At 32.6% G+C, this 144,179-nt stretch overlaps 3 protein-coding genes across 4 annotated transcripts; 2 read left to right on the top strand and 1 right to left on the bottom strand.

Annotated features, from left to right (window-relative positions):
• Window positions 1–39,664: 39,664 nt before the first annotated feature.
• On the top strand, window positions 39,665–120,903 carry LOC141454745 (peroxidase-like). Its single transcript, XM_074129308.1, has 15 exons — window positions 39,665–39,807; window positions 84,426–84,566; window positions 110,029–110,134; window positions 112,964–113,186; window positions 113,726–113,889; window positions 114,065–114,241; window positions 114,548–114,753; window positions 114,837–115,032; window positions 115,117–115,314; window positions 115,648–115,795; window positions 116,010–116,166; window positions 116,463–116,633; window positions 116,757–116,955; window positions 118,045–118,150; window positions 119,417–120,903. Exons 3-15 carry the CDS (start codon window positions 110,029–110,031, stop codon window positions 119,541–119,543), a joined length of 2,178 nt encoding a protein of 725 aa, XP_073985409.1. The 5' UTR covers window positions 39,665–39,807; window positions 84,426–84,566; the 3' UTR covers window positions 119,544–120,903.
• Window positions 120,904–122,010: 1,107 nt separating this feature from the next.
• Window positions 122,011–124,852, bottom strand: LOC141454746 (leucine-rich melanocyte differentiation-associated protein-like). The gene is made up of 3 exons (XM_074129309.1): window positions 124,452–124,852; window positions 123,842–124,124; window positions 122,011–122,336 (listed from the first exon to the last, which is right to left on the bottom strand). The coding sequence occupies exons 1-3, from the start codon at window positions 124,574–124,576 to the stop codon at window positions 122,136–122,138; spliced, it is 609 nt and encodes a 202-aa protein (XP_073985410.1). The 5' UTR covers window positions 124,577–124,852; the 3' UTR covers window positions 122,011–122,135.
• Window positions 124,853–127,899: 3,047 nt separating this feature from the next.
• Mlc1 (Myosin light chain alkali) lies at window positions 127,900–134,109 on the top strand. Of its 2 annotated transcripts, XM_074129312.1 has the most exons (7): window positions 127,900–128,032; window positions 128,526–128,553; window positions 129,011–129,151; window positions 129,769–129,936; window positions 130,765–130,851; window positions 132,197–132,266; window positions 133,779–134,109. In XM_074129312.1, the coding sequence occupies exons 1-6, from the start codon at window positions 128,030–128,032 to the stop codon at window positions 132,223–132,225; spliced, it is 456 nt and encodes a 151-aa protein (XP_073985413.1). In that variant the 5' UTR covers window positions 127,900–128,029; the 3' UTR covers window positions 132,226–132,266; window positions 133,779–134,109. The 2 variants fall into 2 exon arrangements, with proteins under 2 accessions (XP_073985413.1, XP_073985411.1); XM_074129310.1 differs by lacking the exon at window positions 132,197–132,266.
• The last annotated feature ends 10,070 nt before the right edge of the window (window positions 134,110–144,179 follow it).

The following is a 144,179-nucleotide window of genomic DNA, read 5'->3' as shown; positions in this document are numbered from 1 at the left end:
ATGCAAAATATTATGTACCCATTCATTCGAAATGCCCACAGCACTAGCAATCTCACGCACCTTCACTCTTCTGTCATCCATCACCATATCATGGATTTTATCAATGATTTCTGGAGTAGTAACCTCAACAGGGCGTCCAGAACGTTCAGCGTCACTTGTGCCCATATGGCCACTCCGAAAATTTTGAAACCACTTATAAACTGTTCTAATCGAAGGTGCAGAGTCACCATAATGTTTATCAAGCTTCTCTTTAGTCTCCTGAGGCGTTTTGCCTTTCATAAAGTAGTGTTTAATCAACACACGAAATTCTTTTACGTCCATTTTTTGAAAATCACTCGACTTCCTCGATTCAAACGAATGCCAAACACAAAGAAATAGACCGATCTGGCTGAAACTTGGTGTGTGTTCTTCCAAGAGATGCTACTAACTAATAAACATAACCTCGATACGCGCCAGTGGTGCTATCTCTCTGACTTTGCACGGACTTTTCAAACGACCCTCGTAGTTTTCTAAATGATTTTTAATGATGAAATTATTTAGAAGTTAGTACACATTTAGGAGATTGGACAAACGAGGGTTCTAAGCTTGAGGCGCCACTAAATGTGTCTTTTATTTGCATAATTTAAAGAAAATTTATTGGAAAAAAATTTTAAAAATCTTACTGGCCTTTTTTGGATTAGTTGATCTTAAAATGAATTAGAGGGAAAATAATGGTAGGTCTCTTCTTCAACATTAATAAGAACAAGAAATATGAATGTAGTGTGCCTTTATCAGCGCAAATGATTACGAAAACGTTGCAAAGAAGAAACAAGTCTAAATTTCCTGCCTTCTTATGTCACACCCTTTCCAACTTGGTGTCAAGGTCATTAATGACTATAGCGTGCAGTTGAAACGCTTGACCTGACACTAAAAAGCAGAACTGCACTCCAGTTATGACCGTGCTAAACTTACCATAACTGAACTCTCACTAAGTGACAGTTCTTTTTGCCTTTTTTTTTTTTCTGTTTTGTTTTGTTTATTTCTCTACTGCGGATATATTTATTTCGACAGAGTGCCGATTGTATGAATCAGCAATTTCTTTCTCTTTTTTGTACACAAAATAATCCAACCTTGAAATAAGGTATAATGTCTCTAAGCATTTTTTAATCTTTTTAGCGATACGGTCAGACACGGTCCTTTCGTTTTATCTAAACAGAAATGAGAAGAAAATTGAATGACAAAAACAAAGACCGATTAAAATGAAACACGCAATGTTTTGAGACAAAAAAAAAAAAACGCAATGTGCAAATTATCATGAAAGTATTATTATTATTTTTTTATTTATTTATTTATTCATTCGTCCTTAAGGCCTGAGCCTTTTACAAACGGAGTTTCAGTAAACAAATTATATACATAATATAATAATTAAATGAAATGGTAGAACTTGATAATAAAAGTAAAATAAAAAATACAATATCATTAATGAAATTAAACTAAACAAACAAAAAGTAATAAAAATAATAAAATAATATTTACAGATTCTGTCTAAAGGAAACAAAAAATATATAAAACCTTTTTAAAACCCAAAAACAAAACTTTAACACCTGAAATTATTCGTTTAGTAAAAATGATCTCAACTTTAATACATTAAACACGTAATTATATGCAATAAGTAATTTTGATTTTTCGCAACTGTACATTAGTTCCAATAGATCTCTTTGTACCTCAGTGGGCAGATTACTTTTGAAATAATAAATCCTTATGGAGGCATATAGAGGACAAACAGCAAACAGATGCGAGAAATCTTCTTCTGATAAATGAAAAGAAGGTTAGGGGCAGATGCTCAGTGTGAACAATAAACATGGAACATGACAGAAACGATTTATTAAACAGACTTTAAATATAAAAGAAAAGAGAGTAATATAAATACAAAAGGAACGCAGCACATCAGCAACTTGAACACATGGGATGGTAACCTGCTGCTCGGTTATATTTCCTTAAAGGGTACTAATCAAGCTGAATGCCCATCCCATCTAGCGGCGGGGTGACGAGGCTCGAGTCGTACTTCGCTATGAATGCAATACTTGACATCTTCAACGTGCATATCACAAACTGTGCACAACAATTTACAATTTATGATGTGAATGGACTTCTGTAAAGATATTTTGATAAAATATTTATTAGAAGTTCGCATCTGAGCAATCAACCTAGTTACGCTGAAGGGTTGTCTAACATTAATATACTCTTGAGGTACTCCAGCCAAGAGTGGTAGGCTATTGTAATATCACTAAACCGGGAATATTCAAGAGATTGCCTGTCCAACTGGAGCAAATTAGTATGAAGTTTTGAAACTATTTCTCCAGCAGAAAGTCCATTGAGATCAGCCGCTTCAAAAGAAACACCATATTTGCCCAACAAAACTCTCAACTGAAGAAACCAGTTATATTTCACAGGAGCAGTACTCAACTCCAAAACTCTAAAAAAACAGATACGCGGTAATCTTGTGCTCTCCATAGATAATATATTTTTAATCCAACCGACAGTAATCTTAACTTATCATGAAAGTATTGTAATGTACAATGTGGAAGAATATATCACAAGGTTCACTCAATCTCTATAGCAATGGTATTTAATTGCCTGTGATGAACCAGAAAGCGTTGAGTAACTTGGCTATCCGAAAAAAATGACAACTTTGGTATAATCCAACCCACGGCTGGAACCAGCTGTACATGCAAGATAACGCCTGGCTTTCTCAACCTAGCGGAGAAAAAAAATATCACACCTTGGATCATTGACAAGGTTTGTGAAATGGTAGCTGAATATCATTAGTGATGCACCCTATTCTTGCAAAAATGTTGAAAGCTCAGTTAACTAAGTTAAATTTACTAGAAATAAACTCTTTAAAGTCAGTTAATTATTACAGATTCATTTTTAAAAATGGCTTCCTCCATATAAAAATGACTTCCTCCATATAAAAATGACTTCATGCAATCATAGTATGATGAACAATTTCACGAATAATTAACACAAAGAACAAGGAAGAATAGAAATTTACTCCTTAATAATCTTCAACATTTTTCCAAATAATTTACAAACACAAAAATAATATTCTAAATTCAGTAGAAATTGCTGTATTAGTCCTGTCTTAATAACGGCAGGCTAAGCATTAGTCAACATAGTTTATAAGAAGATAGAAATTGAGAAGGTAAACTTTCTAAATGAAGGCACCCACAGACTAGTTAGACTATCCACTAATCACAATGATTAACGTTCTCACATAGCGGTAGACATTCATTGCCACATAATATGCTCTGGTTGAAAACAAAAAAAAAATATTAAAAAGAAAAAAAAGAAATTTCGACATTATTACAAAATATATTTGCACATGGTTAAATAAATTAATTTAAATCCTAACTTTAATAACTCTAAAATAGTTTGCTTTTGTTTATTACAAGTAACTTTTACATGAAATACTTATTTTTCCTTTCGATAATCTGACATCACAATTGCGCACACAATTATTCAAATTTTATGCAAGTATTTACAAATAAGAACTACGCTTCACTTGTTTTGATTTCATTAATATATCATTAATCAATAATACATTTAAGTTTAACTCTTATTCAATCATATCAATAATCCCTAAGGATTGCACAATTTCACCAATATATATGTGTAATTATAAATAATAAAATAATAATAATAATTTATAATAACTGACAGTCATTTTCATCGTTCATAATTTATTTGATTTTGCTACCGTTTGACTCATCTAATGGCACATCTCTGTTTAATCAAAGTTCTGAATAAATTCAGATCTAAAATTACCGCATTTTATTTTAAAATATTGAGTGTTAACAATAAATTTTAATTTAGTGGTATTATTATAACTGAGATGGAAAAATTATGGAACAATTCAGTTTTATTTGTTATTTCCTAATTCATGTCCTGAAGGAGACAATAATTTTACAAAGAAGAAATATTATATGACCATAATTCTTGAAGCGAAATTAAATTATAGAGCGGAAGTCAATATAACAAGAAATTAATTAAAGTAATGAATAAATGAACTGAGTAGAAAAATAGAGCGGTTGGGGTCCAAATCATTGTAGAAAACTAGGAGTAATTTCGGTGACCCATCAAGATCTAATGATAGATAAGGTATTGATAGCTAGTTTAACTCATTCTTAAGCACACTGTATTACAGCAATCCATATGCATAAGACGTCGCTTCAGACGCAGAAACAGAGACTAGAGTGATATCTAGGGAACGGATTCGTATGTATTTACATATTTTTTTCTAGGCAATTTACAGACGTTTTTCAACTAGAAGTATTCATACTGACACTTTTTAAGCCGTTTGAGTCTACTTTTATTTCACATATTTCCACATATTTGGATGTTATCGCATATTTCTACATATTTGATTAAAATAAATAAGTATTTCTACATATTTAATCAAAATATGTACATATTTTTTCATATTTTTAATTTTGGGCATATTTTCATAATTGGGAGGTGGTTGACAGGAACTGTGAACCACAGAGTGTAGGGCTGTGAATCACAGTGGGTACAATGGTTATTGTAATTTACACAGAATGCTGCTAAACAGTGACGGGCACTTGTTAGTTCTTTGAAGTTGTCTGACGTTGTCTGTTCTTTCAGCTCGTTCGTTGAAGTGTCCAATTCATTTCGTTCGGTCACTTAGTGTATTCTTTTTTGGGTGAAATGCCACGAACATCGGCCTCAAACAAACAACTGGTTGCTAAATATCTTCGCGAGTTTCCAGCAGAACTTTTTCGAAGTGATGGAGACATTTTGTACTGCACAGCTTGTGACAAGCGGTGTTTCTTGCTCTCAACGTTCCCAAGTCACCCAACATATTGCGACCGGATCGCACATAGAGAATAAAAACAGAAAGAAAGAGAGGACGTCCTATCAAGCCTTCCTTACATCTCCATCATCAAGTAAGTCCACTCTGAGTACAGATCTGTGTCGGGCTTTGGTTAGAGCAGATATCCCTTTCCACAAACTTAAAAATCCTCATTTCAAAGGATTCTTAGAGACCTATATTGGGAAAAAAATGTCTGACGAGAGCACTCTGCGGAAAAACTACCTGGAAGATATCTATAAAGATACACTAACCAAAATTCGAGAACATATCAAAGATGGACCGATTTGGGTGTCAATTGATGAAACCACTGACGTTGAGGGCAGGTATATTGCCAATGCAGTTATTGGAAAACTTGACAGTGATGCTGATGTGGATTAAAAACCATTCATTTTGAACTGTGAGGTTCTCGAAAAATGCAATCATTCCACCATTTCACGATTCTTCGATGCCTCAATATGCATTGATAGGATATGCATCCTATGGCCCAGTGGAGTTTTGACCGAAAAAGTTCTTTTGTTTCTCTCTGATGCTGCCCCCAACATGGTCAAGGCTGGGCAATCTATTCAGGTATTTTATCCTAAGATAATTCATGTGACGTGTATTGCTCATACCTTGCATCGAGAAGCAGAAACTGTCCGATCTTTGTTCAGTGACGTAGATTCCTTAATCTCCTCGGCTAAAAAGTGTTCTTAAAAGCACCAAGTCGCATTAAAATGCCCTCCCCCCCAAAAAAAATTCCATTTTCATAAAAAAAATGTCCATTTTACTTAAATATTCCAGAAAATATTTTAAGAAAATCACATATTTTCCACATAATTGACGAAAATAAATGCATATTTTGATTAAATATTTGGCATTTTTAAATACATAAAAATCCGTTCCTTAGTGATATCTCTTCCTTGGACAAGCAAAACCAGTAATAAACATCTTCGCAAAGCCTAGTTAGACTCATGTGTTTCATTAAGCATTCAAAATTGAATAATTTAAATTTCCTTTCTGTTTATAATTATATTCTTTAATATTATGATTGTCTTATTTATTTATAATATTGTTATATTAGAAGCTTTAACTTTTCATTCAATTATTTTTTTTTCCAACTTATTGAAGGTTTCCAAGTTATCCTGCAGTCTTTTCTCTTTATTTTATTATAATTTCTTTTTTGGTTTTTATTTAAAGGGAAAAAAACCACTTCATTTTGTAGCTCATTATTTTTACTTTGTAGGCAAAAAAAAAGCAACTGTAGAAAGTATTTCACAAAGAACTCAGAGCCAGTTATTTTTACGAGCAAATTCCATAGAAAAAATTTTATAAAACAAATAAAAAATACATTTTTCCCCATTTTGGTTAGAAAAGATTGCGTTTGCATTAAACTTTTTGAAGAAAATTTAAAGTTATTTAGTTCGAAAGTTAGACTTGTGATATTAACTTTATATTTATTTCTTTGTTTGTTTGCTTTAATTTGTATTATTATTTGTGTGCCTTTGTAGATTATTTCGGGCAGATATTCAATGTTTGAAACAAACATTAGGAAATAAGTTTCCGTTCCAAAAACCTTGGTTTGTTTTCGCCATTCCTTCACGAGGACATTAAAAAAAAACTAAACAGATTCATTTTAGCCGTAATGTTAGACTTTTAAAAGCACAAAGCTGGAATGAATGTTGCAGTAAAGAGTGACGTTTACCATTTAGTACCTCCAGTTGAGGAGATCGTTATAGTTTCGTCATTTTGAAGGGAGAGAGTACAGTTTGACCTACCTCTGGGTTGCGCTGTCCATATCTCGTGACATTCATTAAACATACAACATTCCGTTTTTGTTTTTAAAAACTTTTTTCTCTCTCTCTGGGCGATGTTTAGATTAAATTCTGTTTCTTGTCAAGTTGGTTTTATTGCTAATTTTAATTACACTGTCACATAGCTCATTTCAGCTTCAACAGGACCCTTTTTAATCTACTTCTCTTCAGTGTTGAAATTCTACAAAACGCGTTATTTAAACATTTTGTTATAATACAATAAATGTACTGAAATCCCAAGTTAAGGTGAAGGACCGTTCTCCAAGCTTCCAAAAATAATTTTAATATTGGAAATTCACAGTAGGTCCTTGTCACATTTTGGAAATTTAAAGTTATTCTATGCACAGTCTATCTCAGATGGCAGGTTTTTGAGGAAAAAAAATACATTTTATCACTTGGTTTGCCATAATTATATCATTATATTGTGACTATTCTAACTGTCTTTTGTCGGATGTTTCACGAAGTTTGGATACAAACAGAATAGCTCTTTTATTCTTATAACTTATTATTACTAAAAAAAAAAGAGGTAAATATTTACAGTAAAGTGAAATTGAGTAAACATTTGTAAAGTGAAATTTATCGTTAACAAACCATTGACTACCCTTTCAGATGGACCATTGCTTGCGTCTAGGCCATTAGTCTGTTTTTTAAAAATGATGTTCTTGCATACATCAGCAAAGATGTGTATTACGTTTTGCAAGCAGCGGACCTTAAACTGTTTGATAAAATTTGCTCTGCAGACTGTTTGAAAAACAATATAATACAACTGAATCACTGCGTACTCTACTGATTTTAGCAACTTCAAAAGTCTTCTATTTTAATCAAACACTGGTACTATTAAGGCAGTAGTAGTAAAATAGTTCTAAAGAATTCTTTACTGATCCATAACTCTGGTAATAATTGCAACACTCTAAAAGGTTATTATTTATTACACTAATAATAAATATTCTTTTAGTAATATTTAGGTGACTGTAAGTTTGAATTTTCATGATTACTAACTGGTTCCTAGCTACTTAAATTATAAATGCTAAAAGTACAGCTTTCTCTTTGAAGTTAAATATGCCATTCAATATTTTTTAGAAGTAGATAATTTTTACTAAACACATACACCTACGTAAAACAAGCGGGTTTTTAGCTTCTAAGATTAAGCTGATAGTGCACATAGTGTGGAAGCGCCTATCTTGTTTCAGAACTGTGACAATTATTTAGTACTTTTTCCTCAAAGAACACTAAATCTTTATTCAGAAGTATTAGAATTACAATATATCTTGCAGTTTTGTCGGAAGAGGCCAAATACTATCAAACATTAAATTAAATCGTAACGAACTTACAAATATTTATTTTTTCTTTACCATATCCACTATCCAATGAATAAATTTGATGTTTTCTTCTATCATGACTAAAGATTTAAACTTATCCATGGTATTGCTCATCATTTATTTTGTTTGATTGCCAGCATGACAGCTAACAGTTTGAAACGAAGACGACCCTTCCATGGGTCAGGGTCTTATGTTGTAAGCCATCAATTAGGCAGGTAGTTTGCTACTTCGTGGCACTAGAACAACCAACCTTTAAATGAGTGAATACTCTATTTTGTTTGTTTAAAACAATATAAGTAACATTTTTTAAGTCAATTATTATTTTATTATATTTTTTTTCAGAAGAATCTTCTTCAAACCACGGATTGTGATTGATTGTGGATGGCAAACATACTTGACTCTGTTATTAATAAACGAAACCATTAAACACCAAAGAAATCTCCAAGATCCATGCATTCCAGGGATCCGTGCCTCCGCCGAAATGTGGTGTGTAAAAGTAAAGTAAAGTAATGCCTATTTTTTCAGGCGAGCTTTACGTCAATGCCGTGGACGAAGGCAACTAGCAAACGTACAAAGTTCTCATATTAAACGTTAAATAAAATCTAAGGCCTACTCCAGGGAATCGATCACAGTACCACACTATATATTAGCTTTGCAGATATTGCCTTCATCCGCTCGGTTACCGTGTAAATTATTTATTTTATTCTAATTTAAGAAGCGTCAACAGCTGAAGTCATTCGCGCCCGGAAATTTCTTTTCAGTACACTGCCGGCCACCGAGTGTTCTCTCGTTACAGACAACTCTGTCCATTGCCGGACAGTGAGCTGTAAGAAGCTCCTGGAAGAAAAAATTTAAGGGCAAGCAGCTGGATTTGAACACGAAATCTCCGCACTGGAATCTAGTATATTAGTTAATTAACTATATATATATTATAATTAAAATTATATAATTGTAATTATATAATTATGTAATTGTATAATTAAAATTATACATATTAACTATATACATATATAACTATGTATATAGTTAATTACAAATTATTTATTATTATTATTCTTTTTATTATTATTACTATTATTATTATTATTATTATTATAAACAAACTAATCAAGAAATGATAATCAGCATTAAGAAATGCAAATCTGTTGAAGTTAGATGAATGAATTGGTAATTTGTAAATTAATACAATTACTTCTTTTTTAGTTTTTAAAAGATTAAATAAAAGCAAACTCTTGAGATTGTTCTCTGTTATAAAATGTTCATTTCAACATGATTTATTGTCATATTAATCTTTTTTATTAGATTTTAAAGGACCAACCTAGATGGTGAGGATTTAAATTCACGATCTGCCTGAGGCCAGTATTCTGATGACAGAACTTTCTAATATCAAATACATACTCGTAAAAGCCTGTTGCAATTCCATTGCTTCCACCTTCTCTATCCAGCTCTCTCGTATTTACTACGATTCACTTGTTAGGTCCTTTTGCTTTTTGATACCATACAATTTGCAATTTATGAATTCTAAAATTGAAATATTAATTATGTAACTTATAATTTACTACAATTCGTCGCATTATTAAGAAATGTTCTCCATAGAAACCAGTAGAAGCCCATATTTTAGTATTTACACGCTCTATACTTTGATATAAATCTATTCTTATTTTAACATCATTGTATTTAAGTGAATTTGAAATCCCCAATTAGGTGATAGATTTTTAAGAAAAGGTAAAGTAATGCCAAATTTTTTAAGGTGCACTTTACGTCCAACTACCGATTTTTAAGATACTTTTTAAAGTAAAAGAGCTTAATTTATAATTATGAAATAGGTAATCTCAAGAAATTATTAACTATTCGTTTTTGTTGAACTATTTGGTAAACGATCTGTTTAGCATGATTAATTTATTTGTGCTACTGATTCTTTAATTACTCCACTTTTGATCTTGTAACCTTCATTTTCATATTCTAATTTATCTAGGTTTTAAAATTTCCTAATCACAAAACAAGGAATCAGCATCTCTTTCTGATTCCTTATCTCTTTCCCAGTCATAAACACATTTTTACATACTGAATCCAGGATGTGATTTGACCCGTGTCGCGAGCTGGTTTAATACAGGAAAGATAAGAACGTTTGCGGCATCAGTCTACCCTAGTCTTTCCTGACATATGGGGACTTAGGAGACATTTGACTTCCTAACAGAACCATCCAAGTTGTAATACAGTGTAAAGAAGATTTACACCATTTCATGACGAAATGTTTTATGTTTACTGAATAACGTCTGCAATGTCCCACCATTTTTTCCAGATACGTATATAGCTCACATTGCATTGGCTGATTAACGAGGTTGATTGAACTGCACAGGATGCTTAATCAATAAGAGTAGAATAAGAGAATCTGTACAATAACGTCACCATTAATTAGTTCAAAACGTTATAAATCTATCTCTGTAATTGTATAATTAAAATTAAATATTAGTTGTTCGTTTAGATCTCTGCCTGAATATTTTATTTACTTTTATATTTTGCACATATTTTATTTACCACGAGCATAATTTGATTTGCTGAATCACTGACGATTTAGCGAATTGGAACTCTCTGACGAACAGATGACCCAGGTTTTTTATTTTTTCATTTCATGTATTTAATGCGTTTCTGTTTTTTATAAATCTATTTCTTCGTTAGCTTCATCAGCAATCAAAACCAGATCCTATGGAATTATCTAAACCAATAAACTCTGAATTCAATTATAAGTAATCATCTCATTGAAATGAAAACATTTTAAAACTGTGTAGAGCTCTTTTATTTTGAATTTATCTTAAAAGAAAAAAGGACATTTTGCTCCCACAGCCTGAGATAATAAACGTAAATTCCAGAATTGAATGCCATATTTCTACTGTATACAAAATGCTGCTAATCTAAGCAGAAACAAATACTAAGTTCGTTAACATTGACAAATATACAGCTATTATTATTTAGCTAGATACGTTTTATCTTAGTCACCGTCGTCTGGTCTGCTGTATGCTAGACGTTAACTGTGATCCATTTGTGTGATCTATGTGGCCTTCTCTTTCTTTATTGATCAGGATGAGAATTTTTATACAAGCACAAAAATCTAGAACTGAATTGGTTATTGTTATTCAGATAATATCGTATTAGAAGTCTGCTAAACGTTTGGCTCAGTAGGATGAATCAATTCCTTGTAGGTCAACGATTCAACAATGTTTTAGATAAAGGCAAGCAGTTGTTTTGAAGAAACAAAATTAGACTTTAAAATTTATTGTACTTCTATTTCTCAACTTACAAATAACGTAGTTTGGGATTCCAGCAAAAACAAAACAAAAAATTAAGGCACAACAGCAACCCTTTGACTGAAATCTTATGTAACCGTGAATATTAAAATAATGACTGACATAATAACAAATCATTATTACACTCCTTTCTTTTTATGTCGGTGACTTATTACGGGGAAAAAGTGCTTTCTGTGAAGTTAATAACTAACTTCATTGCAATCGTCTCCTTTCCAATTAGATTCTAAACACTGGTTTGTAACTTTTTAACATATCAACGTTAGGCACGACTTACCGTAACTCATTATCGCACTTCCTGGACAGTTCCTTTCATTTCTTTGCGCGCCTGCTTAAGGTTTACAAGATATTCCTTCAATTTCTATCTACATATTTCTAAGTCAAGCGTTTCACCCAACAAACCAAACAGAGTTCAAAACATATAGTGTAATTGTTGATTTATTTTGCTTGAGTCAGAAGAGAGGCTAAAATAGTAGCACATTTAGGCATTCAGAATTTCCTGGGCATCCCATTGCACTTAAATGAGGACTAATTGTTTCTTAGCACTGCATAAGGCTTAGGCTTGTTGAGAGAAATCAACATGTACCATTTGAAAAGCAATTATTGTAAAAGGGTTGATTGCATTATTAGTTAATAATTAATAATAATACCGTTTGCGCTGCGTGGAACTAACGAGATCTCACTGAACTAATGCTAGTTCAAAGATAAGCAAGATTTGAGGAAGATCTGCAACAACGAGAAGGAGTTAAAAGATTACTGCACATCTGATTTAATAAACTTGCCGTCGACTACACCATCTACGATCGATTCACTCAACGAGACAGTAGTCTTGAACTGCCTCGCAGTGAACCTACGGAACAAAATAAGTGGCACTTAAAAGTGGCAATCAGACTCAAAGTACCCAAGCATGCCATTGATAACATCGTTTCTCATCATTTCTCAATTTAACCATAGTACTTCTATTTCAGAATTTATAAAGATATCCACAATTCAGCAATATTTGTGCAGAAAATTTGCTACGCCACTCAACGAAAAAGGGTATAACAATAGCTTATATTTTACATGAATGTTCATCATTTTTAAATTATATACATTCTTTTACATGTTAATTAATTTATCTGTTACTCAGAATCTATAAACATTATTAAAAATAAAAAGATTCTGCGCGAGACAAGCCAAACAGCAACTCAGTAAGCCATGAGATTACGTCCAAGATTTCTTTATATTTTCTTCTCAGAAGTGGGAAAGATATTTTGCTAAAACATCTTTCCATGATATAAGTAACAGCTTCAGGTATCCCGCGCATAGAAATTCACTCATCTAGTCTGCCCACTGTAAAATGACAGAGGTTCTTCAGTATATTAAGAAAAAAATAAATTCAATAACTTATCTATTTATCTGGAAGAATGATTATTACCAATTTCAGTCACAATTGTTATTATTTATTTGTTTCCAAGCTTTTGACCTTCAGGGCTTGTGTTTAATAACAATTATAATATTTTTAAGTTTGGTAACTCAGTGTCTAAACAGTCAGGGCAGAAGGCACACCAACCTTTCATATTAAAGATGTAAAAAACATTATAATTATTAATAAGAATAAGCCCTGAAAATGAACATAATCCCTAGGACGAAAGTATGACCAAAAATGATAAAAAATAATGACTGAAATTGGCAATAATCTTTCTTTATATAGGATTAATAAATGAGTCACCAAAAACGATTAACAATGTTCTACAATCTTATTCATCTGTATCAGAAGTTTACCATCACATCAAACACACATTGAGGGGGAGAGTGGGATATATTCGTGCCTTCCCTTATCTACACAAACTAAAGATATTAAAGCAAGACCAAAAGTGTTCTATTAACACATGTAACTAATTACTAAACCTAGTCTACCATAAGGAGGCTATTTCCTTAGAACTATGATAATGTGCAGTACTTTTAACAAATTTTCCTGCACATTCTAAAATAAACTTAGTCTAAAATTAACCTAGAGGGGTTGAAATACTTTTATAAAATTTTTTTCAACCCCGTACTGTGATCTATCCTAAACATTCATACAACATTCTTGCTAATAAATACTTTTACTCAAATAAATACATTCATGCCAATAAATACATTCACGCCAATAAATACATTCACGCCAATAAATTCATTCACACTAATAAATACATTCACGCCAATAAATACATTCACGCTAATAAATACATTCACGCTAATAAACACAATCGCACCACAAGGGGAAAGTACTCGATATTCCTTTCCCCTTTAAAAGAACTAATCTATAAACTAACCTAAATACTAACCTAAATTTTACAATATAAATTAATATGTTTTAAATATATACATAAATAGCCTCCTTATGTAAGGAGAACCCTCTTCAAGAATCGCGCGCTTGTCATGTGGTAGGCCTGCTCTTTCTCTTTGGCTACGCAGTGCCTGACACCCTTCCAACACGCAAACACACTGTTGGTACCAATTTAACTAAAATAGAAAAATACTAATTATAGCTACTTAGATTACTTTCTGTAGCAGCAAGGAAAAGTCTCCATTTAAATGAGAAGCTACGTGATGAAATAATTCCATCGAAAATCCAACTTTAATTAAATGTATTAATTACACCTTAAATTATAATGACAGGTTAAATCTTGTTCGAAGTATTTATAATATAAATTCTTGGAATCACATAAACTTTCATATAGATATAATCAATTAATTTAATTTAACAAGAGAACAAGTTTGGTCCTGCTAACAGAGCCTTCATAATTATATGAAGCAGAGTAAAAAGCATAATTGTGGCCAAACATTTTTTCTTTGTCATATTTTGTGTAAGAATATTTATTGTAGAGGCAATGAATCAACAGGGAATAATCATATTTAGCTAAAAAAACGTGAAACATATTATAAAGTGACAGTAACATTACCTTTAGAATTTTTACTCAGCAGGGAAAAATAGTTCGCCATTGAGATAACACACGGCTTGTGCAGAAGACACTTTTTTATCCGAACTCCTACAAGAAGAACGAATTCCCTATCCCTTTCTAAAATACAAACCCACTTTTTTTATTTTGTAAAATATCTTAAATCTTTGAAAAAAAATAATAATAATGAAGCAACACATTATCAAGAATGCTTCTGCAATCACATTTCCAAAAATAATAGGATGAAAAAATAACTGTCAGTTTCAGTAATGGTAAACTTTATTCTGCCGAGCTTTCGATCTAGGGACTAGGTCATCTTCAGGGCTAATTTACAATGTACTATTTTACATCATTTGGAGGGTTGGTGTGTCTTCTGTCTTGTCTTTTCTTGGACTGTTTTTTCATCCTACTGAAACTATGAATCAGTCACCAAAAATAATGAACAGTAATTCTAAATTAATGATAGAATAGAAGAGGCAATTCAAGTGGTCGCTTGAGAACAGGGTCTATTACTTTGTTAAATTGATCGGAACATGTGATTCTTTTCTTCGAAACATCATAGTTAGTACAAAATATGATGGATCCAATTCTGAGGATATCTAAAATCCAATGCCGGCCAGAAATTATAAAATCGCCAACATTTTTTCCAACTTCTTATACTAGTAAGGCAACTATTTCAAATACTCTACTAATATTTACGAGACTTGGATGTATTCATTTGGATGTAATTAACTGGTAACTCTTGAGCAATAAAGAATAAGTTACCCACTCTTTCTGAAAACGAAAGTTAAAATTAATAAACACTTTATTAAGTTAACCTGAAAATGCTGCAAGTGGTAACTCTGCTGCTCAAACTTCATCAACTAAGTAGCATCACGAAACAACCAAATGGGAAATATTGCATATTTACGTAACTATCTTTCATTAAACATTTTTGACTTTTAATAATAATTAAAACAGTCATAAACAAAAAAGTATTTTAAACTATAATTTTCAACCTGGTGGAGGGAGTCGTGATAAGTAAATCACCTTTCAATGTAAGCTTAAGTAATGAAAACATTACTCAAGAATGTCATTACTAGGGAACGGATTCGTATGTATTTACATATTTTTTTCTAGGTAATTTACAGACGTTTTTCAACTAGAAGTATTCATACTGACACTTTTTAAGCCGTTTGAGCCTACTTTTATTTCACATATTTCCACACATTTGGATGTTATCGCATATTTATACATATTTGATTAAAATAAATAAATATTTCTACATATTTAATTAAAATATGTACATATTTTTCATTTTGGGCATATTTTCATAATTAAGAGGTGGTTGACAGGAACTGTGAACCACAGACTGTAGGGCTGTGAATCACAGTGGTTAAAAAAGTGTTCTTAAAAGCACCAAGTCGCATTAAAATGCTAAAAGATCTCAATCCAGACTTGTGCCTTCCACCAGAACCAATATTGACAAGATGGGGTACTTGGCTGGAAGCAGCTCAGTATTACTATGAAAACTACAATAAAATCAAGAATTTCCTTTCACATCTCGAAGACGAAGCAGTAGCGATAAATACAGCCAAGTCTTTATTCGAGAAACCTAATTTAAGGAACGACCTTGCATTCATTTCTGACAATTGCGTATTTCTTGCACAAGCCATTACCCAACTTAAGTCCCAAAATGTTCGACTGACAGAAAACGTGTCCAACGTTAAAAAAGTCATCGAAAAGGTGGAAGGAATACCTGGGAGTAAGGGAGATCTGATCAGATCAAAACTGGTGGAAGTACTGAGCAAGAACAAAAGGTGGGAGACCATCTGCCAGATTTCTGATATTATCAGTGGAACAGAAGTCACCTCAGAACATCGTGTACCCTTAACAACCAACGAGATAACTTCTTTCAGCAAGGCACCTATAACATCTGTAGATGTTGAACGATCTTTTAGTCGTTACAAGTCCATCTTACGCCCAGATCGTCGTCATTTTACGTTCCAACATTTGAAATTTCATGTGGTTGCAAACAATTTCGAAGAGTGAAGTTTTCAAAATTGAAAATTTAACACATCTTTTTATAAATAGTAAAAATGTTCTTTGTTGTATAAATCATTATAACTTGTAAAAACAAATTATTTTGTTCCTAATAAATTATTATAAATTGTAAAAATGTTCTTTTCTTGTATAAATAATTATAACTTCCCCCCCAAAAAAATCCATTTTCATAAAAAAAAATGTCCATTTTACTTAAATATTCCAGAAAATATTTTAAGAAAATCACATATTTTCCACATAATTGACGAAAATAAATGCATATTTTAATTAAATATTTGGCATTTTTAAATACATAAAAATCCGTTCCTTACTCATTACAGATATTTAAACGATGATTTATTTTTTTCAATTATCCATTTCGATTAAAAACAATTAATAGATTCCGTAACAATGAGGAAACTAATCCGAGAAAAGAAGGAACCAAGAACCGAAATGCAGTTTTCAAATTACTAAGTCTAAACGCAATTTTTGAAGTCGAACAGTGTACCTTTAACTCGTTAGTTTTATTTATTATTTTATTTTTTTAATCCTTCCCTTGGCATCATTTTGCACTATTAGCCAGAACATTGTATTCTTAGTTTTTAATGATCAAACTTATATTAATTATTGAATAAATAAATATACGGTTATGCAACGCTTTACTGAAACCGATTTGACTTATAGTCTTGAAGATCGAAGGTCATCCAAGTTTTGTCGCAACTACTATCTTCATACATTATAGTACAAAATTCTTGGCTGAATCACTAATGCTCTAGAACAAAATAAAATGATGTATTATTATTATTTTAATACCAAAAACTTAATATCATCTCGCTGCAAAAAGTTTTATTCTCTCCTAATTCATTAGTCCATTAGCTCACATCTTTTACTTTCTCCAGTAACCCTTTATGATGTTTGAAGCGACCATATTCAAAGATAAAATAGTATCAAGAAAAACATAATCATCGATTGAGCTGAGTAAATGTTTCAAAATGTAGTGGAGAACTTTATTATGTGGTATTAGTAGTTAAAATGAATTTTTGGGTACTTAGTTCGAAAAATTTAAGAATAACTGCAAGGCCCCGTTCTCTGCACAGTATACACATCAGACAACCCTCTACACTACTCTGAACATATGCAGACGACACAGCCATACTAGCCACAAATGCACATCCTTCATCAGCTTCATACAAGTTACAGACACACTTACATAAAATAGAATCCTGGGCAAAGAAGTGGCGGATTAAAATGAACTCACAGAAATGCCAGCATGCCACGTTTACTCTCCGGCAGGGCTCCTGTCCACCTATCCTCTTCAACTGCAATCCGCTTCCTTGTACAGATCTAGTGCGCTACCTTGGGCTCTACATAGACCAAAGACTCACGTGGAACCCACACACTAGACTTAAAAGACAAGCAATGACGAAACGTGCGAAACTGCTTTACAGACTACTTGGACGACGCTCTAAATTGCCCATTGAACTCAAACGTTTAACATACAACATTATCCTCAAGCCTATGTGGACTTACGGACTAGAGCTGTGGAGTTCAGCCAAACCTACAAACATACGGACAATACAAACATTTCAGTCAAAACTTCTCCGACAGATAGTTGACGCTCCTTTCTACGGTGACTAACCTCACCCTTCACAACGACCTCAACATTCCCTTCATAGACCAACACGCCAAGACGAAATATCAAAAATTCCATACAGCTCTCTCTACTAACTCAAATCCTCTTGTACAGTCTCTCGCCTCCTCTGACATCTCTAATACTCCTCACCGACTGAATCGCCAGTGGCCCCGCGACTTCCTTACAGTCTGAAGAATTAAATCCCTCCTTTCTCTTCCTCACATTCTCCTCTCTCCTACAGAGAGTGCTACCGCTGGGTAGCTTCTCTCCTCCTGCTCTCCTCCCGCATCAGTTCATCTCATTCACTCCTATTTACTTATTGTATATGTTTATACAGATTGTAAATTACAAAATAAATAAATAAAAAAATAAAGAATAACTGAAAATTATATTCAATAACAAGTAAGCAGGGTTCAGTTTTCTACGAGATAATTACTAACTTCCGTAAATCTGATGATCCATTCGATGGGAAAGAAACGCGAAACTTCGGAATGAAATAAAACAATCCAGCATTGATGGATAAAAAATGATTAAATTTATTATTCTAAGCAATCTAAAGATAAGACGATAATTCTTGGGTCTCTAGAGGGAATATTCAAGGATTAATACTTAAATAAAAGAATTTGGTGATCACTTAAACGAAGCTATTTTCAAAGAAAATTGTGAAAGCCAAAAAAAGTACTCCTCATTGAATTTGCAATTTTGATCAAAATCAAAATTTATTGCTTCAGTATCATTTGCTCACGATCAAGTACAAAAATAAGTTAGAAGTCTTTTGATTTTTGAAGTAACTAACTACAAACGTACAAGCAAGTCCTTCGAACTTCAAACATGTATTTTCAAAGTAAATTAAGATAAGAAACATTGTATTCACTCCGGAATACTGCCAAGAACACCGAGGGAAAGTTAAAAATATATTTGACTAAAAAATAAAAGTTTCACAAATCCAAGTTATTACAAAATGAAAAGGTCAAATTTACCAAGTAAATAGATACAAATGAAACACTTTAAATAAAAAAAGATTTAGATAATTTTACGGTAAATGACTATTTAAGTGCAGAACTTTATACCTTTAATTACGTACTTCACTTCATTAGTAGATCAACCAGGCATCCGTTCTATGTAACATCCTACCGCAACCGTCTCTTATCGGGTGAATAGGTCGTTCTACTTAAATACTGTTGCAATTTAGAGGAGGACGGAAAATTCCATTGCTGTTTACAATGGAAGAAAATAATCATAGCCATTCTCAAAAACTACACAGACAAGTCTATCTGATGTCTAGGCTATTTCAGTGCCTTTTTTAAAAAATATTACTACAAGATCTAGACCACAAAAAAAATACTAACTTATTCTCAATAAACAAATTTAAAATTACTAGTTCTCGGCTTTAAAAAATGAAATTAGGAATAAATTAAAAATAATAAAAGAATAAGAGATGACCTCACTTATTACGTCATTATCTTATCGATGATAAATCATTCATTTATCATCAGAAGTCTACTAAGACGATGATCTACTTTCCTAAAGACTGAAAGTGAACTACTACGTGTTCATCTTAGTGTTCACATTATTGAGGCTGTAACAGAAATACTGATTACAGACTACCAACTTAAATAGACCGTCTGTACTACGAGTATGTTTTATGAACATCTGATTTTATTAATTTCTAACCAAGTATTAATTAACGAATTTACAGTTTGTAATAAATTTTGTTTTATTTAATTTGAGTAGGCAGTCTATTTTTGAAATAATAAGGCTACCTTAATTTAAATCTTTATTGCTTGCTGCACACATAAAATAGGTACACAATTTCTGAGATCTCCTTTCTATTTTTATTGCTATCATTAAAATCTTTAAGATCAATGGGGCTTTCAAGTTTTTAAAAGAAAGATGGTGCTAATAGAAGTTCCAAATAACCAATTGGTAATTGTGTTAAATGCCCAATTTTACACTAAATTCTTGTTTGTAAGTATAGTCATAATATACTTAAGTGCACGCTATACCCTTTGCACGATTTATGGAGGCCGGAAAATATGTGTTATATACGAGCACAATTCTATCAAACATTTTCCAAAATATACACTAGGAAAGTATAAGCTTCGTGAAGACTCAGGAGAGCAAGGTTTCCTGGATAAGACCAGCTGGCAGTTGGGACAGAGATTGTGACCTAGATTTTTTTCTTCCTAGGAGCCTGTGGCAGTTACACTCTGGAGATAGTTAGCAAAGTCAGTAGTGTAACGGGAGATCATCGCCCAGTGAATGGCAGGCTCTGTAAGGAATTCAGGCGCCAGTGCACTAAGAGGTTGACTTATTAAAATAGAGAGCACCACTTAGATTGCTATAAAAAAGAGTACACATTGGAACTGTTCAAAAGATTTCGGTTGATAAGAACATTCTTAACAATAAAACAGTTTGTGATTCAATAAAACTAAAGCGTAATTATATTAAAATTTGATTCATTAAACATATATAAACTTTTGTCCATCAAACAAAACAACATTATCTACCAACAATATAGAATATTAACAAAATTAACTAATAAAATATAAATGAAAATTAGCACGAATCTCCAAAGGATTCAGTCCCTTCAATCTAAATACTTCGAACTATTGTACACGCTCCATTTTATGTCTCCAACCTGACCTATACACACTGACCTTATCATTCCTTTTATCGCTCAAGTCGCCAAGATACGATTCAGTAAACTCTCCACTTCAACCAACAATCTTATATAAATCCCTCTAGCTCAAAATCTTTCTTCTAGAATACTTCCAGGCAACTCGACAAGACGTCTTAAGAGACAGTGGCCTCGTGATCTCCTCTCAAGTGTAGCGAGTGACTAACAATCTAATGTTTTGGATGGTTACCACTGGGTAACTTCTACACTCGTTTAAGTAACTAAGTAAAGAACTAAGTAACCGCAGGAGTCTTTGAAGAGAGCCCAGCTCTTTTGGCATAATTCTCGGACTATCAGCGAATTCTTTATTAATAAACAAAATAACTGTCCAATCAAATCCGAATCCATCGTGCATAAAATGTGAATTTGAACTCCTGACAAAATATAATTTTTTGAGGAAAGAAGCTACGTTTTTTCAAAAATATAATAACCTCTCATTTTTCTTAATAATTTAAGTTTCAATTTACCGTCTGATGGAACTGAATACTAAAATGTTTATCAATTCTGCAAAAGCACAGATAACAAAATATTATGAGCACATATTAAAATAATTCTTTTCATTTTCAATAATATTTCCTTTACAATCCTTCAGAATGTTGAAGATTAAAGCGAATAAATTATTGTATAAAGAATGGAATTAACAATGGATAATATCTGGGAAGGGTACAGCATATTATTTATTAAAATTGATATGTTTTCATCCACATACTTTTCTTAAATTAAAATGATGATATGCTGAAATTATTAATTAAAATAGAGTTGGCAAAATGTACTTGTCATGTAGAAACGGTGAACAGTGGTCAGTACTGATAATTAACATATTGTTTTAGTTCAATTGTCATGTTATGTTAATTATATCGAACCATAACTTCAAACGTGTCCACTAACTCAAACGGTGCTGCAAAAAGTGGTTTGATATTAAGTGCAATTTTGTACGATTGCTCCAATTAATTAAACCATCCTCATTTAATTTCTATTCTATTCCATCTTAGCCCTTGGGGTATCTTGATTTTTAAGAAGAAATAGGAAATTGGATTAGTGTAGTTTAACCCAAAAAAAATATCAATAAGTATATATTTTACAGAACTTAGATGCCACCAGGGAACTTGAGAGTAAAGTTTTGGTTAAACCCAGATGTAATTCTATCACTTTTACTTTAAATTTTTTTCTCTAGAAAGCTTCATTTTTAGAAGGATCAAGAAGAGAGATAGGTTTGACTTTTCTTCCAAAGAAACACTTCAACACAGTGCACGGTGCTAACATGAATAAAATCAAAAACAAAAATTTCACAAACCAAACAGCGACCTATCTAGTTGAATAATCCTACCATTGTAGTTTTTCATTAAAAACTTCTCTCATAAGTTCAGCTTTATTGCAGTGAAGCTGTACATTGTAAAAGCGAGCTAACATTTAGTAAAATTTCTACTTTTGAGTATTAATATTCTACTTTTGTGAACTGCATCAAGAACGAGTTTGGAGTAAAGAGTTTCACATTAGGTTTATCGATATATTTAATCACCTACAACAAATGGATATCCAAATTAAAATAATTAATATGTATGTAATAATAAGTAATAAGTATGATGTCATTATGCATTTTTGAACAAAACATCTATCGGTGAAGTTTCCTTTAATACGCAAAATTTGTCCAATTTTTGGCATGGGTCAACAATGGATTGCTCAATAGTTGGTAGGGGGCCCATGGGAAATCGAACTAGATTGCAAAAAATTATCTCTGCATAACTGAATCACCTTAGAGATTTTTATTTTTTGTAAAATAGATTTTAATTTATTCCATCCAATTTACATATCTCAACAATACAGAAAAAACATCCTCATCCCTTAAAATTGTGAACATAGTTCATTTTTAAGCTGATTTAAAACTTCTTAATTAAAAATTGCACACAAACTTTTGGATAAAACAATCGATCTTAACACTTTCCCTTGGTTGGAAACTTTAAATAATTTACGCTTCAATTACCGTACAGTCATTTTCGTTTAGCAAAACAATGAAAAGCGTCTACCTTAAATATTGTTATTTTAAAGTTCTAATGAACTAGAAAATTTCATAATGTAGTGGTTAAAATTATTGAAGGTCAGCTTTCCCTGCTTCATTGGCGGCTGTTCTTAATGTTTCGAAGATGTTTTTGAGATTAATTACAAAAATTTAATTTAGGTTACAAGACAACTTGTTATTAACTACCATTAATATGTAATAATATAAATGACCGTTGATCTTATGAAGATAGATGTGATTGTAGATTTCTGTGAGCTAATACAGGTTCATGAAGACTCAGTTTTAAACTAACCTTTATTAGGTCTCCTTATTGTAAGTTATTCATTGTTGTAATATGAATCCGTTGTAAGTTTTAAAGATTGATTGCAAACACAAGTGGAAACATGAATTAAAAAATAATAAATACCTGAGTAAGGTTAAGGTAGTGACCTAAACAAGTGAGTGAAATGTTCTTCTCATAAAACAAATAATCAGTGCAACCAAACTGTGAAAAGTGTCCAATTGTAGGGAATGTTCTGAAGTTCAAGCTGCATTATGCCAGTAACGGAATATATTACATGCTGGTAGTAATCTAAACCTTCGACATCCGATTGCACTTAATTTCACAAAGCTCTGTTAACTCTCATGTCGTTCCATCCAATTAGAGACTGTTTATATGGCGCAACTTTTAAAATAATTTCTAGCTTTGTCTAGGTTAATTACAATTTCGATCAGTTTAATTGGTTTAAAGTCAATTCATTATCCAAGCAATCGAATCTGTACAAGTTTATGCAAAAATAATCAAACTAAATGTATTCCCATAGTAAAGAAATTAAATGCTACAGATAACGATTGTAGCTTTTCTACAAAAGTGTGTTACACAATCCTATTTGAATGCGTTTTAAAAAGTTCTAATCAAAATAATGCATTCTATCTAGAATAGGGCTGGACATAATGTCCAACACAATTGAAGAGGGCAGTTATTATTACATAACTGTTTGGATCAATATACTCGATTCTATACAGAGGAAACGCTCTGGGGGTTTGGACTAAATGAAACTCATAAAGGAATTATCATATCCTATAAACTATTTTGTGGTAAATGTATAGCTATACAGGGAGTTTATTCTAATATGATCATTTTGCATTGGTGACTGTTCTATTGTTCCTTAAGTGCTCTATATAATCCATATTTTTTCCCAAAAAATTTTCTACTATCAAACTCAAAGTTCCAAAAACTAAATTATCTTGATAGGTTACACACTTTCACTATAGGTACATCGGGAATTTATTCCTGAAGACAATGAACATTTATTTATCTTTGAAAACGGTCCTTAGGGAAAGTGGAAAATCCTCTTTTCTAGGTGCCTTAGGTGGTCCTTTTGGGTCATTCAGACTTCTAAGGCAACAGAACGTGCATAGGCTCATGCGATGCATCTTTTAATAATCAGTTAAGAATCGTAGAACATCCAACGACCGCAGAGTAATTTTTGGCCAGTTTGGAATCTCCTCCAGACTAAGCAATTTTTCTCTCGCCCAGACCAGTCGTCCAGTTAAGAAGGACTCTTACTATATTGGCCACTAAGCTTTGGCGGAATCTCTAAGCAGTTCCACTCCAGCCTTCAGCGTATTTCGTAGGAATTATTGGCCTGCAAAGCTGGTGGGATGTCCGAAATAATGTCATCCCTGGAAGTAATTATTACCGGCCTGTATGATCTTGGTTGCCCAAACGATTATTGCGGCTAACTTTTCCTGGGATACTATGGCTAGTCTTCCAAGACTTAGCGAAGTGTCAAATCTCGTTTTGCTCCGTACATCCCGACTCCCGGGCCATCATCCTTCTTGGAGCACCTTCAGTATACTACACTGAATTTGACTCTGGTGTTCTATGCTTTCAAGCTCCGTTGTCCGTATACAGAACTTTAAAAGGCTTACCCGATCCTCAAAATAAGAGAAGCCTTTGGAGCCTGCAGAACTGATGATTCAGTTAAGATGAGATATTCTGTAAACTCAAGCACTCCATTAAACCACGTTTCCACCTCCATAGTCATATTATATTGACCTTTAAAGAATAGAGCTTATTTACTTCCTTAACACGAAAAGTAATAATGTTAAAAAAACATTTTCTACTTTGATAGGTTTTGGTTCAGAGTTTGAAATGATTGCGGAAAAAAAGAGAATATTTAGAGTGTTTCCATCAAATGAAATTGAAATAGAACAAATATTTTCGGCTCAACTCAAATCATTACCATGTCATTGTCGAATTTGACCTTTATATTTTTTTTATGACTATTTAGTTAGAAGTAAACTTAATAAACTTAGCCCATTTGACGAAGCAAACAGAATTCTCGACTATTGGGCTCTAGTCCCGTTAGATTACAATCATAATATTTTTCCATCAGAACTTTGAAAGTAACTTTATATTATCTGTGGACCGTATATACGTGACATAAGTGATTTTCGCATCACGTTTCACCCATTGTTTTGGCGTACGTGAACAATATTTTGATGCAGACGATATTGAGAGGTTTTGATAACCATTGACAACGTAGAAACCTACCAGGAATTTACTCAGGATTATAATAGGAAGTAGATTTAATTACGTAACTAGAAGAATAAACATTTTGTACGAAGTTGTTAAGAATAAATCGTACTTTTTTCAGAGGAAGAAACCAAATTTATACAATTAATTTAGAGATACATATTTCAAAGATATACATTTAAGGATATACATTAAGCTTTTAAAAGATGCATTATTTTCTAATTATTCTTTTTTCGATAAATGCAATCATTTTGTTGTAGGAAACATCCACGTAGTTGTAAAACTGTCCGTAATAAACCTAAAGCAATGGTGAGAGCTTAAATTTGCCTGTAGCCCACTGATAAAAAGTAAGTAAGCAAGGGGCCACTTTCGAGGGAAAAAAATCAATACAGCAACTCTTATTTTCCTAGAGGAGATAATTTAACATTTTGAAACTGAGTTTGTTAGAGCTCTTAGAAAGACCGATTGCATCTGTTTCACGCATTGAAGCAAATGCACATTTATATTGGGCTGCAATGATCAGATCCTATGTTTCCGATCACAAAATTGAATAACCATCTTTCCTCTTTGAATATTAAAACCTCCATCGTTGAATATTAGACTCCTGTCCCTCCACCAAGCGATTAACTGTAATCGCATTCTGACAATAGAATGATTCACAGATCTCTGCCAAATCCCATAAACAGTAATCAGCACAAATAGAAACTCCGATTACATTCTATATTCTTAAATACTAGAGTTGCAGCAATTGAAAGAGAACCCGGAAAGGTTACTTTAAAATTAAATACTCTTTTTTAATAACAAAACCGAAAACAGGTTCACATACATGAAACTGCAAGAAGTGTATCTAACACTTTACCAAAACCAAATATAGTAACCGCATTATTAAGAAATTGAAGCGAAAAACTTTAAATATCACTTAGTTATTTAGTTTACGATCACACTTTATTAACCTGTAAGAATTTAACTTGAAGTAAACATTACATTCTAAACAGTATTTTGAACTGGTTATTTAGACTGAAGTTTTTATGCAGTTTGTTAAACCTGTTACAACATATAGCTAGATTTTTGAAAAACAGATGCAACAGTGATAGCTCGAAAGTTGTCAACATTCACATTGTTAAGACAGCTAGAAAGATTTATTTTCATGTAGAAAGTCATAAAAATCAAGAATAATACTGACATATCGTAATGTATCACTAATGAGGTACTCTATTTCATATCCTTTAGGTGTAATCTTTGCAAAAATAAGGACAATTTTAGTACTGATTTACTACTTCAATTGTGCAGCATTACCACTTTCTAGCTGTATTTTTGAAGGAGATAATATTTGGGAGGTTTACGTTTCCTTCAAATCTCGAATTGCTGTATTTCCTACCCAATTCATGTAATCTTTCTGAAAATATGTTCAATTATAATATTCATTTACTTTACTGAGCTACAATACATTATCAACAGTTACCTCAACATACATTGAAGATATAACTTGCTAGCTTTTAGCTCATTCAAGATCAGATGTTGACCGCAAAGAGTGAGTGTTGTAGCTGCTTTAGATTATGATTCCCAAGTGTTGTATATTTGTTTTTCAACACCTTTAATGTTTATAGACAAATGTTACCTCAATTCATTCACACATAAAGAAAATTAATAATTTATTATTCATTGCGTAAAAAAAACAAACTAAAAATGTGTCTTTCTAAATTCTAAATCATCTAATGATTTAATAAATTATTATTTAATAGATATATACCTTCATTCGTCACCCTAAATATGCAGGGCGCTTTACCTGACCTCTAGGAGAAGTTGTGCGGAGACACACAATAAGCAGAGTAGAGAAGCAAGCAGAAGTTTTATAACTGGTTATTGTTTGTTAAAAATAATAAAATCAGTGTGTATAAAGATATTTACCGCTTTATTCACTGCAATTAAATTGCTACTCAAACTCAGTACTTATATTTCCGATACTTAATAATTTAAGTATTTATAATAATATTAATTTACGTTGCGAAAATTCCAACTAAACATTTTGTAAAGAGTAAGATCATGCTATTGGTTATGTATTTATTTTAGTTGGTTTAATTATTTTTTTACACTTTTAATAAGACTAAAACTAAGCCTATTAAATTGATTAAAAAAACTTACACTTCACCTAAATGATTTGCTTTTAACACTTAGAGCTTAATTTAATTTTTAAACTGTAAATAATTAGCCCACAAAGTTCCTTTATGTTCGGTAATTGCTTTTATCGGCTTTGATGAGTTGTTAACACATCTAGTACTTTTCCACATCCAGTTCAGAGTCAGTTCATTACAAAATATGGTGAATTGAGGCAGTACCTTTCATCTATATATACATCTTTTAAACTACAGAATTCATTATAAAAGGAAATATTGTTAATTGAATAATAAAAATATCAATTTAAACAAAAATCAACTTAATGTTTGCCATCAACTAAATGTTTTATACAAATTAATACTTATGTTTGAGAATAATCATTTATTCTTGCATAAAGTGTTAAATTCTTACATCACGTATGAAATTAGTCGTGACTGCTGGTAAAATCTAGTTAAATAATAATTGAAGATAGCAACGGAATCATTTAATTCTCCAACCAAATGTAATAAAACTAGAAAAAAAAAGTTTAGAGTCCCAGTTAACTTCTGAATCCATCAATCTAGTAACTTCTACAAGGATTTTGGCATCCTTGCGACTCTCTCAGCCTTTCTTTATACAACCAATGCTTGGATCCTTCCAACAATCACGCAGTTCAAACCTCTGCAAACTACAGAATAGTTGCTGTGTGTAACTAAGTGTAGATTAGCTGCACAACATTAAACATTGCTCACCTTACAGACGTCTCCATTCTACATACACTTAAGGAACCGAAAACAGATATTTTTGTCGGTGTAGATTTGGATTTTTTTCTAAGTCACTTACATAAACTGCTCCACAAAAAAAGTGGCGCACTTTGAAAAAAGCGTTTATTTTTTGTTTTATCACATTTTGGGTAAAGATTATTAGTTTTAATTATTTTCATAAACTGTCTGGGAACAATTAATCGAATCAAGGCCCAAAGTTTCTTGTAAATAGAGAAGCAATTCCTCGTTTAATCCCCTTCGGTCTTTTTGTGTAAACAACAACATGAACTTTACCTCAACAGTAAATAAATTTATTGACCTCTACAGTTGCGTTTCGACTTTTTTCAAGCTGAAAGCATTGCAAACTCTCAATTACAGCAGAGCAAGTGGCCCGTATTATTGCATTAGTTGTGGATGGACAGAGTCAGCGGTACGCAGCTCGAACGTTAGGGTTGCCTGAGACCATCGTCCGTAGAGCCATCCATTGTTACCAGGAGACAGGCCTCTGCACTCGCAGACAAAGTTCGGGTCGACCAAGAGCCACAGAAGCACTTGATGACCGATTTATCAGAATTACACTCTAAGAAATCGTACATTAACTGCTTCTGAAACAGCTCAAACACTGCTTACTGTTCGTGGAGTTTCACTCAGTGCCGAAACCGTATGAAGAAGGTTTGCTGAAATGAATTTACGCTCTAGGAAGCAAGCCACAGGACCATTGCTCACCGTAGACCATCGGAGAGCCCGTCTAGAGTTCGCTAGGGAACGCCGCAACAGGTCTGAGAACGATTGGAGAAACGTTCTCACTTCAGACGAGTCCCGTTTTGCTCTCTATGCACCTGATGGGTTTACCCAGTTTACCGAAGGCCTGGGGAGCGCTACGCTCCGTGCAATATTTCTGGTAGACTACCATTCGGAGGTGGTTCAGTGCTGGTGATGGCTGGGATTTCTATGGAGGCTAAGACTGAGCTCCACGTGTTCAACAGGGCAATCTTGAATGCAGATTTGTATGTGAGGGAAATTTTGCAGCAATATGTGATACCCTATGCATCATTTATTGGGGAGAATTTTATTTTTATGCGAGATAATGCCCGACCACACACTGCCGCCTGTGTTGTTCAATATCTACAGGACACTAGCATTCGTGTTTTGAGGTGGCCAGCACGCAGCCCGGATTTAAATCCAATCGAACATCTTTGGGATGAGCTGGGTAGGCGATTAAGATGGAGAAATAATCCTCCCAGGAGCTTAGAAGAGTTGCGAGGTGCTCTGGTGGAGATATGGGAGGAATTAACACAAGATTTCGTGAGAAATTTAATAAGGAGTATGCCGAGGAGATTGGATGCAGTAATGCGAGCAATACACGTTACTAAAATTCTTTTTCTCTTTTTTAATCGGAAGAAATACTTTTTTTTTTAAATTCATTTTTTGCTGAGAAGTACTTTTTTGTTAAATTAAAGGTTTTCATTTCTTTTAGATCATTTTTTATTTTATTTTAGCCCTCACGTAACTTTATACTTCTTATATTTGCTAACTAAAATAAAATGTAGAACAAAAAAGTTACAGAGAAAAAAAAATAACGCATTTTTAAAGTGCGCCACTTTTTTTGTGGAGCAGTGTATATCTTCAATCGAAATTCATCAATCCTAGATCATGCAAGTAGCATCTTTGGGAAAAAGTAAGTAGTCTTTAAACTACGGGACAGGAGTAATTAACCAGTCCAAATTATTTATTTATTCATTGATCTCTAACGTGTTTCTTTCTTTATATTCGCATAATCAACGACTATCATCATCAGCAGATTGTCTGGAAAAGGAAAAGATGAACCTGACCTTAGATTTTTTTATCTTCCTAAAAACCTTTTAACAGCAAAACAGCAACCGAAGTTGGTCAGTGTAGTGTGTACCGCAAGAGCATTAATCAGAGCCTGAAAATGGAAGAAAAAAGCTTCTGTTGCCAGTGCCATTAGAATGCTTACCATTTGTTTTGGCACGGAAAAAGAAATATATTACTGTCTCACTTTATTTGTGCCTGTACTTGTCCAAAAAATATTGCTCCCAGCTTGAAAAACAATCCCTAAATTCTCATAAATCCCTGAGTAAATATATCGTATATAATAAACATTCTCAAGTTTTTCATTATATAGTTTTCATTATATACTTTTATAGTTTTAAGAAGATACAAGAGGAAAATGTACCGAACTGCATAGAAATAACTTGAAATGAAATTTTGCTTACAATAAATTTCTTGCTTAGTCGTTAATCTTGATAGCCAAATTGTACAAGATAATTTGAATGTGGGCGAACACCAAGACTTGTCATGATTTCAAAATAAATCAGGCCACCATGTAATCAATCTCTGCATCCCTTTACAATTTCATAGAATGTGCAGGTAGACAAAGTGATGGAAAATACAGAAAGTTTTACTTTAAAGAATCCATGTTAGCATTATTATTATTATTTTTTTTTTTTTACGAAGTTCATAAATACTAAAAATCTCGTTTTACAAGATAAAGAGTATATATTTATTTGACTGATTTGTGGTAAAAGTTTTTCTTCGTTTAATCAACCAGAAGAGCGCTTAAAGAACCTTGCAACTTTAAAACAACACCCAACTTTATACATATTTCTAAATAAAAGTAATCGCCACATAACTTGTATTTCTTAATTTTTATTTTAATTAGTTTAACATTAATCAATTAAAATATACATATTTCTGCAAATATTTGGATTTTATAATTTGACAAATGAATGAAAACTTAACAACAATGCAATTTGTATCTCACTACAATCCTCATCTAAGAATCGTAATTCTGCCTTAAGAATATTGTTGCCCGGAACCCGTGATCTATTTTTTTTAAGTAAGAAGTAAATAGGCCTTTGCACAACCGTTATTTATGATAAACACAACCAACTATGGTCCAGAAATGGAACCAATTTTTATCTGCTGTGTTCGCTGAAGCAAATGAGTGATTATCTTAGAAATCGAATGAAGCGGTTGAAAATTAAGTTTTTCCGAAGGGTAGAAGTTTATCCTCTAATGATAGGTATTACTACTTTCGCGAAGGTCACTAATTTGTAGAATTATCATCATTATGCGGAGGAAAGTGTATTTAATGCTTTTTCTATAATACTAAACAAGTCTCTTTGCATAGGACGAGATGTGTACGAGTACATAAGGGGCGCAGAAATCTTATATTGTTTACCTGAATCTTTGCTTCATTTATGCAAAAATTCTATCCAAAATTAAATTTGAATGTTAACTTTATATTTTTTCTTTTTAATTTAGTAGATTACTACAACGGAATATGGCAGGAATTGGTCATAAGTGTTAAAACTGTTCTTTACAGTAATAATACTGTAACGAAGTTGACCTGGGCGGAGAAGAAAGGCCTAGATTGTTCTAGAGGTTGAACGACCAAAGTCAGTAACAGGCCGCCACTGCATAAACAAAAGGGGCGGTATCTACCTGTGGCAGAAAAGAAAGGCCTAGATTGTTCTAGGGGTTAAGCGACCAAAGTCGGTATCAGGCCACCACTGTGTAGACAAAAGGGCCGGCCTCTACCTGAACTAGAAAGGAAAGGGCTAGATTGTTCAAGGAGTTAGTGACCTGTGTAAAAGCCAGCTAAGAGAAAGGCCTCAGTTGGGGTGGTGGCATATGTGTTTTCCCAGCCAGTGATTGACAGGTAGGAGCAAGACAGAGAGTAGGAGGAAGGCGGCCCCAGCTGAGGTGGTGGCAGTATGTTTTCTCCAGCCAATGAACGTCAGAAGGGCGTGGAAACTTATGCTCAAAGTGTTGGAGGAGGGCAGTCCCAGTTGGAGGGAGGCACGCAGTTAAAAGGAGGCCGACACAGCTGGAGAAGTCAGTCTTAATGAGTTTTAAGGAGTTCTTAACGAGTTGTCAATCAGTGTTTAATCGAGTTTTCAGTCTTGTAGTTTTAGTCAAGTTTTTGAGTTAGTTTTGGAGAGACACTTTGGAAGTGATAGTTTTTTGAGAGAGTCAGTGTTGCGGAGTGCTTCAGTGGTAGCTAGTTGGGCAATTAGTCAGTTAGTGAGTAGAGCTTTGTTTGTGTAGCAGAGACTAGTGCAATTCGGTGCAGTGCGGACCAGGGGTCAGTCGTGGAACAGTTTTGTGGCGTTACGTAGTGAGTAAGTAACAGTAAACTGTTGTGACTGTTGTAAATGGTGACTGTAATGAATAGCGTTAGTTGCTAGTAAATGTTCATGTTAGTTAATGTTAATGTGTGAATAAATCAGGTTATTACTTACAAATTTTAGCGAGTTTTATTATTTAATCAAACCCACATATTTAAAATAACTAGTGGCAGGCACTAGTTGTGTAAGTAAAGTTCTTTCTTAGTAAAAGGACAAGAAAAACTTTACAATACTTAATAATTAATGAGAGGAGAAACTAATCTATGGTAGCATTAAAGATTTTAGTAGCTTTAATCAATTATATTCACTCGAGCAAATTGCAAGATCGTAGGCGATGAAACGTCTAGGAGGATTGTGGGAATTGTTCACAAAGAGAAACAACGGACTAAGTGGTTTTGATGGACAGGTAAGCTATTGTGGAATTTCTTACAGCGAATAAATGTTATATCGGATAGGAAAAGAATGTTGATGTCATTAAGAATAGTTAGGTTATATGTAGGAGAAAGAATTGGGCAGAGGATATTGGGTTGCAAGGTTTAGATTCGTAGGAGATTGAAACTCTTGGCAGAATCTGGAAGTTCTTTATGTTTACAATTATTTAGTATTATTCTTAATGAGTTCAGTTTTTGGCAATGTAGGAAATAAAAACAAAGCTCTCAGATTTTGTCACGCCATTATTAAAAAGAAAGTTAAACGAGACAAATTATTCTTCTTATATTGTTTATAAAATCTATAAACTATAAGAAATTTTGTAAACATATTTAGTTCGGCGACCGTTATTTTATTTTACATGTTTAAATCACAAATATAGTGTTGTAAAAATGTTATAGTGAGGTAAATGTCGTTAGCAAGCATGGTTAAATGTCGAGACAACCTGGGAGAAGCATGAATAATGGTATAGCCACCTGAGCTAAAAGCTTTTTTATACTTTGCAGTAACTACAGTACTCGTTAAAGCAGATACTAGACATAATAACGCATGGGTTGTTTAAATGGATCTGACATAAAATTAATTTCGAAAAAAAAATTTTGTACTGTAACAGATCTTTTAAGAAGCATTTCACTTATCCTCAAAAAACAATGTTTCAAGGTCGCAGATTACTGTACCCTTTAAAGATATACAAAGTTTCAAGCAAGACAATTAAGTTATATTGAAGGCAGTAAGAAATTAATCTGCAAATATATTTCTGGTTGACAGATTTCGAAGTAGAACTTATTGTTTAGCGTTGAATTCAAGGGCTCCAGGTTCTTAATTAAAAATTAAAGAATTATTGAAGAATACACAATTGTTTATACCTGTTTAAGTAATTGTTAATATTTGGGACGAAAGAAGGACTTTCAAAGATGCCCTAATGAATACCAAAGAATGATAAAGTTTTTAAATCATTTTCTTACTTTTAGTGAAATGTTATTTCTCCGAAAACTAGGTTCATTTATTGTAATAGACCCTTAAAAAATAATTCCTACCGAGAGAATTAATGTTGAAAAACTGACTGATTATGATATTATTTATTAAATATAAATTAATTAATATAAATTATCAATAAATATTATTTATTACTTTGGGAAAGTAAAAATTAAATACTAAACTGGGAAATACGAGGGTCGTTTGAAAAGTCCGTGCAAAAATAAAAACTACTTAATTTTTTTGGGTAAACCTTTTTTATTTTTCAACATAGTCTCCTTTTAGGCTTATACACTTTGTCCAACACTGCTCTAGTTTGATGATCCCTTCCGAATAATAGGATTTGTCCAAATCTGAAAAATAGCCATTCGTTTCTGCAATCACCTCCTCGTTTGAATAAAATCTTTTTCCCGCCAGCCATTTCTTCATATTGGGGAACAAATAGTAGTCCGAGGGAGCCAAGTCTGGAGAATAGGGGGGATGTGAAACGAGTTGGAACCCTATTTCCATTAATTTTGCGACCACAACTGCTGAGGTGTGAGCTGGTGCGTTGTCATGATGGAAAAGGACTTTTTTGTGGGCCAGTCGTGGGCGTTTTTCTTGCAGCTCGGTTTTCAAACGGTCCAATAACTATGAATAATATGAACCTGTAATAGTTTTACCCTTTTCCAGATAGTCGATGAGGATTATTCCTTGCGAATCCCAAAAGACAGTCGCCATAATCTTTCCGGCCGAAGGAACGGTCTTCGCCTTTTTTGGCGCAGATTCCCCCTTGGTAACCCATTGTTTAGATTGTTCTTTGGTCTCAGGAGTCTAGTGATGTATCCATGTTTCATCCACAGTGACGAAACGACTCTTAAAGTCCTGCGGATTCTTCTGGAACAGCTGCAAACCGTCCTTGCAACACTTCACACGATTTCGTTTTTGGTCAAGTGTGAGCAATCGCGGCACCCATCTTGCGGATAGCTTTGTCATGTCCAAATGATGCAAAATATTATGTACCCGTTCATTCGAGATGCCCACAGCACTAGCAATCTCACGCACCTTCACTCTTCTGTCATCCATCACCATATCATGGATTTTATCAATGATTTCTGGAGTAGTAACCTCAACAGGGCGTCCAGAACGTTCAGCGTCACTTGTGCCCATATGGCCACTCCGAAAATTTTGAAACCACTTATAAACTGTTCTAATCGAAGGTGCAGAGTCACCATAATGTTTATCAAGCTTCTCTTTAGTCTCCTCAGGCGTTTTGCCTTTCACAAAGTAGTGTTTAATCAACACACGAAATTCTTTTTCGTCCATTTTTTGAAAATCACTCGACTTCCTCGATTCAAACGAATGCCAAACACAAAGAAATAGACCGATCTGGCTGAAACTTGGTGTGTGTTCTTCCAAGAGATGCTACTAACTAAACATAACCTCGATACGCGCCAGTGGTGCTATCTCTCTGACTTTGCACGGACTTTTCAAACGACCCTCGTACGTACATTTTTGAAATTAAATATCTTTCTAGCAATATCCATTGAGGAATATCGATTTAGAATTTAAATTTCAATAAAAGCTGCCCAAGTTAAGTGCTTTTTAAAGGCTGATGTTAATTAGGCTTTGATAGGTCTTTTAATAGGAACAAAACGGGTCCTGATTCCCAAGGCACCACAGCCAAAAGGCTTATTGAACCATAAAAACAAAATAAATAAAGTAATTTAGTCCAAAAAATAAAAATAAAAGCGATCAAAATGAAAACAATACTTCAGTTTCATCGCCTCTGGGCGAGGTTAATTCATAAAGAGAAAAATAACTTCTTTCAAATATATGTTGTGAGGATCACAACATGACATATCCATAAACTGCTATGCATTTTTTTCTTAAAGAAATACTTTGTTAACTACTATGTGGTTGCTGGTACTTCAGTAGCAGAAATGTTTCCTCATAGGGGAAGGGAGTTAATAGAGATTGAAAAGTAATAAGATTAGGATGTTGAGCTGTACGCTTCGCTGAGAAAATTCTGAAATTGACATAAGACTTTCAAACTTCGATTACTAGTTGCTGTTGTAAATTTTCCAATAAATTGGTTCTGGGCGTCCTAGGAGGATGTCAAGAACATAACAGTTGAATGAACTACATTCATGTCGCTTACTGCAGTAAAGAGAAATATAACTTACCAGTCAAAATTCATTTTGATTCAACAAAGGGAACTGATTTAAAAATGTATTTTCTGCGTGTGATAGAAAGACTATGTTTAATACGACTTAAATAAGAAGCGAGTATTATAAAGTATTATTAAAGTACAAAGTAAAAGTAAAGTAGAGTAAAATACTTAAGTGTATTACTTATTAGGTATTATTTTAGTATTATTATTATTCTTTTCCAATATAATTGTACTTTAAAGCACCAAGTAGGTCTAAAGACAAACCTCTATATATTTAAGTAATCTATTGCGGCTTTTTCTAGATAAAGCATTTAATAATCGAAAATGCAGACGTCTATTTATAATTTAATTGGTAAAGTGTGAGACTTGCAAAGCTTACCAGTGTTAGATTTTTTACCCCAAATAATCCCTCTTTATATTATCTACGTCTTTAGATCCAGATAATATTGAAGATTTATGGATGCGTTGATAGCAGACCTTTTTGAAGAAGAGGTTAATCTCCTAAAAAATACAATTTGCATTGTGAAAAAAACAATGAAAACAATGATTTATCAAAGAATAAATGTTATGAAAGCATTTTGCTGTGACCAGTTCTCCAGACTAAGTTGAGTGTCCGTTTCCTAGTATATTTTTCGCAGTCTGTTTCCAATGCCGTGCTATTTTGATGAGTATTGTAAAGGACAATATGTTTTAAGTACAGGACATGATGTCAGCCACTCTCTTGCAGAAATACAATCACGAAAATGTTAGTCCCACTTCTACCTGATGAGCAAATATTTTTAAATTACTTGAAAATTCTTGAAATTAGTGTCGCTGACATGAAGGCAGGACATTTTTTTTGTCCTTTCTGAAAATATGTGATAAAATTATTTACTCACTACCTCTTCGTAACATGCATATAAAAATTACCAACGTAACAATTACCTAATTGTTTGGTTCGCCCACAGATGGCAGTTGCTTATAATCGCGATAGATATTCCTGAGAGGTTGGGCCTGAATTATCGAGGGACCATTAGAAATATATTAACTATAGATTATAGAAATATTGAGTGCTTTAGTCAATATTAATATTCACAAATAAAATTTTAAAAAAGCGATCAAAAACGGAAAATTTTTGCATTTCTTTTTTCGTTTTAATTTAGGAGTAACTTGAGCCTGAAGTATTTTTCAGCTTAGTAACACTGGCTCCCAAAGAGTATCCTGCCTTAACCGAGAACACTTTCAATCAGTTGAAAGTGAGCTATAAGAAGCTGACTAGAGTCCCAAGTCCAATTAAAGGTACTGTAGCTAGTAAGTGCAACGTTAGGAGACGATGATCTTAGTGTCATAGCCACAAACCTCGTAGATTCAAATCTAAGAAATTTCTAAATCAATTAGCTTGTTTAGTTTCACAAAGTTTTGGTGAAATATTTGAACGACACTTTCGTTTGGAATATCAGCAGTATTTTTCTGTAAGCCCAATTTCATGATTTGTTCTAACAGCGAAAAATCTTTGAATGGTGGAATTTTTATTGTAAAGCATTTAAACAAAAGAAAAGTATTTCATAAAATATCTGTTAAAAAGCAAAGCACAAAACTACATCCGCAGTAGCCGAGGGATTGCAATTAGCATGCACGTAGATGTGTATGAGTTTTTAATACGATGAAATTACGTTTCTTAAAAATTCAAATAAAAAGAGCTTAAATATGCATGAATTTACTGCCAACATTAACGGACAATATTTATCGTTTTTATATCTTATTGCCACACTCTGCTCAATCATCGTACATGTCGTTTCCAAGACAGATTTAGATTAATATTATTCAATCAGCATATTATAGTATGGTGAAGCGTTTTACAATCAAATTATGGCATTCACTCAGGGCTGAACGCTGTTTTGAGTGGTATAGTACTTCTATAAAATCTAATTTCAGATTAATCTAATCTGTTAATAATTTCAATTTATTTCCATGCCGTAGAATAGTTTTTATTTGGAATGAAAATGAATTTACTTTTTTTAAAAATAAAACATTATTATTATTATTACTAATTTCAAGCACTATACGAGGGTCGTTTGAAAAGTCCGTGCAAAGTCAGAGAGATAGCACCACTGGCGCGTATCGAGGTTATGTTTAGTAAGTAGCATCTCTTGGAACAACGCACACCAAGTTTCAGCCAGATCGGTCTATTTCTTTGTGTTTGGCATACGTTTGAATCGAGGAAGTCGAGTGATTTTCAAAAAATGGACGAAAAAGAATTTCGTGTGTAGATTAAACACTACTTTATGAAAGGCAAAACGCCTCAGGAGACTAAAGAGAAGCTTGATAAACATTATGGTGACTCTGCACCTTCGATTAGAACAGTATATAAGTGGTTTCAAAATTTTCGGAGTGGCCATATGGGCACAAGTGACGCTGAACGTTCTGGACGCCCTGTTGAGGTTACTACTCCAGAAATCATTGATAAAATCCATGATATTATGGTGATGGATGACAGAAGAGTGAAGGTGCGTGAGATTGCTAGTGCTGTGGGCATCTCGAATGAACGGGTACATAATATTTTTTATCAACATTTGGACATGACAAAGCTATCCGCAAGATGGGTGCCGCGATTGCTCACGCTTGACCAAAAACGAAATCGTGTGAAGTGTTGCAAGGATGGTTTGCAGCTGTTCCAGAAGAATCCGCGGGACTTTAAGCGTCGTTTCGTCACTGTGGATGAAACATGGATACATCACTACACTCCTGAGACCAAAGAACAATCTAAACAATGGGTTACCAAGGGGGAATCTGCGCCAAAAAAAAAGGCGAAGACCGTTCCTTCGGCCGGAAAGATTATGGCGACTGTCTTTTGGGATTCGCAAGGAATAATCCTCTCGACTATCTGGAAAAGGGTAAAACTATTACAGGTGCATATTATTCATCGTTATTGGACTGATTGAAAACCGAGCTGCAAGAAAAACGCCCACAATTGGCACACAAAAAAGTCCTTTTCCATCACGACAACGCACCAGCTCACACCTCAGCAGTTGTGGTCGCAAAATTAATGGAAATAGGGTTCCAACTCGTTTCACATCCCCCCTATTCTCCAGACTTGGCTCCCTCGGACTACTATTTCTTCCCCAATATGAAGAAATGGCTGGCGGGAAAAAGATTTTATTCAAACGAGGAGGTGATTGCAGAAACGAATGGCTATTTTTCAGACTTGGACAAATCCTATTATTCGGAAGGGATCAACAAACTAGAGCAGCGTTGGACGAAGTGTATAAGCCTAAAAGGAGACTATGTTGAAAAATAAAAAAGGTTTACCCCCAAAAATTAAGTAGTTTTTATTTTTGCACGGACTTTTCAAACGACCCTCGTAATTTCAAGCACTATAATTCAAAGTGCTTTCTTCAAGTGATTAAAATAAATAATTAATTATCAAGTTTATGAAATTTAAATTTATTCATGTTTATACGATCTCCAAACTCTGTAGAAAAAGCAATTGCCTTAAAACTAATAAAGAATGTTAATGGTGAATTTCAATCACTGCAATTATTACAATTCTAATCCACAAACTTTCCATAAAACGCTGAATTTCAAGGATAGGATTAACTCGTTAGTTAGCTCACTGGATTTCAACACAAATCTCCGGATGTACTTTCTAAATCCGCAAATATAATTGTTATCAAACATTTAACTATTTATACGTTTAATAAAATTTGACAGTTTGAGGGAAATTGATCCATCGAATTGGTACAACTGCGGTAAAGCGGAATGTTGCTTTTCAGGAATAATTGTATCTTGAAGTTGTTTAGCAGAACTTGTAGGATCCTATTTATGTAGCAGTACATTTGTCCTGAGACCAACTAGAAATTGAGGCCCTTACCTGTGGTAGTCTTTACTGTTCACTTGTTCACGTCAACTATAGTTAGATAGATAGATGATAAGTAAAATGTATAGCGGTTAGAGGGCGATATGGTAGGGGTTGCGTAAGTTTGACAACCAATGTTAACTCTGATCCCCCTCCAATTGCCTTAACTATATATACAAAAGAAGGGGTTTATTAGAAGAGTTTACCCGCGTACAAAATCTGCAAACGTTCTTACAATAATTCTAACTTTGCACGTGCTATCGCAGTCGCAACTTAAAACTGATTACTCTTGAGTCCTATTTTGAGGAAGGTACAATTCCAAGGTAAGTCCTATTTTTTTTTTTTTTTTGTAAAATAAGTATTCCCTTTATGTAAAGTTCGATTTTATTTTAAGCAACAGTTAAAACTATTTTTTCTCTTTAGAGAGCAAAAAAGTTATTTCTGGCAAGTTAATTAAAAAGAATAACGTATATATGTATCCGAATTCGTATTGACTCACAAGTGCAGTGAATGCAACAATTTTACGAATGAATACAAAGGTAATCAGTTATTTAAAATAAAAACTTTAAATTAAAAAAAAAGGAGTACGAATATCGGTCTAATATCCTTTATATTTTATAAAGAAAATGTTGAATATAAAGAAATAACTTTTGAATTTATAAATCTATTACTTGCAAAGTAACTTCAAATAGCTGTTGCAATTATTGTAAAGTCCAAGCTCTAAAAGCACTTAACTTCAAATCAAAAAAAGATGATTAAATAAGACAGGGAAGGGATTAGCTATGCGGTTAACGTACTGGACTCCCACGCGGAGGTCCCAGGTTCGAATCCAGCTGCTGACCCTTAGATTTTCTCTTCCTAGGAGCTTCTTACAGCTCACTGTCCGGTGATGGGACAGTGTTGTCTGTAACAAGATTACAATGTCCGAAGGCCGGCTGTGCACTGAAAAAAGCTCCGGGCGCCAATAACCTTAGATGTTGTCGCGCCTTAAACATTAAAAAAAAAGAAGATTTTTGTGGAATATCGAGGTGCGGTCATCAATAAAAACAACGTTTTTGCTTTGTACCAACGTTTCGGTAATTTTTACCACCTTCTTCATTGATGACCGCCCTTCGATATTCCCCAAACATCATCTATCAACAACGGTTGAAAAAAAAAAAAATGATTAAATAAGAACTTAGTTACTATTAAATCAATAGTGTATTTTTCTTTCTCCCATTTATTGTATTTCTATAACCGAGAATAACTATCCTAAACTGTAACATTTTTGCTGTTTCAACAGTAGCCCATGCAGTAAAATGTTTTGGTAAAAATTGATCTACTCGGATCTAAAGAAATACTTTAAGCTTGGTACTCTGTTTGCAGACAAATAGATCTTCAAGTTTTATTAGAAATATCCATAGACATCAAATTTGGACGTAAAGCTCACATGTAAAAAAAAATAAACGTAAATGCACCTAATTTTTCTGAAGAATTATTTATTCACTTTACCGTAAATTCCAAATTATGATTCATTGATCCAAAAATGAATATATTTTACAAAAACAGTTTATATTATTCTACAGCCCTGAAGATGACCCAGTCACTAGGTCGAAAACTTGGCAAAAGAAATTAGCAAAACAATATTATGACTGAAATTATGTATATTTCTTTCTTCGTTGCACATTCTCTTTGCGTGCCAATCTTATAATTGGAGCAGTTTTAGTGTTTTACGTGAAGGGAACTTTGTTTTTATTAGAGCTAATTTCAAAATAACTTGGATGTATAAATTACTTAAATGTGTTTTAATTAATTAAAAACATAAATGAATCAGCCTTTAAAATCACGAAATAAATTATAATTTTAAGATAATTGAATTGATATTCAGCTCCAACTCAAGTAGAAAGAAGTAGAAATTAAAAACAATAAAGAAAATTTAACTTACCTATGGTTAGAATAGCATTCAGTTATAAAAACATTTTGCGTTCAAGAAATTTTGTACGGAATGAAACGTTTACTAACTTCCGTTCCGTCTGTAATAAGTAGTAACTTTGAAGACCTACTGTTTTTCTGACCAAAAGATTCCTAAGTTGGAGAATGAGTTCTTTCGTAAGGATGCAAATTTTGGAATAACTCAAAGACAAAAAAAATAAGCAAATAAATGAATTAAAATGGAGCAACATGGTAGGACTTTTTAATTGTAAAAAAACAGAATAATTAGTCCAGCAATAATCCGCCTCATTTGTGGAAGGGCCCAATCTTGAGATGGGTATAACGAAGACATTAGTTCAGTAATGGTTTTTGTAACCAATGAAGGAACGGCGTATATTGCAAAATAACATCGTCACACAAAACTGCGCTGCTCTTTGGCTCTGGTCTTGGATTGATGCTATGATTTGAGTTTATTCTTGCTGAACTTCGATTCTATTTCTTGTTTATAACTTTTTGTCTGGAGTTTCAAGTATTAGGAAGCATTAACTTTTTCTGTTAAAAATTTCTGATGAAGTAATATTTTATAATTAACGCTCATAATTAATTTAATTTAATTACCTAACAAATATTATTTAGATATTTTATTAACTTCCTATAATTATTCAATTTTCACTTTCTTTATTCGCTAATAGTAAAAGGAGGTAGATATTGCGAGCGTACAGATTACGATTTTGTGCTTTCCGCTTCGTGATCCCCATGGTTTTAACAAATTGTCTATACTTGTATTGGATAAAGGACAGCATAACTTATAAAGCGAAAATTACAGTAAGTTAAAAATAGATATTTCCAACTGGATCCGGTAATAAGCTGAAATATTCCAGATCTTTGAGTTTAAAAAAAAAATCATTATATATTCTTTACACTTATTTTTATTATAATTTTTTGTAATTAACATTAATGTTCTTATTTTTCATTTTGAAGTATCCCCATTTAGTTAACATTCATGTAATTAATATTAAAAGTAATTCATTGACAAGTAATTGAAGAGCTTGGTGCAAAAAGGAGTTATCTACATTTTTTTTCAGAAAATGTGTTTAGTGGCGCCCCCTATTGTATGTTCAATTCTACATCTTTTGGTGCATAAACGAGTCTTTATGCAGACTCTTGTTTATTATTACTTATTCTCTAACCTCTAGGTTAGATTTGGAGCAAAAATGAGTTTTCTACTGCAGATAACTTTCTCTTGCTCCAAACAGAAAAGATGACGCCATCAATTAAACAAAGATTTTTTTATTAGGTTTATTTAATGTTTATATTAGGTAGATATTATTATTTTTCTTTTTAACAGGCATAATAATATATCTAACATTCGCTTCGACAAGACACAAAATGCCACTTAAAAGCTCAAAAACAAGAAATCTGTTCGACTAAAGTACTTAATATGTACTCGAAGTTTTACTGAAAATTTTGTGATTTTGGTGCAAAAAAAGAGAGTTAGCTGCAAAATAACTTTTGCTTATAGCAAGCTTAAAAAAATGCCCTAGAAAGTTCAAATTGAGAGCCCTAAATGACCCCATCACAATATATTAACTAATCCTTACAGCAGACACAACATAAGGAATACATCTTAAAGCATATTTGGGTTTTTGTCCCTACTAAAAATGTTTAAAAAACTGTAGATACTCCTTTTTGCACCAAGCTCTTCAATTAGAGTAATGTTTTCGCCAAGCGACGTTCGGGGTGAATTCGAGCTGTGGCGTTCATGTCGGATTGAGCATTACATTTAAATCAACCAGTGAAACCATTGGCTACTTCAATAATCAGACTTACATAATCTCAAGATAGAAATAAAAAAAACGTTAATAGTTTAAAATACTTTACTAAAATTATAGATTTTTTAAAAAAAAACTTTTTAAATGACGAGTTGTTGATTTAATAAGAGAGTCCAAGCGCTGAACGTTGAAAAAGCTTCCGAACCAGTGAAATGTTCTCTTCAGAATTCCATCAAAACAAGTTATGACAGCCATTGTGTTTAATAAACGGTAAAAAAAAAAAAAAATCGAGAGTAATTTTCGCCAGCTTCAATATACTCGTATGTTCATCTGGTAAAAGGTACTGTGCACATGAATCAAGTTAATATCCAGTGAAAATAGCGAACAATTTTACTCTTTCTTGATATTAGTACCAATTTCTGTCGCTAGCAATTCAGAACTCAGTATTCGCTAAACTCTGGACGGTTGATTTAAAAAAACAAAAACACATGCTTACATGTTTAAATTGACTTTGATTCTAAAAAAAAATTTAGCAGGTTCTGTTCAGAATTTCAAAATTATATTTGCGATAACTTTGGTTTGCTTTCATTAAAGAATATTGTAAAAATATTAATAAATTAAATTAAAAGTTCTTTTTTGATCGATTCAAGCAACCAATCAGCTTCTCTGCTGATACAAAATTGAATTTTTCGCTAATTACAAACCTAACATTGCGATATTTAGGAAAGGAATGTAATGCGACCATTATTGTTAATAGCGCAGTATTAAAGAATACTGTTTCTAAAGATTAGCAGATATAAATATAAAAAACAAAATATTAATAAGGTTTATGAGAGCATAACAAATAATTTACATATGTAAATTGCAACAGGATTATTGATATTAATGTCAATTGACAAAGTTTGGGTGGAACACAACGTTACAGAATATGTAGAATTATATGAACCGTTCACTGCACAACACGATTAACTCCATTAAACAAATACGTAAGTAGAAGAATGTGATGAAATAATGTTCATTGTTTTTTGAAATTCCTGTTTATAATATAAATTGCAAATAAATTTACCGTCATCATTCAGCAACTGCTTGAATTTGAGTTGAATTATTGCAACGATTTACATTAGAGCATTGGTATTAATCAAAAAGGCTTCTGAAATAACATTTATCATTCAATGACCAAACAAAATTGTCGTTTAATGGTGTTAATCTTTATTATGTAGGAAATTTATTATAAATATACAAAGCTATGAATCAAGTGCTTTGACAATTGAAATTAAGATATTTCAAAAAGGTGGAGTCAATCAATGTATGCACGTATAATTAATATTAGCTCATCGTATTTATTAAAAAACAAAATATGAAATAATTCATTATTAATTTTATACGAAAGACATTATTTAGGCCTAATACATTAGAATAAATTATCAAATAGAATATAAATGTAAGTAAAAAAAAAAGTAGTCACCAGTTTGCGTTAGGCGGTCACCATTTCGTGGCCTCTTACAATTGCAAGGTTACAAGGTGGTTTATACCTCAGTTCTTTAATACTCCAACGGTAGTAACCTGTACTTTGTGTAGTATTTCGTCACAAATAACTTTCATTACTTCTTTGTAATCAATTTAGATCTTGTTACTTAATTGAAAGTACTTCTAAAAACGTTCTTTGAGAAGATCGTTTTCAATTCTCTGACCTCTGATAATTGGCTAATTGTTGAATAAACAAATAAAATACCGTAAGCAAAATTTTAAAGATATATTATTTAAAAAGACATCTTAATTTTCGTTTATTAGGTCTTTTTTTTTTTTTATAGCTTTGAAGAAAATTGTTTGAGTTTTCAATGAACGCATCATTCTTCCAATAGCATTTTTCTAGTTTTGAATATCTGGAATGTCGAGTTCTCAGTGAATTTGTGTTCTAGTAAACTACTGGACGTGCAGTACTTCTTTTCGACCGGGAGTTGCTACCTGATATCCAAACTGGACTGGTTTACGTTAAAATAAGACTCAAAAAATTCTCATGGAACAGTTCAGGGCAGAAGTGTTTGAGAAGGAGTTAATAAGTTAGAAATAACTGCCTCAGTCGGCTATTCACTTGATGCTGTTTCCGATTTTGATGTGTAGGCTCTTAAGTCCAGCTTGAGTCCTGAATTACGCTCCTCCTCCTCGGTTATAAATATTGAGCGACGATTATTCTTATACGTTTTCGAAGAGTTTATTTTCACTTTCAATTATTAAATCAGTGTAAGGCTAGTTTAATGACCAAGTTAATAAAATGCTTTTGTTAGTGTCTGCGTTGAAAGAGGCAAACATTGTCATCGCCTAATTGTGTATCTTAGCGTTGTTCATGCTTTCAGAGCAATAGAACTTAAAGTCGGCTCCTGATGTGCCGCTCAGTACTGTACTAAATCTAAATCTCCCAGGAGTCTTGCCTAGAAAGTTCTTTCTTCTCTTGAGTAATGTTATTGAAGTGTGTAAATCTTTTTAAAGTTTTGTAAGTCCAGCGAACTTGATAATCAAGCAATCTATCTATCACAAACTTTCTATCCTCAAAGTTAAGTACATGTTATTTGTAACTCTCTGAAGTTGATGTATTGGTAAAAGCTTTGGGTTTACATCCGAATCTTTAAGATAAGTTTTACTGGTACCTACAAATTGTAGATTGGAAATATACAGTAGAAATAGGGGCTCAGAGATAGCTGACTTAGTCTAGAGTCTATAGCAGTGGTTCCCAACCTGTGGTTCGCAAGAACTAAAATATGGTCCGCGAAACACTTAAAACATTTTTAAAATAATAATATATTTATTTGACATGCGGCCGCGTGAGTGGAACGTCGAGCGAGCGTAGAGTGCCTAAAAACAAGTCCAGGAGTCGACTAAAAGCAATTGATGATGTGCGTGTCGCTTTGAGCAATCTCATGAATCCCAGGATTACCCATCTCTTGTTAAGAAAATGCAAGCTCAAAAAGCACATTACATAATATAACTGAAATCATAATCACAAAGTCAATGGAAGTTTATTTATTTATTTTGTAATTTACAATCTGTATACAATCAGTAAATGAGAAGATTATGATGAACTGAGCAGGAGGAGAGAAACTAACCAGCGGTAGCACTCTTTGTAGGAGAGAGGAGAATGTGAGGAGGAGAACACGAAGAGGAGAGAGGAGATATAAGAGAGTAATGATTTAGGTCTTCAGCCTACAAGGAAGTCGCGAGGCCACTGGCGATTCAGTCGGTGAGGAGTATTAGGGATGTCAGAGGAGGCGAGAGACAGTACAAGAGGATTGGAGCTAGTCAAGAGAGTAGTGGGAAATTTTTGGTATTTAGTCTTGGCGAGTTGGTCTATGAAGGGAATGTTGAGGTCGTAGTGAAGAGTGAGGTTAGTCACCGTAGAAAGGAGCGTCAGCTATCTTTCGAAGGAGTTTTGACTGAAATGTTTGTATTGTCCGTATGTTTGTAGGTTTGGCTGAACTCCACAGCTCTAGTCCATAAGTCCACATAGGTTTGAGGATAATGTTGTACGAGGGTCGTTTGAAAAGTCCGGGCAAAAATAAAAACTACTTAATTTTTTGGGGTAAACCTTTTTTATTTTTCAACATAGTCTCCTTTTAGGATTATACACTTCGTCCAACGCTGCTCTAGTTTGTTGATCCCTTCCGAATAATAGGATTTGTCCAAGTCTGAAAAATAGCCATTCGTTTCTGCAATCACCTCCTCGTTTGAATAAAATCTTTTTCCCGCCAGCCATTTCTTCATATTGGGGAAGAAATAGTAGTCCGAGGGAGCCAAGTCTGTAAATAGGGGGGATGTGAAACGAGTTGGAACCCTATTTCCATTAATTTTGCGACCACAACTGCTGAGGTGTGAGCTGGTGCGTTGTCGTGATGGAAAAGGACTTTTTTGTGGGTCAATCGTGGGCGTTTTTTTTGCAGCTCCGTTTTCAAACGGTCCAATAACGATGAATACTATGCACCTGTAATAGTTTTACCCTTTTCCAGATAGTCGATGAGTATTATTCCTTGCGAATTCCAAAAGACAGTCGCCATAATCTTTCCGGCCGAAGGTACGGTCTTCGCCTTTTTTGGCGCAGATTCCCCCTTGGTAACCCATTGTTTAGATTGTTCTTTGGTCTCAGAAGTGTAGTGATGTATCCATGTTTCATCCACAGTGACGAAACGACGCTTAAAGTCCTGCGGATTCTTCTGGAACAGCTGCAAACCGTCCTTGCAACACTTCACACGATTTCGTTTTTGGTCAAGCGTGAGCAATCGCGGCACCCATCTTGCGGATAGCTTTGCCATGTCCAAATGTTGATGCAAAATATTATATACCCGTTCATTCGAGATGCCCACAGCACTAGCAATCTCACGCACCTTCACTCTTCTATCATCCATCACCATATCATGGATTTTATCAATGATTTCTGGAGTAGTAACCTCAACAGGGCGTCCAGAACGTTCAGCGTCACTTGTGCCCATATGGCCACTCTGAAAATTTTGAAACCACTTATAAACTGTTCTAATCGAAGGTGCAGAGTCACCATAATGTTTATCAAGCTTCTCTTTAGTCTCCTGAGGCGTTTTGCCTTTCATAAAGTAGTGTTTAATCAACACACGAAATTCTTTTTCGTCCATTTTTTGAAAATCACTCGACTTCCTCGATTCAAACGAATGCTAAACACAAAGAAATAGACCGATCTGGCTGAAACTTGGTGTGTGTTCTTCCAAGAGAGGGAATGGATTAGCTATGAGGTTAGCATACTGGACTCCCACGCGGAGGTCCCGGGTTCGAATCCAGCAGCTGACCCTTAGATTTTCTCTTCCTAGGAGCTTCTTACAGCTCACTGTCCGGTGATGGACAGTGTTGTCTGTAACGAGAAAACACTGTCCGGAGGCCGGCAGTGCACTGGAAAAAGCTCCGGGCGCTAATGACCTCAGCTGTTGATGCGCCAAAAAAAAAAAAAAAAAAAAAAAAAAAAAAAAAAAAAAAAAAAAAAAAAAAAAAAAAAAAAAAAAAATAGACCGATATGGCTGAAACTTGGTGAGTGTTCTTCCAAGAGATGCTTCTAACTAAACATAACCTCGATACGCGCTAGTGGTGCTATCTCTCTGACTTTGCACGGACTTTTCAAACGACCCTCATATGTTAAACGTTTGAGTTCTAAGGGTAATTTGGAGCGTCGTCCAAGCAGTCTGTAAATAAGTTTCGCACGTTTTGTCAATGCTTGACTTTTAAGTCTAGTGTGTGGGTTCCACGTGAGTCGTTAGTCTATGTAGAGCCCAAGGTAGCGTACCAGATCTGTACAAGGAAGAGGATTGCTGTTTAAGAGGACAGGTGGACAGGAGCCCCGCCGTAGAGTAAACGTGGCGTGCTGGCATATCTGTGGGTTCATTTTTATTTTTAAAATCTAAAAGTAGTTTACTGTGATATTGAACCTTGTGGTCCCTGCTAACAAAAAAATATTAAAATGGTCCCTGGTCTTAAAAAGGTTGGGAACCACTGGTCTAGAGCAACTGCTGGCAAATTCTCTCTCAAAAACAGATCATTAATATTACCATTAATAAAAATATTTTTTCAGATAACTTTGAAAATAATGTATACTCTAGCGATAATTAATTTTGCTGTAATGTAATATATTCCAAATAATTAACTTCATTATAATTATAATTATACATAATTAGTTTTATAGGATGATGGGGCATTTTAACATAACGGAGACAATCCGGTTTTATCTTTTTAATATATATGGAGAAGTTGTCATTTTATCTTTAAGGAAATAGCGTTTATTTCTGACATGAGATTAATAGGAGCAAACCATCTCAAATCCAAATATAGAAGGGGAAAATATAGTAATATGTATTACTAGAAATATTAACCAAAAAATTGGACAGTAAATTAAATAAGTACATATATATTATTTTATGAGATATATGGTCCATCATCTCCAGACAGACAGCGACAGATATGTGCATGACTTAACAATGTTAAGAGTTCACGTTGCTCCACGCACGATCGTTATAACCTATACACCCATATATATAACAATAAAATGAGATAAAGAGACTTCTATATGGATTTCCAAATCAAGAAAGTGGTTTCCCTATATTATGTATGTAGTTTTCTTGTGTATGTATCTATTTCTTTTTTTTATGTACGTCTGTCTGTACACTTACTTATATTACTATCTATTGATATTTCTTTTATTAGATGTCTGTTAACCTTAACGCTGGCAATCTGACTGTCAATATGAATATATTTTTGAGTATTCATTTCTTTATACACACGCTTACATTATATTTATTATACGTTTAGTTAGGTATTACCAATTTGTTTCTCCTTTTTTATGGTATTCTCTCTTCCTATTTCTGAAAATTTGCAAATATGCACGCTTATTACTTGTTCAATTTGATAGTTTATGTACGTGTCTGCTAGCACATTCATTGCTTTATATAAAAGAATTCTGTTAGCTTGTATGGGCAGAAAAATCTAAATTTACAGAATGTTCGGTCATTTTGAAGAATTTAATTCGATTTAAGTGCTAATTAGTAGTTGTAATCATCTCAAGTCCTTTCAAAGGAAATTACAATTTAATATTTAGCTAGCGCTCCAACATCCGGCTCTAAAGAATGGATTTAGTGGTTCTATCAGCAAATAACTTCGCCACAATTTTGTTTTTACTAGATAATGGAAAAAGTTATTAAAACTAAATCTTTCCCAAATAAAGGGGGCATAAAAGTTTGTCGATGGCATGTTATTGACATTAAAATAGTCTTATATTAAATAAACCCTTTTTTTTAACAATTTCTTTCAAATTATAAAGTTACCCTATTTTATACTTCTTTAGATGTCCCAAATTCGTTTCGCCACTTATTCCTTTCCCTATCAGAGAGTTTAACATCTTCAATCCAATCTTCGAAGTGCTTTAGATAGATAGATAGTGTTTCGAATCTTCGAAGTACTTTAACTTTTGATTCAAACTACACCCGGCTTATTTGTTAACGCAGGCCAAATTTCTATTTCTTGAAAGCTACTAATTTTGTTAATGGATCACGGTCAAAGTATAAGCTTTTGCACTTATGCATAGATGAAGTATAGTATCTTATTTTCTTCGTAGACATTCCACCGTTAAACAGCCATAACTCTTTACGAAGCAAGTCGATATTAAAGGAATAATAAAATAATAAAATCTATATCTATTTGCCAGCTCTGCAAAGAAACCCATTAACCTAGTTCGAATAAACTGCAGACGCTATAGTTTGATTTTATTGGTTTCTTTTTAATAAAAAGATTAAAATTTTTATAAACCATCTTTTCTTTAAATTTAAATGTTTTATAAGATCTTTCTATGATATCTTTTTGTCCTTACGTAAGTAACATCAGCTCGATTCTAAAACTCTTTTAATTTCTGAAAGGATTCTGTTTTATTCTTTTTCTCTTCCTTCTTCGTAGAGATTTTAAGTAAGTGGAAGTATTTAGTCTGCTAATAGGGTTGATTGATTGCCATAAAGTATAGAAAGAAGTGTGGAACTAAGAGTGAAACTGTTTTTTTTAAACCTTTTCTCCTTTGGAGTGAACTGGATGAACGGTATCCAAAAATATTGCTGCAAGATCGTGGATTGGACGAAGGCGTCACGTGTACACCCACATGTAATCTAGTCATTGACAAGAATCAATTTAATACAGAAATTTTGGAAAATTTTGTCTGAATAATAAATTCAACTATCCATCTTTTCGACTAGGATCAACTAGAGAAAAATGGAAGATGGAAAGCCACGCATCTATACAAAAAATTGGACAAGATTCTACCAGAAAATGTTCCGAAAGAAGTTTTCTCGTCTGCGAATTGTGGCCTCGGATTTAGAGGCACCAATATACCGCTTTGACCACAATCATTAGATTCATCTTCGCATCAATTATATCGGATTTTCTTGGCATTCATTGATATTTTTAACAGTAAATTATATTGCAATAAAATAAGCGAAACAATCACTGAGCTACTAATTTCTTGCACAATTAAGATCCTAATAATATCAGTAATATTATTATTATTGAAAAACTAAAGCCAGTCGATTCGAGTCAAGTTTTATTTTTATTAAAGCAAGTAATTGCTTTAATCGAATGAGAATTGAATACTTTCAGTTTGTTTACTTGAAATAAATTGTTTTCAAAATAATATTAGAGAGCTGTGAACAAAATAATTTATAGTACAGACGGTGCACATTATGTCTGACAAATAAAGAGTTGAAATTACCAGATGTTATTGTTTTAGTTATTTCATTAGGCTAAATGAAATTTATAACAGTCAATTTTAGATAAACATAAAGAATAACAAAATTCTCAACATCAAATATTAAGTATCGATTAAATATAAACCCTACTTCTGGAATATTAAATTCTGACCTAAATAGGTGCATTTCATCACTTTTAAAAGTTATTCAATTTTAATTTAATTTTGATTTGACTTACTTTCTGCCCGCTTCTTCCATTACTTCTATCGTTCAAACAGTAGGCCTCTTCTGCCGCCTGAAGGGTACTTTACAGACTTGAGAATGGGTAACATCTTTAACCACATACCTTTAGTGTGCTTCTCTTCCCCGTTGGAGTTGCTATAGCATACTTTCATCTTTCATTTTCAATTTTTAAGTTTGCTCTATTAATGTAATTTGTGTTTATGCAAAGGAAATATTGATAATTCTTTAGCAGGAAATCAATTTGGGCTGAAATCTAATTAAATTGAATATACAGGCTTCGTGACCGTAAATTATTAAAATAAGGATTCATGATTGGCCAGGAATCGGTCAAATAAAAACAACAACTCGTCTTTTTACCAACGTTTCGACAAATATATTGTACTCTTCAGGGCCTGGATTGTTATGTAGGCCAGACAAGTCAGTATCTTAAGGCAAGGTTGTACCAGCATCAATATGATTGTAAGACGAAAAAAGACGACAGTTCCACCGCGCTACTTAGGCACAACATTGAAAATAAACACAGTTTTGACTTCTAGAATGTGACAATACTCGATAGGGAAAAGAACCAGTACAAACGTAATTCTCTAGAAATGTGCCACATAGTGAAACAAAACAACACAATTAACTTTAGACTAGACACGTCGAATTTAGCCAATTGTTACAATTTTATCATTAAAAAATAAATAGATAGCTAACTTCTGTACATAATTATTGCTGTGTTTTTTAAATTTGCTTCTAATCATCTGGTTCGTTTGTTATTTAGTTCATAAGGGGTTTTGGTTTTTCCGGATTTTTGTATTAAAAGAAATTTTCCCAATATCTATTTTATTGTCAAAATTGAACATTGTAATTACTCTATTGTATCTGTCCCATTGTCATTACCAAAATTCCCGTGTAAGTGCCGCTATATCTGTATATATATATATACCTGTTCTCCAGTTCTGGCTCTTAGTTTCTGAAACTCAACCAACCCGCATAGTGTAACCAGGGTAGCTTAAATATATATATGTTTTTAAAATGTAGCATTGTCACCGGGTAGATTGGTAGATTTAACCCGACAGGGTTAAGTCCATCCAAATAATGCTACCCGCGGTGAGCGAGGTGAAGCACTCCGCTACCAGTGCTCCCGGTGTACGTATCTCTTAGCTTAGTGTGACCACTTACTGTATCTATTGGGTATTATATATCTATTATCTTCAATATATGTATGTATCTTATGGGAAAATTAGTGTGATTTTTGGTGCCCACATACGGATCCCTCCCTTTCTCACCTGGTCTGGCCGAGGAGAAATTTTTTTTTTTGTGTGAACTGGAAAAGCCAGGTAGTACCTTGAGCCGCCGGAGTTTTCCGGGTCATAATAGCCATGTAAGTTTTCAATAATTATAAAGAATATATTGTATTTTATTTTTATATTACTGTTTTTTTTACTGATTCTCTAAATTGTTTGTATTTGTGTATTTGTAATATCCAGGCCCTGAAGAAGACAATATATTTGTCGAAACGTTGGCAAAAAGACGAGTTGTTTTTTTATTTGACCGATTCCTCGCCAATCTTGAATCCTTACTCTAATTAAATTATTTACAATAATGTGAACTGTAAATGCGTCTTTCGATCCATCATTGGAAAAGCCATTTAACCTTCTGACAAAAAAAGGCACACTTCCAAAACAAAAACCTTTTAAGTGAGAGAAGGTATTTTTTTAATTAAGGCACAAATTAACATCAGAAGTCTTTGGCCTAATTACTGAACTGAGAACTGTTAGAGGCCTCTAATTTGTTTCCCTTCTGCTGAATTGTCATCAGGTCAAATTATCTCTCAAAACTGCTCCGAAACACTAATCATCTTCTGCTGTTTTCTGGTCTTCATCGCCTTCTGTAACTCTGTGGATTCCATCATCTCTGACCATCTTCCCTGGCGGAATTATTCTGTCACTTTTTCTCCTCTAAAATCTCCATTTTCTTCCTTATATCTTCATTCTTATAGTCTCTTTTCCTTTATTTTCTTCATTTTTCCCCCAATAATTTATTTCCACAGTACTTAGCGCACGGCTTTCTTGTAGTAGCCCAAGTTTCCAATCCATCTGCGAGGATCCTTTCTGTTACTGAGTAGAAGATCCATTTTTCATGATGTTCTGTATGAGAATGTTTCCATATTACTGCGTGGAGAATCCTAAACGCCATTAGGCTTGGCCACTTCTAGCCCGTACTTCCACTCACCTCTTCCAAACCCGGGTCGATGTACATTTCTCTGCATCCACTAACAGATCATCCTTTTCACGTCTAGCTACCACCATGTACTCACTCAGTTATCATAATTTATCTTCATTCCCTAAGTTCTAAAAGCAGGTAGCTTGGACTTTATGCATTGAATCCAGTGCATCAATAACTAAACTTTATCCCTTGCTTATTTAAATACTGTATCATCGCGTTAAACAATCATTTACTCTCTCCTTTTTTTATAAATAAAAGTGACGTAAAACATTCTCGTGACTTGGTCACCATTTCAAATAAATTGAATTTTTACAGTTCAATAAATTATATTCAACACGAACAATGGTGAACAGATAACAATGTAAGTGACAATGCCATCAATATTGGAATGTTTCCGTTACTATGTGTGCCGTAGTATTAAAAAAACTGTTAGAAGTTTTTTCTTTTCAGACAAAAGAGGAAAACAAACTTTAACAGGTGAAACTTCCAAGGATTCTGACTATAGTAATCCCACGTAGTTCTAAAACGGAAATGTAGTTCTAAAAACTGCAATTCGTTTTCATTATCGCTTCACATTCTAACATACTGCTTGAATATCTATTCCCAGCACAATTTCAAATATGTTAGAACTACAGAAATATTTGCCTCTGGCAGTCAGAAAAAGTAGAAATACGAGGGTCGTTTGAAAAGTCCGTGCAAAAATAAAAACTACTTAATTTTTTGGGGTAAACCTTTTTTATTTTTCAACATAGTCTCCTTTTAGGCTTATACACTTCGTCCAACGCTGCTCTAGTTTGTTGATCCCTTCCGAATAATAGGATTTGTCCAAGTCTGAAAAATAGCCATTCGTTTCTGCAATCACCTCCTCGTTTGAATAAAATCTTTTTCCGCCAGCCATTTCTTCATATTGGGGAACAAATAGTAGTCCGAGGGAGCCAAGTCTGGAGAATAGGGGGGATGTGAAACGAATTGGAACCCTATTTCCATTAATTTTGCGACCACAACTGCTGAGGTGTGAGCTGGTGCGTTGTCGTGATGGAAAAGGACTTTTTTGTGGGCCAATCGTGGGCGTTTTTCTTGCAGCTCGGTTTTCAAACGGTCCAATAACGATGAATAATATGCACCGGTAATAGTTTTAACCTTTTCCAGATAGTCGATGAGGATTATTCCTTGCGAATCCCAAAAGACAGTCGCCATAATCTTTCCGGCCGAAGGAACGGTCTTCGCCTTTTTTGGCGCAGATTCCCCCTTGGTAACCCATTGTTTAGATTGTTCTTTGGTCTCAGGAGTGTAGTGATGTATCCATGTTTCATCCACAGTGACGAAACGACGCTTAAAGTCCTGCGGATTCTTCTGGAACAGCTGCAAACCGTCCTTGCAACACTTCACACGATTTCGTTTTTGGTCAAGCGTGAGCAATCGCGGCACCCATCTTGCGGATAGCTTTGTCATGTCCAAATGTTGATGCAAAATATTATATACCCGTTCATTCGAGATGCCCACAGCACTAGCAATCTCACGCACCTTCACTCTTCTGTCATCCATCACCATATCATGGATTTTATCAATGATTTCTGGAGTAGTAACCTCAACAGGGCGTCCAGAACGTTCAGCGTCACTTGTGCCCATATGGCCACTCCGAAAATTTTGAAACCACTTATAAACTGTTCTAATCGAAGGTGCAGAGTCACCATAATGTTTATCAAGCTTCTCTTTAGTCTCCTCAGGCGTTTTGCCTTTCATAAATTAGTGTTTAATCAACACACGAAATTCTTTTTCGTCCATTTTTTGAAAATCACTCGACTTCCTCGATTCAAACGAATGCCAAACACAAAGAAATAGACCGATCTGGCTGAAACTTGGTGTGTGTTCTTCCAAGAGATGCTACTAACTAAACATAACCTCGATACGCGCCAGTGGTGCTATCTCTCTGACTTTGCACGGACTTTTCAAACGACCCTCGTATAAGCAATTTTGGAATGGATTGTACTTTATTTCCTTCACTGTTTCCAGACAAGAGATGATGCTTACAAAGTTACACCTTTCGTTGCTGCTTTATGATCTGTGGTAGGGCTTATTTCAATACAATTACACCTATTTACATAGAGATTAGTGCTTTTTCAAAGAAAAAGAAAAATTGGATAAAATACCACAGTATACAAATTAATAGTAACATAAAACATTGTGTAACAGCTTACAAAAGTGGGCAATATAATATCACCGGTATGTATGAAGTGAAACCTCAGAGATGTTCCCGTAGGGTAAAAGCCGGTAGAAACCACAAAGCTATCGTTAGCTCATAGAAGCTGTGTGTTTACAAACGTAACAGATTAGCCTTATCTTTAAGCCCAACTATCTAATTATACTATTTGTACCTAATTATACTTGTTTAACAAATATAATATTATAGCTGTTGCCCTCAAAGTCCTCGACTATTCCATATTGAAAAAAACTTTAAATCTATTACAAAACTATTATAAACTAACAGCAATAAATTCACATCGGAACAATAATTCTTAATTATTCAGTTTCTCTAACAAAGTTACGTTAAATGCTCACTCATTCATTCACATACTAATAAAAATTCACACACTTATTACAAACGCATACATTCAAGGAAAGTTGTGCGCAACAAATGTTTGTATGTCATGTAGAGTGAATTAATAATTAAGTGTTTAAGAGAAATTGAGCAACTGGTTATATTAAATCCAAGCTGAAAGATTTAAAAAAAAAGAATTATGCTAAAGGAATCGAAATATTTTGCCTTCCAGTGGGATGAATGGTTTTGAATGGATGTATTAATTTGTCCATGAATTTGGGGAAACTGTTGCAGATATGAAGTGAGAGAAATGGATGAATGAATTGCTTATTTAAATTTAAACCAGTTTCATTATTCTATAAATAATTACTAAAAAATTTTAATTAAAGGAAAAATTATTTTAAAAAACCCCTAAGAAGCGAGATTAAATGCCATCTCTCCCTTCATCTTCATGTTCTGCTTTGTAGCTCTCCTTTCACCTAATTTCAGCATTATAGTCGCCAATCTCTTCGCAAAACGGTGTTATTAATAAAGAAATGTGAAGAAATGAAATCTTGTACTAGATGGATGAATACACTTTATGAATGAATATACTTCTGTTGTAGCACGGTAACACTTTGAATCCGGGAAACACGATGTAGCAATACCAAGTCAATGGGCCGTAGAAGAAATTATCCTGGGAATACTAGATTTAGGGTGCTCAGGAGTTTATTATTACAAGAACGCTTGAGAAGTTAGGGTGGTACAGGCGACAATCCACGCTGCTTCTTGGGGGAACTTTTGGAAGGGACTGAGGAGATCTGCGTACGTTAGGGAAATCTCTAAATAACATTTCAGTATTTAAATGTAAATTTTCTACATTACTAACCAAGTACGATATCTCGGACTACATTTTGACAAACGAACAACTTGGAACCCCCACACGAGACTCAAACGAACTGACTTCAATCTGGGGTATAAAATGTTAAAAAGACACTGACACGTTGAAACGTTCAAAACTGACACTGACGAACAAACGAGCACTATGTACTGTCCTACTTGCTCCAATAAGGACGTACGGAATTCAACTCTACGGAAGCGCTAAAAAATCGAACATCAACCGACTTCAGACCTTACAATCAAAAATTCTAAGAACAATAGTTAACGCTCCCTTCTATGTCTTCAATCAACACAATACACTCTGATCTAAATATTCCTCTCGTTTCTGAAATAGCCCGAATCTCGATACACAAAACTCCACTCAAAACTACACATTCATTACAACTCTCTGATCCACAACATGTCTACTACAACACTTCCTTCAAATCCACAGCGCAGACTAAAGCGGCGGTGGCCCATGCGACCATCTCAACATAATAACGCCGATCTCCTAGGATGGTTGCTGCGGAAGCTTGCCAATCTGGCGAACTAACAGCTTCCATCACTGGATGGTCGTCGTTCACTCCACTCACGCCTCTTAGCACGTATTCATATGCGCGTATATGTATGGATATACAGGGTGAACCAGTAAGTATTGTCAATAGGCCTACTGCGTGTAGTACATCTAAAGTGGAGTTCAATGACGTATTGGCCAACTTCATATTTTCCTCTGTTCTTGAGTGACGTCACTTTTAAGTTTTTTTCTTAAATCATTACTTTTTTCCAATAAAAATGTTATTACTCAGAAAGTTTTGCAAGAAAACGTGTTCACGAGCACTCAAGAGTGTTAGTTATCAAGTTGTTTAATTAATTGAAAACTCTTTTAGATGGACCAGTAGTCAATTTTTAAAGCAGATTGCCTTAAAATAAGGTAATACTTATTGCACATAAAAAAAAAAAATCTAAACTGAAATATTTGACAAAATGTTAGATTTTGAAACTAAGCAAATTAGCCTTCGATTATAAAAATAGCACTTGTTTAAAATATTTTCTAACATTTTGTCAAATATTTCAGTTTAGATTTTTTTTTTTTTTTTTTTTATGTGCAATAAGTAACTTTAGACTACCTTATTTTAAGACAATCTACTTTAAAAATTGACTACAGCTCCATCCCCAAGAGTTTAATGAATTAAACAACACAATACAATATCACTGCTGTATGCTCGTGAACACGTTTTCTTGCAAAACAAACGTAATTTCTCATACGAAGATAAAAGGTATCCTGGAAAATGATATACCGTTTGAAAGCCCATTAGACAAGGAAACTTTTGTAAAAAGTGCCAGCACCTAGGTCTGAAAATGATCACATAAGAGCCTAATGAGTTTTCTTCAAAAATTTCGATTAATTTTATTTTCCCATTATACGGAGAAAGATTGAGGGGGTTTGGAGAATAATTTATGCTTCAAAATGGTGTCAATTTTTAGGAAATTTATCTGTCTTTCTAACCGTGTCATCAGAATCGAATTCGGACTAAAACTTTCTGAGTAATAACATTTTTATTGGAAAAAAGTAATGATTTAAGAAAAAAACTTAAAAGTGACGTCACTCAAGAACAGAGGAAAATATGAAGTTGGCCAATACGTCATTGAACTCCACTTTAGATGTACTACACGCAGTAGGCCTATTGACAATACTTACTGGTTCACCCTGTGTATATGCTTGCATGTATATTTGCGCTTATCCTAATCTCTCATCTCATTTGCTTGTTGTATTAGATACAGTTGCAAAATAAATAAACAAATTAAAAAAAAAAAAGAAAAGTTTTCTACATAGATATTTTTAATGCAAAAAAAAAAAAAAAAAATGTGAAGTTACATCTTTCTGGTAATGGCGAACACCTATTACCCGTAAACTCATTTTTATTTGAGAGTTCTATCAAAATGACACCATATACCAAATTCATTGATCGATCATAAAGGAAAGCTTATTTTATTATCTACCTCACCAGATAAACATGATACGGATGCAAAGCCCATAAAAAATAAATAAATGCATAATATTAAAAAAAAAAAAAATGCTAGAGCAGAGAAAGTAGATCATTTTTAACAATTCAGTAGCACCATACTGCAAAAAAAGAAAAATTATTACAACATGGCGATTAAATGAAAAGAAAAACAATGCGGAAATGAATATTGTATTATTATTTTTTTCAAGATTATTGTAATCTTATAAAGAAAAATATTAATTAACGCGGCTACAATTTGATGTTAATATTTTACACTTTATGGCTTTGATTAGTTATTACTTATTAGTTATGAAATGCGGTCTTAAAAAATGGCGATTAATAATTAATGTACTAAACAATTTCATCTAGTTTCAATAAATAAATTAATTAAGCAGAAATATGTAATAATAATTTTTATGGTTGCATTAATACGCAAATAAAAAGTTCTTATAAAATTACTAGAATTTATGAAAAACAAACATATTCCTTTAAGCTCATTCATCAGTCTAGATCAGTGATTCCAAAACTTTTTTTGGTCTACCGCCCCCTTTTCGAAAAGAAAAATACTCACCGCCCTCTTTTCAGAAAAAAAAAAAAAAAGCTCCCCTTCTTGAAAACAACAATCTAATTGTAATTCATAGGATCCCAACTTTATTGATAACTTTTTCAAAGAATGATTCGATAGCGCTCGAGTCTTGGGTGAAAAACAAGAAAGATTTTGAAAATGATTTTATTAGAAGATATTACCAGTATTGGTATATTGTTCAAAACTTGATTAAGAAATATATATTACTAAAAAATTAGATATAATATTATTAGTGAAAGGGCTGAGTCTGGTGTAATGACACTAATTTTTCGATATTTGGTGCCATTTTTGTCATCAGCAATCTTAAGTCGCCGCTTTCCACTACTGACAATCTGATTCTTTTGTTTGCGAGTAGATTGAAGACTACGCTAAATACTGTTTTGGCTAAATTTGACGAAGGGAATGTAACAAAAAAACTATCTGATTGTAGCCCATACGGCCGGATATAATCCTGGACTTTGCCTTTGAAGCCAAAATTCTTGATATCCATTTTTTTAAATTTCAATTTTAACTCTTAAAATTGTTGATAGTTCTATCAACTCCTCCTGCAGTGTTAATTCTGCTGTTTTTTAGGTTTGAGGATGGTTCTAGGACCCAATTTTGGAATGATCATGTTGAGGACATCCAGAAATCTATTTTGTAAAACCATTCTTTAAGTGCTTCCCAAATGCTGGCAATCTTGTCATGACCTACGCACGGCCTATGCTTTGGCTGGTTCCATTCCCTAGAGGGGAGCGTCGGCTAGTCCTGAACGCCCCTGAAATTTGCCTTTGACCAAAAACGTCCCCCCCCCAAGATCTCTTCAGCGTCCACCTGTGGGCGGTACCGCCAATGTTGGGAACCACTGGTCTAAATGCTCATTATAAACGTTCGGTTACAAGATATAAATTCAATTATAATAATTTTTTTCATTCTTTTACACGAAATATAATTTATTTTAATTAGGTTTGACTTAATCCTTAGTGGCTCTTATAAATTTTTAAAACTTTTTTAACTCTGACAAGAGCAACTGAAATGCGACAAATTGGAGGGGGGAAAATCCGCCATTGATTTCATTCCCAAAATGAGTGTGAACGCGCTTACCTTGCTCTCTGTTGATTTTCCCCTAACCTGTGTCAATAGGAACATGACTTTTTAAGGGATAAATGCAAAAAGTGACATCATGGCTACTCAAATATAAAATAAAATTAAAAGAGAAAAGTAATGTATCCAAACGGTTTCGCTATACATTGAAGATTTTTCTAATTACTGCCTAATATTTGTACTAAAATACTAATTAAATATTTTTCAAAGAATAACTTCTTTTTGATAAATTTACGTTTGTAGTAATTACAGCCTAATGAGAGAAGAAGTAAGTAGGGGTCATAAAAATGTAATAAAACTTTAACAAGCTCTTTAATTGGCTGTAGAAACCGTCTGTAGGATTTTTTTTTTATTTATTTTTTTTTTAAATTTGTAATTAAAACTTTATTGAAAAATGATTATTTTTATTTATGTTTAATTTGCTCAAAAGGAAATTGAAATTTTATACAAATGCTTTCAATAGCAATTTCCGCTTGCAAATTTAATACAGACAGGAAATATGTTTAGAAATATGCCTTAACTAGAGCTAATATAAACAGAATATTTGTTATTTCCTATTTTAACATTCACCTTACTTTCTCTGTTACATTTGTCAAGGATATTTAACTTATATTTATTTCTCAAATTTAGTATTTTTACTAAATGTTAGCTTAGATATGTTAGCTTCAAGATATCTTCCATTGTCCAAAAAAATCCTGTTAAAATTAGTTTTAAAAACTCTTCTCTCTCTATCCGTCGACTAGATTCGGTTGAAGGGGGAAGATATACTCCAAGAGTCCCTCAGCTCCATCTACTTCCCGGTGGAAGCTGTAATGGATGTAGCGAGGGAGCAGGAGGAGGTGCCATCCCAGTGCTAGAGGTTGTAGTGTAGCGAGACGGCGTTAATGACCAAGATGTCGATACGCCAGGAAGGAAAAAAGGATATGAAATCAGTTTAAAGAAAAACAAATCATGAACTTATAAACAAGCTTCTTATCACATACAGGGTTTGTCCCAAAAGTAATGAGCCTTTTCTCAAAAAAATAGATTTATTGATTAAACAATAATTACAACTTAATACTCTTCAAAATAGTCACCTCCTGCGTCTATACACCTTTGCCAACGTGTTTTCCACGCATCGTAGGCCCTCTGGAACTCGCTTTTCGGAATGCTGTTAAGGCACCTCGTCGTGGTTTTTTTTAATGTTGTCCAGGGTCTCCAGATGCTTTCCTTTCAGCTCCCTTTTCACTCTTGGGAACAAGAAGAAGTCTGCCGGGGCTACATCGGGGCTATAGGGAGGCTGTGGCACCGTTGAAACACCGATCCGGGTCAGATAGGAGTTGACAACGAAGGCGGTGTGACTCGGCGCGTTGTCATGGTGGAGTCTCCATGACGACTGGATCTCTGGCCGGACGCGGGTGACTCTGTGATTGAGTCTTTTGAAAACTTCTCACAACAAATCTCGTACACGAGTGACATTATCGTCCGTACGCGATGTTGATGGACGCCCAGAACGGGCCTCATCGGCCACTTCTTCCCGGCCTTCCTTGAACGACTTGTGCCACTTTTTGATCTGTGAGTACGACAAGCAATCATCCTTGAAGGCTTGAATGAGCAAATCAAACGTTTCCTTCGCCGTCTTTTGGAGTTTGACGCAAAATTTTATCGCATAGCGTTGCTCCAAAGTTCTCTCCATCCTAACCACGACGAGGCTCTGCGCAGAGGTTTACTAAAAATGACGTCCCACCGCTCCGAGAGCTCGTACGTAACTGAACAAGGGGTCGCTGGCAAGCTTAGAGTCCCTTCCACCACTTCCAGCCGGCCGCACATGTGTGCGCTGTACAGTTGCATGGCAAAAAAATGAGGCTCATTACTTTTGGGACAAACCCTGTAAGTAGTTGCTTAAACAAAATCAAAGAAGAAATTATTAATGCAAATTCTTTTCGTTTGACAACCAACGAGTTCTTCTGAATCAAAGTTCAGTGATTTTTATTGTTTATGATCAAATAATAATAATAATAAGGAAATTAAAAAGACAATTCAATAATTAAAAGCACTTGTATTTTAATATAATACAAGGAACAAATAAATTCAATTTATACAAACATGGCGACTAATATGTCTCAATTTGGAATTAATAGCTGACTAAGTAAGCACACCCGTAAGGTTAACTCGGTACTCCATAAATGGTACATACTATTTCACAATGTTTAATTTGCTTTTTCCTTTTAATATAAACTGATGCAATAGAATTAAAATTATCTAGAACAATTACAATAAGTATTTGGATCATCAAACACCTGTGTTCTTTCTCTACGCAAAAATAGAAAGAATTACGCGTTCCGAAGACAGTAAATGATGGATAATTAAACGTTTTATTTATTTCTAAAAGTGGACGCGATATCTAAGACTAAGCGTTTCAGGATAATTGTAGTCTTTAGCAAAAGTATGCATTATATTACCTGTGGTAAATCACTATCAAGAGCTAATAACCGGATCTGTTTTAAGTTTGTGATCTAAAGCTAAAGACAAGTCAGTAAACCTAAATTAAGTTTAAAATAAAGTAATCCATGTGCCAGAATTACAATTCAGACTTTGTTTCAATTCAAACCTATTTCTTGTACTTTATTTCGACTTGTATTTACATCGACTAAAGGAACTAACAAATTAACTCTCACTCAATCATAATATGTTCGCTAACATTTCTGTTTATCCCACATATACTGAATCTGTACCGCTGCTCGCTCTGTACTGGCCTCATTTTCATTCATAAGAACCTTAGTTTCTGCAATTGAGCATAAAAACTAACATTCATAAATCGTTTGTCCTCAAAATACAATTTTTGAAACAGAAACTAAGGAAATTGCGGCAAAACCAATGAAGATTTAGCATTTTTCCCTATTTCCTAAACCACTGGTACCAAAAATGCAGACCTGATGTTTATAACGAATGGCTTCAAATTACAATGTTCGAAACCGACGTTAAGGATATTCCAGCAAATCTAAAGAGGATTTAATATTTTTCCCTATTTTCTAAATCACTGGAACTAAAAGCTCCTGTAAAGCTAATGAAGATTTAGAATGTTCCATATTTTCTTTGAACTCCTGGATTCCAAAATAGTTATCTAATGTGTATAATAAACGTTTGGTATTAAAGTGCAGTATTTTTTAAACCGAAATTAAGAAAATTCTAGCAAATCTAATGATGATTTAGTATTTTTGTATTATCGTCTTCAAAAACAGATTCTGGCTCCCAATTTTTCTTGTATAAGCCGATTTTGTAAGTTTCTTTGGACTTGACCAAAATAAAGAGACTTACTTGACACTCTCTTTAAAACGTTTTAAAATGTAAGAGTTTCATATAGAACTCATCAAGAGATTCAAACTACTAACAAGACTACTTGGCAAATATTCTAAACTAACTTTACAAACTAAACGTCAGCTGTGTTCAGTTCTTCCTACATCGAGATCCAATTAAGGACTCAAATTCTACAAGTACAGCTAAAACCACTGAAACTAAGCAGAATAAGAAATTCTAGGTTGTATCTTAACTATTTATTAACCGTTCCTTTTGTTTCAGAAGTTTCTAAAATCTTGCTTTACCAAATTTCACCATAACTTATCATCATATCTTGAAGAAAATGTTTTAATGATTACAAATCGACACAATCCTCAAGCACGACGAGAAGCGCCGTTGACCTTGTGATCAACAGATTGACTAATGGTGGTCAACACTAGATGATCATCATCATCATACATACATACTCAACCCGTTATTTATATAAAGTAATTAATTGTAATTTACATTTAGAAATGTAGGCCTCTAGTTATGTAACATTAACAGCAAGTATATCCAATAAATGCAACAATTAAGGTGGAGTTTAATGTTCAATAGAAATCATAAAATTAGAAACGTTTATATTATATAATTATACATGTTACGTACATGATACATGGTCTATTACTCACAGACCATTTAATGATGTTTCCAAATTAAAAAATAGATTAATTTTTAATAATACGATGAAGATCTTTTGAACAACTGTGAAATAAATAGTAGAAGTTGGGAAAAATTGTGAACACAATATTTCAGTTGGACTGTACTTCTGTTGATAAAAGATACTTGTTATTATTAATGATGTTTATTCGTGGATGGAGGTAAGAAGAACAGTTTCATGAAAATGTCTAAAGAATTTGAAGTTATTGTAAAGTAGAATAAATTTCTGACCTGAAGAAGGAACTGAGAAAGAGAGGTTTGCGCATAAGAGTGGCACTAGAACAGATCTTGAAGAACAGATGTACTGTAGCTACTAGAAAGTATGAAGGAAGTTAAAGTTAATGAAGAAGAAATAGAAGATAATAAGGTGATTTAAACATATTACGTGACCAATTAAAAATGTAAGCTAACTACATGTGACAAGGTTTTAGTAAGTTGTTATGTTCAATGTTGTTAAAGCTTTACAATTAATCCAAGCTAAAGTCAAATGTATTTTCTGTAATGTATTTATACAACAAAAAAGGCATTGCAAAATAGAAATTTAATACAAACTGTCATGAGAGGAAAATGTTGGAAATGGCTATAAAAAACAGATATTGAATTCAACAAACACTAGTACGCCACTAGAATATTCTTACAAATAAAACAAAGAGGATTTGTAACAAAGAGTTTGGGCGATGAAGAAAGATTTTCTTTTTACATTGCCTTAAAAGAAAAAGAAACAGATTTAAACTCAACTGAAAAAAAAAGCATGCCCTGCTTAGAACTGATTGAATGTGTAAAGAAATTTATTTTCACATCAAAGTTGGCTACATTGTATCGCTTTTTTACTTGAAATATCCATGCTCAAATTGAAAATAAATAACATGTATTCTGAACTTCAGTAACCCGGGAACATTTTTCTTTCCAAAAGAACTGTTATTGAATAGAAAAAAATAGGTAATAGGAAAGGATAACTTCAATGATTGGACGCTGAACTCTCTGACTGGTGTCCAAGGCAATGAAGATCTTACATTTTCTATTCCTAGAAGCTTACTACAATATGCTGGTTTCCCTGTTTGGTGATTGGCAATGTCTGTAACTGGTAAAAAAAAACCTGGTCGACGGTTATAATGATAAAAAGCAACGATTTTTACGATTATAAATCTAAAATTTGATGTTACGTTATTAGAGTGATAACTTAAATATCTCATACTAAGATCTAAATTAACGTAATAAGATTTAAATGCCAAAGATCTGTTTGCATCACATTAGAGAGAGTTTTATTTAATTTAAGAGCCGATTTCCATTTCATTATGCATAATATCTACACACTGGGAGAGCAAGAAGTTACCCAGCGGTTACACTCCAACGATATTTCACTATCTAATGCAGTGGTTCCCAACCTTTTTATGACCAAGGACTATTTTAATATTTTTTTGGTAGCAGGGACCATAAGGCTCAATATCACAATAAACTACTCTTAGTTTTTAAAAATAAACTTCAATTAACATTGTGATTATGTTTTCAGTTATGATTTTTGGCGAATATCGAGGTGCGGTCTTGAATAAAAACAACTTTTTTGCTTTCTACCAACGTTTCGGTAAATTTTTACTACCTTCTTCAGGGTATTATAAAAAAAAAGTTTGTGAAGTTCAATGTAGAGCTACAGTTATGATGAGTATACTCGTAGCTCTACATTGAACTTCACAAACCCTGAAGAAGGTAGTAAAAATTACCGAAACGTTGGTATAAAGCAAAAAAGTTGTTTTTATTCAAGACCGCACCTCGATCTTCACCAAAACATCATCTATCAACGACGGTCGAAAAAACCAGAACCATCGTTTTCAGTTAAATTAATGTGCTTTTTGAGCTTGCATTTTCTTAGCAAGATTGGTAATCCTGGGATTGATGAGATTGTTCAAAGCGACACGATATCATCATTTGTTTTTAGTCGATTCCTAGACTTGTTTTTAGGAGCTCGACGTCCCATTCACGCGGGCGCATGTCAAATAAATATATTATTATTTTAAAAATGTTAAGTGTTTCTCTGATCATATTTTGGTTCTTGCGGACCACAGGTTGGGAACCACTGATCTATAGTCTGTCGTCTTCTGAGAGAAAATCGCGACTGTCTTTTAAGACATCTAGAAGTGTTTCTTCCAGGAAGTGTACTGTGGCAACGAAAGGAATGTTTACGAGGGTCGTTTGAAAAGTCCGTGCAAAGTCAGAGAGATAGCACCACTGGCGCGTATCGAGGTTATGTTTAGTTAGTAGCACTCTTGGAAGAATACACACCAAGTTTCAGCCAGATCGGTCTATTTCTTTGTGTTTGGCATTCGTTTGAATCGAGGAAGTCGAGTGATTTTCAAAAAATGGACGAAAAAGAATTTCGTTTGTTGATTAAACACTACTTTATGAAAGGCAAAACGCCTCAGGAGACTAAAGAGAAGCTTGATAAACATTATGGTGACTCTGCACCTTCGATTAGAACAGTTTATAAGTAGTTTCAAAATTTTCGGAGTGGCCATATGGGCACAAGTGACGCTGAACGTTCTGGACGCCCTGTTGAGGTTACTACTCCAGAAATCATTGATAAAATCCATGATATGGTGATGGATGACAGAAGAGTGAAGGTGCGTGAGATTGCTAGTGCTGTGGGCATCTTGAATGAACGGGTACATAATATTTTGCATCAACATTTGGACATGACAAAGCTATCCGCAAGATGGGTGCCGCGATTGCTCACGCTTGACCAAAAACGAAATCGTGTGAAGTGTTGCAAGGACGGTTTGCAGCTGTTCCAGAAGAATCCGCAGGACTTTAAGCGTCGTTTCGTCACTGTGGATGAAACATGGATACATCACTACACTTCTGAGACCAAAGAACAATCTAAACAATGGGTTACCAACGGGGAATCTGCGCCAAAAAAGGCGAAGACCGTACCTTCGGCCGGAAAGATTATGGTGACTGTCTTTTGGAATTCGCAAGGAATAATCCTCATCGACTATCTGGAAAAGGGTAAAACTATTACAGGTGCATATTATTCATCGTTATTGGACCGTTTGAAAACCGAGCTGCAAGAAAAACGCCCACGATTGGCCCACAAAAAAGTCCTTTTCCATCACGACAACGCACCAGCTCACACCTCAGCAGTTGTGGTCGCAAAATTAATGGAAATAGGGTTCCAACTCGTTTCACATCCCTCCTATTCTCCAGACTTGGCTCCCTCGGACTACTATTTGTTCCCCAATATGAAGAAATGGCTGGCGGGAAAAAGATTTTATTCAAACGAGGAGGTGATTGCAGAAACGAATGGCTATTTTTCAGACTTGGACAAATCCTATTATTCGGAAGGGATCAAGAAACTAGAGCAGCGTTGGACGAAGTGTATAAGCTGTGAATGGTTTGATTGGTGTTGTGGTACTGGATTCGATTCCCGGTCTTGGCCTTGGATTTTATTTTATGGTTGAATGAGAAATAGTAAAGTACGTTTGCTAGTCGCCTCCGTCCATGACACTTAGTAAATAGTAATTGGACGTTAAGCCCCGCCTGAAAAAATAGGCGATTACTACTTGATTGGTGACGTAGAAAGGAGCGTTTACTATAGAGCGAAGAATTTTAGAACTGCAAGGACTGGCATCCTTTAGAGAGATTTGAGCGTTTGGTTGAACCCCACAATTTGATGCCATAAGCCCAGACTGGCTTTAGTATACTTACATAAATAAGTCTTTTGTTGTCCAGAGTGAGTTTTGATCTGTTGTCTAATAGTCTTTTCAGTTGTCGACAGCTGTTGACTTCTGTCCAAGTAAGTCTTCTATCGAGATAAAATAATTTAAAAAATAAAAATACACATTTTTAAGAACCAGTAAAATAAATTTAAACTCATTAAAACTAGAAACAGTAAAATTATATAATATTTTAAGCATTATGATTAAACCGTCGGGGGAAAAAAATCACAAAAATCAATAAAAAGGTGGAAAGTTGTTTGAAACTAACCTATTATCATAAAGGTATTAATTATTATTACATACTTCGTTCTAAATACATGTTTATATTATTATCAAGTATGTTCAATCGGATATGCCCTACAGCAATTTTGAATATCTAATATCTCTAACTGGAAATGTTATTACTATAATAACTCTTTTACTGCTTAATTTTAGCGATCTAAATTTTTATTTAATCATATTTAATTAGAATAAACGAACAATAAATTCTTTCATTTGTTAAATATTTGTGGCAGTGATTAGTTTTATTTTTGTGGCTTCTTAGATTAATTAATTTTGTACGTGTTTAACTAATGGATAGGATAATTTCTTAACTGATTGAAATTGTTTAGTTGCTTTGTTAATGAAATAGAAGTTTAAAAATTTGTACTTTATTCGCATCTAGGAAATAAGAGATAGAAAAAGGACCTCCTATGATGTCTATCTTTTGTGGTAATATACGAGGTGTGGCTATTAAATAACGAGACTATTGCTGTAAAACATTTTATTTTAAATTTATACATATTTAGTTATTATCTCCTTCAATATACACCACTCCCCTATCCCTACAACGCTCCATGCGAATTTACCATTGTTCGAAACAGTGCTGGAAGTCTTTTTCTGTAAGCTCCTGCATGACGCGTGCCGCTTTTTCTTTCACACCTTCAACAGAATGAAATCGTGTTCCTTTTAATGCAGATTTGACTTTGGGGGAACAGATAAAAGTCACATGGGGCCAGGTCAGGCGAATAAGGCGGATGGCCTAAAACTGGGATGTTGTACTTGGCTAGAGACGTCTTGATAGACAATGCAGTGTGAGCCGGTGCGCGTTGTCTTGATGGAGAACCCCGTGACTTGTTCTTCCACAAATCGGGTCGTTTTTCCCTTACTCTTTCACGAAGTTGAGCAAGTACCTTACGGTAGTAATGTTGATTAATTATAATCGTTCCGTTTCATCCGTTTTGGATGTGGAAGGACGACCGGGGCGGTCATCATCTCCGACGTCTTCTCGGCCATCTTGGAAACGCTTGAACCACTTAAAAACTTGCGCACGTGATTAAAATTCATCACCATAAACTTCTTTTAATAAAAGATAAGTTTCAGTAGCGGTTTTACCCAGTTTCATGTGAAATTTCACGACAATTCGTCGCTCTACTACATGTGGAGTATCATGTTTTCGGCTAAACGAAACTAACACCTCTTACACAAACGTCGGTTCCGTCGTCAGACAGATTTCTCTACAAACACATGAGACGCTGCAATCGAAAGAGAAGGCTTTACGCAGCACAGCTGACGGACGTTAGGATTTGGCGCATGCATAGTTCTTCTGTAGCAGCATCAGTCTCGTTATTTAATAGCCACACCTCGTATGTATCTCTAAAAATAAGAAAACAGGAACTTCAGACTGTTGCCTAATAGTGCGGAAAAAGTCTGTGCTAAAGACTTTAGATTCACTTCTGTGCTTCAAATAGAACTGTTATGACTTCAATGTTTTTCATATTTAAACTGGGGCCAGAAATTTAGAATGTTGTGTAACACAGCCTTATTTATTAGGATATAAGAACTCCCTGAATTATTCTACGTTGAAGTCCACATAAAGCGCCAACAATAAATTTGAATTATTATTTATTTAAGAGATTGACTTGATATCTGAAAAACAAAAACAATGAAAAAACAATTAAAGAGTTAAACCAAAAGCTGGCCATTTTTTTGCAGCCTCCTGCTCATGCGCAGTTCTCCACTCTAGTCATAATTACTGCAGGATATTATTTACTAGTCCGGACGTCTTTCATCTACTTCCTGAAGTGACTGAGAGAGATGATGCGCGCTTTAGACACACTATCTTTTAAAATTGAAAAATCTTCATTAAATTTTTTAATGCTCTGATGCTGAAACAGTTTCTACTTCAATTGCAGGCGAACACTTTCTAGCTTTAATCTTTATTTTACGAATGAGATATGATCAAATGCAATATGAAAATTTATTATTAATGAATATTATCATTTCTTATGAAAGAGATCTTGACTTTAAAAGATCTAATTGTAAAATCTCTTTAAGAATCGTTTCTAAGAAATGTTTCTTACGTCAAATTAATTAGATTCCACTGCTAAATTTTAAAGGAAGTTCCTTTATAATGAGGCCAATTTTTGCTGTATTTAAAAAATAAATAAGAAGTCGTTCCGAAAAGCTTTTAGTAAATAACTGTCTAAAAACTATCACAGTAGACGCGCGAAAAAAAAATTGAGTATCATTTACATAGTTAATAATTAGTGTTGCAATAAATTAATAATATTAATAATAAATATAAACTATTGAACAAGAATACTTAATAAACTCCTTAACAAAAACTTACAGTTTTAAAAGTTAAGTATAAGGGTTGATTAAACGCCAAAAGGTACACAAATCAGCAGTTCCCAACATTTCATTAATACTTCATTGATATAATTTAAGTAATTTTACTGCATTAACTTTTCCTTCACATTTTTTAGAATTTATTAGATGTCACAGACCCTTATGCTGGCCAGTTCATTCATAATATTATTTTGTTACAATTATGATAAAATGTATATTATATCTTCGTAATTAAACAGGTTTTTATTTTAACTCTATTCCAAATTATTCTTCTGATTTCTCTTTAATGTGCCCTTTATTCTGAGTAGTCACATATACATGCATGTTAAAGTAGAAAAAGACTAAGTTAGAGTCGGCTACTGTTTAAATTTGAATCACAGAGGATTCAAAACAATATTTCAGTCTTGAATTCGTCTTACCGAAATATTCGTGAGCACAAATAACATACAGTTAATAACAAGTAGATTATTCAACAATATTTACTCATTTCTCAATTGTAATTTAATTTAGTCCCCCTAATTTTACTTATGGTAAAATACTGGAATAATTAGCTGTCCTAAAAATATGCATATCTTTATTTTCTTTATTTTATATTACATATATATAACATTGTGGGAAGAACACCTAGATTGAGAATGTAATTGAAGAAAACTATATTATTTGCGATAAAGCCAGATAATTTATTACCTATTATTATAAACGTTTGACTACTACTAAAGTAACAATTACTTTAATCGAAGAATGAACTTAAACCAATGATTTTTATTTAAAAATAAAAATAAATAAATAAAATCATTGATGTATGTTGGTGTAAGCATTTTTTAAAAAAGTTTATGAATTTTTTAGCCTCATATTTTTTTAATATTTTTTATAACGTTTTCTTTTTCACCTGTGATTAATAGTTTGATTATTATAGATAAATAGATATTACAGTCAATCTAAGTTAAATGGTGTGCTACTTGAGTAAATATTTTGTAGACGAAAATGGCCAGCATAAGGGTCTGTGACATCTAATAAATTCTAAAAAATGTGAAGGAAAAGTTAATGCAGTAAAATTACTTAAATTATATCAATGAAGTATTAATGAAATGTTGGGAACTGCTGATTTGTGTACCTTTTGGCGTTTAATCAACCCTTATACTTAACTTTTAAAACTGTAAGTTTTTGTTAAGGAGATTTTTGTACCTTTTGGATAGATTTTCCTTTTTGTCTATTTGCAAAGTTACGTCTGCTTTACAGATTTTTTAAAATTTGGAATAAGCTATTCTATCATTATAACCTGATAAGGTGTTAAATCGGAACCGTAACTACCACTGGAGAGATCTTTTTAAAGAATGATTATAGTTGCGGTCCCCAAACCATCCTCAATAACAATTTTTTTTAGAAAGCGTTTTGAATAAAATAGGAAGGTACGTAAATAGCAAAATTAAACTGCGATTTCAGTACTTCCTTTTAAGAGGAGCAAGAAAAATAAACTGCGATTACAGTACTTCTCCCTAAAAGGCAAAGATTTTGAATCGAACGACAATTCATTGATGTAAATCGGTTCACTCATTGATAATTTTAACGATTGCAGTACTTCTCTTAGTAGGTGTAAGAGCATGATGGCACTTCACAGCCACGTAGAGGAGCTTTCATCACTTTTTCGTGCTAAATTTTATCAAAATCGGACTAAGCGTTATAGAAATATTGGTAATAATAGTTTTAGAAAGGGCCTTATTTGGGTGGGGCAAACTTCCCTCCTTATGAGGCATAGCGTCGAGACTTTTAAAGTGCAAATCTGTACAAAATTTCGATTCGAATGACACTTCATTCATGAATATCGGTTCACGTGTCGATAATTTGAAACGATTGCTATACTTCCCCTTAACAAGTGTAAGAGCAGATCGTCGCTTTATTGTTACGTAGGGGAGCCCTAACTCTATCATCCTACCAAATTCTATCAAAATCGGGTCAAGATTTACAGAGTTATTAGTAATAATAATTTTGGAGGGGGCCTTACATAAAGGGGGCTAACTCCTCTCCCATTCGATGTACAGCGTCGAGACCCCCAAAAGGCACATCTACATAAAATTCCGAATCGAATGACACCTCATTCATGAAAATCGGTTCGCGCGTTTAGGCGCTACGTTGTTTACAAAAAAGGTAACAAGAAGAAGAAGAAGAACAACAACAACAACAACAACAACAACAAGAACAAGAACAAGAACATTTTTTGAAAAAGCCGTTTTTGCTCATTTTCGGCAACTTTTTTCTCGAAACCTATTAGATCTGGGTGGTTGCAAAAAAATTACAGTTATAAAGGAGGGTTCGGAGTAAGATTTAAAGAAAATTTGGGAATTTTATCTTTTATAGAAAAATAGCAAAAAATTGTCAAAGTTGGGTGTTTTTCAACGTTACGCTTTTTCGTGCAGTTTTTGATGGTCAACCCTTATACAACTGTCCTACCGGACAGTTTTAATAATTCTAATAAAATAAATAAAAACCGTAGTAAAAAATTTATATAACCGTCTTTAAGAATTCATTGCGAATTTCATTCATGTAAACCAATGTTTTAAAAAGTTAATTTTATATTTGTATTCAAGAGAAATAGTCTGGTTGCCTTTTTAAAAGGTCATTAGGCATCATCTAGAACGGTACAAGAAATAACGAGCCTCATTCCGCACACCCAGTTGTGACATGCAGTATCAGCTCTCACCAACTGCGGATAGATGCACTTTGCCCTAAACAAGTCGACGACCTCTCATTTTTTTTTTTAAATAAATTTGCAATTTATTAAGCTTTTACCCAGAATTAACCCTTTAACTCTCTGTGAATCCACCAAAAAATGCAGCAGCAAGGAAAAGATCTCTGATCTATATTTATTGATTTTTGTTGATGATAAATCAAAATAATCAGGCTGTTAAATTTGTTTGTATTAAATAAAAGTTATAATTCTAATCTTTATCTAAGAGTTTTTATTGAGAAATTGATTCTTTGAAGAGCCTCTAATAACTGTTATCTTAATGGATCGTAATTTCATTTCCTCGTAGCTGCAGTTGTGAATTTCAGTTAAGTTATTAAAAAGGAAGAAAAGCTGTTACTTTATTTTTAAAGAAGAATTTCAGCCTCAAGGCTTTGGGCACACAGAAAGCGGTCTGTTGCGGCTGGTAGCGATCCAGCGTTCTGCGATATTGGGGACGTCACACAGGACGCGATATCTTTGTTTGAGCCGTCCAGTTAGGTAGCTTTCTTCTTGAGAAGTAATAGTGCGTTTTCTTGTTCTTTGTTTTAATTTTTATATATTGAGTTATGAACCCAGGCGAAGAGCAACTCCTTCTGCTATTAGTTGGGTGATGGAAATCAATTAGAAAAGAGACCAATTGAAGAGCTTGGTGCAAAAAGGAGTTAACTACATTTTTTTTCAGACAATGTGTTTAGTGACGCCCTTTATTGTATGTTCAATTCTACGTACATCTTTTGGTGCATAAATGAGTCTGTATAAAGACTCGTTTATTATTACTTATATCACTTATTCTCTAACCTAGATTAGATTAGGAGCAAAAATGAGTTTTCTACTGCAGATAACTTTCTTTTGCTCCAAACAGAAAAGATGACACAATCAATTTTTATATTAGGTTTATTTAGTTTATATTAGGTAGATATTATTATTATTTTTTTTTTGACAGGCGTAATAATATATCTAACATTCGCTTCGACAAGACACAAAATGCCACTTAAAAGCTCAAAAACAAGAAATCTGTTCGACTAAAGTACTTAATATGTACTCGAAGTTTTACTGAAAATTTGTGATTTTGGTGCAAAAAAAAGAGTTAGCTGCAAAATAACTTTTGCTTATAGCAAGCTTAAAAAATGCCCTAGAAAGTTCAAATTGAGAGCCCCAAATGACCCCATCACAATATATTAACTAATCCTTACAGCAGACACAACATAAGGAATACATCTTAAAGCATATTTAGTTTTTTGTCCTACTAAAATTTTTTTAAAAAACTGTAGATACTCCTTTTTGCACCAAGCTCTTCCATTAGGGGAATACCACCGCTTATGTATCGAACTGGAGTCACATGAAGATAGGTTCTTCTAGTATTTTCGTATGTCGCGAGAATGAAATTTAAAAATGAGTAATAAAGTTTCTTAACTTTGGAATCTTTATTTCGTACTTACTAGGTGGCGGTCACGTTGAAATCCGTAATTTTGACTACAGATCTTGCTTGTCGTCGCGACAAAGACTAGCCCACGGCGGTAGAGACCGCCTTCTGCTTGACAGAGATGGTGAAACATTGTATAATACAACTAGACCGCCTGACCGCCTTGGTCGGAGATCGTTGCCCGCCGCGACAGACCGCTTTCTGTGTGCCCAAGGCCTCATAGCTACATTCTGAAGCTAATTTGGTCATTAGTTTTTGGAAAGAATTCTGTTCATACTTATTTTCTGTTTTTCTAGCACCTGAGGTTTCCTTAGTTCTAAAAGAAATGATATTTACTAATTCATCTTTGTGCACGTTGTGCAGATATCAGAAAGTTAGCTAACAACAAACGTTCACAGTTAACTAGATCTTGATTATTGATATCAACTTACATATAATAAGAGATAACAAAAAAATTAATTGTATATACCATTATATGCAAAAAAGCATCTCCATAAAAGGATCTAGTCCCCTGTTACAATTTATTTTTCAGTTGTTACCCATCTTAATTGGACGTAAAATCTTTCTCTGAAATTGCCTATCAAAGATATCAAGTGTACTGTTCAAGTATTCAGCTACTGTAACCTTGCAAACGACCTTATTAGCATGCTACAAAGAATTGCGATCCTTTGATGATTAGAATACTCGTATACCCTCATTGTATCACAGCTTTTAACTTTTACGGCTAACATTAAAGTATATTACGCAATATTCGTTGCGTTTATGCGGTGTACCCACACTTGAAAGTAAAGAAAAACTGTTTATTTTTTTTGCACCTGTCAAGTGCGTAACTTCTACGCAAATTTAAATCAAGAAATATTGCAATTATTTAATGACGTATTAGTCACCATCAGAACTCCAAGCTGATCACTGAGTTACATGTACGGTTACTTCATCATTTTTCTGTGTCTATAATTATTTCAGCATTAGTTTTTTTTTTTTTTATTGCATTATGTCAAAATTATTAGTTAGCATAACGGCCACTAGCCTGAGGAGATGTCGTGCTATGAATGTCGAACTTAAGTGAGTAGGGGGATGCAAGGTAAATGCTGAAACTTAAATTCCTTAAAAATGCGCCTTCATTAAATTAGTGCTTTCCAATGCATTGTAATTTGATTGCTCATTTAATTATTGGTTGGCAGAAAACAGCCTGCAGGTTGACAACTTTTGTGTCGGCAACTTCCGTTGACAGTCACTCAAATAGGTTTACACATTTTCTTAGTAGAATGTAAACCTTATTTTAAAAATCAAAGTTGTGGTCATTTATGTAATACTAAACCGTGTATTTTAAGACTTACAACAAAGAATTACAACGTTGAATGTTGTTACCGACAATAAGCAGGCTGAGAGCGAACCACGCGGTGTGCGGATCGTATCTTCACAGGATCAACAAACGGTCCTCTCCTCTTTGCGTAGATTGCAATGAGGAGGAGGATTTCAAACATTTAATAATGATATGTCCACGTTATGTGGTAGAAAGGAAACGAATGTTTGACGACTTATACAGATATTTTAGATGCGCCATTTCGCTACAAAGACATAATATTCTCCACCAACATCTATGTGCTTAAATCTGTAGCAGAGCTAGCAATGAAATATGAATGCATTTAAAAGGCGCGACAAAATCTGAGGTTATTGGTGCCCTAGGTAATAACTAAAAATATTTAGTATTAAATAAATTTCTCAGACTTGCGACTGACTCTCAACGACATGCTAAAATCGGCTCTCTCTACAAGACTGCATCCGTACCATTCTTCGGCCCAAAACCATTTCCTGGAACTCCTCTGCATCCTAGATAATCATTCTAATCCACTCTGCCGCAACATAGCCTCCTACGATCCTTCTATTCCCTACAGGACACAAAAGAATTAAACACATCCTTCATTAACATTCTCCCATACAGATTTTTTCCATCCATGTCCCATCCTAAGCGTTCTCTGAAGTGTAAAAAAGGTTGTAATGTAAATACATTGATCATTTTGTGTAAATAATGTATATATTCAGTATTAAAGTATATCTATCTACGGTTCTAGTAAAGTAAAGTAATCGCCTATTTTCTCAGGCGGGGCTTAACGTCCAGCTACCAATTAGGTGACGTGGACGAGGGCGGGAGCTCATACTTTGCTATAAACAATTTTTTCTAACAAATAAAAAGTAGCCATACGTGGGATTCGAACCGGGGATCTCCCACTCACAAAGCCACGCTCTTGACCACTAGACCAACACCCACTCCTCTAACTATGAATTCTTAAATAAATGTATTTATATTTGCTTTATCTTAAATAGATCAAATTTGACTTTTGTGAAGAAAAATTGCACTTTATTTTTAAAACTTTTTGGCTTACATTTTAACACATTTAATTTTGAGAGACCTTTTAGGGCGCTCATTTATTCATCAGTATTTTATTAGTTCGTAAAATATAGGAAGTAAGCTATTATTGTGTTAATTTATTTTACAACAGATTTTTCTGGTTAAGAACTTGACAAGATCCAGAATATTGCTTTGGGATCCATTAAATTATCGTAGTATAAATTATTTATAATGTATTTATAGTATTTAATTGTTAAAAAAAAGAAATGCGGTAAAGATGGGGTAAGACGATACAGAAAGTTCGGAAACGACTGCCTTATAACATCTCTGGAAGAAATTTGCAATTGTAACGTCTTAGTATTTACAATTTTTTGTGTTGTAGTGAATATACCACAAAAATAGACTTATAAAAGTCACTTTTTTGTTCTCAATCAAAAACAGAAATCTGTGAGAAAAAAGTACTTACCGTAAGAGAAATTTTATATGAAAAACTATTGCTAAAAAATATTTATATTTTTGTGAAATAAAACAAAAAAATAATCAATTTTTGCAATAATAACCTTTTTCTGTTGGCCACCCGCTGTTAGAGAACGGTCACTGCAAATAGATCAAGGACCACCCACTCAATAGAAATACTTTTCTGTTTCTTTTAAGCTAACATGGCAATCATCAAATTAGAAAAATTGGTATAATCTAGCGTACAGAGTACGACCTTGGATTTGTTTAGGCTTACATTTTAACACATTTAACTTTGAGAGACCTTTTAGGGCGCTCATTTATTCATCAGTATTTTATTAGTTCGTAAAATATAGGAAGTAAGCTATTATTGTGTTAATTTATTTTAGAACCGTTATAATTAGTGTTCATCATCTGGAAATAGCTTTTGGAGAAAATATGAGATTAAACAAAACGTTATTCAAAAAATAAAGTTTTATAGCTCTAACGGTGTGTATTTTTCAGTAGATATGAAGACTAGATATTATTGTTCAAACTAAACACAAAGTATACTGTGACGTACACACAGTGCGGACATGATATTGTCGTCTGTCTACATCGAAGGCAATGATTTACTGAGCATTGCAATTAGACAGAGATGGAGTGAGATTGTATAACCTGTCCGGGGCAGACAAGTTTGCCCGAGTATGAATTATATCTCATGTTTTTTTTATAACTAGCATTCCACAATTTGCCATTATTCGTTCTAAAAACTAGTTCATGTACTAGTATGTTTGCATTTCGATGTTTTTATAGCCTAGAAAAAGTATTTGGTACGCAGTAGTTGCTGGTTTAACAAAATTTTTTAATCTCTTTTATTCGATTCAAACCTTCCACTTCTCATCAAGTCTCACTAAGCAGTAAATCTCTTTCCGGAAATCTTCCGCCGAATTACAGACGCTCCTTTTTTAAGTCTGCAACCTTTTTGCAACCTCTGTTTTCCCGATCTAGTTACATCTAGAAATAAAGAATTCCATTCCAGCCTTTTCACTCATGCCAATCCTCTACTTTCCTCATTATCGTCCACCACTCTTTGTCAACTACCACTTGTGTATTGTGTTTTTTCTTTTATTCCTGCGACCTCTTTTACATTTTATGTTCAGTACAGTTGTAAATAAATAAAAAAGAAAAAAAAATCTTATTAATCGAAACAGGAAATAAATCTATCCCTTGATTTTCACATTTAAAAAAGAAAAAGAAAAAGCAATTTCCGTTCTACACAACAACTGCTTTTTGCTATGCGCACATACTCGTATAAAACGGTTTGTGTCAGTAATATGTAGTGTTGAGAAGTAGATTTAAATTCGTTAAATTAAAAACACATGCACAGTTTCCTTTAAATCGATAGGTGTTCCTCCAAAAAAACACACAGTTCTGGCCAGTCAAATATCCTTTGAAGAAGTTCCAAAATTTTCCTTAGATACCTTTATTGACTTATGTCGGCTTCTTCCTTTTCTTAAGGTTTTCCGTTTAGGCCAAGGCACTCCTCCCTTTATCTTTGTCCTGCCAGTCCTCGCCAGCCAAATCGCGACTCGACATCACCTCCAGGATTCTATCATCACTCGTCTGACGTGGTCTTCCACTCTTTCCAGTGGTGCCCGTTCTAAAAATCTTCCACCCTCCTTATATAAATTTCAACTCAAGTTCTTCTTCATTTTTTTTTTTTTTTTTTGGCATTGGCTTTCGCCATACAGCCAGCATCGTCTAGGTGCTTATCACTAGAATATCACTCACTCTCCATTCTTACTTATAAATACATTCGCTTCACTCATTCATCCCTCTACTATATACAACTATTTACATAAACCTTACAACTAATGGATGGATCAGTACTCTGTGCTTCTGCCATCCCTATAGCTTAACCGAAATTAAAATCACGTAATCCTTCTCTAATCATTTTCTTGCATTCATTCTATAACTTTTAAATACTTTCATATTTCATTGCTAGCTCTGCTATAGATTTAAGCACATAGATGTTGGTGGAGAATATTATGTCTTCGCAGCGAAATGGTGCATCTAAATACCTGTATATGTCGTCAAACATTCGTTTCCTTACTGCTACATAACGTGGACATAACCATTATTATATGTTTGAAATCCTCCTCCTCATTGCAATCTACGCAAAGAGGAGAGGACCATTCTTCTTCATTACCATTCCCGGAAATGTCCTCTCGTAATTCCATCACTTCTCTTAACCTTTCATTGCTCATCTTACCCTACCTTGTCTTTCTCAGAGATCTTCTCCATAAAATCCATCTCCATACCCTTCATCTTTTTTCTTAATTTTTATGGAAACAGTCCCAGTTTCTGACGGATACAGCAGGATACCTCCGATTCTTGTTTTTTTTTTTTGCATTTTTTTGAAATGGTCGTATTCCATAGCTTCGGGTGCAGCATTTTTATAGCTTTACTTGCATTTCTAATTCTTTTAAATGGATCCAAATCGGGTCCCTCACTTCTATCTAAAAGTTGATCCTAAATACACAAATTGTTCTATAGTTGTATGCCCATCAACGTCCAATACTCCTTCTATCTTCCTGCCTAAAGCCATATATTTTAATTTTATGAAATTCATCTGCTGGCCCAATTTCTTATATACTTCATTAAAATTTTCTCGTCATGAATACCATATTCTACCCTTAGGTACCATAGTAATTTAATTTGTCTACAAGAATTGTGTGCGAGATAGACCCAAAGTTTTTAATTTATTTTTATTGGTGATTTCACATTATCATTAAAATTTTAAAATGCATTCTTACGACATAACCAATCTGAAGGTGAACAAGAAATAGTAAATTATTTAAAAGTATAATGAACTAGTGCTTGTAAAAGTTAAAGTGAATATTTCACCAATAGGGAGACAAAATAATGGAAAAAATATATATTTTTGTCTTTATTATTTGAAAGTAAAAGAATTAGATTTATGTAGAGGAACAGAGAGAGCGAGGTCTGTCAATTCCAATAAAACCGCAAAATCTAAAACCAAATAATTGGCGAACTGAATGAAATGAATTCTGAGGTTGGATTGTTCAAATAATACGATTAATAATTCAAATACTAGTCAATCCACATTCAACACTGACTTGGAGCAATGCTAGCCAATCTGTTACCAATAAGAAAATTCAAATTATTGAAAAAGAAAGAAGATAATCCTCCATTCGGAAGTAAATTTATTTTTCAATTTTCAAGATTCTCTTAACAGTGACGCCATTGATCCTTTTTTAAACTTTGTACCGTCATTATACTTCTAAATCTACTCTATAGGATTTAATCTATTTCTCTTAAAGAACTGAGTTAAGAACATTTCTGGGACGAGGAGTTGTTAGGTTTTCCTCCAAAAATTTGCAGTTCAACTAATGAAACTTTTGAAAAATTACTTAATCATTGCAGTAAGTATAAAGAAAAGATTAGTAAAAGTCACGACAGAAGACAAATTATTATTTATATAACATTTACAAATAGACTAGTACCTTGGAACAAACAAAAAACCCGGAACGTCGACCAGTTTAAACCCAACTGAAACAATGAAACTGTAGGAACATTTGTTTGCAAACTGCCAAAAGCTTGAAACACATCCAAGTTTAAGCTTTGTTAAAAATTTTACACCACGATGAATATTTTACAGTGTTTTAAACATGAATTATGAACTTGGTAGCCATTTCCAGTTTCAAAACACCAGATTGTCTTAAAAATTATGCCAAATCCTTTATATCCATTAATTTTGTTTCTTCACTTAAAAAAAAAAAAGCAAAAATTGCCGTTGAAAAATAACAAAATTAGAAAAAAATCATTAATAATTATTAAAATTTGATTGATTGGCTTGTTGATAGACTTATTCAAGAAGGTAAATTTTTAAAAATTGCTGACATTACTGACGAGCTTGGATGGCATTGAGTTATTAACATGGAGATACAAAAAGCCACACATATGATTAATGCATAACCATAATTTAAGATTACCAACCTATTTTAGAAGATAAATGTTAAAGTAGCCCAAATCATTTAAGGTAACCTTTTCGAAGACTTCATTAAAAAATGAATTTTGAAAATTTATTTTAAATAAGATCTCAAAAGACTACTCATTTCTATGAGAATGTGTGGCCAAGAATTGTCAAAATACATTATTTTTAATGAAGAGTTGAAAACGCTGACTTTAAATGTGGTTTCAGTTACAGCTGAACTTTTTCTCTCTCTGAGAAACTGTTCTTACATTCAGATCAAAACATTCAACATTGCTTCCAGAACCAAGATCTTCCTTCGGAGAATGGGATTACTCTGTTAATCTCAAATTGAGTGCTCTTTTTTTGACAATTCTGTTTAAAGGAACAGATTTTATTTTACGTTAATGCTGTACTGTTTCGATGAGTAACAAAATTATAATAAAGATTTCCAATCGATGAGTTTATTTAAATAATATGGTCTACGACAGTTCTTGTTACCTCAATTTCACATGCCGACTTAGTTCTATGTCAATAATTGTTAGCAAAAAGCTAGCGATTGATCAAGAAATGCATTCACATGGCGAATCTTATTGTCTATTTACTAAATTATTTAAGGCAAGACAATAATAATATATTACGTCAATGGCGCCCTGATTCTTGTTCATTTATGGTTTCAGAACAGTCCGTTAGTGAGCTAAAAAAGCTGTTATGAAAAAAAAATCTAGACTCTTTACAAAGTCAATCAGTGGTCAATTCTTTGACTGTTTCAATCTTACACGATCAATCCCACAATCAGTTTTTCCATCAGTCCGTGACACCTGCAGTTTTGGTGGCGGAAGGTTACACTTGTGATTTATGTTAGAGGAGAAGCGTTAATTACTGAAATTTCTGTGCTTTTTAATTTAAATTTTCAGTTTTCCTAGAACAAAGTTTCAAATTTCCTTTTCTATGTATACACCTAAAAGGGGATAAGGCTCACACTAATTGACCATAAGACGCATCTTAGCCAGAATCTTGTAAATATAAAAGCTATTGAACGTAATTCACTGCTCTTTGAAGCAGAAAAAGTTAAAAATAAAGTAATGCAGGTTATTAGGGTATAGGCACCCATTACGACCTTAGTAGTTACAAACTTACTAACGATTGGTTGCCTTGGTGATAATTTTATATCTTTGTTATTGTCTTCAGTTAGGGTATCTATAACACCTTACATTATCTGCAAGCCCGGTGAAGAAATATACCTCTTCTTATTAAAAAAAAAATTGACTTTGAGGTATACTTTTGTAGTTACTACATTGTTTATTTGATACTACATCTTATACTCAAAAAAAATGGCATAAAAATCGATATTAGGCAATTTTATAGCCTTAAAAAGGGAATATATCGTACTTTTAATGAGAAATAAACGGGTAATTGAAAGGCTTAATCTAATTGCTCGTATATAACCTGAACAGTAATTTGCTGGTCCATCAAGTCGTTAATGTATTTTAATGACAAGTTTATTGATCATATATTTGTATTTAGTAGATCGTTGTAGCAAACTCTCTTTCAATCCAGACCAGACGGGTGTTGGGGAAATATTTATGTTTGATAACCCAGGTTTTGTGCCTCGTACTCACTGCCTTGCTCTCTTGCAAATTCTCGCAAAAAATAAACTTAGTCCCGACATTTTCAAGCAGTTAAAAATCACACGGCCACCAATATTGTATTTAGAAATACTTATAATTAATAGAGCTGAAACAATTTTGGAATTTCAATTAGTAAATAAATTCTTTCAGGAAGTAGTGTAAACAGTAAAAACAAAATTTGCTGTTGTCTTCCGGTCAATTTGTCGAGGAAGAAAGCGTGTTTCCTGCTTCCTTTGCGTAGAACACTTTTGGACGCTTCGCTTACATTTGGCTTATATATTAAATAGTGGAAATCAATTGATAGCTTCATCATTTATAGCAACTTAACTTGAACCACGATTGTGTTAGTTTACTTTTAAATTCTTTTTGTAAAAGTTCCATTAATTTGCAACCATATTGAATATTGAACCAAGTATATTATGATGTTTAATCTACGAAAAAAGGTTGTCTTTGTGTTGTATAAGAAGAAATCAAAACCTATCTAATCCTTGTAGAAAAAACTAATTTTCTGTCCTGAATACTATTAATAATCCGTATTATCCAATGAAACTAGCAATCCTTGATCCTTCTATATTATCCTTAAATCGCTTTTTATGGTAAAATAAAAATAATTTTTATAATAAATGATATTTATTATTTGTTTTATAGGTTAAACGAAGAAAAATTTGTACCATTAAAGGAAATTCATTGCTAGTAGATTCCTCAGTGCATACCATTCCTATCACATTTCTAGAGGCTACTCCCAAGGACAGCCAGCCGATTCTCTTCTTGTTAACACTTAGAGAAAGGGTACGTTATTTATCGTATTTATTTTAATTTTTGTTTGCAATTATTTTCAGCAATAGTTTGTTCTGAGTAAAAGCTCGAAACTTGTACTTGTCTAATGGACATTATCCATTCCATTTAAGCCCTCCTCCTAATGAATGTAAACGTTCCATTCGTCAATGATTTAATTACAACTTACAACAAAGAAGTTAGCTAATCCACTAATAATTCGTCAGCTCTCATTTCGCAGGCTTGTGGGTAATATTTTTATAATTGCCTGTTTTAATTTAAGCCGCGTCAACAACTTAGGTCATTGGTGCCCGTAACTTTTTCAGCCTTCGGATAATGTCCCGTCGTTAAAAAAACTACATTTTCCAGATGTGAACTGTAAGAAGCTTAAAGGTTTGGATTAAAAATCCAGGATCTCCGCCCTGGAAATCCAGTAAAATAATATTATTGCTAACTTAACAACCAAAATCCGATTTGACGTAACTTGTACTGTAATTATAATGCATCATAATTAGATATTATCATAATACATTATAATATATTCTGATCATTACCGATTTAGGTGCCAGTCTAGACTTACGCGGAAGCACTGTATTAATTTGTACATTATCTGTTCGTATTCTGTTTTATTAATTTAAATTTTTTGAATTGATCGCGCTAAAGGTTATTAAGTAATAATAAAATTAACAACAATTCCAATTGGCTACAAAATACTACCTTCTATATTTATTTACATTTTTATTTAAATAAAGATCATCATTATAATTGACCAAAGGAAATGTCGCAAGATCAGCAAATGAAGGGTGCGTTTTGTCAAACTATTGCTTAAAAGTTTATTTTTGCAATTTCCTGCTTCATAAAACCCAAGTAACCATTGAGAAAATGTACGTAAAGTGTTCAATTTTGAAAATTAGTAAACATCATTCTGGATTGTTAGTTGATAGATTTCTGCATCGCAGTAAAATGAAAGAAATTTACTTTTATAAATTAGAAATGTAGGGATTGCAACACAAACAGGATATAAGAGTTAATTTGCTTTTCTATTATCTTGGCATCACAAAAGTGGACATCCCAAGTAAGAATTTAAAAAAATTAATGTTCCCTTCACAACATTTGAGGACAGTTTATTTTGACAACATCACCCGACCTACTTCTTAATCTATAAGTTTTAATTAATATATATATTGAGCAAACAAATTAATTCTTTTATATATGGCCCAGCTACAAAATGAATATATGTGCCCAGAATTGTTACTATATATGCGCATATTTTGTGGCAAAGTCGAATCCTTGTTTGACAATATCTTTGGAAACATCACTTCCCTTGCCTCTCACACACTTGTACTGTGCACTCGTCACTTGCTGTCGCTGTTGAATAAATACTGGAAGTTGTACTATCTTTCCACCATCAGAGGTAGAACGAATCCCACAGCATCCTCTCAAATTTAGCATACATTGTTAACGTACTCATTGAAAGGCTACTAAACTTTTCATAGAAACCAACACAGCTGATATTTATGTTAAACAAAAAATAAAAATAAAAGTTTGACGCTTCGAATATTATAAATGTTAACACTTTATTTTAACAAAAATAAATAGCAATAACTTTTAAATAAATACATGTTTGAGTCAGAACTTTTTATTCACAGCTCTGGTTTAAATAAAGAATCGAAAAGTTTTCTTATTTCTAACAAATAAATTTGTATCGATAACAGTTTCGAAACCTAAAAAACGAACCCTCTTCAAAATAAAAGTAAATGGAAAACTCAAAGCCGATTATATTCGACGCAGACAGTTTTAGCAGTTTACTGCTTGCTCTTTTACAGCATTCCCAACTTCCACGTGAAGTACTGACAATATTTATTACAGTATATTACAGAAAACCTAGATAACTTCCTTGAACTTATTAAGTTAATATTTCAAATATTATTTAACAAATAATTTCGGAGGCTGATAAATAATTTAAAATACGACTTTAAACAGAAATAGCATTCTAAATAGGATAACATGTTATTTACTGTTTCACAGCTTCTTTTTGATAGTAAATTTTTTCACAGCAAAACAGATTAAGATTCTTGTGCCAGTTCTGTGTTGTGGGGTGTTCTATTAAATTACTCTGAGTTGGATAAAAAATTAATTTAGAACAGTTATTTGAAAGAAAAGATTGTAAAGACACAAAAAAACCTGTGATAAATAAAGCCTGTTCACTGTATTTAGTTTTTTCGTGCATAATACTTAGTCCGTATGTTCGAGTGAAAGAGGACTTGGGCTCAACTTTTTCTGTATGAAATAATGTATTTTTAAAGCAAAGATTAAGATACTTAAAAACCTTAATTTGACTTGCAAAAGACCTATCAATGTAGAGTCTATTACACTGATTTACACATTATTATTGTTTAGAATTTATTAGATGTCCAGGCCGTTTTCTATTTTCAAATACAAATATTTGTTTAGTAAAGTGTAGCACCCATTTAACTTAGATTGATTGTTTTTTTTTTTTTTAATGATTTAAGGCGCGTCAACATCTAAGGTTATTGGCGCCCGGAGCTTTTTTCAATGCACTGCCGGCCTCCGGACAGTGTTCTCTCGTTAAAGACAACACTGTCCATCACCGGACAGTGAACTGTAAGAAGCTCATAGGAAGAGAAAATCTAAGGGTCAGCAGCTGGATTCGAACCCGGGACCTCCGCGTGGGAGTCCAGTATGCTAACCTCATAGCTAATCCCTTCCCTCTAGATTGATTGTTATAGGAGGTATCAAACTATTTATCAATAAATCTTTAAAAATCATTAAATAACAGCCCTATGCAAATAAACATACGAAATGGAGGTGAACATGAAACATGACCCACAATTTCCTTTTACCTACTTCCCAAGAAAATAATCGTTATTCCCAATTTTCTGTTTTACCATTATTAGTGTAGAAAACAAGATATTAATGGACAAAAATCTTTATTTTTTTGAGTTTTTATTGAGAAAAATTTTTATTGCATAATTTGATACTTCATTAAATACCTACGGAGGAAAAATTAGAAAAAAAAAATTAAACTATAATTTTTCATAAAAATAATTGACAATAAAGAATTGGCCAATCACGGTCAAGATTGGAAGTGTGAAAAGTAGGCTGGTTGAAGAGCCAGTCAGAGAAGCGAGAACGCGTTTATTAAACCACGCCTACCCTCCTACGTATATCACACCACGCCCTCTTTGGCCTGTAATAAAATGGAAGATCTGTATTTTTCAATTTTTCTACTTTCTGTTGCTTTTGACAAACAAAAGTATTAGCCAGTTTTATTTAAATTAGCATTTCTTTGCAAAATAAAAAAATACAATGTCAGCATCAAGTTGCAAAAACTGAGTTTTGAGAAATTTCTGTGGTTTAAAAATAGATTCTTATCCCTGGAATTTTGCATCACGGAATTATAGATTACCTTTCAACAATCACGATTACACTGTCAGGGTTATATTTTAAAATATCTTAAATTAAAAATATTCCGTTTGTATAAAGTATGTCAAAATTATTTGTTTATTGTAACATTAGATGATGATGAAATGAACGGTCGAAAGATTGACCAAATAGATTTCTGTTTCACCTACAATAAATAATTGATTTATTTATCTATTTTTACTTAATTTAGGCAAAAAATAAAAATATATGTAAAGTCGGTAAACACAGATTTATTTATTCTGTAAAGAATTATACAAATTATTATAATAGTGTTACAAATAAACCCTGCAAAATATAATATAAATAAAACAAACCTGTAAAGAATAATTAAATTACAAGTTGTTTCAACCAACTAAATACAAATTACACAATGTAAACAATCAAGTCACTGAGCGTCACTCTCTAAGTTTCTAAGAACCTTCACAGTCTTCTAACCTGCACTCGCGTTCATGGTCGGGATCGTGGAGCGCTCTACTGGACAATTACATATATACGAGTTTATGTATCTCAAATATTTGCCAATTTATTACAACTTAGTAGAAGTTTTTAAAAAAACCTTAAAAGTTGATATCAGAAATCGCTATTGATGTCAGAAACAGAAATAATTGCCTATAATTAATAAAATCAAAATAAATTACTAACGGAACTTATTTAACACGGTTATTTATTATTCAGGAAAGAAGAATGCAGTCGCTAGAATTGGTGTTAAAAAGTGACGAGGTTATTGTTTTTATCATAACAAATTGATTATTGGCTAGTAATAATGAATTATTTACATCATGATCCCGTAAAATTAAAATAAATTGGAAAATAACGAGCCACCAAAAAGTAAAAGAAATATAAAATCATACGACTGTTTTCTGATCCAAAAACAGTTTTTTAATTAGCATTTTTTGAGAGATATTTGGATTTAAAAAAAAAAATTATCTTCAATTTCTATTTATCTAAAAAATTATAAAGAAAGAAGTAAATAAATACGAATCCAAGAACTGGCTAACCAGACTACAGTTTATTGGAGCCCCGATCGACCTTGGCCCCAACGGAGATACAATGTCCTGCTGACCTTCCTGTCAACATTGTCCAGACTCTAACGTTTCTATTGTGTGCTTTTGTCATTTCATAGCTTTTCATTTCTATCTATATCAAGTTAACACGTCTGTCAATCTTGTACTCTCACCAAGTTCCTTATTATTAGTACCATTATTTTTCTGTTTTTAAGATTGCAATAAATAATAGCACGCTACTTGTTAGTTTCTAACAAACTAGGCTAGGAGATTAAAGATCAGAGCTGAAATATGGCTGGTGTTTATTATATTCACTCCAGAAATATATATATTTCCGTGGAGAACCTTGCAAATAAAGTGCAATATTTTATTTAGTATTATTGCATTTAAAATACTGTCTCGCCTTGCAACCTAATTTTTTTTATGAGCAGTTAATCACTTAGCAGTTCAAAAATGCTAATGTGCAGGAGACCGAATCGTCATATAGTTAGCCCTTTTAAATTTTCTGAACATTCAGTCTTCGGTTGGTTGCTAGAATGAACAATGACGATGCTACGAGAGTGACAAAACTTTGATGATGCACGTCTACTTATAAGGCCTTAAAAGAAGGAGAAAAATATCTTTTTATTTTCAAAATAATCTGCTTGGCGCTTTATTACTTGATGTTTTTCTTACTCAACAATCCCATCCCTACCTCGAACGTAGTAAGCTACCTGGATTTCTACTTGGACAGTTGAACACACACACACTAGACTCAAAAGACAACAGCTAAACGAAAGTTACGGGGCAACTAAGACGCAAGATCGCACCTAAATCTAAAATTAGCTCACCCAAAAAAACTAACCCTCTACAAAACTTTTCTTAAACCCATCTGGGCTTAACGGATCAGAGCTGTGGAGCTCAACTAAATCCTGCAATGTCTCCCGCATCTAATCCTTTCAGTGAAAAGTCCTTCGTCGTATTGTAATTGCTCCCTATTATGTCACTAATCTTTCACAAAGACCTAAATATCCCTTTTGTCACCGAATCTATCCATTCATGGATTCCTCAATTTCCACCTATCCCAATTCAGCAGCTCGAACTCTTTCCTCATTAACCCATCCTGATAATCCACCCCGACGTCTAAAACAACGTTGGCCTCATGACTTCCTATCCTAGATAATTCATCAAAATTCCCGGGAGTGTTTAGTTATGCGTCTGCTATGCCGGGCAGCATTCGCATCATGTATTGCATTCACTATATTCACACTTTGCCTGATGAAATATAAATATATTTAAACAAAAAGAAATTACTTGTTGCAACTCACAAACAACTTAAAGCTCCAATGTTACTTTTTCTAAACTGTTCTCCAGGTCTAACCTCATTCCATTCAAGAAGAATTCCAAAAGAGAAGCTGTGCTTTTTCTTTTATGGCATCTTCTATTAAATTCCAGAGAATGAATTCCAAAATTGTTTAGTAGAGCTTGTGAATTATGTCGCTCCATCATTTTAGATGCCATTCTTTTAAAAGCAATTTAGCTTAGTTTATTATTAACCATCGGCGACATTATTTAAACCAACAAGCGTCAAGTACACTTCATATCAAGCGCACTTGAACGGTCATTTACGCGGATATTCTACACAAGTGCCAGAGTTTAATATGTGCAGCTGTCCTTCAAATGTTACTTTACAATGTAACGCTTGCCATATTTGTGCGTTAAAGAGCAATTGTTGCGATCATGCTATCATTGAGAACTTAGATTTCACCAGAAACAACATTCCGGTTTTAAGAACATTAGATATTGTTTAATGATTTATTTTTTCCTGTTTTTCTCTCTCACTCGCACCAACCACCTTTTAATTGATTATTTCTGTCAACTAGAGATCAGCTAATAACTATATTGAATTTTCACTCTGTCTGACCTTTCATAAGGAGCAAAATGCAATTAAGATGTTTCTACTTTGATTTTTAATCATAAATACAAGTTTTGAAGTCCCTAGAGTGGAATAGAATGTTTAATAGAGCATTGGGTCAATCAGTTTATAGTGATCTATCGTTTAAGTGACCGGTTATCAGTGGTAACCAATGGCTGTGTGCACAAATCCTGGTCCAATGCTCAAAAGCAGCCCTAAAGTTGCATATAGCTCAACTCCCAGAGTAAGAAGTCTTGCTTCTGCTACGCCTTTTACAATAACAATGGTCGTGGAACAAAACTAAAATGTCTACAATCGATCAGACCAAACAGTCTCTAGCAGTTGTGTATCCTGAGTTTGCAATGTCCTTTCTACAGTTTCACTAAGACTTCTCTAACATTCTGCTATCCAATACATTATTTCTTCACCTAATGCACCACTAAGTATCAAAATCACAGCAAATCCAGCAGTGGAATTCTGATTTTGTCACAGCCTTGGGCTCGCAGCAGTAAGGTTTCGAGCTCACGTTAGGTTTGATAAAGAACCTTACCGGATTGATTCGATCGCCTTCTCATTGCTTCAAATACTATAGAATGAACTTCTTGGGCACCATAAACTTCGATGAAATAAGGACTAAAGCCAGGCATTCCGACAGGAAATGTTTTTAAATCTGGAAATTGACTTTTTTAGGCACTAATCGCTTTCATTGCTGTCTGCGTATTGGAATACTTAACTACACTCTTGTCCTGAAGATTTCCTTTTATTATCTCCTTGATACAATTCATACTGTCCACAATCTGTGCTTGGAAGACTGTGGTCTAGATCCATCCAGTTTCAGTTCCTTGGACTGCAACGATCCAGACCTTGGAGAATGAGAAATCGGCATGTGTTTCACACACAGTTCTTAGTTGATATTTCGATGCCACTAAGCGTTGCGATGATAAAGTTTAGGTCATATCAGCTAAGCTTAAATCCCACATTGCTGAGTCAACTTTTTTAAAGATTTTCTCAAAAATGGTTGATAATTATTTAATTTCTGGTCACTTGAAGGTCTATTATTTTCATTTATAACAATATTTTTTTAATAATAAACAAGAAACGAAATTCCATTCCTTTTTTTACTCTATTTCATCCATTGAAAGAAAATATTACATTAAAGAAATGGATAACCTATTTAGCGATAACCTCCACAAATGTTTATTACATATCTTGAATTTACATTTGTAAAAGAAAAAAAATATGGTCTAATAATAGAAATATGATTTAAACATTGAATATACAAACATGGCAATAGAAAGGAACTAACTACTTCTTTCAGAACAACTGGTCTTTCCAGCAACCTGTGCAACAATCCATTGGTCACACCATATTGAAATGTACATACTCGCTGCATTAAACCATAGAAAAGTTTAGCACTTTTTTTAGCCTACTGAAAGGAGTTTAATTAGAGGAGATAACATGTGTAAAATTAGATGATTAGAATGTGAGAATTGGTTAAAATGTAATTTTAGAAGTTAATAGCTTCTAGAGTAACTTATGTATTGTGTGATTTGAAACTAATATTGCATTAGGATTTACTGGACATTACACTCTACAACCTCTACTCAACTACTACTCAATAATCTAATCGGATTGGCTTCATTATCCATTCTAGAGAAGTCTTCAGAAGACTAGAAATGGAAGGGAATTTAATCAGTCTGGAGAAAGCATTTACTTTGTCCTTTGCAACTCAAGACGAGTAAATTGAATTATAAATTGAAATAGTACAAGGAAGGGGCTAAATCAGTGATTAGTATAATGGAGTCTCACGCAGAAAGCAGTAGACGGTCCTTATATTTTCTAGAAGCTTCTTACAGCTCCACTGTCTGGTGATGGACAATGTTTAACAGAGAACAAAGACCGAAGGGTGGCAGTCTTTTTCTACTGAAATAGCTTCGGTTGCTAATGTCCTAAAATGTGGAGACGTCTTAAATTTAAAAATCGTATTAAGCCTTTCTTACACACAGAACAAAAATATGCACAGTAAAATAAATTCAGTTCTAATTAAAAGATAAGTTTAGAATAAAATATTTCGGTTTATTTGAAATAAAAAGTCAATGTATGTATAACTTGAAAACCTTTTTTTTTTTGGTTTATTTATTTATTTCTCTTAAGTATCTTTTGCAAAGCATCCCCTTGCGGAGTGAAGTCTGACCTCCCAGGAGACCAATCCTCCTGGAAAGAAGAGTTCACTGCCACTTCTTTCAATTTCATTCACCTAGCATCTCTTAATCTTGCTACTTTGATCCCAGTCTGGCCTACCACAACGAAAAGAAATCCACCCATCGCTTTGGTTGTTGACCTCTTCTTCTTTTCATATGTAAGTTTGCCCATTCTTACATATGACTAAAAAAACGACCATTTTTCATCGGCACTTCGCATCAAAGTTGCCAGCCCAATCCCATTTCAGTTTATTAATTATTCATGAATTGATTTATGTACTATACGGGGTTGCTGCCCAATTACACAATAAAATGCCAAAATACGGTTATAAAGTAAAAACAGACACATAGATAATGTTTTTTTTTTAAATCTATTAATATGTTCAACAAAAAAGAACATTAAAACTGTCCGGCAGGACAGTTGTATAAGGGTTGATCGTCAAAAAGTGCACGAAAAAGCGAAACGTTGAAAAACGCCCAACTTTGAATTTTTTTTTCTCTTTTTGTATAAAAGAGAAAATTTTTAAACTTTCTTTAAAATATAGTGGCAAAGCCTCCTTTATATTACAATTTTGTTTTAAATGTCTACGTCATTTATAACCAAAATTGTAATGGAAAAGTCTCAAATGAAATCTTTGCGGAATTACAGACGTCGCTTAAAATTTAAATGAAATGTTTGAATCAGTTTTTAAAATAATGAAAACGATTATTCAAATAACTAAAAACCAATTTAAAATAAAAATTAGAAAACATGATATTATTTTGGGGAATTGCTTTGAGAAGAAATGAATGTGAAGAATTTCATCAAAAACATGTAAAATTTTTCATTTACAAAACAAATACCAGTTTGGCCAAATCGTTAGGCTCAATCAATGGAGTAGTCGAGTGCCAGATTATTCAGTAATTTATCACCCAAACGAAAGGGTATTTTTTTTCCACACAAAATCAATACTAATTGTTTTTGCATAGCACTCTCCTGTGCATTATCATGGGCTATATCACGCCGCTCCTGGTTGATTAGGATTTTGAAGAAACTCATAATGAAGAACCCTATTAAAGTGGGTTTTATTGGTTACAAAGACTTTTTAATCCGTTCTCTCTGCGTGTAGAATTGAGATGGAACAGTGGATAATTAAAAGAGCACCAGAAGAACTGAAGAACCAATGCTGGACTATCGATTGACTAGGAATGTCCTTGGTCCCTGGCTAGGACGTTTCTGCTCGATTTCAGCAGGACTCAGATTCGCCAGCTAGTCCAAGGTGTTGAGTGAACACGCTTCATTAGTGTATTACCTATTCAATTGCGACCTAACCCAGTCACCAATCTGTGCTGCTTGTACTGCCATTTTGTAGAACATTCTTGTGTTAAAGCTATTGTTGAACCAAATTTATTGTCTTTTGAGAGGCTATTTTTTTCTCTTGAGATTGCCGCATCCGGTAATTTAAATGAAGATTTAGACAAAGCAGGTGGGAGTTCGTTTCTACAAACATCAAACAAGCTGATTTTAATTCACGATTGAACGGAGCGAGCCACGTAGAAATTTATCACTGCTTGATCTTTGTTCTTATTTTCTTTCAACCACTACAATACTTAATAAGTAGCTTTTCAAAAGTGCATTTTCTTTTAGAGACAAATCAAATAGTAACGCATCCGACTCCATTTCTCTTGAAGGTGAGTTACCTTACAAATTTTCTTTCAAAGATAATTCTTCTGTACAAATGCACTGACACTACAGCGCTTTCGTGCACGTCGAAGGCACACTCCGCTAAACGCTTACCGCTATCGCTACACTCAGACCAAAAAACCTTACTGTCAAGATAAAGCGTTTGAATATGGAAGACTCAGAAACTCCAGCCCCAATCGCAAATAATAGCTAGTCCTTGTGCTTTAGGAGCTTAAAAGATGTAGACAATCAACAGAAGAGGAAAGATTTGCTATTTAATTTACTAATTTACTAAAAAATTCATAAAATAAGACTTTATACCTATAAATTGTAAAACAAATTCACAATAGTAAAAAACTATAATTCCTTTTAACCATCTTTCTCATATAGACAGCTTCTTTTCAAAAATAAGGTAATTCACACGGGGTCAGGTTCCAGCTCTTTTAAATTTGAACAACATAGAAGAAAGCACTTTTAAAATAATAATCTAAAATGAACATCTTAAATAAGAAATTCAGTCTATAATTTCTGCAACAATAGAAACATAAAACAACTACCGATATTATAAAAACATAGAATTAATTAATGATAATTAAATGTTATTAAGGTTGTTTTGAATAAGAAACAAGTTAGATCATTATAAGTTATTGTGAGAAGTTATAAAGTTTACAGTTCACATCTGTTATATCAAATTGTCAGAAGCTTAGACAACTTTTGTCGCTTGCAGGTTTTATTTAATAAATGAGTTAAATGCAAATAGAAATTAAGAGAAATAAATTATCTAATAAAAACTTCAGAAGCAACTTTTCTTTAAAACTGGACATAAAAAATCCAAGTCAAAACAAAAAAAAAAGTAAATTTTATACGATTTTAAAATAATTGTTATAGGTTCTAAATCCACCCATTTATTCGCTAGATTTCTATTTACCTTTTTTTTTTTCTAAAAATCTAAAGAAATATTTTTTCTTCCCTCCTCTCACCACAATTTTTAGTGATTATTTTTAATGAACAAATGATTGATCATAGTGTGACAAAATACTCTAAATGTCTGCACAAAAGCTCTGGGGAAAAAACTTGTTGATAGAATGGCCGAACAATTGTTTTGAGTAAATACGAGTAAATATACACTGACTCGTGACTGAGTCAGTGAAGAATCCTGAATAATACGAAAATTTTGAAACCATTTATAAACTGTTCTAATCGAAGGTGCAGAGTCACCATAATGATTATCAAGCTTCTCTTTAGTCTCCTGAGGCGTTTTGCCTTTCATAAAGTAGTGTTTAATCAACACACGAAATTCTTTTTTGTCCATTTTTTGAAAATCACTCGACTTCCTCGATTCAAACGAATGCCAAACACAAAGAAATAGACCGATCTGGCTGAAACTTGGTGTGTGTTCTTCCAAGAGATGCTACTAACTAAACATAACCTCGCTACGCGCCAGTAGTGCTATCTCTCTGACTTTGCACGGACTTTTCAAACGACCCTCGTACTGTCTACTTCTAGTCTCGGATACGCAGGGGATACTTTAAAAAGGTTTCTGGTACAAACAGATAGAAGTTGTCATTACCACCATATCCAATGAAGCCTGGAAATATTTTTTGATGGTTTCTTTATAGATTTTATCCATTCATCAACAAGTATTTTCAGGGATGAAATTCAAACTTGGCCTTACAAATTAGGTACCATGCATTAGCTATTAGAACGAATGACAATTAAATAAATGCTTACACTCTTTTAAATCCTCTTTAATTAAAAAAAAAAAAGTTAGCCTTAAATTCCAGTGCAATACATTTAGAGAAAGGTCCATGATAAATAATAATAAATCCATTTCAATGAAACCATTCTACTGAGAACTGCAGGCCGAAAGACTTTATCATTTTACATTTCAGTTCACTTTGAATAAATTGTAACATAATTTAATAGCAATGGTAATTGTCTGAGAGGGGCCTGGTTTACTGGAAGAAGGAGAGCTTGCATGTGTCCAGTGAAAACATGTGACAGTCATACAATAACATACAACAATTCGAAGTTCCTTCCTCCAATGTGCAAACAACGAAGCTAACAAGGTTTTTGTTTTGTTAGCCCTTTAGAAATTTGCCTCTAAATCAACCCATTTATAAATGAATTACAGCTTGTTATAAAAAGTGTATATATATATAAAAAATATATAAACCTTTACCTATATTAAATAATGCTGATTGTACAAATAATAAAAGAAAAAGAAGTAAAAAACACAGAGAGGCATTGTGGATTAGCAATCTTCCGGAGGTTACATCTAATGTTAAAAAATAGATAAAAAGATGAATCATGAAAGAAAATAATTCTGATGAAATTAGAGATTAAAATTGATTGATAAAAAGAGATAGAAGTAGAAATTACTTCCATAAATAGCGCAATAAAGAAACGAGTAACGATTCACATCGTTAAAATGACCTCAAAATTAAAAAATTAAAAAAGTGACAGTAGGGAAGAGCTGAACAGAGAACTTGAACATTTCATAATTGAAGTACACTGCTGAGGCTCAGACAAGAATCCGTACGTGTATAATTAAAGAGAGAACTAGGATTTTAATAAATTATTTATAAAAGAATTGATCACAGATCTTAATAGCGATTGAAAGCAAAGAGGCTGTACTTCTAATAGAATGATTCATACGGCCTAAATGCGAAACACGTGTCTTACCATTTATATTTATGGCTCTTACTATTCTTCGTCTTGGAGAGATAGTTGACTGTTCTTCTCAAGTAATTATTCTGTTAAGAAAATAATATGGTACGTGAGTCCACTAGTTTACATCTGTAGTTGCATTCTTTATTAATTTGAATTCATTTAACATCTCCGACTATTCATTCTTTAATTCAATAAATCATTTTATCAATTGCCACTGTTAATATTTTTAGCAACCGATTAGCGTTTATTAGATCGAGTACTTTGCTAATTTATGTTTTATGTGAAGGCGAAATGTACAAAGCAAGCAAAATAATCTCCTTAACAAACGTTCTCTGACTCTTTTCCAGTAATTTACTTTCTTTCTAACCCCAGACTAGAGCAAAACATGTGGACAATATTACACGAGTGGTTGCTGAATTATTTTCATTTTAATGCTGAAACTACGTCAGTTTATATGCTGAAAAAATTACGATTAAAATTATTCGGCATTAATTGAGCTATACTAATTCTTCTTCATACATTAATAGTAAAATTCAAAGTTATCGATTTAAAACGATTTTTCATTTTCATCAGCAATTTAAACATACATATATTCATGAAGATTGAAAATGGGGAATTTATTCATCAAAAATGTAAATAAATACATGGCATAGTGATGCAAAGAAAGAAAGAAAAAAACGCATATTTATTCAATCAGATGTAGGATGATGCTGAAGAGAAAAATATTACATTTGATTTTGAAGGAGGCAGAGCATGGATGTCGAGATATTGGAAAAGTAGATGATGATCTGTCCTACTTCACGTGCAGAGTAACTTACATACATTAGTATATAGATTTAAATGTTGCTTGATAAGAAATTCAGCCTCAAGCGGGTTAGGTAATATGAAAATCTTTCAGTATTTATTGAGTTTTAGTGGTTAACTTTGGCATTACTTTCCCCCACACCTTTCAAATGTGGTGATGCTTTAAAAAAATCTTATTTACCACAATAAACTATTTCTACATCCAGTTAACACGTATAAAACTGGCCAACTCACTGTAAATTTAGAATTTTGTTCTAAATCTTTTTAATTTCATACATAACAAGTAGCGAAGTATGGTTTATTTTATATTTCGGTTAAGTTTTAGCCAGGTTATATACTGTGATTATATTATAATCAAATCAGTAATAGTTCTAACCAACTTCTGCTGTATAATAGTTATGAAATGTGGATAATAAAAAAGTATTAAGAGATGCCTCACGGGAAAAACACCCTTCAAAAATTAAAATTTTGCAAATAATTGTAAATAAAATTTTCAATTCAAGGAAAATAAATACGGTTTTTAGAATGTCGTTTAAAGTATGCATAAATAGAGATGGCGATTATAACTTTTAGTACGGATTTTTTTTTGGTAATTCTGTTAAACTATAAGTATCACTCAAATTTGGTTTTCAATTTAGGCCATGATCTCTTTCATACATTCATAATATACGAGTAATAATTCAGTAAGAACTGATTTGACCATATCTCAAATGTAAAAAGAAAAGCAACACACAATATAGAAACCAATGACCCGTTCGGACGAATTTTCTAATTGGACACTAAAATGGAGCATTTAATTAGTTGCAGGTTTTTCTAGCCTTTTTCCCTGCATTTTTTGGTATCCTCGTCCCATTCTAAGCGTGCTCTAAACTGTTATGGTGGTTATTTATTATTATACAATTAATCATAAATATTATTTATTATTATTTAATAATAAAGTAAATAATAAATGTGTGAATTTTGCTTCTTGTTACCCTTGTTGCTGATAACGCAATGCGTTGATTGTAACTAAATAAATGATTAAAAAAACATAATAATAATAAAGTCTACCTACACAGCATTTAAATTTTGAACAATTTTTCATTCAAAATAACAGTGTGAATTAAGCTTCACTCAACTCTTCTAAAACTCCTGTAGAAAGCCGAAAGAATGGTCTCTGTAGGCTGGTAATGTTATCAAACATTAATCATAACTATAGCGAAGAGAGGGGAGGGATTAGCTATGTGGTTAGCATACTCGATTCCCACGCGGAGGTCCCGGGTTCGAATCCAACTGGTGACCCTTAGATTTTCTCTTCCTAGGAGCTTCTTATAGCTCACTGTCCGGTGATGGACAGTGTTGTCTGTAACGAGAGAACACTGTCCGGAGGCCGGCAGTGCACTGAAAAAAGCTCCGAGCGCTAATAACCTCAGCTGTTGATGCGCTAAAAAAAATTAAAAAAATAATAAAAAAAATATAGCGAAGAGCTGGATTATTTGCAGGAGGCTGCGAAAAGCGTCTGCCTTTGATCTAATTGTTGTAAATTCATGCTTAAATTATTCATACAGCTGGTAATTCAGGGTGATTTTTTTTAAATTTTATTATATCAAAGATTCATTTGAAAATGTTTTTATTCTTTTGAATAATATTTTGAGTATAACTGGGCCTTGGAGCCTGGAAGGAAGATAGACCACTCTACATTAGATGGGATGAATAAATGATTGTAATTGCGGTACTGAATTAAATCTATTACTTTTACCCAACAAACCGTTTTCGACTATTCTGGCAAACTTTGAATTTGAATTTTTATCTCTAAAAAACATTGACTCTTAAGTTTATGTGAGGAAGAAAGCTCTGGCATCTTTCAGTGCAGAACCTGTGACGAAAATTATAACTTTCACCTCATTCATACATTTTATAGAAACCACAATAAAGTCTACTTTTCCACAAAAATTTTACAAAAAAAAAAAAAAAAAAAACCTACTATGCAAATCTGCACTTGCGGTGAATCGATTTTTGTTTTTCACTCTTGAGGGATTCTAACAATATCTTTTACATTTTCCTAGTCTGTAGGTGAAAGAATCTTAGCGTTTTCTAGCGTGACACTTTTAGACGAAGGCTTAAGATTTCTTGAGAACCACAGAAACATTTAAAATAAAAATAATAAACTTTTATGTAGATAAAGAAAAACGTACGAAGTTTACAGAAAATTTTTTAGAAGTATTTTTGAGGAAGTCGCGAAAAGATTTAAAATTGCTTCATTTGTCGGACATCTTAGTATCTCCGATACCTTAGAATCAGAAGCTACAGTATTACGAACTCGAAATACCAATTTTCAGCATTCCGCGACCTCAATATACAAAAATATGTTTATTCATATTCAGGAGATTCTCAAACATGTGCTAACTCAATTTGAGAGGTCACATCGTGAAATATTCAATTTTGAAAAATTTGGCTCAATCGTAAAAAATTTGACACATTCTTGATATTTTTTAAAAATCACTCGTCGTTCATGAAGTTTTATTTGAATATTTGTATGAATATGTCTGCCTCCATTATATTATACTTATTAAAAAAATTTCTACTTTGGTAAAAAACAGTTCAGAAACATCCCTTATAATATGAAACATCTGTGTTAATTTTTATTCTAAAAACTTCGTCATTTTATTCTCAAAACACAGAAAATATCACCACAATGACGATAGTCCGCAATAAACAATCTCTAAGTGAATATTTCAACCTGAAACAGTATGTTTTGCCAGTTTAAACCACATAATTGCAATTTAAATTAGTAATTGTAAACTGCACCAAATAAACCCAAATAGTTGCATTTCCTATAGTTAACTTAGAAAACTTGACCACCTTGAACAAAGATACATTCACCTATGTGCAATATTTAAGAGAAACCAATGTTATATATAAATACGCATATGAGGATGTTGCATAATATAAATGATAATGAACAAATCTGAAGTGAATGTTAATCATTTATATGGTCATCTGCAATTCTGAATTACTTTACTATAACAAAATATTTTGTTCCCTTTTTAGTAACATAAACTTAGAATCAGTCCATAAAATAGAATAAACATTATATGTTAGCTTCACTCTGTTTCTCGTCTGAATATTCTTTATAAAACATTTAACTGAGCAATGCGTCAATTTAGTGTGTGAACTTATATTGTTCGTAGTTATCGAAAAGACTTTCGACCTTACTATGAACATAATTCAGAGAGAATTCAGATTTATTCTATCATCTGTTCACTCATTAAATAACGTTTTTATTATTATTTTATTATCTTTAAAACAAAGTAACAGATCTTAAAATATTAATTTGCAAATAGGTATTGAAATATTTTCAGTTTTATTTAAATAATTCTCAAAAAAAAAGAAGCTTTAATTATGAAAACAACTTCCACCCAGTAGGAAAACAGAGATAAACAAATAGCGAAAGAAGAAGGTAAGAATACTTTACAGAAAGGGGATAAACCAAAAACATCCTTCCTTTAGAACAGCACTCGTTTATAAAATAAATTATCTCATAAATAAAGAAAACATTCTCTCTCTAAAACAGAAATGAATACAAAAAAAGTGAAGATAATTCTGTGCTCAGACAAAAATAAAAAGAGATAAGGGTACAGATGAATTTTATTTAAGGAATTGTCTACCCTTTACAAAACAACTGAGGTATATTAGAAATGGAAAAAAACATTGTACAAACATCTTCATCAAAATAAAATTAAATAGTAAAGGAAAACATTAACAGACTAATCAAGTCATAATGAAAAGTTTCAGTAATTATTTTCTAAGAAAACAAACGAATACAAAAGTTATAACCACAAAGAATGATTGGTAAATTTTAATTATCATTATTATTTAAATCAAGTACCAAATTACAAACAACAGCACAGTTTTGTGTTTCGTTGTGCTCTTCTTTAGATTGTTTTTAAAATATAAATCACTCTCAACTTACCAAATAATGCTGCTACATAAAATCTATGTCCCAGTATACGTGAAGACACAATCTAGTCCTGCAAGCATTAACAAAAGAATCTTTACGATTAGCTTCCATTAAATTAAGCTCGACTGAATGTTGAGCATTTCTTTCACAACTAATCGAATATGAAGAAGCTAAAAATGCATACCTCCGAATCTGCAACTTGAATATCGGCTGTAAAATAATTAGAAGGATTGGTGCAAACATCTACAGAAGTTTTCATAAAATTAAATATCTTAGTCTAAACTTATTTTATTATTTAAAGAGTTTTTTTTTTTTTTTTAATTGACATTGACATTTTGACTGTCAGCTATTTCATGCTTAGGTAAAAGAATTTTATTCAATTCAATTATCAATTCATATCTTTATTTGTATGGAGATACAATGTATCTATTACAAAGGAGTTCAAGTTCATGTTCACTTTATAAACTTTGTAAAGTGTGACATCTTAGTTTTACTTTGTTTAAATAATTAAAGATTACATGCTTATTTTTCTCTTCAAAATTATTAATTAACTCACAAAGTTCTTCTTTAGGATTATTATATTTGTTTATATCGAGTGGGATTCTAAAACTTTCAAAGACTGGGCAGCTAATAAACAGGTGAATTAATGTTTTCGTCTCGTTCTTATTACTCATTAAACAATAATCTTTGGGTTTGATTTTATTATACAAAGCCACTTGTGTCATAGAAGCATTAAAACAAAAAATATGAGTTTTGAAAAAAAAAATCTATTGACTTTATTGCCTGATTTTCTAGACACTTTTCTTTTTTTTTATATATATATAAAAATAAATGAATCAACTTCAATTTCCATCACCTAGTGGGAAATCGATAGTCAAGATTTGGTTAATGAGGTTGAAATTTTACGAGAGCAATGTTTTCACAACAATTAGTAATAGACTTTAACAGTTTAACACAGTTCACTTCACAATAACATTAAGCAAAAAGTAAATAGTGTACTAAACTTTAAGTAGAACCTCTTACTTAGTGACAATACAGGTGAAACCTAATGTATTTGTAATATATATTTACACAATAAAAATTTGTAGTCCTTGTCTTCAGAATTAGTCCACAAAAGTGAAAGGACATTAGGGAGCTATTGAACTGAATAAATAAATTACGCCAAAATTAACAAAACAAAATGTACAGTTTGTCCTCAGAAGGCGTTACTCATGGCGGATTGTTTATCAAATAGAAAAAGTGACCTTATATTTAATTAAGTAGAAAATTAAAAAGAAAAATCAATAAATATAATAATGCCTCGTTAACAAAAGAAAAAATCAACAGTTGTGCGCTGTTTTCGCCGTCCTATACAATGGAAGAGTGTGGATATCTTTCATATAATTGGTTTCTATGGGCACGGAGGCCAATGTAATATAGTATATTTCACCCTTCGGCCATATTAGAACAACCAGCCACATAGGAGTTAGCAATTCTGGAGAATAGAAGCTGGGCCCCTTATCACACAACAGATACAGAATCCAAATGACCTTTTTGTATAAATTGTTACAAAGATCTTGAACATTTGCTCTACTGCCTCGTTCGTAGAGCAATTTTCCTGTCAGAACTGCTTATAAATGAGAACATTTTTCGCTAGAGAATTAAGAATAGTTAACTCAGATAAATATTAAAATAAAACATTCCTCGTTTGATCACTTGGGTAAAAGATCACAATAACTTCCTTCCATTTCTTCTCAATGAGAGTCTTCTTAGCTTTTCGTACTTACGCTTGCTGCCCGATAAAAGAAATACTGCTGCAAGTCGGATATTTAAAGTTACTGACGGATACTGTGAGCATTTGTTCAGCAATTTGCATGCTGAAGCTCAGTAGCGCCTAAACTGAAGTTCTACTACTCTTTCCAAAGCAGACTTCTTGATAGACTCCAGGTCACAACTCCCAGGTAAAATAAGAGAGTTTGGTTGATTTTTTTAATTGTCTTAAGGGGTATTTTTTAGAATCGTTCTTACCCTTTTCGGTAGATCAGTCCTCCTGAGCAAGCAAGAGGATCGTTTCACAAGACAAAGATGTCACTGCTAGCGATAGACTACGGGGTAATTATATAAGAATAAAAAGAATTGAGTATTGTTCAACTTACATTAATAACAACTTAATAAACAATATGTATTGTAAATTAACTACTTCCTAATGTAAGCAGTATGCTGCAAAAATTATCATTAACACAAGAAGAAGTGATTTTAAAAATTAACAAACTACATTAAGTTGAAAGTAACTTACTACTTTTCCACCATCAAGTAAAAACAATGTTTTGATTTGGAATACAAAAAAATTAAAAAGAAAAGTGCGCAATATGCTGGAGAAAAATTTGTGATTTTGAAACATGGGAGAATACTTTTGTTAAAAACTAAATAAATAAATGTTTTCTTAAAATTAATGAATTGTATTGTTTTGTCGTTGGCAAGCAGCCATTGTTTTGAAATGTTGAAATCTGAGAAATCATTTTAGCTTCAACTCTGTAGTGTGTCTCTTTTGAAATTACACAAACGAAATCTAATTTCTTCATTTTTTTTTTTCAGTTCTCAAAAATGGAATGACAAATTTGTATCCACGTAGAAATTTCCTAAACTTCATTGTTCTCAAAGATATGCACGTGTTAGAAGTATGTATGGTGCAGCTGACTTGAATATTACCTCATCTTGCAGAATGTTCCACACATTATAAACTCGATATGGTTCTAAGATTTTCTGGAAATATGGTTTACTTGCATCACATATTACATGTTTTACTGAAACATAAAAAAAAAAATAATAATAAAGATCCTAATCATTTTAATTAAATTAAATTAATGTCCTTAAACGATTCTGGTGAAAGAAGTAGACAAATGTTCGCCAACAATTTTAAATAAAAAATGATTCCAAATCATTTACAACCATTTTCAACTATAATATTCTCTAAAAATGCTATTATTGAGAGGACAATGTTATTATATTTAATAGTTTACATTTATTATAATCACTAAATGATTATTATATTCATAAAGAAATTGTGCTCAGACTGTAATTTACGTGTCTAAAGAGATAACCACATGCTCTTTACAGAATAATGCAGACGTTGGTGTAGGTAATTGGTTCAATCATTTCATATTTCAAATCGTGCAGTAGTATTATATAAACATGCACTTGGTCGAGGAATAAATTGTAATTTTATTTTCTAGGTTTTTGCATAAATGCATAAATTCTACATTTTTTTTTTTTTATGCAAGCACATATTTTAAAGAAATATTTTTTTGGGTGGAAAAAATATTACATGCACGGGTTTAAACCATCAGACACATCACGTAAGAAGGAGTATTTAAATCGTGATTCTTTATTTTGGTCAGAACATCCTCTAAATTTTAAAATTGCATCAGTGAAAACTTACAGAATCTTCTTGAGATGCTCTGTTTATGTGAGAATTTTAATTTAATTGTCCACCAATTGTTAAATAAAAAGGATGTCTCACGAAACAATATGTTTATTCATTTATTTAATTATAAATATTTCCTAAAAAATAAATTAAAGAGACATAATTATTTTTTGATAAAGCAATGTGGTAAATTAGTTTTTTTTTATATATAATCAATTTCGACTTCGCAGTATGTCCTAATTAGCTGACGAATTTATATTTATGCGACTGTAGCCAAATGTGTGTGAGAAGCATTAAATTTGTTCAAAAATAAGGCATCTTGAAATTCCATCACATATCTTGGTGCTCAGAGCAAAGAACTAAGTTTTTTTAATTATTTATTTTTTATTCAACAACTTAGGTTATTGACGCAAAGAACATACAGTAGTTAACTGAAGTATTATTTTAATGATAGCTAGAAATTCCTTTGTCCAATTTCTAGAAAGTTTGTACAAGGAACGTATTAAAAAGAACTACCTATAGTTTTCCTCTTCACTTATGCTTGTTTTTATTATTTTATACACTTATTTATTTTATACAAGCTTTAATTTTATTACAATGAATATTTTTAATTTTGATTTGTGTTTGACATATGCAGCCTGGATTGTTACGTATTTTTAAGTATTCTGTATTTCTTTCTGTATATTTTTAATTATTTTAAAGGCATGGAAAAAATAACAGATTATTTTTCTTTCTTATGTTCAGAGGCATTTCAAAGATGTGTTGTACAAACCTCCCCAGAATTAATTCTTACTTGTTGTTTTGTAATTTAATGTTACAACTCAAAAAATTACTGTCCATCATGTAAATAAAGTTTGATTATCACAAATTCTACGATTCTCTTTAAAATCATGTACTCACAATCTGCCGAGGAGTAAAGTAAAGTTAGGGGAGGGTCTGCTGCATCAATCACCCATCAGACAGGTCACGTAGTTCACTTTCCAAAAAAAACCAATTAACGTGCTAAAACATTTTCTGTTTAAAACGATAAGGCAAAAATGTGATAACTCACTTTAAATATGTAGACAAACCATTTTAGAAGATATTAGCCGGTAACTCGTGGATGAAACAGTTATTTGATGTCGGTCATGATGTAAGAAAGCTCTCTTGGGCAAACGAAGTACTCGTATATGGGAGTGCAGCTCTAGCTTGAGAAATATTCGCTTATTCATTTTGCAAAATATCTCTGACCAATAAAAGTACACCAATAAAAACTCTGATTACATTAAAATACTGAGGAAAATGAATTCAAAACTAATACGTAGATTAGACACAACGCACAATATTCACCTCACATTGATTTTTTCAAATGACTTAATTATTTAATTTTAAATCCTTTCTAAAAACAAAAATAGCATACCTTTAAAGTGAAATTTTCTATGGGTTAACACAAAAGAATATTTTTGACAAAATAAAATATAGATATTTTTTAACTATTTATTTCGTTTGTCCTAGCTAAAAATGCAATTAAAAATTGTCTCGCGTAAATGGTATTAAACAGTTTAGTTAATTTTAAAGCACATTATTTCAAACGTAAAACTTGAAAATGAAGAAATTGTTATCATTTAACATTATTATTTATTAATATCAAAATTAAATACAATTCTTATTAGCGAATGAATCCAGTTTTCAAGCATAAAATATTTTACCTTGAGTTATTAAAACACAGCAAAATCCCATTAAAAATTAAGGGAGTGAAAATAATGTTTTTAAAATTTACCATCATAAATTGAAAACAAATAATTGCACAAAACAACTCAAGAATACAGACTTTAGAAGAAAACGGGAAATTTTAAACAAATATTCTTTTCTTTCCCTAGGGAGAGAAAATTGAACTAGCGAGAACATTTGCCATCCTTTCTCATACAACTATTCTTAAATATATTACCATGTTCCTTACTCGGTAAGAAGCGAAACCAGTCAATTCAAAAATAAAGTTAAATATGTCATTCTCGCTATATAAAAGTGAATTCTTAACAATATTTTTCAGGGAAGAATTAGTTCTTTTCATCGTGGAGCATAATTCTTGCCTATTAATTGAACTTGAGTAATTTATTCAATTATTTCAACATAGCACTTAAATTTCAGATTATTGTAGGAATGCCAAAGAACATATTGATCAATAAAGTGTATTAATAAACGCACTCAAAACGAAATTTGCATCCTCAATGACTAAATGATCGTTTTCATTTAACATAACTTTATAAATTTACATGTTACTTTCATTGGATTGTTCAAAATACAAATACTTCAATTATGAATATTTACATCTATTACAGTCTGAATCAACATTGTCGATGTTGGATGAAGCTCTTGTATGCGATGGTAACATTGTGAGTGGTTCACAGATTCAATGGACAAACTATTATGTGAAGACGGAATAAAATCCAAACTTTTGAAATTAAAAAAAAAAAAGGAGGCAGTGGAAGATAACGTCCAACTTGTTGTCTTGCATTGCGGATCGAATCACTTTTTCAATTAACAATATATTTAAACTGTATGGTATCAAAAGGCCTTAGGGCTCACTCTTAATTAAAATTCTAGGTACTGAAAGTTGATAAACCCTGTACATCGAACTGTTTACCCCTTAGAATAGAATGCCTGGAGTAAATTATACGCTAAAATCAAGTACAGAACCATGTTAGAGCTTCCAATCTACTGTTACAAAACACTTTGATTACACAGTAAATTTTAGTAATAATATATCATTTGCTAATAAACCAATGAAAGTTGTAGTAGTTGAAAGGTAATAATTAGCTAGTTGTAGGAGCCACGAGCATAAGTTAGTAGGATTAATCCTGTTATTAATCCTAACAACTAACTACAGCATGCGAACAAGCCAAATTTAATTTTAATAATTTTTTCTAGTTTAAATTAATTTTTATAAATACAACTTCAAATTCAAACTAATTCTAATTAACAAATCAACTCCGATTTCATTTTCTTACAATCATACGTTTGAAATTGCTAATTATGTTCTTCACTCACTCACTCTTCGGCGCTACAGCCCTTGTAGGGCCTTGGCCTCACTCAACACTTTATCCCAGTCGGATCTATCCATTGCTTTCCTTCGCCACTGTCTGACGCGTAGCTTATCCAAGTCCTCCTCCACTTTCTCCAGCCATTTCAATCTCGGCCTCCCTCTAGGTCTACGCCCACCGGGATGACCCTCATAGGCCTTTCGCGGAGCTCTTCCTTCCTCCATCCGGTGTAGGTGTCCCAGCCAACGTAGTCTTCCGATCTTTATACCTTTGACCACATCTGCCTCCTCGTACAATGCCATCAACTCTGCATTTTTTCTACTTCTGTACGTGCCATTCTCCACTACTGGGCCATAAATTATTCTTAATACTTTCCTTTCCCAGCATCGGAGAGCACGTTCATCAGCTGCCGTAAGAGTCCATGTTTCTGAGCCATAAAGGAGCACAGGTTTTATGATGGTCTTGTATATCACTATCTTGGCCTTTCGGGACACATTTCTATTTCGGAGGGTTGCGCTCAACGCCCACAGACATCTGTTTGCTGCAGCAATTCTATTTATAATGTCTTCTCTTATTTCATTTTTGGACGTTAGCGTAGCTCCTAAATACTTAAAACTTTTCACCCCCTCAAAACTGTGCTGTGAAGCCTGCAGGTTGCCATACCTTCTTGCCCTTCTTGTGGTTACTAAGTACTTCGTCTTGAGCTCATTTACCTTTAGACCAAACGGTGCAGCACCACTTTCCAATTCGGCGAATGCATCCTTTAGAGCTCCAGCAGACCTTGCGATGATAGCCACGTGTTGTTCTTACATAGAAATTTATTGAACTCTTAGAATATTAGCTTCTCTTCGGAGTAACTTCGGCATTTCTAAGGACAATGAACGCTAGCATAAGATTGGCTGCGGATTATCAACATTGCCGATTACCAAAATTTGTAACACTTCTTCACAATATTATTCAATTTACTTTTTAGAACAATGGTTTAATATAGGTAACCATATTATCGTTAAGAAATCTATTTAAGTGAAGAGTTATGAGGAAGCGAAGTAGCTTTGAGAAAGTGATCATCTTTTTGAATTATAATGGAATCGGCTCCAAATATTTCCTTTAAACTTGCCATGATAATGACATAAAAAAAAACGTAATGTTGGAAAAAAATGTAAGAGAAAAAAATTTAGACAATTTAAAAAAAGAGGAAAATCTTGAGCTTAAATTCAGCTGACGAATCAAAATCTTCAAACGGTTCTTACAAGTCTCCATCCTAACTGTGGCTCTAATTATATTTTCGAGGGTAAATTTACCAACAACTGACCTTCTTAACTCCTATATAATGTTCCTCATGATTCCCAGGAGAAAAAAATATATATAAAAAGACTTATCGTCTAAAAATAATTAGAGCATTAATCTTAATTTTTTTTTTTTTTTTAGATGCTTCAGTCATGCAGAGAAATTGTACTGCTGATAGCGATAACTTTAGGCACAAGTTCAGCAACATACAATGAATTTGGATTTAGTCCGTACCAAAACTATTCAGGCTAGTAAACACTGCATTTATTTTAGAGATAACAATTTATTAGTACTAATTTGGATGTACACTGCACATTGTATATAAATATCTATTTTGGAAGTAGTAACCTCAGATTTAAGTTTGTAAATTTTGATTTACATTTCTTAAAAATAAAAAAGTTGTGAAACATTTTATTTTAATTAAAATTAAATGGTGATTAAATTAATTTCCTATCAACCGATGTAAATGTTTTAGTAATTAAGGAAAGGAAAATGTTCAGGTTAAACACATCAATTTAAATTACCATTCCGCTTGATTTCAGGATTAAGGGAGTAACCAGAATTAGAGTGGTAACTTCAATGGGAAGAGGTTTAATTTGGTTGTACAATCACTTCTAGAAAAACATCAATTTGATTATTTCTTACTGCAGTTAAATTCAGAATTTGTTCTAAACATTCAGTTATTTTTAACTCTTCATTTTATGTGATGAGGTTTTTTTTAATGAATATAATTGGAATGTGGCTGTTTATTAAATTAACGAATATTTACTTTCTCTTGCTACTAGTGTTTATAATGAATGATCTTGTACATTTTCGAGATTGAAATATCCGATTTATTCAACTCCGAAAATTGGTTTTTGCAGACGTGTGTTTGGGTGAGAGTAGTTCCTTTATCAAAGGAAATTTATTTTTAGCAATAGATGAAGTGGGTCTACAATGGAACCGACAGTAGCACAATAATAGCTAAAATATTAACCATGCATCCAAATGTGCTATCTATACAAACATAATACTACCTTTCTTGCAAAGATACACATATTTTGACCTTCTGTACGATTCGCTCTTATCAAAAAGTTTGTAATAAACCTGCAGTAGGCTCATAAAATATTACAATGTTTCTGAGAATATTAATGCTTAGCTTATCTTTTAGAATTCACATCCTTCCAACAATAAACACACAAAAAAAATACCTTGAGAAATAACACCACTTCCACTTCCATTTACCACAGTCCAAAAAATACATTTAAAGTCTGCCAGATCCTATCTAGTGGAAAATGTAATTAAAAATAATAAAGGAACTGTTGACACATTAACAAATTACGTGGTAAAGTAGGTAATTCATTTTTGCGAAAGCCTACTCATTTATTTTAATGTATTCAAAAAACCGTTACTTTCATTCTGTTTTTTTAATTTCACACTTTCATACAACTTTTCAATTTTTCTTAAACCATTAGAGAAACAACGATATATGACTGCCGGCTAAAAAAAAAAAAGAAGTAAAAATAAAGTACCTAACAATGTCCGCATATGTTGCAACAAGAATAGAACTAGGTAAACTCACTTAACCATGCTAGAACAGTGTCAAGGTTGGTGTATTACTGTGCCACATCTATCTACCGTTGATAATGTTCATAATAATACGTTTTCATTCTCAAATTGTGGATAGTGCGAACCAAAATTAATCAATAGAATTTGGTCACTGAGCTTTGATTGAATAAGAATTGCTTAAATGAATAAATTAACTCTTGGATATACATTTCTATAGGCACATACGTACAAGTATTTACTTGTTTAAATAGGAATTAATCTTTCTACTTATCAAGTTCTTGAATTACTTCTGGTCCCTTATTCTTGTTACTTGCATTACATCCTTTCTTTTGTACCAGCTGTCAAATATCATAAGCTCATATATTGTTACTCAAAGGCTGCTCACCACTAGCTCATAATTTATAACCAGCAAAAAATTAAAATAATTCTATAAACTCATCTTTAGCAGTAAGACAATCCATCACCCAAGAACTAATGCACATTCTTTAATACCTCTAACTCTTCTGTGGTAAAAGAAGGTTATTGTAACCGTGGAGATTTTTAGTTTTCACTAGAAATATTCTTTTGAATTACAAAATGTTTTGTGAGTGACTGCCTTCTCGAATGACTGAACCAGTGTTGGGCTGCTAACTGTAAAAGTTAATATTGAATTATTGTACGATATAGATGTTCGGGCCATTGAAAGATTTGGAAAACAGGGACAAGTAATGAGTATTTGTACAAATAAGGTAGATGTATACGAAGATCTCTCAAATTTAGAAAAGTAACGAAAAAAAATCATGCAGTCAAAATTGTCGCTGCTTCATCAATTGAGGAAAGTAATATGGAAGCAGAAGTAAAATAAGCAGGATGTGTTAGTTGCTTCTTATCGTTTTAAACGACAACTCTCTTCCTAAAACAGCTAAATTCGTTTCTATAGAGCAGTATGTTTACTTTATTGTAATTACTCACAACGTTATGTTTGGTAGAGAGAATTTTATCTAGATTTCACCAAAGGAGAATGAAATAATCATTTGTTTTAAGAGGAAAGGGATTTGAAAAAGCGTTTTATCCGGTTAATAAAATTGGGTATTGGAAAATCCGAAATAACTCGAGATACCCAACTATTTAATGAACCCAGTATAGCAGTCCGTTTGAAAAAGAAAAAGAAAAAAAAAAGCAAGACCATGAGACTAGGCCATTTACGTAGAATATCTAACAGAAAATTTGCAGCAAGTTGGTTGGATGATGTAGTGATAACGTGAAGATGGAGATAAGAGAAGGAAAGCCCAAAATGATCAAGTAACAACTGATCCGGCAGAAGTTCCAGGCCAATTAGGGCATCTTCGCTCTACATTAAACTAGTTGCAGCAATAGTAATAAATGTCTGTTTTAAGAAAAGAAATAAAAAATTAATATATCTTAATTATTCAACATAATTTGTTCATAAGTGAGCTTAACGCATTTTTTATTATTGTAATTAATTTCTTCTTCTTCATCTCTAATTGTTTTGCACACTGATTTAATAAAATATATATTTCAATTGCAGATTTTTCGGACTTCAATTATTATTCTCCACTATCTTTCTCTCACAGCCTTAGAGTTTACCATCCATCTCCAAGCACCTACAAAGGGTCATTGTTCAAGGAACATCCAAGCATAAGAAGTGGACCAACATTTGGAGGCTTTAATGGACCGCCTTTAGGTAACGTCCAGTCTACCTTGCTGACTAATGACATTGCGCCATTTTATCATCATCCACAAAATAACATGTTTGTACAAAAGTTTATATATATGTATATAATTATCCATTTATAATTTTATTTTTCTAGTTATAGTGGGTTTTGTTAGATTTATGGTCTACAAATCATGAACCAATCACAATTTTCTAAAACCAAAAACGACATTTAGTTTATTAATTTCCAGCAAAAAATTACAATAATACCTTCAAAAAAATAATAAGTAATAATTAAAACTTTTACTTCTTTAGCTAGAACAGTATAATATGTTATATGTCTTTTCATCATAAATCATGTCACAAACTATTTGAAGCCAAATTTAACTAATGGCTACAGATTAATTAATTTTTCTTGTTAAGTCTAAATTTCTGTCATTACTACGAAGACCTATTGCGATCTTAAATTTTCTAAAATGATTGTATCCAAAATTTATGTTTTGGAAAACCCTATGGATAAGGTAAAATATTTCAAGTTGAAATAAGAACAGATAATTCAAGTGATGAGACGAAAAATGGAAGTATTTTAAAATATGAACTATTTTAGGCAATTTATTCTAATTGTATACTCTTCAGTCCGCAGATATTTCCTCAGCAAGGTTGTCAACAGCAAGTTTTTGGCCCTTGTAAGAATTCCAAGTACAGAACTGCTGATGGCTCTTGCAATAACCTGAAAATTCCTGGTCAGGGGATTCCTAGTACCCGATACAATCGTTTGATAAGTTCGAGATATGCTGATGGTAAATATTTATTGTTTTTACAATAAAATAGTCTAGCGATAATGTTCTTCATTATATTATTATTTACAAAATATGCAACATAAATAACATCAATGTTATAAAAATTGTGAATAATTATTATAATTATTAATCAGGATCATTATTAGAAAATATTTGTTTACGATTATTTGCTCAGGTGTTAACGAGCCACCTACCTCAGTGACTGGAAATAAACTTCCCAGTTCCAGATTAGTCAGTATTGTGTTGTTTCCTGAGAAGAATATTCCTGATCCTGTATGGACACTAGTTTCTATGCAATGGGGGCAAATAATAACCCACGATATGTCAATGGCTATGGGCAACACTCAAGCCAGTAAGTTTCACTAACCACTTCTAATAATGACTTTGATAGAAAATGTAATAAATACTATTTTACTGTATTTGTGATTCAAAGCAATAACAACTAATATAACGAGATTATGTAGGGTAGAGATTAAACAGACTAGATATAACCAAACCAATAGGTAATACAGCGCTTAAGTCTTAAATAATATTAAATTTAAAAAAATAACTTTAATTAGTGATTAATTTTTCTCATTATTTGCTATCTGGCCGATTGAATAAATTCGATGTACTTGTTCTTGATGCATCTTTAGTAAACTCTGATATTTGTTTGTAGAATTAATAGCTAACCAGTGCTGCAGTCCCGATGGAAGATTATTTATTTCACACCATGTTGCACCTCCAGCATGTTTTCCAATAGAAATTCCAGAAGATGATCCATTTTATTCTAAATTTGGGCAACGGTGTATGAATTTCATGCGAACAACTACAGAAACTGATAACGGATGTACACCTCCACATGGTCAACATTCACGAGAGCAAGTCAGCATAAATATTGATTTTATCCACAGATTGATATCTGATTTTTTCTAAAAGTTTATCTAAGTGTGTCTACCTTACAACAGTTGGTTGCTGTAACACATTATATGGACGCTTCTTTAGTCTATGGATCTAATTTACAAGTGGCTAACTCACTTAGAGAGGGTATCGGCGGTAGGTTAATTGTGAGTGTAAGACATGGACGTCATTGGCCACCATCGGCTAACAATAAAAGTGCCACTTGTGATAATCAAGACGACGACGAACCTTGTTATCAATTTGGTAATAAAATACTGTATTAAATAGTATGCATTTGTTATATTTGTTACTGTAATTAGTATGATATTACTGAATTTTTCATTACAGGCGACGTGAGAGGGAATCAGAATCCACAATTAACTGTACTACAAATTATACTTCTCAGAGAACACAACAGAGTAGCTGATACCTTACACCATTTGAATCCTCATTGGGATGATGAAACTATTTATCAAGAAGCAAGAAAGATTGTCATCGCAGAATACCAGCATATAAATTACTATGAATGGCTTCCCATTTTTCTAGGTATGATTGTTAATATATTTTATCTGCCTATATTAAAACTGCTCCTTTAGGGAAAATGAAATCTCTTTGAAGTGATATTTAAACAGTCAACTTTAAAAAAAAAATGAGTTGAAAGTATTTCAAATTGTCTTTGAATACTGGTTTTGTTATCTGCACACGAAAAATGTGAATTTCTACTGCTTTGGATCTCATCTCATTCTCTGTCTCTGAATTCTTCTTTTAAGAAACTTTACAATTTCAAGCCAGCTCCTTGTCGTTAAGTCCATATTCACAATAGTCATTTTATTTTTCTTCTACTCGGCTTTTAAAATTGACAATTTTATAACTTATTAGGCACCAGTAATATGCTGAAATATGGACTGATTTATAAGTCAGATGGATATGTTAACGACTACAGAGAAGACATTGATCCAAGTGTACTGAATGGACATGCTACTGCTGCTTTTAGATATTTCCATTCAGCTATTCAAGGTCAACTACAGTAAGTCACTTTTTCTCATTCAACAAAATACATATAAAATCTTCTTAATGGCAACTTACAAGAATGCTATTATGATTTAAAAAAACATATTTTAAATGGCAATTAATGGAGAATCAAAGTTGACCTCCATAAAGTCGCTCCATATCAATAGTCCACCTGCTGCGAATTAGGATCTCAAGAAAAGCAAAACATTAATATTGTATTTCTTTCGCAGACTGTTCACTGAACGTAGATCTATTAAAGGAGCTTTACGTCTCAGTGACTTCTTTAACAGTCCCGGTATTGTTGAAGAAGGAGATAATTTAGATCAATTAACAAGAGGTATGGCTACTCAAAATCAAGAAAATGTGGATCCATTTATTACTACAGAGGTGAGTTTTGAAATAAATTAAAAATAACAAGGAATTATTATTACTTGATTAAAAGCTAACTTTTGCACTGCCCACGCTATCTCAAGCTTTCTTTAGCTAATATCCATTTCTTACTTTTCCAATCTTACCTTTTTTAAAAGTCTGCAAATAAGTGGACTTCAAAAATAGAACATTTAATTGTGTCTAAATCTAATGCTAAGTTACTTATTTTACTCTAAGTAACTCAAATTTTAAGCATAGATTTTAGTAAAATTTTACTAAAAATATTGCTAATAGTCAATTTTGTTTTTATTTAGATTACAGATTTCCTGTTCAGAAACAGATTGCCATTTGGTCAAGATTTAAGAGCAATAGATATCCAACGAGGAAGAGATCACGGCTTGGCTTCTTATAACGATTATAGACACTTCTGTGGACTTCCAAAGGCTCGAAAGTTTGAAGATTTTTTGGATTACATTCCTCCAGAGGTAATTACGTATTAACTACTAATAATTGTACAACCTTGGTTATACTATGTAATTGCTAAATTACACTTTTAATTTTAGTAATAATTATAATAATAATAATAATATATTACTCTTTTATTTTAGTACATTGAAAAGTTGAAACTGCTTTATGCCCATCCCGAAGATGTGGACTTAGTAGTTGGTGGCTCTTTGGAGGCACACGTTAAAGATACTCTTTCAGGACCAACATTTTTGTGCATTATGCTGGAACAGTTCTACAGGACTAGAACAGGAGATAGATACTTCTATGAGAACGGAAACCAAGAAGGATCTTTTACTCCAGGTATTACAAGTTCAATTGAAACAGTTTTTGACAAATATCCTCCATTTATTCAAACTTGACTCGTTTACTTCAACATACCTCATATTGGAAAGAATATAGCGCTTCATGACTGATGAGATAGCCGAGCGGTTAGAGGCGAGACCGGCAAAGCTAATATGCATTGTGGCACTGGGTTCGATTCCCGGTCTTAGGCCTTGGATTTTATTTAATGGTTAATAAAAGAAATTTACGTAAAGTATGTTTGCTAGTCGCCTCCGTCCACGACACCTAATTGGTAGTCGGACGTTAAGCCCCGCCTGAAAAAATAGGTGATTACTTTACTTTACTTTTACTTACTTCATGACTGATGAAAACCTTTGGTAAAACTTCTTACATAAATGCATCTTCCACTCATTAATATTTTTGAAGAGTAATGAAAATATTCTAAGGAAAAGCAGGGTATAGAATGCAACTTAGCTTCAACTTTCTTAAGGCTCCTTTAGACCTTCTCTGTTAAGGCCTTTTCCTTCTAAATACTATTGGAAACCATGTTTGTATCGATTGGTTCTATAGTAGATATAATCAAATGTGTCTGCAAATAAATATTCGATATAAGTGGAACGACAACAAAAGTAACCTTTATATGAATAGTCTTTCTCTCCGCCAACAAGATATGATTGATTAATCCCTGAAGATTAAAAAAAGTAAGTGTACTATTATGGATGAAAACATAATAGTTTGTTCAGCATTGCGGATCTCATGTATTCAATAAATATAAGTAAATAAATAAATATTATTCTGTTCGAAAGATTAACCTGTGGAATATTTTGGCTCTATTAACAGTTAAGATGTTTGAAAACAAAGAGTTCTACATTTTATATAGGTACTTAGGACACAACCTTCTCATTTTAATATCAATATTCACATCATGAATAAGGCATTTCCTTCATAAAGGAAGAATAAGATCTGTTTAGTTATTCAGTTATTGTAATGAATAGTTTTCTTCTCGTGATTAACAAAGTTTAAACAAAAAATTTAATGAATTTAGGTATTAAATAATGTTGATTTTATAAGATTTAAACGTTCAAATTAATATTTTTGTTTTAACAGAACAACTTAGAGAAATTAAAAAAGCAAGTGTATCCAGACTTTTCTGTGATAATGGAGATCATATTCATATGATGCAACCAGAAGGATTCAGAGTTTTAGGACCAAAGTAAGTTAAAAAATTACATTTCAGTGGTTTTTGAATTGAGAATATACATATGCAGTTTACAACGGTGATACAAACTACTAAGTTTTCGAGATTCCCAATATACTAGGATTCTACAAACGATTTCATATATTTTCTCTGAGCTGGAGCAAAGACTCCCAGTTTAGTTCCTTTTTGAGATTTCCTTCTGAGATAATGCTAATAAAGCGTGAGAGAGAAAAGGAGAAACTAATTTCAAAAACCTCCATTTATGGGTAGATTAAAAAGATTTCATATTTTGGACGTATATTTAAAAATTCTCACGTGGAACCCACACCACTAGACTTAAAAGACAAGCAACGACAAAACGTGCGAAATTTTTATACAGACTACTTGGACGACGCTCCAAATTGCCCTTAGAAATCAAACGTTTAACATACAACACTATTCTCAAACCTATGGTGGACTTACGGACTAGAGCTGTGGGGTTCAGCCAAACCTACAAACATACGGACTGTACAGAGACATTTCAGTCAAAACTCCTCCGACAGATAGTTGACGCTCCTTTCTACGGTGACTAACCTTACTCTTCACTACGACCTCAACATTCCCTTCATAGACCAATTCGCTAAGACTAAATACCAAAAATTCTACACTACTCTCTCGACTAGCTCTAATCCTCTTGTACTGTCTTTCGCTTCTTCTAACATCCCTAATACTCCTCGCCGACTGAATCGCCTGTGGCCCCGTGACTTCCTTGTAGGCTGAAGACCTAAATTACTACTCTCCTCTCTCCTCCTCCTATTCTCCTCTCTCATATAGGGAGTGCTACCGCTGGGCAGCTTCTCTCCTCCTGCTCTCCTCCCGCACCAGTTCACCATATTCTTCATATTTACTTATTGTATACAATGTATACAGATTGTAAATAACAAAATAAATTTAAAAAAAAAAAAAAAAAATGATAAATAATAAATATTTTAAAATTATAAAAATATTTAAGGGAAAGATTCGCTCAGGCAAATTTAGAAAACATAAACTTCCTCTGGTAAATATGGAAAAAAATAAAATGAAAAAAAAATCCACATGGATTGACGAATAAAATTTACTAAAATATAAAGAAGTGGTCTACTTTGTAATAATAAGTTATACGAAACATTTATCTAAAACATATAATTCTATCTTTATATAAAGTTTAAAATTTAAAAAGTTAAAGTATGTGTTCTTAGATACGGAAGTTTCATGAAAGATTTTATAATTTATGAGTAATAATTTTGTGTTTTTGATCGTCAGGAACCAGCTGGTGCCTTGCCATAATACTGGCGCTATACCGGTCGTTGATCTCAGTTACTGGGCAGATCATCAACTTCATAGGCAACCATTTCATTTTGATTTTAATGAATATTATGTTAAGAAATAGTTTTAAGTAACTATGTGCCGTACACATACATAATTTTTGTTTTATTGAAAATACTTTATTTTCAAAAATGGGCTTATATTTTTTTAGCATTTTCGGTTACCACTATTTGGAAATATTCAAGTTACCCTGAATATGTATAAAAAAAAGTGATTTTAACGTCAACTTTTACTGTAAAACAAAATATTAATAATTATCCGCTAATTTTATTAGCAGATACTGTAAATAATATTGTTTGCCATATTATTTTGTAATACTACTACTCTGTAAAAGGTAATGAAATGATATTTTTCTACTTGTATATTGTGAATTACGCTTCTTTTTTGTTTCGTTTATTATCAAAACAATGTACATACTTCTGTCCTTTTTTTACAAATATATTTTATATAAAAAAATAATATATTTATTACATCCCACTTTTTAGCTCTTTTATTAAATGATACATTAAAAACTATATTAATCAGTCCTTAATGTATTCGACTTATGATATTTACAAAGGTGTAGAAGTATGAAACCGGAATTCCCCTACAAAAAGTGCTATCCATCAGTTTAGGGAACGTAAGACCGCTACTGCAGCGCCATCATCTCCCTCTAACAGCTGACGAAGATTTTCAACACACAACAACCCCAAGTTCCATACACCGGTATATTTTTCTATAACCTTAAATATGTCGAGTTTTGTGCCTACAAACTACGATTTGCGGACAACAAATTGGTTTTCTGTTATCATTTGAAGAAAACTGCTGCAGAATCGCATCGAATGCTTGTCGAAGCTTACGGTGAACATGCTCTTGGTAAAACACAGTGTTTCGAGTGATTCAAAAAATTCAAAAGTGGTGATTTTGACGTGAGAAACAAAAATTCGTGGGGAAACCACCGAAAAAGTTCGCAGACAACGAATTGCAAGCCTAATTGGATGAAAATGATACTCAAACTCAACAAGAACTCGCGGATCAATTGAATGTAACGCATGAAGCTGTTTCCATTCGTTTGATAGCTAGGGGAAAGATTCCTGAAAGTGGGAAAATGTGTTCCACATGAACTGAATGAAAGACAGCAAGAAAATAGAAAAACCACTTCTTAAATGCTGCTCGATAGATACAAAAGAAAGTAATTTCTCCATCGAATCGTGACAGGTGATGAAAAATGGATGTATTTTGAGAATCCTAAGCGTCATAAATCATGGGTGAATCTAGGCGAACCTTCGACATCCACTGCAAGACAAAATCGCTTTGGAAAGAAAACAATGCTCTGTGTTTGGTGGGATCAGAAAGGTGTATAATCTTTTACGAGCTGCTAAAACCTGGTGAAACCGTTAACACTGATCGCTACCAACAGCAAATGATCGATTTAAATCGAGCAATACGTGAAAAACGACCGGAATATGGAAAAGAGCAACACAGTCATTTTGCTCCATGATAATGCCCCATCACACACAGCACAACGGGTCAGGGATACGATCGAGGCGTTCCGTTGGGAAATACTAGCGCAAGCGGCTTATTCTCTAGACTTGACTCCGTCCGATTATGATCTATTCGCATCACTGGGACATGCTCTCGCTGAACAACGATTCAATTCGTATGAAAACGTACGAAAATGGCTGGATAACTGGTTCGCATCAAAACAAGTACTGGTTTTTTTTTTTTTGGCGTGGCATTCATAAACCGCCGGAGAGGTGGGAAGAATTTATAAATAGCAATGGAGGTTATTTTGAATAAAATATTTTTTATCATTTTCAAACAACAGACGTGTAATTTTTACAAAAAAAAATTCCGGTTTCATACGTACTTCTACACCTGGTACACTCTCACGTTTTTGGCACTTTTATGAGTAACAATCTATAGTTTTACTACGAAATGTAAACATCTCGTGAAATATCACCTAAAATAACTATTTTTTGAACAGTTATTAACAGCAATCACCCTCGCATTTAAACTTTGGAGGCCCACTTGTCTTAAACTCAAATTAATTTTGTTCAAAGTACTCCCTTTTTTTTTCTTTTTTTAAAGCTAATTTTAATTTCGCGATTCTGGCAAAAAGTGCTTATTATATTATTGTAATTATTTCTGTAAACAGGGGTAGGGACCTAATCCTCTAAAGAAAAGAAATACCTAATATCACTTCTTTACAGAAATACTTTTTTTCATTAAATATATTTTATGTAAAAGCGAAAGACAATAAGTTTCATAAGTAAATATAAATAACTGATCAACATTGGGCAATTCTCTGTATCTATTTATTCCTTCCAGGGCTTTCTCGATATACTGGTAACCTCTATTAGTACAAATTTTTTAAATTAAAAGAACAATCTTTTTTATTATATAAGTAGTTTTATGAAAGAAAGAATAGAAATGGTTTCAATGCATACTTGAAACAAACATAACTAAGACCCAACTTGAAGTAACGTTAAACATGGACCGTTTTAAATACCTACATACATATATATTTAAAAAATAGAGATATCCCCAACTATAATTCTTTAAAATATATTTCTCATTAAATTAAATTTCCAACTTATTTTTTTGTACCTTAAAACGTTACTAATTTTTCGCTTCATATTTACTACCATTTATAATAAAACCTTGATCAAAATATTTAAATCAATCTTGAGCGTTGTGAGTCTTGGCGATAGCCCATAGCAACTGGATTGACAATTTGACGGACTTTACTAAAAGCAGCAGTAGCCATAGTGGTAAAACTAAATTTATCTCCAATATCCTCTGGTCTACGATATAGTCTTAGAGCTTCTTCTTTTTCATCTTCAGTGACTGCTCTGTCATCCAAATATAGCAATGACTGAAAACATTAAAAGCACGAATTGTATTTTATGGAGATAACAGCAGTCCAATGTTCACCCTAAAAAACTGGGTATCCTTAACAAGCCTCTCTCAGGCATAAGTGACTGCTCCCCAAGGTCAATGACAGCTTGTAAGTGATCGGAATGTCTTGCCACAGTACAAGATAAAAGGTGAAAAATTTCAAATAATAAAAATTACTAAGCTCTTTTCCCTCCTCCCGCGTTATTTAGATTAGTAAAGATTAGGACTACAATGTGATCATCCTCCTACTTAAGAAAGGCAAACTAATCACAATGCAATAATCACAGGCAAATATTTTCTCATTAGTATATAAGATATGCACTAGGATTTTAGAGAGAAGGTAAAGGACACTGGCAGAAAAATAAAGAACAAGCAGCCTTCCTGGTAGAACTGGCAGTCTAACCCGGCACCATATTCTAAACCAGGATCCTAAAGATGTAATAAGGTTAAGAGAATTAATTTTAATTTTTCCGTCTGCTAAGCAGAGTAACTGCTTAAACCCGCTGCTCGTTATTTTAAATGGGTGAGACATGAAAGAAACATTAAGAACTCTTTCAGCCCTAACTTAACACCAAATAAGTCACTAGTACAAGCGCATGCTATAACAGTATATGATATGACATGAAGATTTAATGCTGCAGAGCAACTACCAGGAGTAACTCCAGCTAGTGATTAAAGAGTTGCGGTAAGCGGTTGCACCACTGAGTAATGAATACCAATAATTTCATGATTAAGGAAGGTAATGGGCATAAGAGGAACTGCCACTCCAAATTTAACTCAATGGAGGAGCTCTAGTGACTGTGGCTGACTTTGAGCTTATGAGTTCAGTTTAACAGACAGAATGGAAAATTGACCTTTGTAGTATTAAGCAGATAAATATAAATATAGAATAATACAATCATATTATGCACTATACCTAAGAATAATGAATAGGACAAAGAAGGCTAATATTTCCTACCAGATAAGTGCCACTCTCATTGGAAAGAGGCCGTAATTGTCCATAATTCAGTGTCTGTGCTTTTCTTTTGGTAGTGAAGCCTGGGCGGTACTATTGTAGATAGGCACGTCATCAAAATAGCTTCGCAAATGCGTTACTCAGGCATAATCTAATATGAATTGCATTAGAAATCAGCGAGGAAAACTTTAGAGACTTGGTTGCTGAGTCAGTACATCCACGTATCGAGAATGATATGAAATGATGTGAGGCGGAAGCCTGACCAGACTAGCGAACCAGAGAAAGACTTGCAACATGCTAGAGATTTACACAGAAATTTAGGATAGATTAGAGTGGAAAACGCATCGTACAGGACAGGAATCTAAGAAAGGGATGGATTAAGGATATACTTCTCCACGCCTTACGGTACAAAAGAGATACGGAAAGAAGATGAAGGTTTAGTAACGTTCAATGGAAAAAATTAATAAATAAGTCATCCTATTCGAATTACAAATAAATACATATTTCTAAATACAAAAAAAAATTACCTGAAGGCGTGAAATGACAAAAAGTCTGTATTGAAGATAATGGTAAAAAGTATCTTCATTTAACGGAGGAACAATAACATTTCCCATTAGACTAAGATGCTGGAGGTACTGAAAACTATAAGCAAGTCTTTCCACAAATGGATGTAATCTAGTCAACAAATTGTAATTCATCCATAACAATTTAACTTGCGGTAGTCGGGGAAATATAACATCAGAATTTAGTTCATTGTGATCGACTATTATTGAAGTCAACTGTGTGCAGCCTTCTAAAAAAGACACATCCCTAAAACAAAATAGCAAAATTATCAGCGAACGACATCATAATTTATAATTAAATATGAACATGAAAAATTAGTTATTTAAATAACACCAGAATTCAAATAACCAGAATATTCTAGAGTGGTCATGAAAATTTAGTCAGCATCAAATACTGACCAAGGTAAATCATGAAAAACAAAGGTAAATTGATTGACAAATATTATTACAAAAATATGTTTCATTCCACTTAGAGTCGTATTTACTAGAGTATGGAATCATAAGTGTGGGATACAAACTTGAGCAAACAACTGAAAATACTTAATGATAATGATAAAAATTTAATGTCACTTACCTAATCTGATTATAACTTAAGTCAATAATTTGCACAACTTCACGATAATTTTTAAACAGAGATTTTGGCATATATTTCAAGTTCTGATGTGCCAAATCTAATCTAAATTCCTCATTTACCATCATCGACAAACTCCGAATTATTCTGCAAATCTGTTGTAAATCCAACCAAGAGCCTCACACTATTCAACCAGAATACACAAAATAGATGAGACAGATAAGAAATATTCAACCTTGATCTGGGCTTCTCTTTTGTTCGTCACAGGTTATGCAGTAAAAATAAAAATTTATTTTAAACAGAATTAATTTTTTTTACTTAACACTTCATATAGCCTCACACAAAACATCTCACAACACTCACTGCTGAACAGCTGACAATTAGCCTATTGTGTAAATGTACGGTTATGAAATGAATGTAAAATACATTCTCGCACTATCTACCGGAATAAAGTTTAACTAAACAGCCAAATACACATTATTACAACCACTATTTTTGATAAATCTTGAATTTGAAAATTCAAATATATAAATCTCGAATTTGAATTAGAAAACTCAAGCCAGATTCATGTATTTATTTATTCTAGGTCTTAAACAAAAATTATGTGTTCTTGATAAGAATAATTGTTCATCTTAAATTATAGAATATTATTGAAAATATTGGTGATCACAGTGTTAGTCCGTATCAATGACTTCATCCATTATAGAATGGATCACACTTTTCATCTTGAATAATATGATGGCTACATTTTAGTTAAATTTCATTAATTCTTTCACTCTATTACCGCAGCCTTTTGTTACGTTTATCTTCATAATTTTATTGAAAATTGTCACTACTGAAGGCCAAATGTTAAAAAAAAAAATGTAGTTGAGGATTCTAAAGACTGCATTTCTTTAACACAACCCAACCTACAATCTTATCGAAATCACTCTTAACTTTATTTTTAGGAGTTTCAAAATGTGAGACGTTAAAGGCCGCTGCCTTTTTTAGTACTCTGTCGATCTCCATCTTCGGAAAGTGAACTGTAAGAAGCTCTTCGAAAAAGAAAATCTAACACCAGCAGACGGATTTAAACTACGGATCTCCACGAACATATGTAGTGGTCTAATCCCTAACCGAGATCTAATATAACTTGTTTCAATAACAGGAAACTAAAAAGCCACATTACGAGCTCGCAAAAAATGTTTCTCTTTCCCAGAATTTGTAAGTACCTAGCGTGAGCCATTTGTATGGTGTAGAAAGTATCTATTTATCTGCGCAACAGTGTTAATGCTTTGCAGCCAGCGCAGAAGAAATTATATTTACAAATCATTTCCAGTTTTCGACAGCTAATTGGAATATTATTTTTCTCTAATACAGTATAAATGTAAACCATTTTGAAGTTTTGACTATTATTTACTGGGTTACTTATTCCGATCTAAAACTTGTTAATACGCTTCCATAATTAAGTAAAATAAATTTCATTAAACTGAACGTTAAAAAATAAAGTATTAGGTATAAATAAGGAATTAAAATTTTATCCAGGAGAAATTCAATTAAAAATTATCATTGAGCTCACTCAACTCTATGAAAATGTGTTTTTTTATTTATCCAGTCAAATTTTAGAAAAGTAAAATAGAGTTATTTGTCAAATAAAACTCATAAAACCAAAAATATAATAGCAGTTGGCATTTGTACATAGAATGACAGAGGAATCAAAGCTAGTGTTTCTATATTTATATGTATGACCTAAACACTTAGTTGATTTGATTTTTTTTTGTGTGTTTTACTTTTAGAAAAATAAAACTAAATGTATAAAACTAATAAAAAATGATTGTAAAACATAAAAAATTAAATTCAACAAAGAGGTATTTTTTGTTTTCCAAAGATTATTCTGGCCACTTATTTGTGAACATTTTAAAACTGATTGATTCACAGACATTCTCGTACAATAATAATTACTAAATTAAACTCAAAAATAAAATGTACACAGATATCACTTAATAGGAAGAAATGTAAAAGATTCAAATGCCAATACATATAAGGAACAACTAAATTAAATGGTAAAAGAGCAAAGTGTACAGAAGAGAAAACACACTTAAATCTCTTTCAAATCAAAATATTTTTAAATATAAGCAGCTCTAACTTGGCATTAAGTATAAAGTCCATGAGAAATAAAGCTTCTTAATGTTAAAATATCTCTCTAAAAGTGAAACTGACATTAGAAATATGTTATCGCATCATATTGCACAAATTTAAAAAATAAAAGAAATGTTACGGAGTTAGAATTAACCATTAAAATAAATATATTTTTATTGATCAATACAATGCCTAGGGATAGATTATTGCTTATTAAAGTAGGCTACTATTTATGTTAAAGAAAATATTAAAAGTTAAATCAAAATTTGTGAATCCATTTTGAAAAAATAAAGATTTTCTCATTATTAAAACTGTCCGGTAGGGCAGTTGTATAAGGGTTGATCATCAAAAACTGCACGAAAAAGCGTTACGTTGATTTTATTAGGTTTTGAAAATACTTCCCAAGAATTTAACAACCCGAAAAGAGCGTTTAATTGATGTAAAAATAAATAAATTAGTACTTCATCATTAATTAATTCCGATATTAATTTTCTGCAGCATTCTTCACAATGTTCAAGTGTACTTTTTGTTTTTAACAATATTAAAATAATTGAGAATTTGATTTTATGATTATTATTATTAATATTGCCTAAACTTGGTTAATTTTATTTTGACTGTACTTTTTTTTAATAAGACCTAATGTAAGTTTTATAATAATACTAATTATAATGAAATTTAAATGGACTCATATTATCATGAATCATATATTTCTTATTGTTATATCAACCTTTCTTCAAATTTGACATCGTAAATCTCTTGAACGTTCTAAGATTAATGGATGTTCAAAGAAATGACGCAACGCAAGGTATCATTGCCTAATACGTTCACTGTTTACCTATCGGCATATTAATACAACACAAATACTTAGTTACAAAATGTGAGATCCAATATTGGATCTCAGGTCAGACGTATGTAAGAATAGTGACGTTCTTCCTAGGCCACATTAGTTCTCTATTAATAAGCATACCTTTAAAAATAAAATAAAAGTATAGTATACAATAATTCACCTATTTTTCACATCTAGGTCTAAAATTAACTTAGTTTTGATTAGGTCCAAAGTCAGCTTTTCAAATAAATTTATGAATTACTTTATATTTGTATTTCTTTAGAATCGTTATTTCAAACACCAAAAAAATAACCAAACAAAAACAAAAACTAAAAGGTTCCGGTAATTTCCAAAATCAGTACCTAAAGTGGCGAATTGTTGAGTCTCTGAAGGCGGTTATATCCTCGCCAATCGGAACTAGGGCAAGGATGTTGCCTTATAACCCCTCCTCTAAGTTCATATACAGAGAATAAAACTAAAATGTATAGTAGGAGGGAGTAGCATGCCCCCACAATTTGCGCGAGGGCGTCCCAAGTAAAAATACCAAGTGGATATCTCACTTCGGTCAGCTCTACGGCAGAGGCACCACATAGCTCCTCAAGCATATTCCTTCTTCATATTATATTAACACATCACCATGGTAAGTGAACATTAGATTTTTCATTCTTTTATTTCCTTTGCCTATTGTAAAAACAAAAAGTGATATTAAATATTAATTAAACTCACTGCATATCTAAGAATATTTTTTTAAATTTGCTCGCAATAAAATTCAAAAATATCCTCTGGCTTTATACAAAAAAACATACATTTGGATAGTTTGTCTCTTGAAAAATGAACTGTTTTGCCAGTTGTCTGTTTTTATTTTTGTTCAACTTCACGAAGTTTCTTAAAAAGAAGTTTTAAATGTTTTTTTTCTTAACATGACTTTAAGCTTTTTCAAAAAAAAGTTCCTATTTTTCTTTTTTAAAATATAATTTTACTCAGCGAAATTGTAGTATGTACTAATAAACTAGAGAATTCTTGTGAAATCAAAACTGCATTTTACATTATACAAATCACATTTGTTAATTTATATTATTTAATAACAAAAAAAAGTAAAACAATATATTGAACATATTTTTTAATTTTTACAGACTGATCTCAGTGATAAAGAAGTGGAAAGTGAGTAGCATTCTTTAATTTAAGTGTGTGTGCATTTTTTTTTCTTTTTCGTTTATTGTATACTCTAATAATAGAGATTTTCTTATTGGAAGAGAGACCAACCGACCCTGGCTAAATTTAGTGAGGGCTCTGATTTCAAGATGTTTGTTGGAACTTTGCCATCTAGCCCAGGATATTACTTTGCCAATGTTTGCCAGACAATAGTTTTATTAAAATAAAAATATTTCTTTCAATTAAAATATATTTAAATGAGAATATAATGTTACACTATCTTCATCTGGTCTTTATTTCTACCAAAAAAAAAGTTACATTGTTCTGTATCATTAATCTTATGTTTCTTCCCTGAATTCTGACAAGCATTTAATAATTTAAATTCTGCTAAATTCTTCATTCTCGATAATTTCCTATTATTTAAAAAGTATTATTAAACAGTAATAATTGATTTTTATCTATGTAGAGGCAAACTTCGCCTTCGGTATTTATGACTTTGACGGAGTTGGTACAGTGGATGCCTTCCACCTTGGAGACTGCCTGAGAGCCCTTGGACTCAATCCTACCATGGCTTTCATTGAAAAACTAGGAGGCACCAAAAAGAAGGGTATGTGAATTATCTACTGTAGAAACGTTTGAAACTATGGGTGTCATGAAAGGACACTGATTGCGGATGCAGTAAACGGGACGGCACCCAGCGCCATTGGTATTATATGTAGAAACAGATTAAAAATTAATTAATTTGTTATTAATTTTTCTTAAATTAATAACAAATATGCAAAATAAAGGCTGGATTTTTCAATAAAAGATCCTAGGTTCAAGTTCAGGTTTAACTCGCTGAAGTGGTATCATATTTATAGAAAGGAAATTGAACTAACACTTTATTAATTTTCTGTGAATAATGTTTCAAAAATAAACACAAAAGGAATGTTTGATGTAACAAAGTTAAGGAAAAATTGAATTTTAGCGTTGTTGCTCTCCAAGATAAGCGTACTAAATTTATTAAAATTCCATATTTTCTGACAAATGCCTTATTGCCTTAACCCAAACTTTCCTAGGTTTCCGAATTGTTCAGAATCTCTAATTTGGTTCACAAATCGGTTCTTCTGTACTGTTACATTCGTTATCTGCTTTTCCAGTCAAAACAGATGGCACTAAGAGAAACTAAAGAATAAATCACTAATGAACTCTATTTTTTTTATTCATTTGGTTTTCTCTTTATAGGTGAAAAACAAGTGACGGTAGAAGAGTTCCTACCAATCTATAGTCAGGCCAAAAAAGATAAGGACAATGGTGTATACGAGGACTTCGTTGAATGTCTTAAATTGTACGACAAACAAGAAAATGGTTTGATGGTCGGTGCTGAGCTTCAACATATTCTCATATCTCTGGGTATGTCAGGTTTTAGATATTTCTACTTTTTGCTTCTATTTCAGAAAAACATTTATATTTGTAATTTTAATACATAAAAACTAATCAATAAATTTAAGTAGTAAAGGTATACTTCTAGATCATTTCTAACACATATTTTTTGTATTTTCTAAATTCATATGTAATTAGATTTTCATGACAGTCAAAGTAGATTTAATATTCTTCAATCATCTTTGTAAATCTTGTTTACATTGACATTAAAGTAATATTATATAAACTTAATTATTTGTCTGCAGTAAGCAGAGCCATGTACATTTTGGCTACGTTACCATATATGATTAATGATTTCAATCAACATTTTCGATCATTGTTTCTTAAGAATAATTTTCTCGACAATAGCTTTAGCTCGAAAACCATTTTAGATTAGTCTTGTTAATATTCTGATATTTTTCGAAAGTATCTATTCTGATTTGTCTTCCTCATAAGAGAACATTCTAAAAACAATTTGACAAAATGTTTTTAGTTAGTCTTAAGCAAACTCAGCCTTTAAAAGAGGGTTGGTATTCCTTAAATATTATGCGGGTTCCCTCATAAAAACAATGAACGGTGTAAACATTTTGAAAATGTATTTGACAATAAAAGCATTTCTAAAATGTTACAGAACAACTTGAATTTCCACAATTACTTTAGCATTCTTTCATCAAAACAGAGAAAAGAGATGTTTCGGTACTTAGTTTCAGTTATATATTAGGAAAAGTTAATAGTAAATATTTTGTATTTGTATAACATCCATACACCCAAGTACTTCACTTTTTATTTTATGTAAATATATATATATTTTTTTTCTAGGTGAAAAACTAAATGATAAAGAATGCAACGATGTCTTAAAGGATTGTCTGGACGCTGAAGATGAGGATGGCATGGTACCTTATGTCCGTAAGTAAACAAAAATTATGAATGAATCAATATGTCTGAACAGCATTTCACTTTCTTATTTATCAAGACGACCCTTTGATTTATAGCAAATGTGAACGTCTCAAACGCCAAATATTTTTTGTAGAATTTTAGAAGTGACATACTCTTTTGTTCTAGTGCATCAAAGATCTCACCCATAATTTATTTTCAGTCGAGATATTGAGCAGCTTAAACTAATATAGTCAGGGTTTCCCTTTGAAAGAACCTTAAATTGTAGCCTCTTTAACGGAGCATATGATAATGTGGCTTAGGGTAGTAAACGTCTGATTATTATTCAATGCACATGCAGATTGACCTTCAAATTAGCCTTTCAAGTGCTCTCCACAAAACTGTCTTGGTCGTGAAGGGATGAAATTCACCTAATAGCCAAAATAGTATAGAATAAAATAGTAGTGTAGAGTGTTCTGGTATTGCCTCTCAGTTTAAAAAAGGTTAAGTGTTGCCCTGAATCTACTAAATCATTCTTAATTTATTTAAAGATTTTTTAAAGTATCTGATCAGATGTTTTGTTCTACTCATTCTATATTTCATTCTACATATACCGTAGCCATTCCTCTGTAGCTTTTTCGTAGGTTGAATTTCATAATCATTAATGATTTTTTTTTTTAATCGATTCCCTGACAAATACTTTGAATTCTGATTCACATTCTGTAGCATTTTCGAATTTTGGCCGCTTTGTTGGCCGATACAATTTAGCATAAAATTTATTAATATTTAAAAATTTCGTAAAAATCAGCGTAGCTTCCAAGAATTCACAGTTCTGTTTGTGACTCTAAAAATGATTTACAGCCACTCTGATTTTCCACCCAATCAATTTCTAAACCATACGGATGTAGAAGTATTATTTCAGGATCAGACAATTGTCTTTAAGCCAAATTATACTTTTTAAAAATTCAATGTTGTAAAAACTTTAATTTCTTTAATTCAAGCTGCTTAAACCTATGACTGGAGATAATTTGAGTTTATTGTTAAAATATACCGAAATTACTTTTTGCATTTATACTTTTACTTTTTGCAAGGTTCTAAATGTGTTTTGTCTGTAGCGACAGTACCTTTTTTTTGGTAGAAAGTTAGTTGAAAACCTTTTTAACATGTCTGTAGACATGATGTTTTTTTTATTTTATTTTTACCCTTTTATACTGATATTACCAGTTTCCTAATAGAAAAAATATAACAACCAATAAGACTATAAAAACAATTTGCAATCTTAACATTTTGTAAAAAAACACAAGAACTGCAATCTATTTTTGTATGGCTTTTTACCCTGTTTTTTACCCTTTCACCTTTAATCATTTTATAATTACAGCCTTCCTGAAGAGGTTGATGGCGATGTAAAACAAACTCGCCAGGCGTCTACAAAATTTTGTATACATTTCGTAAGTTTAAAATAAAAAATATTGAAGAATGTCCACAAAAAGCTTCTTACTCTCTTTTTTTTTTAACAATTGCTTCATTTTTGTTATTGTTTTTTGTGAAATATATAATTTTTGAATCTGATTAGGTTCATTATGATAAGATTAATTAATTTTATAGTACTTTATTACTTTTTTAATAAGTGTATTTTAGCACTGAATAAGTGCAACAATGACATTTTCAAATAATTGTATCTATCTTAATTTTTATGTGTTCTTCATACTTTACTTGTGTTATTTTTCTTTACTTGTCTTCGTATATATGTTCTTCTTCTATCTAGTGATCGAAGTGACAATTATTGATGGAGCTAAAGAAAGGAACTCATAGAGGGAATATGTGAATCATTGTAAAGAACATGGAGTACATTTAATCATGTTTAAAGAACCACAATTCATTTTGAGCTAATTGTCAATGATAGTTTTGGTTTTTGACCATTGATGATTTTGGGAATATTAGACCGCACCTAAATATTCCCAAAATCACTAATTGTCAATGTTAATGAAATAATGGCTAACATTGCTGCTTTACATGAGCTCTTAAAGGAGTAACGTAGCAAAGGTGGTAAATGACGCCCGGGACAAAAGTATTTTTTCTCCTCCTTGACGAAGTAATCAATTTACGGAATTTACCAGCAAAAAAATCTGGCAACAATTTGCTTATACAGATGTATACTATGCCTACACTCTTGGAGTTAGACAAAAAAAAATTCTGAAGTTAACTGAGAGGGTGAATTAACTGCACAAATTTGCGTAAGGTACTGTAAGAACAGTGTTTTTTTATAAATACTCTTTTAAGTTCAAGTAGTGACCCTAAACGCAGTTGAACAATTTCATAAAGAGTGTACTCTTTAATACACTTATAGGTTCTATACTCTTCTTTTTTAATTCCATTTTCAACTCTAAATCAGAGCAGAAAAAAATAAAATATAATTAACAACTTAATTCCGGACCGCTTCTATTATTAAGTAAATAATTCAAATCATATACTCGGGACTTAATTCCGCAAAAAAGCTTTTTATCGTGAAAGATTATAAAATTAAACATATAAATCAATCTTTTTTTGAAACATCATTCTCACTTCGATCACTGCTTCTTGCTAATTATTCTTTCTACTCTTTTCTACTGTCCTTTTCTGTCGTTTTTTTGTATCAAACTTGGTGGACAAACTGGCATTTTCATCAAGTCTTAATATTTATTTAAAAAAAAACAAATTTTAAAAAGAAGAAGATAATTAAATAATACAAGTTAAGGCATGCTTACTTAGGCTAAACCTCATTCTCGTAAACTTTTAAGGAATCTAACATCTTTCAGAAAGAAAAAATAATATTCATGCTTCTTTAAGGCACTTATTGTGATAACTGTTAGTGTAAATGAATCAAGTAAAAAACGTTAATTGTCAGATGTCATTTTTTATTTTGTCAGCTTATAAACTATTTGCGATTGTGGTAATTCAATTTACTTATTCCTTTGTTACAGCATTTTTGGCTCGAGTATGCGAAAGGCCTGTTCCAAAAGAAATTGATCCAAACAAATCTTAAAGATCCAGCTCGAAATCCGGATCGCACCATGCAAATTGAAAAATATAAATAAAATAAAAATCATTAAATGAAAACATCCATAAGTAAAATGAATAATTAAAAATACTATGTATTTGTTTATAATAAAAATATAAAACATAATCCTAATTCCAATTTATCCCATAAAAATTGTAAATTTTACATTTTGAAAACGGCATATTTTCGTTTTTCAATTGAAATTAACTTTGTGATAGTTCAATAACAAAATAATAAATGAAAATGCCGTCTGGGTTCTTTGTAACATTATATTTTAAGAACCTTGAACCAATCTTAAACTATTTGATTTTATTGATAATTCGTTTGAAGGTGGTTGGAAAAAGAAAAATGACTGAAACCAGTGTGAACTATAAGAATTACTACGTTTATCCAGTGAATCTTTACTTGTCTCGCTTGACATACTTGCGGAGATTTGCACTGAAGTAAAATAGGTAAAGTATAACAATGAACTCTATTTAGGCAGAATTTTCCGTCTAATTGGATCAATGTCCTGGATTTAGGTAGGTAGCAAACATATCTTATAATAAATTTATTGCCTCAAAATTATCTTAGCACAAAATATTTTAGCTTAGGGGAGCCTATATTGGACCTATTGTCATCTACAAATGTTTCATAAATGATGGTTAATTAGGGATCATATCAATGTTAATTATCAGAACTAATACTGCAGAGACGTCAGCCCCTCTGAAAAAGTGAGTAATCCAGGGCGCCTCTAATTTTTGAGAAGCTCCCAAATTAGGCCTACAAAGAAAAGGAGCCTACGGTAAAAAAAAAAAAAAAACTTTCTGATTGATTCAAACTAAATTGCCTCTGAAAACATAAAATAAAATTCAAGTATTTTCTGTAGTAAATAATGTAAAATTTCTTTGAGAATGAATTAAAATTAAAGAGTAACAACAAATCAAAATTTTCTGTTATTTTGTTGATGCTGAAGTTTACAGTATTACGGAATTCCAGTCAGAAACAATTTTTTCTAAATTAATAATCCTTAGGCATTCAAAAAAGATCTTCCAACGATTAGAAAGGTTTTAAAGTATTCCAAAGACTTGACCTGCTTCACCAAAATGTTTGTTAAAAACTTCTTCATTGAATTTACAAAAAATTGCAAGTGTCAGTGTAGCTGCAAGATCATACATAATCGAAACCCAATGTCCAGTTGAGTCAAATGAGCCGGATTCTCAGCCTTACATACTCAAAAACCATCTTAATTTCGAGAAAAACATTCATAAGTCCCAATTGTTTACTTAGAATTTTCGACGACCAAGGGCTCCTGGAATTGTAAAACAATTATTTCTGCGAAAAGTATTTTCCCATATTTTATTTCAATATTACTATCACAAAAATTTCCTAATTTAACCTTCAAAAGAAAGAATAAAAAGAGAAAAGTAATTGTTCAAATCTTTTAACAATTTTTTTATAAAGGGTTCCTTAAAAATAAATACGTCTGAATTTATATGAATTTTTATGACCTTCTAGTGACCGTAAATGATTAATATTTAGGATTATATAGTATATAAAGAAAAAAAAAGTCGTTTCTACAATTTATTGTCTTCCTCAGAGCGTTGTTACGCAAATTTGTTTTGAGTTACAAAAAAAAGATGTTTTTTTTGTCCGAATCCTCGCTAATATAATCCAAAATATTCTGAATTTATATTTAGATCATTTCAAACTGATTTAGCGAAATATATCCCTTTAACTTTTATTTCTTCATGTTTTCTTTCTTTAGTTTTTGTTTTGAAAAATGTGTTAGTAATCAACCGAAGTACGCAATTTAAAAAAAGAAGAAGTAAAACGTCTTTGTTGTATAGAGGTCGCACGACATTTTGCGTGCAGTTATAATTAAACTTTTATATTAAATGTATTAGTCATTTTAGTTTTATTTCATATAGAGTCCAATTTATTTAAATAGCTTACAGCAAAATTACTTCTAGCTATTTTCGAAATAATTGCAAGTTATTTTTTACTAAGTAATCTGCTGAAAAGTCTTAATTAAGGCGATTAAGCAAAAAAAAAAATGTTTGCCGCATTAATAAAAGTTATTTATTACTCCTTAACAAAAACTTACAGTTTAAAATGTTAATTATAAGGGTTGATTAAACGCCAAAAGGTACACAAATCAGCGTGTACCCAACATTTCATTAATACTTCATTAATATTTAAGTAATTTTACTGCATTAAATTTCATTTATTTTTTTGAATTTATTAGAGGTCACAGACCCTTATGCTGGCCATTTTCGTCTACAAAATATTTGTTCAAATAGAACACTATTTCTTAGATTGACTGTAATATCTAATCAACAAACTATTAATCACAGGTTAAAAAAAAAACTTTATAAAAAAAAAATATGAGGTTAAAAAATTCAAAAACTTTTTTCAAAAATGCTTGCACCAACATTCATCAATGATTTTGTTTATTTTATTTATTTATTTTTATTTTTAAATAAAAATCTTCGGTTTAAGTTCGTAATTCGATTAAAGCAATTGTTACTTTATTTAGTAGTCAAGCGTTTTTAATAATAGGTAATAATTAATCTGGCTTTATCGCAAATAATATAGTTTTCTTCAATTCTCAATCTAGGTATTCTTACCGCAGTGTTATATATTTGGAATATAAGATATGCATATTTTTATGACAGCTAATTATACCAGTATTTTACCTACTATAAGTAAAATTAGAGGGACTACATTAAATTACAATTGAGAAATGAATAATTATTGTTGAATAATTTACTGGATATTACCTATGCGTTATTTGTACTCACAAATACTTCGGTAAGAAGAATTCTAGACTGAAATATTGTTTTAAATCCGTGATTCAAATTTAAACAGTAGCCGACTCTAACTTTGTCTTTTTCTATTTTAACATGCATGTATATGTGACTACTCAGAATAAAGGGCCTAATAAAGATAAATCAGAAGAATAATTTGGAATAAAGCTATAATAAAGTACCTATTTAATTACGAAGATATAATATACATTTTATCATAATTATAACAAAAAATAAAATATTATGAATGAACTAAGGGAAGGGATTAGCTATGCGGTTAGCGTATTGGATTCCCACGTGGAGGTTCCGGGTTCGAATCCAGCTGCTGACCCTTAGATTTTCTCTTCCTAAGAGCTTCTTACAGCTCACTGGCCGGTGATGGACAGTGTTGTCTGTAACGAGAGAACACTGTCCGGAGGCCGGCAGTGCACTGAAAAAAACTCCGGGCGCCAATAACCTCAGATGTTGACGCGATTTAAATCAATAAAAAAAAAAATTATGAATGAACTGGCCAGCATAAGGGTCTGTGACCTCTAATAAATTCAAAAAAATAAATGAAATTTAATGCAGTAAAATTACTTAAATATTAATGAAGTATTAATGAAATGTTGGGTACACGCTGATTTGTGTACCTTTTGGCGTTTAATCAACCCTTATACTTAACATTTTAAACTGTAAGTTTTTGTTAAGGAGATTTTTGGACTTTTTGGATAGATTTTCCTTTTTGTCTGTTTTGCAAAGTTACATATCTGCTTTACAGATTTTATTAAAATTTGGAATAATAAATTCTACCATTATAACCTAAAAAGGTGTTAAGTCCGAACCGTAACTACCACTGGAGCGATCTTTTTTAAGAATGATTATAGTTGCGGTCCCCCAAACCATCCTCAATAACAATTTTTTAGAGAAAGCGTTTTGAATAAAATAGGAAGGTATTTGTACGTAAATAGCAAAATTAAAAAGCGATTTCAGTACTTCCTTTTAAGAGGAGTAAGAAAAATAAACTGCGATTACAGTACTTCTCCCTAAAAGGCAAATATTTTGAATCGAATTCATTGATGTAAATAGGTTCACTCATTGATAATTTTAACGATTGCAGTACTTCCTCTTAGTAGGTGTAAGAGCATGGTGGCACTTCACAGCCACGTAGAGGAGCTTTAACCACTTCTTCGTGGTAAATTTTATCCAAATCGAACTAAGCGTAATAGAAATATTGGTAATAATAGTATTAGAAAAGGCCTTACTTGGGTGGGGCAAACTCCCCTCCTTATGAGTCATAGCGACGAGACTTTTAAAGTGCAAATCTGTACAAAATTTCGATTCAAATGACACTTCATTCATGAAAATCGGTTCACGTTTCGATAATTTGAAACGATTACCATACTTCCCCCTAATAAGGGTAAGAGCAGAACGTCGTTTAAATGTTACGTAGGAGTGCCCTAAACCTATCATCCTGCCAAATTTTATTAAAATCGGGTTAACATTTTCAGAGTTATTAGTAATAATAATTTTGAGAAGGGGCCTCACATATATGGGGCTAACTCCTCCCCCATTTGATGTACAGCGTCGAGACCCCCAAAAGGCACATCTACATAAAATTCCGAAACGAATGACACCTCATTCATGAAAATCGGTTCACGCGTTTAGGCGCTACGTTGTTTACAAAAAAGGTAACAACAAGAAGAAGAACAACAACAACAACAACAACAACAAGAACAAGACCAATTTTTGAAAATGCCGTTTTTGCTCATTTTCAGTAACTTTTTTCTCGTAATATATTAAATCTGGGATTTGACAAAAAAATTACAGTTATAAAGGAGGACTTGCCCTATAATTTAAAGAAAATTTGGGAATTTTATCTTTTATAGAAAAATAGAAAAAAATTGTCAAAGTTGGGTGTTTTTCAACTTTACACTTTTTCGTGCAGTTTTTGATGGTCAACCCTTATACAACTGTCCTACCGGACAGTTTTAATTCTAGTAAAAATATTATTTAATAATCATGCACCATTTCACAAGCTCAACCTATTTTAATGTAAATCTGTAAACACATTTTTCCTGACTGGAAAATTAGTTATTTTAGGAGATAAATGAAAATCACTTTTTAAGAGAAACATGTTTATGGTACAGCACAAAACTTCGAAATTGATCCAAAGGACAGTTTCAAGAGTATGAAGATTTGAGGCATTACCTCATTATAATTATTATTTCTTCTGATCAATGCCTTTAGTACCGGCGATTAAAAAACAGAGGAATCATCTGCGCAGTTGGAGGTCCAGAACATTTATCAGATAATAATCATCACATATTCTAATGTTATTCGTCTTTAACTGAATACATTGAACCACAAATTTCTGTCTGAAACTCTCAAATCATATTTTCTAACTTTGGTTAACAAACTAGATTGGCGATAACCAACTCCAAGATTAAACAACTAAGGAATATTATTGAAGTAGGAAACAATTCGCTCTACCCACTCAAAACTACATCATATTCAAAAGTATCACTCTGTAAAGAGATTTATTAAGTAAGAACGTTTAAAGAGGGTTGAAACCACATGTTTTTCATTGAATTTATAATTTTCAATAATTGAAGAGAGTTGAGAAATATGGTTCACAGAATTAAATGTTTAAAACATGTATTAGTTTGTAGTTTTTAAGAACTTAAAAAATAATAAATTCATCATTATCAGTTTTAGATGAAGTATCCTGGCCAAACTAGTTGCTAGTATTGCCAATAGGGTGTAGCGCTGTGATGAACTCTCCAAAGCAATGTACACACTACACAGTCGAGCCTACAGCCTTTAACACTGAAGCACCTCAGCAGAGCTCACTGTCTGTACGCGCGAGAGAGACACTCTCTTGCCCGCCCGTGTAGGCTCTCAGATAGGAGGGAAATTAGTTGTTGTCCACCCAAACAACATTAAATAAAGTGGCGCTAGGAATACACCAGTGTGTGAAGTGTTGCCGAGTTGTGCTGTGATGGCGGACAGTGAAAAACAACCGCAGCAAACACAACCACAACAACAGCCAGCAACAACTACACCCACAGTAAATACAACAGGTAAGGGAACAACTTTGCGCTGGGACAACACCCCTTAGATAGACCCTCCTTGGTGCAGCATCACCATTGATATGGATCCATGCACTCTGCTCTCTAACAAGCAAATACATTACTTTCACAATTTTTTATCCTAGTAAATTTATTTCTATACATTTTATTTAAAATAGAATTTACCAACTCTAAAATAGTTTAAATACTTTGGCTGATTGCAAGAGTTTCAACTTTTCTTGTTTGGCACAAACTATATATTTACCTGATAGTTGGCAAGGTTCAGTTTGTGTTTTGCAAGAAATAGATTATTAAATCAACTAATTTGTGCAGAGAAAAGTTTTTAATATTTAAATAATTATATTTTCAAGTTATTTAACTAATGTTAATGAAATTATAAAAATTTAATAGATTTTCTTATCACTCGACTCAAATGTTACATAATTACTACCAGTTTAATAAGTCGTTATTTAGAATTTAAAAGATGTGAGGCCCATTCTCCTTTACGTTAGGTTGTAAGTTTTTAAAAAAATTTATTTAATCTATTATTGGGTGTTAACTTAAAGCTCTCTATTTTTTCTTTCAACTCTTTTTTATTTGATTTTGTGTATGCGTCAACATATGTCCTGCCAAATTCTCTTTTGACGTGTATTTACTTTATTGATATAGTATACTATATACATTGATACATATGTATAGAGTAAAGATATACATGTATGTTTAGAGCAATAATTTACAGTTTTAACAAATCTGTAAAACATTAGAAAAATTGCAGATTTGCTTGTTGGAATGATGAATAATTTATGAAGTAAAAAATAATATAATAAAATAATCAGAATCATAAGGGTGATAGTTTGTCGGAATAAAAATTAGTGGTTTTAAAGTAGGGCTGTTTCCTGAGACAAATATTAATATCAATAAATTGTTTTCTTAATTTTGAATAAAGGGAAGTAAATATACTTTGGGGTTAGCTATTTAAATCCATTGACAATTAAACAGGACAAGGTACGGAACAAATATAACGTAAAAGTCGTTCATGTTATACCGAGTGAAGCTACGAAAAACTGTTTACCAACCAATTATCTACAGAACATTTGCTAAAACATTTTGACTTTTAGAAATTATCCTTTCATGTTCTAATTGAAGCGAGAAAACAAGTAGAACTGAGTTTCAACAATAGTGTATGTATTTGAATTAAACATAAATTCGTATAAATAATGGTACAATTTCCAAAACTATTATACGCACAGGCAATAACGCGGGACCTAGGTTTCGATTTGATTTGATGTATTTATAATATCGGAAGATTATAATATTAGGGGGGTTGGGAAAAACCTGATTGTACGATTATGCTGCAACATAAATACTACGTGTATTTAAAAGTTTCAATACATATTTTTATTCTTCTATCTATCGGATTGTAACCACATTTGATTCATCTATTTGGTAATAATTTTCTTTCAAATTGATGAGATGTCTGAAAGCGCCAATGATTCCAAAGTAGACCCAATTTACAATAAATTAATACAAAGAAAAAAAAGAGTGAATTGACATTATTTATTTATAGATATTCTATTAATATCTTGTATATGTTTGGTTTCGTAATTCCATTAAAAATAAAACAAATAGTTTGAAATAGAAAAAGTAATTTGTGATATTGCAAATTTCAAGGTTGCAAAATTGCACAATAGAATCCGTTGATTTGATACGTCAATTTGTTTGTTTTTTTTTACGTACCTATTGTATGCAAACGTTAGTAGATATTTAGGTATATTAATAATTTTTAAAATATAGATAATTACAAAATAATTTATTTTTAAGTTCTGTAACTGACGTTCATGATTTATTTGTGACAGCACTAGTTGACTGTTCACAGGTTGTCTACCCTTTGTTGGCACGTTGGCGGCTAATATAAATAAAAAGCTTCCCTAACCCTGGGGCTTTAATCGTTCTAATAAAATTACAATTACAAAGATCTGGTGTGAATATTATTCATACGTCTTTCTCTTTTTCAACAGCTGAGGTTATTAGCGCTCGGAGCTTTTTTTTCAGTGCACTGCCGGCCTCCGGACAGTGTTCTCTCGTTACAGACAACACTGTCCATCACCGGACAGTGAGCTGTAAGAAGCTCCTAGGAAGAGAAAATCTAAGGGTTAGCAGCTGGATTCGAACCCGGGACTTCCGCGTGGGAATCGAGTACGCTAACCACATAGCTAATCCCTCCCCTGTCTTTCTCTTTTAAGGCAGTAAAAGATATTTTCTACAAACATCGATAGTTTTTTTTTTTTTTTTAATAAATTTTAAGTTGGCTTCAAATTAAGAGATTATCTGTTAAAAGAATATTAGGGGTAGCGGGACTCTCAGCTAAATTTTGAGACATTTGTTTATACTTCCAAGATAATGGTGAACTTGTAAAAGGTCAACAGCGGAACATTGAAACCACACACTACTGTTTGTAGTAACACTGTGTGGAGTAAAATCTTAAATTACAATTTTTAACTAATTACTTACATTTAAGTTTCCTTACAGTTAAGTTTCCTTACAGTTAAGTTTCCTTACAGTTAAGTTAAGTTTCCTTACAGTTAAGTTAAGTTTCCTTACAGTTAAGTTTCCTTACAGTTAAGTTTCCTTACAGTTAAGTTTCCTTACAGTTAAGTTTCCTTACAGTTAAGTTTCCTTACAGTAAGTTTCCTTACAGTTAAGTTTCCTTACAGTTAAGTTTCCTTACAGTTAAGTTAAGTTTCCTTACAGTTAAGTTTCCTTACAGTTAAGTTTCCTTACAGTTAAGTTTCCTTACAGTTAAGTTTCCTTACAGTTAAGTTTCCTTACAGTTAAGTTTCCTTACAGTTAAGTTTCCTTACAGTTAAGTTTCCTTACAGTTAAGTTTCCTTACAGTTAAGTTTCCTTACAGTTAAGTTTCCTTACAGTTAAGTTTCCTTACAGTTAAGTTTTAGTTATGCAGTTAATTTTATGTGTAATGAAATTGAGTTAAAGGGAGGAGATTAGATCAGTGGTTGGTACTCCTGCGCAAAGTTACCTGGTTAGAATTGACTGTGTTTTTTTTTATTTTTGCTTCTTTGGGTACTCTTAAAAATCCCTCTGGTGATGGACAGGCTTACAGTGACAAGGAACACTCTCTGAAGACCGAAGATGTACCGAAAAAAGGTACGAGCGCCAATGACTCAGTTAAAAACGCTTCTTAATTGAAAACGTTAATAATAATTTAAAAAATATTAAGTGAGAGTCCCATTATCAATTATTGTTAATCTCTTTGGAAAAATCTTTTTTCTTTCTCTTTATATATTATTTTATTTAAGGCTTTGACTTTAAGAGTTGTCTGGGCCTTCTTCCGTTCTTTCTGGAGAATATTCTCTCTCATTCCCGTAGAATCTCCTGTAGAAATCATCCTGTAGAATCTCCTCAGAGTCAGCAACCCGAATTCAAACTAAAGATGAAATCAAATGTCAACTGAAATCGGTCGGATGAAGGGCACACAAGGGTTCTGAACGGATCTGGGATTCAATGTAAAAAAAAAAAAAAATCCCTATTTTTCGAACAAACACACATACTTATTTATCCGATACACAAAATCGAAAAGATAAATTGAATTTTACGTCGAAAATTGAAATTTTTCTTAGTGTTTAAGGAAAGACGAACAATGGGATAACCGTAGTAAAAGTATTTAATCTTATTAAGTAAGCTTAATAAATAACGAACGCACTAGATTCAGCTTAATTGTGTAGTAGATTAAACCTTAATGCTAGACTCCCTAGACTGTAACGATCTCTTTCGATAAAGGTCTTTTAGTTAATTAAACCGAAAGGTGGCCCTAGGAATAATTCATTACCTTTTTTCTCTCTTTTATTTGATTTAAGAAACCAGAAGATAACTTCCGTTTCTGTACAGAAATTCTAGCCACCTGCTGCACTTCTCCTTTATTGATTTAAAATAAAATAAATAATTAATTGATGATGATTTATTAGTACTCAAGATTTAAAACTATTAACAGTGGTACTTTCTTGTTAAGCTAATAGCGTAATAGATAATACAGCTCATCTTTTTCATTTAATCATATATTTGATAATACAAAACAAAAATCTTATAGAGGCAACCACTTTTGAAATACTGTCTCTGAAATTAGAGTTCTAGAGAACAAATTCAATAGCTCATAATTATATTCAAAGACTATTATTTTTCTGCAAACTCCTAGAGCCGTTGTCATCCTCGCTTACAAATCTAACAGATGAAAAACTGCTGTAAGTTTTACTAAAAATTGAATATATCCCAAAATTTAATGAAGGATATCCTAAACTTCTATTTTTATTTCATGAAGTTAAGTGATTTTAATTTCATCAAAACAAATTATTACTTAATCCAAAGAAACAAACAAACAAAACCCAACTGGTATCATTAAATTAGTCCAAACTATTACAATCTATCCTCTCAGAAAGATTTGACTAGTCGCTAAATTGGGTTCCTCAAAAT

The sequence above is a fragment of the Rhodnius prolixus genome, unplaced genomic scaffold (genome assembly GCF_049639745.1).
Source record: "Rhodnius prolixus isolate KJV_2025 unplaced genomic scaffold, Rpr scaffold_9, whole genome shotgun sequence".
In the NCBI taxonomy this organism is placed as follows: Eukaryota; Metazoa; Arthropoda; class Insecta; order Hemiptera; family Reduviidae; genus Rhodnius; species Rhodnius prolixus.
The sequence above is the reverse complement of the archived record's forward strand: the minus strand, read 5'-3'. Positions and strand labels throughout refer to the sequence as shown.

Excerpts from the sequence above, each read along its gene's own strand:
- Mlc1 (XM_074129310.1), top strand. Across the intron at positions 129,152-129,768 it reads AGGAGGCACCAAAAAGAAGG|GTGAAAAACAAGTGACGGTA; the intron begins GTATGTGAATTA and ends TTCTCTTTATAG. Across the intron at positions 130,852-133,778 it reads TGGCATGGTACCTTATGTCC|CATTTTTGGCTCGAGTATGC; the intron begins GTAAGTAAACAA and ends CCTTTGTTACAG.
- LOC141454745 (XM_074129308.1), top strand. The coding sequence starts at position 110,029 with ATGCTTCAGTCATGCAGAGAAATTGTACTGCTGATAGCGATAACTTTA. Across the intron at positions 114,242-114,547 it reads TATGGGCAACACTCAAGCCA|AATTAATAGCTAACCAGTGC; the intron begins GTAAGTTTCACT and ends ATTTGTTTGTAG. Across the intron at positions 116,634-116,756 it reads TGGATTACATTCCTCCAGAG|TACATTGAAAAGTTGAAACT; the intron begins GTAATTACGTAT and ends CTTTTATTTTAG.
- LOC141454746 (XM_074129309.1), bottom strand. The coding sequence starts at position 124,576 with ATGATGGTAAATGAGGAATTTAGATTAGATTTGGCACATCAGAACTTG. Across the intron at positions 124,125-124,451 it reads TTAAGTTATAATCAGATTAG|GGATGTGTCTTTTTTAGAAG; the intron begins GTAAGTGACATT and ends ATTTTGTTTTAG. Across the intron at positions 122,337-123,841 it reads TTGTCATTTCACGCCTTCAG|TCATTGCTATATTTGGATGA; the intron begins GTAATTTTTTTT and ends TAATGTTTTCAG.